The sequence below is a fragment of the Rhamphochromis sp. 'chilingali' genome (genome assembly GCF_963969265.1).
Source record: "Rhamphochromis sp. 'chilingali' genome assembly, chromosome: 5".
Taxonomy (NCBI): domain Eukaryota; kingdom Metazoa; phylum Chordata; class Actinopteri; order Cichliformes; family Cichlidae; genus Rhamphochromis; species Rhamphochromis sp. 'chilingali'.
This window is the reverse complement of record NC_137932.1, coordinates 42,365,712-42,506,488: the sequence shown is the minus strand read 5'-3', so window position 1 is coordinate 42,506,488 and position 140,777 is coordinate 42,365,712. Positions and strand designations below refer to the sequence as shown.

Genomic DNA, 140,777 nt, shown 5'->3' with positions numbered 1-140,777 from the left:
TTGTGGCATAGATTCAACAAGGTGCTGGAAGGTCCTCACTTCCTTAGAGATTTTGGTCCAGAGAGACATTATTAGACATTATAGCATCACAAAGTTGCTCCAGATTTGTCAGCTCTACATCCATGATTGAAATCTCATGTACCACCACATCCCGATGGTGCTCCACTGGACTGAGATCTGGTGACTGTGGAGGTCAGTCAGGCTGTGACATGTCAGGCATGTCAATGATCCTCAGTTGGTACTAAAGCACCAAAAGTCTGACAAGAATCTGCTCACTATGACACCTCCACATCCGGTATAAGCTGTTTGTAGGCAGGTTAGAACCATGCTTTCAAGCTGTTAACACCAAACTCTAATTCTACCTTCCAAATGTTGCACCGGAAATGAAGACTCATCAGACCAGGCAACATGTTTTCCAATTTTCTTTAGTGCCGTTTAGGTGAGCCTGTGTGGTTTTCAGTGTCCACTTTGCATTCTTACCTGCTGCTGTAGCTCATCTGCTTTAAGGCTTGATTCACATACTTTGGTTGTAATTAGTGGTTATTATATCTTATCATCTTCTGACCTCTGGCAGCAACGAGGCATTTTCAAACAGACAACTGCTTCTCACTGAATATTTTCTCTGTGTATCAGACAGAGTGAATGTAAGATAAATGCTTGGATTGAAAATTTGGAAACTGAAATCTCCGTGGAGGATTGGAAACCAGGTTGTGCTGTAATTCTGTGAAAACACATTTCAGACTTGCATGCTAACATTATTTAATGGAAATATATGGAACTCCTGTCAGATTCAATTATCTAAAAACGTCATATCTTTTTAAACATGGACCCAGAGTTTCTGTGTGGACAAATGGCATGTTGTAATTATCCGTTATGTGCACTGAGTTTATGAAGTTTTCAGTGATTCAGCACGATGTGCGTCATGTTCAGCGTGTGACCCTCTGTGGGTCTATGACCAATCTGTGGCTCTCCATAAAATCTGTCCAAAGGTTTGTTCCAACTAAAAGTTTAAGGCCATGAAACAAAACTTTAAGCTTTGTTAATCGATTTCTTTTACATTAATCTCTTGGTTAAAACGTTCAGAGAAATTCATGTGATTCAACTTATCAAATGTAAATGAATAAAATCTGTTTAAACTGTTACAAAGAGCTGGATTTAAGACCTTAAATGAACATTTTAAGTCTAACAGATTACAAATGAAAACCTTTGTTATTTATTTTTTTAAAGTGATTGTTTTTGTCTCTACAGGCCAAGATCTACTTTTCTTTTCCTGGTGAGCTGCTGATGAGGATGCTGAAGATGCTCATCCTTCCTCTCATCACGTCCAGGTGGGTCAAAGTACCGACACACAGTATGACAAGGAAAATCACTGTAATCAGAACCATGAGGCTTTGCAACAGTCTGCATTCTGTAGGGTGCAGTTAGATTTCCTTAAAGTGGACTGTTTTGTATTCTTGTACTAGAGTAGCTTTGTATGATTCAAATAATCCATCCAGTCATGCACATGGGCTGTGAGAAATAGTCCCAATCAAATAATTATTTTTTATGCTGGGCCTTAGTGCAGACCCTAAGTTCACCCTCTGTCTGAAACATTGGAAATAAGCTATTTTAGCTCCTCCCCCTTGAATATAACTTTCTTCTGATAAGATGCTCCTCTCAAACGTCTTCAACCCAAAGGTTGAAGAAGCTGGTTAGTGGAGCTTCTCTGTTCACAACCATAGATGCACATTTAAGGATGCGACCTTTAGAACAGTCTGAAGCCTGAGTTTGTGGCTTGCAGGGATTACTTGTACAGAGGCTGATCTCATTATTTGAAACTCTGGCCATATGAACCCGTGAGAAGAGAAAAGCCCCCTATAGAACTCTTAGATTTAGAAGGCTGTGATGTTAAAGCTCTTGTTTTAACAAAAGCACCTTAAAGGATCATCCCACTTCATTTGAGCTTGCTGTATTTCCTGTGTGTTGTTTTTCTGCAGGTCAGCTTTGCGCTCCTCAGAGAGTGTATCTATGACGTTAAACATGAACTGTGCCAGTTGTGTTAAACTATTATTTTTGTTGTTATTATTATTACAGTTATTTCAGTTAAACATGCAGTACTTTACCTGTTTGTTAGGAACAGTCCAGTTGGCCTTCTAATTGAGACTAAATCTACCAGCAGGTGTTTACAGTGGGACCACATTTTTGTCTGTGTGTTACCACATATGTTTCCTCACCCACATTACTAAAGAAAATCCATAAATTATGCGTATAAAAATATCAAACAAAGGCATATTAACAGCATATTTATTTGGAAAGTTTTGCCTCGAGATACTGATTCTCACACTTATGACACTTATAACATAAATCAAAGTCCAGTCCAATGACAGGACTCGTGGACTTTATTCATATGAGTGATTTAAAGATTCTCCTCCATAAATTTTCAACTAGAAGGGTAAATCCTCTAAAAGAAAAACATGGATAGCTCCACATATTTGACTTGACACAGACTTTCATGGCCGTCCTCAAACAACCTCAGTGTGATTTGTGTCTCCTCCCAGCATCAAATCTACGCAATAAGACCACCCACAAAAATAACTGTGTCCATGGCTTTCTATCAGTAACATTTCAGTCTTTTCTTAAGTAGTAAGTACAGAGTAGTTTTCTAACAGCAGAACAGGATTCTGCTGTTAGATATGTCCCCAAACTGGTTTTAAAACAAATAGTCTGAAGAAGCAGAGATCTGTTATAGATTTTCTTATTCAGTACCTCTCAGTCAGCACTATGGCGCAGTTGTGTATCCTCTCTGTTGATGGATCCAGACTATTTTCTAAATCCCCCTCTGTCCTTGCCTTGCTGTGCAGTTTAATGTCGGGTCTATCATCGATGGAGTCGAAGGCATGTTGCCGAATGGGTGTCCTCACCGTCACATACTACCTCTGGACCACCTTCATCGCTGTAGTGGTCGGCATCTTTCTCGTGATCATCATCAAACCAGGTGTGGGCACAGAGATGGAGAGCAACCGGCTGGGTGGCGGGCCTGTCATGACCTCGGCTGATGCCCTCCTCGACCTCATCAGGTGTGACAGGTCAAAAGTCAGCTGGAGACTCTGGAAGGGTCCCTGCCAGTTATTTGTGTGGTGATAATTGTTCTCTGTGTTTGAAAGAGCAAACGGTAAAAGAAAAAGTGAAAGTAAATGCTAAAAAAAAGGAAGGAAGGAAGAGGACCCCAATGCAGGACTTGTGACACAGGCTGAACCTAAAACACAGCTTTTATTAGCTGGCAACTGACTGGTTAATAAAACACAATGACAGAGCAGGGCAGGAGCAAACTGACTGAGAAACTAGGTCTAGTGGAGAAACATACAGACAGATGAGCACACAGCATAAGGGATAAGAGAGGAAACAGCAAAGAACAGAAGCAGACTGAGGGTTCAAATACACATGAGGAGACTAGGACAGAGTGGACACGGCTGGGGAACACAGCACAACAAAATCAAAATAACAAGCCAGAGGAAGCAAAAACTGAACGTAACACATGAACGTACAAACTTAGTAAAAAAGGGAAATCAGACTACGGTGGAGATAGGACACAGAGAGACGGGACGGACACAGGGACAAAACTGGGGAGACAGAAAAAGGATCAATAAATCAGGAATCAGGAAACTGACAGCACAAAAACCAAGGTCATCGTAAGTCCAGGAATGTGAAAATAACACTATAACCAGAAGACTATAATGCACAGAATACAGAACAAAAATACTGTTATGGCAAATGCAGATGGACGCAGGGAGCAGAGTTGTGGTGAAGACAGTTTATTTACTGTGATGAGGAGGTTTTACAAGTATGTACAATAGCGTATGAATGGGGACGCGGAGCCAGGACGTGCAGGTGACGGAAACACACACAGGTAGTGCCCTCGATTTGGTACTGTTTATAAGCCTCCAGACGGAAACAAACCAGACGAGGCGAAATCCTGGGGAGGAAACAAAACTCCTGACAGTCACCAGAAATAATCCAACGGCTCCAGCAGGCAGGGGCAGAATTACAGACTCCAAAAACGTCAATACTCCGACACTAGTCTTCTGTCGGGAACACTTCTGAAGAATGCAGCTGACGAGTAACAGGTGTGCCAGGTTCAGTGACTCAAACACCACATAACCAGAACCCAACTCCTAACAAATACAAGATTATCAAAAATACAAACGCTGTATTCAGTGTGCTGAATCTCATTCTGTTTTGCTGTGTAGTTCGTAAAAAGTTTCACACTTAACTTGGAGAATGTGCAGAAACTAAATGTGCCAGGCTTTTCCTCTAAACAACAACAACATTTCCATGAACCTCGGTTGTGCTGGTTTGGAGGAAAACACATCAAAAGGATAATTCTGGTTTATTTCACTTTGGTACATGTCCTGTAATTGTGCTTGTTGCATCTCTGTGGCCTCTGTGAGATTCAGGGAAATGAGGATTGGTGCACAGCAGCATAGAAACGTGCACACAGCTTTACAGTTTGTTTTGGGTATTAGAGATCACCGTCCGGATGCACATCCACTCTGACATGTTCAGCTGAACTGAGGTCAACAAAACGTAGAAAACCAACACACACTCTCTCTTCTTCTCTCACACACACAAATCCAATTAGAGTGCAGGGCTGATCAGTATATTTTTAGTAATCCTGCAGGGATAAGTGATAGATTAACCAAGTCAGTGGCGGTGCATGATCTCTGCTGTGGCACGTTGGCAGACCAAGCTCTCGTGCCATGTTTGAAAGTCACTCCCATGTTGGAAGGATTCGTTGGATTGTTTACCTCCTGAGGTGATGAACCCCTCCCAGCAAAGGGTGCAGACAGTCATCCTGTAGAAGAGCCACCCAAGCTAAATAAAATTTATTCCAAAATAAAAAATTAATAAGAACAAAAGAACAACATGGAGGAAACTTAGGCTCCTCCTATGCAGAAGAGGCAGCGGGTGGGAGGAGTTTGTTTGTTTGTTTGTTTAAAGCTAACGATGTAATTTGTTTATCACAGAAACATGGTTCCTTCCAATCTAATTGAGGCCACATTTCAACAGGTAAGACAACAGAATCGTGTTGTTTCTTTAATGCTACAAGCTTGAATCCTGTAACTAAATATGATTTTCTTTCTTCAGTACAAAACAGACCTGATTCCCATCCTCAAAGTCCCAACCAAAACAATTCAGCCCAACTTTGTCTATGTGATCCCTGATGACAATGACCCCAAAGGGCGCATGGTGTACCTCGAGCTGACTCCTCCTCCAGATGTCATATACAAGACAAGTCCAGGCAGCAGCCAGCAGATGAATGTCCTTGGCATCGTTATCTTCTCTGCAACTATGGGTGAGTGGGATCGGGCTTGGTAACATCGTAAATTTTGAAACCTCATCATTAGCGTTTTAACTGCCAACATGTTGGTTTTTGTAACCAGAAATGACCTGATCAGAAATGACCTGTTCATTTCTTTTTGGACTCCACTAGAATATTGTTTGAATGATTGACAGTTAAAAATAATCTTTATTCATACTTCTATAGTGTAGCCCCTAAGTTCATCCACCTTGTGAAACAAGCTTTTCCTGCTGTGAGGCCCTTTAACTCTTTTCTGCTTGAAAGCCTACTAAGAGTAACCCTTGAATCTTTTTTTCTAAACTGAGCAGTTTCTGTCATATCTCAAGCACAGAAGCCTGAGATATGACAGAAACTGCTATTTTGTTATATAACAAACTAATGTTATAAGATATTCTCTTTATATGACATTATATGGGTCCCAGAACTGAAAAAAACTGTCTGAAACTGAATAATCAGAGCACGGTGAAGTCTATTCTTTTGGCTTGGAGAGATTACTTCTTTTATAATATGTGCATGAGCACGAGCAAGTGTGACAGACAATAAGGAAAACACAATAGTTCCACTTTCAGGTTGTGTGATGAACCAGTCAAGACCAATTTTTCTTAATTTTGATTAGATCAAATCAAATAAAATCACTTTTATCGTCACATCACACGTGCAGGTACATTGGTACAGCACATGTGAGTGAAATTCTTGTGTGCGAGCTTCACAAGCAGCAGAGTTGTGCAAAATACAATAATGTAAAACAAGCAAAATACAAGAATGGCTACATCTGAAACTAATAAATATATGTACAATATATAATAGTACTGGATGTGTATACAAAATATGTTTTTCTACGTGTGTGTGTGTGTGTGTGTGTGTGTGTGTGTGTGTGTGTGTGTGTGTGTGTGTATACATATTTTACAAATTAAATAGAGTAAACAATAAAATAAAATATATAAAAAATATGCAGAGTTGGTGGCACGGTGGCACGGTGGTTAGCATTGTTGCCGCACAGCAAGAAGGTCCTGAGTTCAATTCCACCATCAGGCCGGGGTCTTTCTGTGTGGAGTTTGCATGTTCTCCCCGTGTTTGCGTGGGTTCCCTCTGGGTACTCCGGCTTCCTCCCACCGTCCAAAGACATGCAGCTTGTGGGGATAGGTTAATTGGATAATCCAAATTGCCACTAGGTGTGAATGGTTGTTTGTCCCTGTGTGTTGGCCCTGCGACAGACTGGCGACCTGTCCAGGGTGTACCCCGCCTCTCGCCCTATGACAGCTGGGATAGGCTCCAGCGCCCCCCGCGACCCTGAAAAGGATAAGCGGAAGTGAATGGATGGATATACAGAGTTGGTTGAGACGTGCAAAACAGTGGCATTTATATACAGTATGGAGTGCATAATGTTGAAGTTCCAGTAGTGAAGCTGAGGTGTCTATGACGTGTTCAGCAGTCTGATGGCCTGATGGAAAAAGCTGTCTCTCAGTCTGCTGGTACGGGACCGGATGCTGCAGAACCTCCTTCCTGATGGAAGTAGTCTGAACAGTTTATGGCTGGGGTGACTGGAGTCCTTGATGATCCTCCCCGCTTTCCTCAGGCACCGCTTCCTGTAGATGTCTTGGAGGGAGGGAAGCTCACCTCCAATTATCCGTTCAGAGCACCGCACTACTCGCTGGAGAGCTTTGCAGTTGTAGGCGGTGCTGTTGCCATACCAGGTGGAGATGCATCCAGTGAGGATGCTCTCAATGGCACAGCGATAGAAGGTCCTGAGGATGCGGGGGCTCATGCCAAATCTTTTCAGTCTCCTGAGAAAGAAGAGGCGCTGCTGCGCCTTCTTCACTGTTTTGTTTGTGTGTACTGACCACGTAAGATCCTCAGCCAGATGTACTCCAAGGAAGCGGAAGCTGCTCACTCTCTCCACAGCAGCGCCGTTGATGGTGATGGGGGTGTAGATAGATTAGATAAAACTATATTAATCCCTCAAGTGGGTTCCTCCGGGAAATTCGGTTTCCAATAGCACAGCACCAACAGAAGTTACAGAGTGTGAGCAGAAATATACCATATATACACATATATAAATACAGAGACATATATATGCATATACAGAGTATACAAAAGGGATAAATAGAATAAATAGGAATAAGAATACAAGGGAATTGCACATTTCAAGTATTGAAGTCTATTGCATTGTTGGATATTAATAATAATGGATTGGATTTATAGAGCGCTTTTCAAGGCACCCAAAGCGCTTTACAATGCCACTATTCATTCACTCTCGCATTCCCTCACTGGTGGAGGCAGCTACGGTTGTAGCCACAGAAGCGAGGCTGCCATATCGCGCCATCAGCCCTTCTGGCCAACACCAGTAGGCGGTAGGTGAAGTGTCTTGCCCAAGGACACAACGACCAGGACAGAGAGTACGGGGATCGAACCGGCGACCTTCTGGTTACAGATGCGCTTCCCAACCCCCTGAGCCACGGTCACCCCATTAACAAAAAGTATTTCACAGTGAAAGGCACTACAGCTTAGTTGTCCCCCCCTCCTTTGTCCTCCTGTTTCCCCTCCCTCTCCCCTCCAGAGAGGAGTTAAACAGTCTGATGGCGTGTGGGACAAAGGAGTTTTTAAGTCTGTTAGTTCTTGTCTTGGGGAGAAGCAACCTGTCACTGAACAGACTCTTCTGGTTGTTAATGGCCGTGTGCAGAGGATGCCCAGCATTGTCCATAATGTCCAGCAGCTTCTTTAGTGTCCTTTTCTCTGCCACTGTCACCAGAGTGTCCAGCTTCATGCCGACCACAGAGCCAGCCTTCCTGATCAGTTTCTCCAGCCTGCATGAGTCCTTCTTTGCTGTGCTGCTCCCCCAGCACACCACAGCATAGAAAAGGACTCCAGCAACCACCGACTGGTAAAACATCCTCAGGAGCTTCCTGCAGATGTTAAAAGACCTCAGCCTCCTGAGGAAGTACAGTCGGCTTTGGGCTTTTTTATACAGGTGCAAAAAACAGCCCGAGGTACTTGTACTTGTTGACCACCTCCACCTCCTCCCCCTCTGAACTGGCAGTGGCCCTGCTCTGGACCTCCCGAAGTCCACACCTAAGTCTTTGAGGTGTTGAGTTGCAGGTGGTCTGTGTGACTCCATGTGACGAAGTTCCTCACCACACTGCTGTACTCCTCTTTCCGATCATCCCAGATACACCCCATGATGGCCGTGTCATCTGCAAACTTCTGAATGTGGCATAATTCAGAGTTGGTGTGTCATAGTGCCAGGAAGGGGGGGAAGCGAGGGAGGTAGGAGAGTGGGGAGAGGGCTCTGTAGGTAAAGGTGAGGGTGGGGGGGTTGTGTGCTGGTCAAACCTGTTGAAGAAGTTGTTGAGTTCATTTGCCTTCTCCACAGTCTGTGATGGTTTTCCCACCATTCCAGACCTCCCTCATTTATGGGCAAAGTCTGTGATAACATTTACAGAGCTGAAGCTTGCATAGAAACGCAAGCATAATCAGTGTTTATGTGTGCTGCAGGTTTGTTGCTGGGCAGGATGGGAGAGCGAGGAGTCCCACTGATCAATGTCTGTCAGTGCATCAACGAGTGTGTCATGAAGATCATCAACGCTGCTGTTTGGTGAGATGAAAACTCAGAGTACAGTCATACAGCTAGGGGTCTGTTTACCCCCACAATAACTTCAAATTGACAAACTGATGTGCAGACTCTCAGTTTGAATTTGAGGGGTTGAACAATGCCATGCAGAGCCTATGTTACAATTGCAGCTTTCTACACCTGTGTTTGAATCAAAAGTGCATGGTTGGCTTTGTAAATGAGCCATGAAAGCTTGTAGTGACTGATTCATTTGACTGTACTGGTATTCACATTACTGAAAACCTTAACGCTCAACACAAACAGATGCAGCTCTACAGGTTTTATTCTGTATGCATGTATACACCTAAGTCTGAATCAACCCTCAAAGAATGCTACTGTTGGTGAGAGCACCCGTAACCAGAACCATTCTCACCAACAGTACAGGACTTCTAAGGAATGATCAAAAAATGGGAGAAGAACAGTCACGAGGTTCCTGAGAAGATGATCTTAAATGGGAGAGGCTGTTTTTTTTCTACATTTTTTAAATTGAAAAATATTTTGCGAGTTATTTTAATATAGTAACTCTTTCTTGCAAAACCCGATCAAATTTTCTAAAATAATGCTCAGTGGACTTCAAGAAATCTATGTTCATAATTCTAAACAAACTAATGATATCTGAACTCCACTCAAGAACAAGGTATATATGAAAAATATGTGAAATGAACATGAAAGGAATGAATGTAAAACATTTAAGTTTTGCCTTAAGCTTCAGAGACAAACTTCACGTTTAGCTCTTATAGGATTCATAATGATGTTCTGTTCTTCCAGGTATTTTCCATTTGGGATTATCTTTTTGGTGGCGGGGAAGATCCTGGACATGCAGGATCCGAGCACACTGGGGAAGAAGTTGGGCTGGTACGGTGTTACTGTGCTCACCGGGCTCTTTGTTCATGGACTTGTCCTCCTTCCTCTCTTCTACTTCCTTCTCACCAGGAAGAACCCCTTCAGCTATATCCGTGGCCTCCTGCAGGCCTTGGTCATCGCCCTGGCAACCTCCTCCAGGTCAGCCCTACTTTAACCTGCTTCCTACGCTTCAGTTAGTTAGTCCTGGAAAGGTTCATAGCAAATATGCTAAACGCTAACTGAGGAGTGAAGATACGAAACAGAATATGGGCCTATTAATCTTTTGTTTGAATGCCACCTGTCCACAGCTCTGCCACACTGCCTATCACCATGAAGTGTTTGCTGGAAAACTGTCATGTGGACCGGCAGATCGCTCGTTTTGTTCTCCCAGTGGGTGCCACTATCAACATGGATGGGACAGCTCTCTATGAGGCAGTGGCAGCCATCTTTATTGCTCAGGTTAATGACTACGAGCTGGACTTTGGCCAATTGGTCACCATCAGGTAAAATGAGACAAACAGTTACTTTCACTTTATCTGTACAGAACCAGTCTGTGTGCATGGGAGACACAGATTATACTCTCCTGTAGCCAGTGGAGCCTTTTAAAACTTTATGAAAATACATAATAAACATTGAAGAAGCCTGCTGTCTGCTCATGTTCTTTCAGTTTTGATCTCTAACTCTCCTCATGTCTCCCCGTCTTCCAGTATCACAGCTACAGCCGCCAGTATTGGAGCAGCTGGGATTCCTCAGGCTGGTCTGGTTACCATGGTAATCGTACTCACATCAGTAGGCCTGCCACCAGATGACATCACACTAATCGTAGCCATTGATTGGATCCTGTAAGTACTGATTATGGAAAATCACAGGTTTCAAAGGATGGAATCAGTCCTTGGTGAGGTGGTCTTGTGGCATTTTGTCTTTCCTTCTCTCTGCAGTGACAGGTTTCGTACCATGATCAACGTTCTTGGTGACGCCCTTGCAGCAGGAATCATTGCGCACCTCTGTCGGAAAGACTTTCCCCTGAGCACAGCAGGAAAGGTAAAACCATGATCGATTACAGCTGGTAGTTTCTATTTGCCAGCATGAAAGGATTTGCTTGACAGCACTCTTTGAATTGACCGATGCTATGAACAATGGCAAAGTATCACTCCTCTTGGAAGAATTGGTCAGTCCAGTGAGTGCTGTCCAGCAAAAACTACAAATCATGTTTATCATGTGAGAAGTTTGTAGACCTTGGCCTTGTCAAGTCAAAAGACACTGTCGAACATTCAGCACCTCTTATTAAAGTATTTAAGTGATCATATGTACATATATCAGGCTGGGCCTGTTTCTTCTTGTACTGGCCTAATGTTAGAGATAATCCAAGGCTGAAAGATGGATGCTGTACAAGCATCCCATTCTGGAAAAAGAACAGTTCAAAAAATTAACAGAAAGCCCAAAATGACCATGAAATTTGTTCCTGTGATTAGCGGATGTAAACCTTTGACCACAACTGTATATTAGTATGATCCTGTTTCTAAAAAAGATTAATTTAAAAAGAAATGCTGTGTAATAGGGTAATATAACAGAACGTAGTGATGTGCAAACTGTTTAGAGTTTGTTTTGAATAGAAAATACTTAAAAACTCCCAACAACAAATTCACTCAAATCAGCAAATTCAAAAACATTTGTGTCTCATCGTTGTATTTATGGGACTTTTACCTTTATTAGAGGGTTTGGGACATGTTCCATTTATATGACTGTCTTTATATGACCAACTTTACTGACCACATATCTCTGTATGTACCTGATGACTATAAACCTGAGCCTGTGACCTGTTTCTTCATTCATGTCTATGGACATAATACGATTACAGCAGTAGGTGTGTTCAGATTGGACCAACAACTACAAAGGATTAAAGCTCCTACTGTCATCCTGAGCCTCAGACTAGCTCCTCCCATATCTACTGAACTCAGTGCTCCATGTTGCCAGGAAGAACAGTCTGTTAATAGCACACCAGAAGCTGTTTCTGTCAACTTACCAGCACTGATCAACATTTCTTGAGTTGTTTTGTTGCTTCAAACACCTCTTTGTGAGAAGGCAGATGTTCTTTTCTGTGTTCTGAATGAAGTTGAAGTTAGTTAATCTAGATTAGCAATGAAACTCAAAGCAGGGGCTAACTGGTCGTAGCTAGTTTGCTGATTAAGCATGCTGATCTTGCTGCAGTAAGAGGCTAACATGTTTTTGCACTTCATCTGCAGCCTGCGCCGTCCTATGGGACGCAGACTCCGCACAAAATCTCCAACACGGTCGATGTGCCAATGACGGAGATGCACACACACAAAGACTGCACGTTCGATTTGACGGGTGACTCGGTGAGCCAGATGAATGCACACACAGTCTACTACAACATCTGCCAGGTGTGAATGGAGAGAGTGGAGCAACTCACCTTGCAAAGGTCCAACTGGGTCTGTGAGACCTCATAGTGCCATCTGAACAGGATTGTTAAGAAGAGATTAATTCTATACAGGAACCTCCTTCTTGGTGTCAGCTTGATTAAGCTAACTTGAGGTGGAGGTGGCCAAAACTGGACTGCTTATTTCGGAGCTTCTCTTGCTCATTAAGGACAAGAAATGTGTGAGGTAACACATTTCAGCAGCCTCTATTGTTCTCATTTTCAGCACTCCAGCAACCCCTCAACTCATCTGTTGTCTCAAAAAAGCTCCTGTCTCTTTCAGGCCTGGGCATAAGCCCACATTCATCTGATTAGGCACTTTCTGGAAGCCTGCAGAGGGGCAGCACCCAGTGCTCATGAACAGCACAGAGCAGTCTGAAGCTGGCACTTTTTGTTCACTGGGATTACTTTTACATTTAATAACATCAGAGACTGCAGCAGTGAATGCAGGACAGAAAACAAGAAAAAGCAGATAGGGTCCCTTTAAAAGAAGCCCTCCAGCTACAGGAATTGCAGGCTTTATTGCATCGGCTTATTTTGGTCCACTGTGGCTGAAATAAATGGGTTTGTGTTGCTGTGCTGATCATAGCCACCATGTGGTTAGAATGACTGGGTGTCACATGTCACGAATTAAAGCCACCTAAATGTCAAACTATTGTTTTTATTATTATTGTTTGTAACTGCAGGTAAAATGAGTTTTCCTTTCAGGAGAAGTTCATTTTATTCCGGTTTCATATAAGAAATCCAGTTCCTGATGTTGCCAGTGGAAACATGGAGCTGTTTCCACTGGCAAGACACTGGACTGCGATCTGATTGGCTGATGCTCGGTGCACACACTGGGTGAAGGGTTAAAGTGTAATGAACAAATTCAAGTGCTCTTCCTCTTGTAGAGTCAACCTTCTTCTGATTCCTTTGTATACAGTAGCATGCTGGCATGCGTTCTCACTGACTTCATGCAAAGTCGAGGTGCATTATTTTCTTCTTTTTGTTTTTTGTTTTTTCACTTGAATATTGCAAAGGTAAACAAAGTGCTGTGTGGATTTGTGGAATTTTGTCGATGACAGTTGCAGCTAATGTGAACAGATTTTAATTTAATTCTGGGTCTACTAAACATTCAGAATTGGTTACTTTCAGTGATTTATCAGAAGCCTCTGGAGCCACAAAACCAACTTTCTGTTAAGGCCAGGAGATCTGAAAAGCACACCACAAATAAGTGCTCTCAATTTACTAATTCACTTGTAAGGATTAATGAAAGGAGCTCTGCATAATCTATAGCAAAATCAGCATTATGGGGCTCAAGTTTGTGCATAGCTGATGCTCACACTCCATCCTCAGTGACAAAACATAGTTGACAAGGCTTTTCTGAACCACTAAGATGTACTGTATGTGCTATATGTCTTCTATGTAATACAACAACTCATGTCATCTGAGTTGGCGTGATGAAGATACCAATACTGGCTACGTGCTGAGTGACGTCATGCTTATGTAGCTCAAGATGCAACCAACAGTTGCAAGGGAAAAATTTGGATGTCAGCTACAAATTGAAAGGTTGGTAGTTGGATCTCCATCTGCTCCAGTCAATATGTCAAATATCCTTGGGCAAGTTGCTCTCTGATGCATCCATCGGAGTATGAATGTGTGACAGATAGAAAGCATTTACATAGAAAAAGTGCTTGTGTGAATCGGTGTGAATGGATAAAATGGGTCACGAAGAGGGTGCTGTACCAAAAGCCTCCTTGTGATGGCTTTGGTTGCTAGCAGATTACCCATAGTTTGTTACCCATAGTTTGTTACCCATAGTTTGCATGTAAGACATGAGATTATATGCAAACACTCAAAAGCTACTCACCAGATGGTAGTCAAACTGTAAAAACTGCAACACAAGGCAGATATGGAGAATAACTGCCTTTAACGTAAAAGTTACGTCTCAGCACAACAATCAACACGTTTCAAAACACCCAACTCTATAAAATACATATGTCTATATTAAATTAAAAGCACAACAATAAGTAACTGGTATGTAGAAATTGGTATTCTGAGAGCACAACGTTGTCAGTTGCATGTTGTGTTTGTTGTTGTGTTTGTCTTCACGATAATATTTCCAGGTCCGAATGTCAGAAATTCATCAATCTAAACAATATGGATCCCTGGAAATTCTGACACAATAATAGTGTTATTAATGTTTTCTAATTATGTACTTTTCTAACCTTTCCAGTACTTCTTAGCTGTGTATATTACCTTGAGTTTGGGAGTCTGTACTGAAAATAAAAATAGAATGAAATATTGACTATTTATCTTCAGGGCTAAAAGTGAGATGGAGAAATTAAAGGAAAGATTAAAGATTTGTATGCTGCATGAGTTGATGTTCAGTGGTTGAGATACAGCTCTTTAAACTGCTTGAAGTGCCCCTGAATGTCTCTGTTTTAAAGTAGCTTTTTGTTTGTTTGTTTGTTTGTTTGTTTGTTTGTTTGAGTTAAATGTGAAAATGTGGACCTGCCTTAATCTACAGTTGTGGTAAGAAGTTACATACAATACATCATAGGGATAAATCCAGCACCAGTAACTTAAGGAACTAAGTTAGTACATGTATATACAGTATTGATTCTATATATAAACATCGAGGCCAGGGGTGGGCATTCTCAGTCCACGAGGGCCGGTGTCCTGCAGGTTTTAGATCTCACCCTGGGTCCCTACACCTGAATCAAATCATTAGTTCATTACCAGGCCTCTGGAGAACTTCAGGACATGTTGAGGAGCTAATTTAGCCATTTAAATCAGCTGTGTTGGTTCGAGGACACATCTAAAACCTGCAGGACACCGGCCCTCGTGGACTGAGATTGCCCACCCCTGATCTAGACCCAATTATGATTTTTTTTAAGTCATTAAAGGTATAATGTTCAATTATTCCACTCTGGGAAAAGAACAGCACTAAAAACCATTAAAAGCTCAGTGTTACCATGGCAATAATGCCCATGGTGAGTGAATGTAAACTTCAGACCACAACTGTAAATACTGTTAACCTCATTGTTCTTCTGCCAACACACACCATCAGCCCAACAAACGCTAGCATTTTCAACTTTTACTGAAGTTTTACTGAAATTTTGTCTTCATCAAAATGCATCTTGTTGTATGACACTTGTGTTTTTTTACATGGTGTGTTATTTGTCATTTATGTTTGTTTGTTTTTAAAATAAATACATGTTAATATATACATAAATTCTTTTTCATGAGGATATTTCTGTACATATGTCAAAGTGAGTCAAAAATATCCTGCAATGAATGGAAAGCCAGAACTTCCAAACTTGCAGAACTTGACCTCCATCCATCTTTTTTGACTTATTCAGGATCAGGTTACAGGGACAGCGTCCTAGCAGAGCGAGTGCAGCCTCAGAGTGCATGGGGCCGTTATAGCTATGGCGCTGAAAGTCCAGTGATGTCATTTGTATGTAACACAAACAACACAGCAAATGAAAACATTGAGAAGGTGCTATACCTGCTGCTAAACGTGGTAAACGTGTGCACTGACATGTTGCTTTGTGTGAAGCCATTTCTCTCCTGTGCTTTCAAAAAGGGCAGTTTTGATTTTTGTGAAGGAGCTGCTCCTTCGTGCCACTGACTGACCTATCGGCAGTATGCAGTCTGTTGACGTCACATTTTCAGTGGCGTGCTTCACTTGGAACCCAGAGCAGTAGGTACTAAAAAGGTACCTGGTACCAGGTGCTACCAAATAATGGAAAGCCCTAAAAAAAAGAATTGAGTCACGCCGGGCCCAGTAGGTACTAGTGGAAAAGGGCTATAGAAAGGCCAGCCACCCTTTGAAGAAAACTCATCTCCACCTTTTAGTATCTACAATGTCCTTCTTCCAGTCACTACCCACAACTTGTGACCGTAGGTGAGCGTAGGGACACAATTACCTTTTATTTTGTTCATAAAAATTATAAACTTGGTGACGAAGGGCAGCCGTGGCAGAGTCCTATCCTAACCCTAACCCAATACTTATTGTCCAACTTATTGTTGACAATGCGGCCCAAGCTCTTGCAATGGTTGTACTCCGACTAAATGGCTTGTGGGAACAAGTCAGACAACCCACACAGCCAAAGCACCTCACAAAGGAGGGATGCAACTGATCACCTTCTCTTCACCAAGTTCACAAAACCCATGAGAACCCAGATGCACCTTCAAATATCTTTGAAAGGAGAGAGACCTGATCCAGCATTCTGTAACCAGGATAAAAACCACAATGTTTCTCCTGAATCTGAGGTTAGACTAATGATGAAGTCAGCAGGACCCCACTCCTCCGAATGCAGCTGACAAATGCGTCCTCCTTTTCCCCGAATTTGAAGGATGGGTCGGGTGTGTCCTTCGTGGCCCATCATATCCCAGAATTCATAGCGCGGCCCAGCCAAACTCCAGTTTCCAGCAATGGAGGCCGCTACTAAGTTTTAAAATTACTCTTATTCATCTTTCTGGGTCACAAAATAAACTTTTAACATATTTTCAGGTGAGAAAGTAGCTGTGTAAACATCAAATATCTGCTCGGTTTATCAAGACACCACATATTTCCAAAAGTGCTTCGACGTTTTCGGAGACGTCTGTTACCCACCAGCTCGATAGCGATAGCCGCCGAGAATGGCACAACTCCCGGCACATCATTTTCAGATCGCTGCGGACTTTGGCTACTCGGTTTAAACGTAATATATAATTCACTTCGACAACCTAAAAATGTTATTGTTGGGCTTTTTTCAGTGTTTTATTTGTTCGTGAGTAAATCAGTTTGGCTGAGATTAAAGTGATTAGATTAGATTAGATAAAATAAAACTTTATTAATCCCCCGGGTGGTTTTCGCACAACTGAATAAAGTCAAACAGAAAACTGATTAAACAGAAGTGTGAGACGGTCGAGCGTTTACTCCAGTGTCCTGTTATATTTTAGATAGCAAGCAGAAGACAGCCGAGTTTATTAAACTCCACCGAGACAGCGGTGACGCTAATCTGAAGGCTAGACCGTCCAATTTCACGGCCGTTTACTTCCGGCCTACCCGACCTTCTGAGGCCCACGTAGACCACAAAGGCCGGGTCCTCAGGAGGATGCAGCCCATGAATTTGGACACGACTATACTGTGTGAGTAGAGGACTGCTTTCTCTTACTAAGTTGCCCGACAGTGTGCCAGAATCACTTTGTGGCAGATTGAAAAATGCAGCAATGGAAAACTTGCCAAATATTTATCTGCTAATGTCAAACAGCTTACTCAAACACAACAGCTCATTTACAGTAAATGCTGATTGAAGAATGGGATGCCATCTTTATGACCATGCTGGTGAGCAGCATGAGGAGGTGCCAGGCTGCTGTGCCTGTGTGTTCTTCCACACGCTACTGAGGCCACAGTTTATCAAATAAATGAATTGTTAAATTGCTTGTTTCTGCAGATTTCAATCATCTAATTCAATAAACCACAAAAGTCACAATCAACTCCACAGCAGAATAATCTGTTTGGCAATGGAAGTTTTTCATGGGTGCAGCCCACTCAACTCTGCTGCTCAACCCACCAGTGGATTTTTCTTACAAATGTAGCATATTTTAAGGGGAAAGAAACAGGATCCAACGATCTAAGCATTGTTACAACAAATAAACAATTCACCAAATGCAATTTTTCCTTTGTTTTTGTGCTGAACTTAAGATGAATACACTGTGGTCATAAAGACATGCCATGAGTGACAACAAAACCAAGGTAGGCTGTGGCATTTAAACAATACTGCATTGCTTTGCTGCCATATGATTGCAGTATATATAACAGTATACCTAATAAAGTGGCCAGCCGGTGTACAATGAATTATGGCTTTTAGTAGAACACTGATAGTAATTGCAGTTTTTTAGTGTGCAGGTTGGACAGTAAAGGGACGTCATTGCTGCAGCTCGATACTGCAGTTATTTTTACCTGCACAAAGCACTGCAGCCATTAATCCAGTAAAGCAAGTGTGAGAGCCACGGGACTGAATCCGTCCAACGACATGCAACTGCAGGTGCCTTAGCTAATAATCCACCACAGATTAAAGGTACTATGAAGACTTAATTAGTTTGGGAAGAACAACAGGGATTAGGCAGGTTTACCAGGGGGGTCTCTTAGCTTTGTAAGTTTTACTTAGCATGCAAATCTTTCAGAGCAGATGGGCACGTTGTAAAATGACCTGATGTTCAGAGGTTTTAGCTTAGCAATAATTAAATGAAATTAAAAGATGCCAAGCCTTGTTGCAACTCTGTAACTCAGGATGAGACTTCTAGCAAGATAACGAGATTGGTCACTGGTGTGATTGCTGTCCAAGTTTTGAATTTACAATGCAGCCTGCAGGGGGCACTAGAGGAACAGAGACTGAAATGCACGAAGGACTGAATCCAGTCCAATCAGATCATTGTTTGGTTGGAAACACCAGTGTGGAATAGAGTCAGTGCAGGTTTTACAAAGTATGAAACAGGAATGAACATTTATAAAAGAGTATGTTCTAATAACAGAATCAGCTTCTTACAAAATCGTAATCATTTTTTAAAGACTTTAAAAGCACCTCAGATGGTCATTATACCCCAGCAGTTGTATAACATGTTTAATCTGTACAACTGTGGAGGGCCAGGAGTGACAAAATGAATTAATTAAATACGCAATTTAATAATTAATTAAATGTTTCATTCATTCATTAAAATTAGAATTGATTAATTGAATAAATATTTCAATAATTAATTACATGCCCATTCATTTGATTTAAAACATTTAAAAAACACTTTTTAAAATTTATTTCAAATTGTATTTAACTATTGACACATTTAATTAATTATTTATTTATTACATTTTTAATTAATCATTGACACAGTTAATTAATTATTAAATTATGTATTTTTTTTTTCAATTCATTTTGCCACTTCTGACCCTCCATACTTTTCAAGGCACCCAAAGCGCTTTACAATACCACTATTCATTCACTCTCACATTCACACACTGGTGGAGGCAGCTACAGTGCTTAATACTTAAAGGCAAGGATGCTTCAATCTTAGAGATAAACTGCAACAATCACACTCTCCCATCTGAGGGAAAAATGCAGAACCATCTGGAAACACCAATATACTGATACACAGCAGCGTTTGAGTACTAACCACAGCAGTATTGGAATTTCTACTCATAAATGTAATATATTGCACATAATTCATTCCGGTTTGGTAAAGTACTTCAGTAGCTTACTCTCTCTGCAACATGGCCTGATATGTATTGTTGTATAATTTCACAATATACACCTCTGGCCCTGCTGAGAGACCCAACCCTTATCCTAATGTAGACACAAACAAGAGCTCTCTGTTAATATTTAAGTTGAAACTCAAAGCAAACAGCAAAGTTCAGTTTACACTGTAAGTACTTTCCATCTAACCAATTAATAAACGACTTGCTTTACCTCCTGAGCTGCAGCCACCCCAATAGCATGTAAGCACGCCATCTCTGCAGGTATTTAGAAATAGTTGATGTCATTCAGCAGCAGCCTTTTCATACAATAATAATTTATGGTAATATGGTAAAACTTAGGTAAGGCAGTGGGATGGCAAGCTGCACAGGCCTGGTGTTTAAATCCAGTGGTTAGCTGGGGCCTTTCTGTTTGGAGTTTGTCTGCATGAGTTCCAGATACATGCATGGGGTTAGGTTAACTGGTTGTCCTAAACTGGCCATAGATGTGAATGTTTGTCTCTCTGGGTTAGTCCAGCAATAGATTGGCAACCTGACGGGAGAGGTTGGTCTGTTTGAACAGCTAATAGCAGACGTGCAGACAAACACAGCTTTTAGAGTTTTTGTTAATTTAGCTCTTTTTTTTTTAAATCTATTTCTATCACAATATGTATTTTATTTATCACATTATAGGATATAAAGGGTTCAGAACAGTTTCATAATAAAACAGTACAAACACAATCACAGACACATGCTCTGCAGTCTCTTTACACCAAAGCTTCCCCAGGCCGGATCTATTGGCAAATTAAACCAAATAAACACAGATCAAAATAAAGACTTTAGTTAGTTTTGTAAGCACATAATATTCTTTCAATGTTCATTCATTTCTTGTTTATAGATCCCAAACAGCCAACACATTCTTTTCCCATGTCAAATGCAGGTCATTCTCATTGCTGGGCTGTAGCATGATGAATATTTATTAAAGCAGCAGGTGTGCTTCAGTTATGCACAAGGTGTCCTTTGGCGTTTGTCATTCCTCAGTGTAAAGGGTCACATTGCATCCAGAGTCACAAGCCCAAACCGAGTAGCTTTTAGTGCAGGCGGCTGAAAACAAAACAGCAAGTGGGATGAAAGGCTGCAGAAGGTCCCACAAACAGGACGCAAACTTCAGTCTCCTGGCTGATAAACATGCAACGCAGGCATCAGGAGGTCGGGGAGATTAGTCAGCCAGGAGAGTGGGGCTGAGCGACAAATGTACTTGGATAGCTTTAGAAATACATTAGGCTTTCACAGCATTAACTATGCTTACTTTAAGCTTTACAAGCCTTCACACTGGACAGAACGAGGCTGACTGACTTATTTCACTGACCAAAGAACAGCTTGCACATGATATGATAATGAAACATTTTCACATTATAAAAAACATATCTGTTCATGTCATGTTTTGACTAACTCAGATCTTTTTGGTGAATTATAAATTCTGTTTAGTAGAAAGGCAGCAAGAGAAACACTGAGCGCTACATAAAAATGACAAAACTGAGTTTCAGGGCTTTACACGAGGTAGTATTTCAACTGCCTCCTGGAGCCCAGCATCGATGCGTTCACCCACTGTACAAACCTCAAATCCACAGCTCAAACCTATAAATTCACAGTGTAAACACAGCATCCCCCACTTTCTCAACAAAGGGTTTTATTAATCATCAAACTCTGCAAAAGGAGGAAACCAGAGGCTCTCCTTCCTCTGCGATTTGCTTTGAGCTGCTTTTCTTTCCTGTCGCTGTAGGACGTTTTTTATCCAGCAGATCTGAACAGCAGCCAAAGCTATCATGCAGACCTGCTCAAGGAAACACACCAAAGATCAGAAACTGCTGTCAGTGACTTCAGAGGGTTTTTTGCAGCCAAACGTTCACTAGTGTTACCTCGAGCAGCAGCAGGCCGGCGGTCAGACCAGCCACCAGAAGCAGATTGTGTTTGGCCCACCAGACAATTTTATCCAGGCAGCCGATGGTGAATATGTCTTGACGGGCCAGTTTCTCCTCCAGCTGCTGCATCCCATAACCACACATGGTGTTCAGTACAGTCTGCAAAAGAAAGAAGCTGCTTAAGGTAACACAAAAAGGGCTTTGATGCACTGAACACCAGCATGGACAAGAAGTTAATTTGTGCATGGATTCAACGTTCACCTGTATCAATAGTTTCAGCTCATCTTGTTTCATCCTGCCCATCAAACAGGGTGTGAGCTGAACTGGAAACAGCCATCGCTGCCTCCCAGTCTCCGAGTAGACACACCTACGGTATCAATTTTACAATTTTGTCCTCGAGTAATCGTATTCACAAGATTTTCAGAAAACTTGACCTCTGACCGTCAAATTTTCTGAAAAGCTCATTTAAATTTGATACCATAGGTGTGTCTCGTGTGATCTTCTTTGACTTTTTTAAGAATGCCTCCAGTGCTAGCTCTCCACAAGGACGCTACCTAAAAGGTGTACCTTAAAGGATCTGCAGCTACTGAAAAGAGTAAGCATAAAGGGAGGAACGACTTTAGGTGGCAAATAATTTCAAATCCCACAAACACAGTGGCTGTCGTTCTCATGGCCAGTGTTGAGTCACGTCGAGTGTAGCAGAGATTCATTTGCATTTAAGCTGATGATGCTTAGATTAATTCACTGAATTCCACCGTTATACCAACTGTATATGATTTAGTGCAGCGGTCCCCAACCCCCGGGCCACGGACCGGGCCCGGGGGTCGAGGCTCGGGTGTGAAATTTATGGTTTTCAGGGTTTTTATCGTTAACTCGGTTTCCCTGGGTCTTTCTCGTGTTGCAGTTGTGTCTTATTTTGAAAGAAATATTTACGCGTTACCATAGCGACCAGAGTGCATTAAGGGGCAGAGAGGAGGATGTTACTCTCAGTGTTGTTGGTGCATTTCAGGAGGACGCTGCTAATAAAGTTACACAGTGAATTAATATTTATTATTATATTTACAAAACACCACAGTTTTTGTCTCGGTCGCATCATTTTATTTTGTTGTATTTATCCGCGACACCTTAAAGGCCGGTCCGTGAAAATATTTTCTGACATTAAACCGTTTACGCTGATTTAGTGTAAAGACAAAATACAGCATACTGTTAGTGAAGGAAAGGGAAATCAGCTCATGAAACATCTGCTTACATCCTGTTAAATTCAATTATAAATCCACAAAGACCAGCAGGTCAGCTGATCACAGCCTGAACACAAAGAAAATCTGAGTTCACATTAGAAATGATTGTTAGCTGTGACTCTTTTCCCCACGTGGAGCCACTACAGCCGCTCCCAGCTGTTTAGATGAAGAGGAAAACTTACCATTTACAACGACGCCATTATTGAGGCAACTGAAGAAGTCACTCTTGTGTCCTACATAACCGAATTTAGATTTGAACATTTGTATTATCATGTATAATATTATTTTATTATTATTATATTAATACAGCGCAGGGTTCAGTTGCTTTTGCATAAACATCCATGCTAGAACTGTCCTTAGGAGCTACTTTTTACTTTCTTGCTTTGAGAACATTTCAGAGCTTTTTCACCTTTACTTGAGTAAAGAAGGAGATTCAGTACTTCAGCTTTTACTAGAGTGTTTTTTAAACACAAGTATCTGTATTTCTACTTAAGTAAAGAATGGAACAGCCTTGGTACACCTGAGGCATCCCAAACACATCCAGGACTGGCTCACTGACTGGTTCTGACCTGGTTCTGCAAGCGAATGCAGCAGGAGAAGGGAACTCCACAGGCCTCCAGACTCGGGTTGGTGTCCGAACACTCAAAGTAGGCGTTACGGGACCAGTTTTTATAGCTTTCAACTCCACAGCACTGGAACTGCAATCACAGTGAAGCAGAAGCACAGTCATAACAACATTAAAAAAGAAAGAACAAAAAAGATTACTGACTCTTAAAACTCGTCTCCACCTTCTTCTGGATGAAGTCAATGGCGTTCTCCAGGTCTTGGTCCTCCCTGTATCGTTCAATTGCCTTCATCATCAGCCTCTCAGTTCTCTCCATCACCTGAAAAACAAGAGAACTGTCACGTTGGTTTGTTTACTGCTTCGGTTTAGTACGATTTCTCGACGTCTTGTTACCGTATCAGTGAAAAAGTATCCCACGAATGCAGCTGCGATCTGCAAGAGTAAAATGGCCACCAGGAGTCCCACAAACTGCAGGAAAATAGGAGCTGATTAGAACAGACGGCCAGAGTCAGAACAAGATAAAAACCAGCACACTGACATACCATCTTCAGCAAGCAGATGGTGTTACGCAGCGCCCCGAAACATCCGAGGAACGTGATGAGGAACATCACAGAGCCGACGACGATCAACAGTAGAGCGGGATCAACCGTCAGGGTGTCAACCACATCTATACACACACATACACACATACACACACAGTATATGTTTGCACTTCTATGTTTGTGGATATGATGGATTTCCAGGACCCTTATCCTGACTTAAAGATGATCATAACACGGACCCGAAACCCAAGTCCTTGAAAAATCTCTTTTAAGGTCTTTCCAAAAGTGAAGACATGGCTAAATGTCCTCGCTTACCTATTGTTAGCAGAACTTACCCCGACTTAAACCTGATTCCAAAATGGACCCTGGAACCCAAAAGGTCATTTTGGGAATCCTGGAAAAGTCCTTCACAAAGTCTGCCTCAGTGCTTTGACCGGGTCTAAATCCCAGTTGTTTTCCAGAGGTTCGTGAACGAGCCAACATTCACCTCAACATCAGTGATAACACAAGAGCGAGTAAACGTTGAAACATGTCTGAATAACTTTGTGGCTCATCCTCAGGAATGTGATCAACAAGCCTTGTTTTGATTACCCGACATACATACAGTCGTTATTCCAGGACCACCGACTTGGAGACTTTCACAATCCATAAAACAAATCTTTGCTTAATTAGTTTGAATCTTCACAAAGTGACTGTGTGGACAGATTTTATAACCCTGGCATCAGTAATTAATATTTTACATATCAAGAGACTGGTAGGGTCTGTACTCGTTACACTCTCACACTGTTTCCATGACAACTTGATCAACTTCCTCCCACAGTCCAAAACATGGAAGGTGATTCAAAATTGGCCACATGTATGAATCTGAGTGTGAATGGTTGTCAGACTCTGTGTTGTACCTGCAGTAGACTGGCAACCTGTCCAGGTCGTAGCCTGGTTCCACCCACCCTATGACTCATCTAGAGATAGCTACCAGATATCTATATGTGAGAATTAGACAAAACAAAGCCGAGACAAACCTTCATACAATCTTGACTGTGCACAATAAAGATAACATTCAGACAAAATGCAGAGAAATGAGGCTTAAATTCCTTTCATTTTTTAATAATGCCAGGAAAAAATCAATAATTCAAAGTGGACTAAACTAACCCACCTTTCTCTCTGGCGATCTTAGCATAGATCCCCACTGCTGTAAGTATGGCACTCACAACCTGCAAAGTGGCAGAGAAACGCAGATTTCATTAAAACAGAGGAACAGCTGTAACTAGCTCTACTGTCACTGGAATTAACATCATTTTCATTTCTGTGACTGTGGCTTAGCCTGGATGAGACGAAGCCCACTTGGAAATGACGACATGAACACCTAGATTTGCATCCTGATTGGGTCTTATCAGTCCCACAGATTAGACCAGAGCAGTTCAACTGACATATTGTTTTCACATTGTTGTGGCTTCTGCTGGCGATGGATGTCACACTCGCAGTGCCTCCCGAGTATGCCACCATGTTTACTTTGAAACAGGCCCCAGTCCAAAGTTTCCCCTGCTTTACGTTCCATCTCACTATCGGTCCAAGAAGACACATTTCTGCTCTTACTTTCTGCTATTGTTCTTCCTCTGCAGTATTTTCTATTGCTTCCTGTTTACCAGCACATACATGCCGTTTTGTGTATGGTGAGAATGTAAGTATAAATGGAGATTATCTCTGAAACTGTTCTAAAAATACTTGACAGAACAGAGATGGTTTTATTGGAAAACATCGTCTTAAATATAAAGTGTATCAGTGTGGTTGTTATCCTGGCCCTTCACACAGCCCCTCACTTCATCCTCTCTGTGAAACAACCCGTTTTGGCCTCCTCTTTCTTTAAATGCCTCCCTAAGAGCCCACTTTCATTTTGATTGGCCAGCTTCTGGAAGCCTGCCCGGGAGCAAGCTACAGCTTCTAGGGCTGAAAAACGAAGCCATTGTGGAAGCATCAAAACCTGCAGTTCCTCTAAAGGCCACTTGGATAACTGTGAAAAAAAAAAATTTAATCTTATAATAAAGTTTGCACTGTTAAGATGTGGCTTCTTTAGCTGACAGCTAAATACTAACAGTGTTCAGTTGTGATAACAGACCAGGAAGTGTGTGCTCCGGTTTTGTTGAGTGAAGTTCTACTATTTGTATGTCATTTAGCACTGAGTAGCAGATATCTGCTAGCATGCTGGCAATGTCCATCTCTACGCCTGACATATGAAAAATAACTGGTTATTTTTACAGAGTACCTCCTTTGTTACTTTCTGTACACGCCATCTTTCTGGCCTTCATGGGAAAGAAGCCCTCCCCTGCTAGAGATTATTGATGATTGAAATCCGCATCATTTAAAGGCACAGCATAGATTTGTATTGCTATGCAGATGATACCCAGTTTCTATTCATGAAGCCAGATGACAAACACCAGCTAGTTAAACTACAGTAATTTCCCTGCTGGGTGAACCTCCAACTCTGAGGTCATGGTCCTCACCCAGAAAAGGGTGAAGAAATCACGGATACAAGCAGCGGAAATGAGCGTCCTCTAAAGGGTGGCTGGCCTTTCCATTACAGGAAGGATGAGGAGCTTAGCCATCTGGGAGCTGCCACTCTGGCCCTAAAACTCTTAGAATCCAGATACTTACTTTAGGTGGCATTGATTTGGCTTCCAGTAATGTTGGATTTGTTAAATATTTGCACATTAAACAGTGTAGGACTGCTTTCTTGCATTTCCAAAATATCTTTAAAGATGGAAACATCCTGTCTCAGAGTGGCGCTGAAAAAGTAGCTGATGGATTTATTACTTCTAGGTTGGACAATTGTTGTAGTTTATTATTATCAAGCTGCCCTAAAAACTCGCTGATCCAAACTGCTGCAGTAAGGGTACTAACAGAGAGAGAGAGCATGTTTCTCTGATACTGGCTTTTCTTCACTGTTAAATCCAACATATCTAAATAAAATCAGAAGGATAAATGAGTTAATATTAAATATTAAAATGCTGTTTGTAGCTCATCTTCTTCCTCTGTTATGGTGCAACTGAGGCATTTAGTCACTATTATGCAACAGGCTTGCTACTATCACGCACTAATGAAAGTATGATGCTACATTTTTTTAAACAATAAATTGCTTAAAATGGGAGAGACTCACCCAAAAGAAGTAGCAGAAGATGAATAAGGTGTACTTAACGCCTCGGTATCCTCTCATGTCCTCTCAGCAGTGCTGTTGTTCTGTCAGACTGTCGGAGGCTTGTTATCCACTGAGACTAAAGCAGGACATGTGTCGGCCTGCTGAGGCATTCCTGCTGCTGAGGGAGGAGACATCTGTCACTTTCTAATCTCATCCACTGTGTCTCACCTTTTTGGAGACAGCCCCTTCTGTTTATGATTTGATGTCTCCAAATAATCTTTAACTTTTGTGAATTCAGTGAACTTCTAGAATCACAGCTTTGCGATTTCAAAGAAAGAAACATAGCAGGAGAGCTAGCTCATATCATCCGTCTGTGTCACGCTGGTTTCCCTGTGGAAACAAATTAGTTAAAATAACTTTTCTCCACTCACTTCATTCATTGTGTGTTCTGTTACAACTGGCTCATGAGATGCAAAATAAAATCAAGAGTTCACGTTTTTTATTTTATTTTGTGTTTTGGAAACATGGGGTTTATTTGTTCACGGTTTTTATGGGCAGCTGAGGGTATGAGCAGGATGCTGACTCAAAGTAGAGCTGGGACTAATCTATATCAAAAGAAGCAGCTAGAAGGCCCCCTGCACGCCTGCTAGGTGAGGTGTTTTGGGCACACAGCTGCAGACTCAGGACACAGGCTGAAGAGATTATGTAATAGTAAATGGACTTTTTCTGTGCTTTTTTGGGGGGGTTAGGATACTTTGACCAGAGCAGCCAGGGTTTGAACCACCTACCTTCCAATTACACCTCCCTGCTCTACAGTCATGGATTAAAAAAAAAAATACAGGCTCATCAAAGTTCAAATGAACAGGTATTGTGCATATATGGATGCTGGCAAGAACATCTGGACACTTAGCAGTTAAACCCATGCATCACCCAAAGCCACAGTATTGCTAGCAAGGGTTCATAAAATTATGATTACTCATGAAGCTCATTGTGAGCTTTGCAAACAAAACTGTGTGCAGAACAACAGGGCTCCCAGATTTCATTTAAAATATATTTGTCCAGATTTGTGTTTTTAATCATGTATTTCTCTGTCTTTTTTTTAAGAACTCCCACAGCAACACGCCTGTAAGGAAGAGAAAGTTCCCACTTCTCACCTGTATGACCCGAAAGGAACTCCAGTCTGGAACAGGAGGTCCCAGAGAGTCCACACAAACAGGAAGCCATAGTTCTGCAATTTTTTTGAGAAAGAAATTTGGTGAAAGCAATAAACTAACATGCTGCATGAAAATCCACAAAGATCTCATCAGATGTTCACGCAAAACATCAGAAAAGATTCTGCTGTAACTCTGAACTACAAGCCGAGATGAGAACCCACATCAGTGAGAAGGCCACGGGACACGTGGGAAAAGATTTACCCTCAGTAGTAACTTGTCCTCATGATAACTCCCACATACAGTCATATTGAATTCAATTCAATTTTATTTATATAGCGCCAAATCACAACAATATTGCAGACACATATGTAAGAAAACATTATCTGAAGTTAATTTTAAAAAGATGTATTAATACATTTTACAAGATCTGGGTCTCATCTGTGTCACACTACACATGCGTGTCATGTGTGTCACAAATGATCATTCTTAGGAATACCATGGATTTTTATTTTAAAAGGTACCTATTGTAAATTAATGTATTTAAAATAGTTTCAAACCAAATTCACTAAAGCGATGAACAAATTTCAAACAAATCACTGCTACAGTTTCATGTTCAAAACATGAAGTTGTGGGGCTGAAATGCGCTTTGTGTAATGCCCGTTTAGACCACAAGGTGGTGCAGTGACTCAGTAACCTTGAACCAGGCAAGTCAACAAAACAAACACTTAAATGAGACCTTTTATGTTGCTATTACCTGGCATCATAAAAAGCACAGACCGCTTAGGAAAACCATGTGCTGAGGTGTGAGTGCTCTAATATTTAACATTTATGGTTCAGTACCCGCTGAGAGGTTTGTGCCATTTTTCTTGTTTGAGTTATTAATATAATTTGATTTTTACTACAGTTATGCAGCAGCTGGAACCTGGCAGGGCCTGGTGACTGCAATAAAATAAAAACGGCACAGAAAAAACTACTTTGTGAACGCGCTGTTTCCTACAAACACCGGGGTGAACGGTGCCGTCAAGCTGTGGCCCAATAATGCAAATTTCGTGCTGTACGCGGGTTTTAATGCAAATTTGGTGGATCCTGTGAAGCCTGTTAGCGCCATTATTGATTTATTTATTCATTCATTTAATAATTATTATTTATTTCCCGGTCTCGAGTACAGTTTTGGTATTTGGGACGTCACAGCCTTCGAAAGAAACAAAATACAACATTTTCCCGTTTCACAGTAAAGTCTTTATAGAGATGTCCAGCAATGAATCTACTGAAGTCTTTCCAAAATGTTCCAGTGTATGAACAGATCCAGAGGTGCTGCACAGTCTCAGGATGGCTTCCACAAAATCCACAGCTCACATTTATGTCCCTTTTGAACTTCGTCATGTAATGATTAGCAGGATAAAATTCATGCAGTATTTTAAATGAGACTTCCTTCACTTTATTCGTTACCAGATACTTGTTAGGAATTGTCCATACTCTTTTCCAGTTAATGTCACTGACAAAGGAATTCCAATAAGAGACCAAATGTGGGAAAGTTAGAGATTCTGTCTGGAATATTCTTATTACTTTTACTGTGGTTTGTTAGACAGATTCTTCCTATGTGTGAATCTGGGTTGGGGAGAGAAACAGATGATATGCAAGGTTGAACACTCCAATGGACCAATCAGCATGCATTAGAAGAAGATTGACGTTTTAATGGCCCAAATCTGCTTCCGTGTAGGAAAACTAAAGAATACGAGTCTTGTGTTATTTACCTTTTCGTCGACTACTGTTATTGTATGTGTGTAAGGTGTCTTAAAGCAAGAAAACAATTATAATTTTCGCTGTTTAGCGCCATTGAGTTTACCTCCCGAGCGCCCTCTGCTGTGCCAACGGCTGAACTGCCGTAAGTAATAGTGGGGCGGCTCTTGGTCCACCATTAAAAAAAAACTACAGTGATTTAGAAACAGTGACCGACAAATATAAAAATGACGTGTCGCTCAAAACTTCCTGTTTGGGGAAGTCGTGGTGACTTCAAAGAAACCCGCTGCTACGAAAGTTTTCGGAGACTTTTCCAAATGTCCCTAAATGATCCACATATGACTGAGCTGTCAGTGGAAACCAGGAAATTAAAGCTTTTCCTGAGTCCCTCCTCCTCTGTCTCATGTAGTAGCTTGTTTGCTTAAAGATCAGCGCACAGGGGATTAAAACCGCATCGATCACTCGAAACAGATCTACCGGATCAATAACTCGGTGAGTGACTGAGCGACATGGATGCGAGCTGCCGGGACTGGATGTCAGCCTTGCCTGAAGAGCTGTGGGACGTTCCTCTCACACACCTGGCCATTCCAGGTACATTCGCACATTTAGGATTCCTCGTGAATTTATAGACGCACAGCGCAGCCAACAGTCGTGTAATTGTCGTATTTCTGTGTTTAAATATGTTGACAGTCACCTGAAGTTTTAAGGCGCTTTAAACACAAAAATATCAAAAGCATCAGTGTTACAATTTTCTACCAATGGAAAATCACTAAATACGTTTACTTAATATTGAAGTAATACCTGGTAATACTTTATGTCAGTACTATTTATTCTACTTTACATGTGTACTTCAACACTAGACTTTTCCTTCCACTAACGTATTTCACAACTACTTTATATTTTTATTATTTATATGCAGTGTAAGAAATGTGTTATCTCTGTGGTTTAAAACTCTGCATATTCACAGACAGATTTGTTTTTGGCTGTGTGCAAACCAGACCACATTTCCCCTGTTTTGGCTACTTCACACTGGCTGCAGCGCGTCATAGATTTCATTGTTTGTTTTTAAGTCACTGGATGGGTTAGCCCTGCCTCACCTTTCTGGTTTTTAAACTATGCACACTCCCAAAAGATCATTGCTGTCAGCTGGCTGGATGCTTCTGGCCTTTACTGAGAAACAGATTAAGGTGTAGAGGACATCGGGCCTTTGTTGTAGCGACACTGAACAGTTGACCTCACCAACCACCACCACCGACATCTTCAAACCCTGTTTGAAAAATCATTTTCATGTGAAGCTGAGCCGTTTTGCTTGTGTTGTTTGTTATTCTTTTAGTTTTACAAAACTGAAAGAATGGACTCGATGTGTGAAGTTAGACCTGGTCACCCTGACCTTTGGGGCTCCCCTCTCACTGGGAACATTGTTTTTTGTTTTAATTTAATTACATTTCTCTGATATTATTTTGATATTTTCACTCACAAATACAACATTTACATACATATTTTACACTCTGGTATTGTTACTTTCACTGAAGTAAATGATCTTCTTTTACCACTGGACAACAATTCAGACTGGGATTGTTACAGTTACACAAAACAGTCATGATCACACACACACACAGTAAACAACAAAGTCAACATTTATCAGATAAACAAGCAAGTAAGAATTTTTTTGAAGCAACTTGCGCCACAAACCAGTTTCTTTACTTTTAAAATGTGTTCCTGTAGGAAGCCACGATGCCATGAGTTACTGCCTGGACATAAACTCCCCGTTGGTCAGGGCTGAGTCGGACTTTTTCCGGCTCCTGGATGGAGTTTTTAGCTGCTTCACAAGGCCGGCCATTTTTAGATGGGCCACCACACAGGTAGGCACTGAAAATACAACCACTGCGCTGTCACTATGTCGGCAAAGGTGTGAGGACAACTGAGAAGTCAGTGCCATGGGTGCTGAGACGAGACGGTCCCAAGTTTAAACAGGTTGTTTGGTCTTCTTAATATACTTATTTAAAAAAAGTTGTTGGCTGCAGACAGAAAGACTGTAAGTTGATGATAGAAAGCAAAAATGGGAAGAAATACATTTAAACACTCCACATGTGAGTAGTCATGTGATCCAGTGTTGCTGTACAAATATTGATTGTAGTACAAAATGCTGTTTATATGCCAAAAAAGTTCTTAACTAGTCAGTGTGCTTTGCAAATGTATTTACAGACCAGGGCCCTGTGCTTCGTACGTCGCTTACTACATCCAAGATCAAATGAAACATCCAAGACCAAACCATCGCGCTAACCGTGAGCGCGCTAATCCGGTTCCCCGAACACACCTGCTGTTGACGATTAGTACAGCTGGGTGAAGTAATGTGCGATCACTGGGTGCCGTAAAAGGGGCCACGCATCGATAGCAGAAACAGTGATCGGCAACCCTCTGATTGGTCGGCGAAAATGTCGAAGGAGTGCGCTCGGCTCGGTATTTTTCGGCAGCAGAGCAAGAACTCCTGAGTGAGGGATTTCAGGAGTTTCAGAGTTAAATCAGAACGCAAGGGAACACTGCAAAGGCTGCAAAAGCAAGGAGCGAGGGCTGGCAGGAAGTTGCTGACAAATTAAACTCGTAAGTAATTTAATAATAACAATAATAATGGAGTGGATTTATATAGCGCTTTTCAAGGCACCCAAAGCGCTTTACAATGCCACTATTCAGTCACTCTCACATTCACACACTGGTGGAGGCAGCTACGGTTGTAGCCACAGCTGCCCTGGGGCAGACTGACAGAAGCCAGGCTGCCATATCGCGCCATCGGCCCCTCTGGCCAACACCAGTAGGCGGTAGGGTAGATTTATATTACACTATATTATCCAATATTATATTACATTATATTATATTGTTATATTATATCCTCTTTCACATTAGAGCCACAACAGGACCCACTAGAACATGGGAACAAGTAAAAGTGAAATATAAGAATATCCTACAGAATGGTAATATTTATCACTTATATTGCTTTTAGTCTCTTGGAAAGAGACCCTGAAATAATCTGTTTGTTTGTTCATAACAGCAACCAAGAAAAGGGCAGAGCAAAAAAAGACAGGTGGTGGTCCTGCACCCCCTCGTCAACAAGTTGGTTAAGTGAATAATACCCTCACGGGAAAATCGATATCTCTCTATGAGCACACTGTCGCGCTGAGCTAAAGGATCCTGTCTGTCCCGCAATATACGCTGAATTCTGAGGACTCTCCTTATCAATCTTGCACCTTCCGCAATGGGTTGCTCGCGTAAACGGACAGGATATGACTGCGACAGACTTCCCAAATCCACCTTCGCTTTTATAGCCGTGGTCTCTCATCTTGATTACACGAAGTAATTTACAATTACTACTCTGAAATATGAATTACATCTGAAATAATCACATACATGTAATAGAATGTTAATAGTACATTTCCCTTTTTTAGGAAATGACCTGTGTGACATCAATAAAAGGATCAAGTGCTGCATTATCTTTAGTTACATTGATGTTATTTATTTATGGTGAAACAGTGGTGGTATATCACTGGTGTCAAGCCAGCCTCCAATTCGAGACTTGCAGTCAAGCCAGCCTCCAGTTTGTTTTACGTTCCCTGTGTATTCAAAGTATTACGGGAATGGATGTGGAAACCGGATTTCAAAATAAAAGCCAACTTCGAGTGAATTAACAGATATGTTAAGAACATAATAACATATAATTTAGGCTTCTTTTTTTTTTTTTTACAAACTCTAATGTTAGATCTATATGACACAGCCTTGTACCCTAATTGTGCCCTGTCACTATCAAGGCCATCTTATTTTGGATTTCAAAGTAAAAGCCCTGTGAATCTTCATTTTTGAACTACTCTTTCAATGACTTAATAATGCTCTTAAAAGCAAAAGTCGTATTTCCAAATACTATTTGAACTTTATATCAACACTTTCCAACCACAGTCTTTTTACAGTGATACCATATCAATATCAAGTCAGTCTGATTTTGCCTTTCATAGTAATGGCCCTTTGAAATTGTCCATAATTGACTTAATCTTCTAACGATTCAAAATGCTCTAAAATGAAAAATTCTTGTTTCCACAGGGTAATTCCACCTTAGATCAACAGTATACAGCCCCACAGTGATACCATATCAATATCAAGTCATTCTGATTATGCCTTCCAAAATAAAAGCCTTTTTAAATTGTCCATAATTGACCTAACTTTCAGTGATTTCAAAATGTTTTAAAATGGAAATTTCCTGTTTCCACAGGATAATTTCACTTTAGGTCAACAGTATACAACCTGACGATGTTACCATATCAATTTCAAGTAATTCTGATTATGCCTTCCAAAATAATGGCCTGTTGAAAATGCCCATAATTTACCTAACTTTCAGTGATTTCAGAATGCTCTAAAAAGGAAGATTTCAGTTTCCACAGGGTAATTCCACTTTAGATCAACAGTATACAACCCCACAGTGATACCATATCAATATCAAATCAGTCTGATTTTGCCTTCCAAAATAAAAGTATTTTCAAATTGCCCGTAGACGACCTACTCGTTTAACGATTTCAAAATGCTCTTAAATTGCTCTTTATATTTTAAGTCTGTGGAAAGATGTCATTCTAAATAAAGAAATTACAAAACAGCTTGCAAACCAACCATGACATCTTTCCACAGACTTAAAATATAAACGTACTATCAATTACAACCTAGTGGCAATTTCAGCTTCCTTTTACATCATCTTTATGATTCAATTCTGTCATAATCAATTGAGTCTGATTTTGCTTTTCAAAATGAAAACCCAATATGTGTTGAAACAGCAATTTTCATTTTTAAAACATTCTGAAATAATTGAAAGAGTATATCACATATGGACAAATTCGACGGGCCATTAATTTGAAAGGCGAAATCAGACCAACATGAAATTTACATGGTTTTACTGTCGGGTTGGATACTGTTGATCTAAAGTGGAATTATCCTGTGGAAACAGCATCTTTCAATTTAAGAGCATTTTGAAATCGTTAAACGAGTAGGTCGTCTACGGGCAATTTGAAAATACTTTTATTTTGGAAGGCAAAATCAGAGTGACTTGATCTTAACATCGTATCTCTGTGGGGTTGTATACTGTTGATTTAAAGTGAAATTATTCTGTGGAAACAGAAAATTTCCTTTTTAGAGCATTCCGAAATCACTGAAAGTTAGGTAAGTTATTGGCATTTTCAACAGGCCATTATTTTGGAAGGCAAAATCAGAATGACTTGAAATTGAAGTAGTACCATGGTGTGGATGTACACTTTTGATCTAACATGGATTCATCCTGTGGAAAGAGCAAGTTTCATTTTTAGAGCGTTCTGAATTCTTTAAAAGAGTAGGTCGTATATCGGCAATTTGAAAAGGCTTTTATTTTGGAAGGCAACATCAGACTGATTTGATATTGATATGGTATCACTGTGGGGCTGTATACTGTTGATCTAAGGTGGAATTACCCTGTGGAAACAGGAATTTTCCATTTTAGAGCATTTTGAAATTGTTCCAGGATCAAGTCAGATATGGGCAGTTTGAAAATGCTTTTATTTTTGAAAGCAAAATCAGAATGACTTGATATTGATATGGTAACATCGTGAGGTTGTATACTGTTGAACTAAAGTGAAATTATCCTGTGGAAACAGCAAAATTCTGTTTAAGAACATTTTGAAATCGTCAAAAAAGTAGGCCGTATATGCTCAATTTGAAAGGGCATTTATTTTGGAAGGCATAATCAGAATGACTTGATATTGATATGGTATCACTGTGGGGCTGTATACTGTTGATCTAAGGTGGAATTACCCTGTGGAAACAGGAAATTTCCATTTTAGAGCATTTTGAAATTGTTCCAGGATCAAGTCAGATATGGGCAGTTTGAAAATGCTTTTATTTTTGAAAGCAAAATCAGAATGACTTGATATTGATATGGTAACATCGTGAGGTTGTATACTGTTGAACTAAAGTGAAATTATCCTGTGGAAACAGCAAAATTCTGTTTAAGAACATTTTGAAATCGTCAAAAAAGTAGGCCGTATATGCTCAATTTGAAAGGGCATTTATTTTGGAAGGCATAATCAGAATGACTTGATATTGATATGGTATCACTGTGGGGCTGTATACTGTTGATCTAAGGTGGAATTACCCTGTGGAAACAGGAAATTTCCATTTTAGAGCATTTTGAAATCACTGAAAGTTAGGTCAATTATGGACAATTTAAAAAGGCTTTTATTTTGGAAGGCATAATCAGAATGACTTGATATTGATATGGTATCACTGTGGGGCTGTATACTGTTGATCTAAGGTGGAATTACCCTGTGGAAACAGGAATTTTCCTTTTTAGAGCATTTTGAAATCACTGAAAGTTAGGTCAATTATGGACAATTTGAAAAGGCTTTTATTTTTGAGAGCAAAATCAGAATGACTTGATATTGATATGGTATCACTGTGGGGCTGTATACTGTTGATCTAAAGTGGAATTACCCTGTGGAAACAGGAATGTGCCATTTTAGAGCATTTTGAAATTGTTCCAGGAGCAACTCAGATATGGGCAGTTTGAAAATGCTTTTATTTTTTAAAGCAATATCAGAATGTCTTGATATTGATATGGTAACATCGTGAGGTTGTATACTGTTGATCTGGAGTGGAATTACCCTGTGGAAACAGGAAATTTCCATTTTAAAACATTTTGAAATCACTGAAAGTTAGGTCAATTATGGACAATTTAAAAAGGCTTTTATTTTGGAAGGCATAATCAGAATGACTTGATATTGATATGGTATCACTGTGGGGCTGTATACTGTTGATCTAAGGTGGAATTACCCTGTGGAAACAAGAATTTTTCATTTTAGAGCATTTTGAATCGTTAGAAGATTAAGTCAATTATGGACAATTTCAAAGGGCCATTACTATGAAAGGCAAAATCAGACTGACTTGATATTGATATGGTATCACTGTAAAAAGACTGTGGTTGGAAAGTGTTGATATAAAGTTCAAATAGTATTTGGAAATACGACTTTTGCTTTTAAGAGCATTATTAAGTCATTGAAAGAGTAGTTCAAAAATGAAGATTCACAGGGCTTTTACTTTGAAATCCAAAATAAGATGGCCTTGATAGTGACAGGGCACAATTAGGGTACAAGGCTGTGTCATATAGATCTAACATTAGAGTTTGTAAAAAAAAAAAAAAAGAAGCCTAAATTATATGTTATTATGTTCTTAACATATCTGTTAATTCACTCGAAGTTGGCTTTTATTTTGAAATCCGGTTTCCACATCCATTCCCGTAATACTTTGAATACACAGGGAACGTAAAACAAACTGGAGGCTGGCTTGACTGCAAGTCTCGAATTGGAGGCTGGCTTGACACCAGTGGAATATCGCTGTTGCTTTCGTATAAATGAAGCAGACATACCTGCGTGGCCGCGATCTAATCCTGTTTACATAAAGTGAACCTGCTCCCGAGCAGGTTTACGCTTACGGCTCTGTTGCTATGACAGCAAGTCCCGGATGGGCTTCGGGGAACCGAACGATCCAGGATCACGCGAAATCGTCAACAATCTAATCCAGCTAACTTACTTAGCGAGGTACGAAGAACAGGCCCCAGGGCTCAGGAGCCAAGGTCTAAAAAAACGAATCAAGAAAACAGAAAAAGTGCAGCGATACTGTTTTTCACAGTTACTGCTGCTGTAGGAAATAAAAGGTCACGTGCCTGCCAGGTGCGAGCTAATCAAATGAACTTTATTAACTGAGCATCAGCATGCGTGAGTATCTCTGTAAAAGCAGAAGTTGTGACAGTTTCCTGGCCTGGAACATGCAGGTGTGTGTTGACAAGTGTTGACAGATTATTCCCACGTTAAAAACATGCAAAACAGCTGCCAACAGCTGGACATCCCTTCAAATTTCCGTCAGTGTCAAACCCTGCAATGTTCAGAGAAACGACAGAAAGCCCAAGAGCTGCATCTCACACTCAACAGGCCTCAGTTAGCATGTTAATCGTTAAAGTTCAGGATAACAAATTAGAAAAAGGCTGAAGGCTGTTTGGGAGGAGAAACCTTCTCTCTTATAAGAACATGGCAAAGCTGCATCTGAACAATCCACAAGATTTCTGGATCAGCGTCCTTAGGAGACCAAAGCGGAGATATTTGGTCATCATGCCAACTGTCAGGCACGGTGCTGGACATCTAGAGAAAAAGAACTATTGATTAAAAATATATCATTTGTATCTAAACGCAAATGATAAATCGTTTAAACTGGTTATGATGTAGAAAATGAGTGTTAAATAAAGTACTTTGCATGTGGTTGAAACAGGTAAGCTGGATGGAACCATGTAGAGTAAACCGAAGTTAGTCAGTCGAAAAAATGTTTGAAATGAATGCACGCAAAAATGGGAGGTGGTGTTGATGACGAGGTCATTGAATCCAGGACTGGTTTCAGTGACGCCTCCATCAGGAAATCATGTTGACCTCTTTCCTGTCAGGATAAAACCATTGAAGAACAGCTTTCAATGGGGATTCGGTACTTTGACCTTCGTGTTGCACACAAACCAAACGACTCGTCCAGCGACTTGTACTTCACACACGTCATATACACTCATGTGACCGTACTGGTGAGTTTAGCACTTTCACCTGACAGTTAGTGTTATTAGAAAAAACAAATCACTACTGCACAATTTTTTTCAAAGTTCAAGGTTCTGCTGCACCTGAATAGATCTCATTTCTATTGGATTGTATTATTTTGAGATGCAACAGAAAGTCTTTTAAACAATATTAGCATTTACCAGCTGGTACAGATTTTATCAGTTTTTGCTGGAGTTCTTTGTATGTCAGTTTATTTAGAGGTGGAGATTTCTACAAAGAGCTTAAAGGGTTCGGTTTATTTTTAAACGCGTAAGTCTGGCTCCTCTGGTAGTTACAGTGAGTATCCTATTTAACAGGAAACACTTGAGTCTGTTGCTGCTTGGCTCGAGGCTCACCCGAAGGAGATCGTTATCCTCGCTTGCAGCCATTTTGAAGGAATGGATGACAAATGCCACGAATCGTTCATTTGGTCCCTGAAGAAACTGTTTGGCTCTAAGCTGTGTCCCCAGAAGGTGAGCTTGTCTCTCTGCACAGGTGATTTATGGTACAAAAAATGTCTGGTGCACCGGGACTTAAGAGTGGCCCGCTGGTCCTCCACAGGAATCGGCGCTGACCTTGCGGAGTCTGTGGGCGTCGGGTTACCAGGTCATCCTCTCCTATGAATGCCAGCTTGCAGTGAGACATCAGGAGCTGTGGCCTCCCGTCCCTTACTGGTGGGCCAACCAGCGCAGAGCACATGGAGTCATGACTTACTTGGACTGGCACAAAGACCTGGGACGTCCAGGTGAGTTTGGACTGTAGAGATTAGATATGTATGCGCGTCAGTGGCTAAAAACTCCGTTTTCTCTCCTCAGAGGGCTTCTTTGTGTCCGGCCTGAACCTGACAGCTGACAGATATTACATCACCAAGAACCAGAAGGAATCCCTGCGGACGCTCACCTACAGCAACTGGGAGTATTTGAGGACATGGCTTGAGGAACAGAGTCCCGGATCAGACGCCGGGAGCCTCAACATCATCGCGGGAGACTTTGTGGGTTCACTGCCGCTCTGCTCTGCCGTGATTGCACTGAACCAAAAACTTTGCCGGAAGAACTCCAGACGGATGAAAAAGCATTATTAGCCACACCAAACCTCATTTCCTGTGTTCCTCGGTGTCTCACAGTTTACGTGAATTTTTGTCTCCACTAAGACTTGAAAGAACTGTAACTTCTGTCTGCCTCAACATCAACTCATGAGGGCATTTTATGCTTAGTACAACCTTTTTATTCCTATACTCGACTAGAGTGGCTTCGTGAAACCCTCAGTTTACCATAAAAACAAGCTGTTTTAGCCCCTCCCCCTTTAGCCAACTTTCTTCGGACTTGCTGCCAGTCGCAAGCAGAAGGTTTTCACAGCAGGTGTGTGTAGAAAGAGATGAAACTCTGAAACTGAGCATTTAGAGCCATCTGAAGTTTGCCTTTTATCTCTCGTGGGTCATTTGTGCATCTGAATCTTTGTGCAATCTGAGTTTTTACAAGAAAACATTGTAACAGATTTGTATCATTATATATTTTAACATACTGTACAGTAAAAGCAGTCTTTTCTTTAACTGAGGTACAGTCCATTTTTACTTCTGCTATCTCGCCCTTCCTCCCCTCTCATCTGCTTCCAAACAGCTTCTTGTAGCGCCCATGAGCAGCGGTGCTGATGATGACCTTGACAACGGCCGAACCTTCGTCTGCATCCACCTGCACGTCCTGAACGGTGGCCTCTTTGTACAGCCAGCTGTGGAAAAGCATACACATGTTACCACACGTGCTCCATTGATCCAAATGATACGCTGACACAGACAATCCCACCTTAGCTGAGGAGAGCTCAGGTTAACTTTGAGATCTAAAATTTGTTTCCCCGTAGCCTTTAAGATCTCCTCCTCCACTGCTTCCTTCAGCTGTTCCAAGCCCCTCCCCTCCAGGGCTGATATAGGCAGAGCAGCGAGCTCTGCAGACTCGTAACTGAGAGACAACCATAACAAAACAGGTCAGAAATATGTCAGCCATAATACCAATAATAACGTAGTACATTATAAGCAGGTCCTGATGGAAGTTACTGTATATATGTGCTGATGACAGTGGTAGGTGAGCTGGTTTTTGCCCTTACTTGGTGAGGAGATCAGTTTTATTGTGGACCTCTATCATGGAGTTCATCAGCCTGTCGGGCATTTGCAGGTTCTTCAGGACATTCAGCACGTTCACCTTCTGACTCGCTGTCTCTGGATGGCTGATGTCTCTAACATGAATCAGAAGATCCTGAAATGATGAGAAACACAACCACAGTCTCCCGTTTTAAAATGTGCAACTTTACAGCAGTTAGAAGTCTGTCAGGAGTTTTCCTGTAATGCAACTCAGGTCAGAATAAATGACACTCAGACAGGTTTGCAGGTTTAACGTGCACACGGGTGAGAGCTCAAACGGAGACTCACACTCCGCAGCAGTTGCCACCCTTTATTTATACTCAAGCATGTTTGCGTCACAGTCACATGCAAGAAGAGATAACATATAACGATCACAGACCCATGAGTGGAAGAGATAACATACAAAGGTAGAGACTTTATGCTGAGCTTTGCACAGTGTAACTTCTCTAGTACAAAGAGCAAACACATCTAGAGAACCTCAAATGAAATGTACTTCTATACATAAACATAATAAAATCTTTCAACAAAGACGTTAAAAGTCAGCTTGGCCCCTACAGTTTTTATTCAGGGGTGAATTTAAATTTAATTAAAGCTTACGATGGTGTGGCTGCTTCGACTGCCACGAACAGTTAACCAAAGTCACACAAGCGCACCAAACCTGGACAACAGACAAGTGGAAACACATGGCTTGATGTCGGCCGCGACATTCAGAGGTTAGGGACAGAATTTGGTACGAACAAAATGAAAGCAGCATCCTTTCCTGTATCAACAGCCCGAACTGTTTCATTTTTTATTGTTTACGCCAAGTTTAGATTTTTATGTTGGATCGCTAAAATGTTTTTCACACCTCGTTTTAGTTCTTAGTTTTACTCCTGCAGCGAGTGTGTGATAAACCTCGGTTTGCTACGTACCGAATGCTTAATATCTTCCAGGGTGGCAGCGAATGAATCGATGAGCTGGTGGGGCAGCTGGGACAGGAAGCCGATGGTGTCCACATACAGAACGGTCATGTGACTCGGCAGCTGGCCAGCATGGACGGTAACGTCCAGTGTGGCAAAAAGCTGGTTTCTGGGCTGGAGGCCGGTGTCCCCCGTCAGAGCTTTGATCAAAGTCGTTTTTCCTGGACAGATGAAATCAGAAGAAACGTGTCACTGTTGTGGATGCTGTAACATTTAACACTTTATATGAAAACAATCTGCTTTTTTACTGGTCTTCTACGTTTCCAGCCTCTCACCACAGTTGGTATATCCCAACACTGAGACGACGGGGAACTCCCTGTGTCTGCGCTGAGATCGCAGGAGGTGCCTCTTTTTCCGAAGTCTTTCCAGCGCCAAGCGGATCTTTATCTCCCGCTCTTTCAACAGCCTCTGCTGGATCTCGTACAGCGTCTCTCCTGAAAGGACCAGAGACTTTATATCATCATTTCCCAGCAGTACGGCTTTCTGCTCATCACTGATACAAATATCTGGCCGGGAAACACAGCCACCATAGGAGCGCCTAATGCTCACTTCCTATTTTGCAAATAGACTGTATATAAAAGATGGACTTAGCCACCATGATGTTACAAAGTGGTCGATAAGATTGATTGTAAAGCCAATTGTGTTTGAAGCTGAAGCTCAAACCAGACCTGACGCCCCCTGCTGGCTGTTAGAAAGACTGCAAATTATGGGAATAAGATGCATGCCTCAATAATGGCACGAACATATAACTGTATCAGATCCAAATTGAAGAAAACTGATCATATATTATTAAAATTGTCCTGGCATGGTTTGTGAAGCAGAAGGTAGCTCCATGGTGTAGTGGTTACCACCTTACATGTGACAGCTCCTCGGTCTGGGAGCAGATGCACAGCCAGCCTCAGGGGTATAAAATTTAGATTTAGATTAAAAAGCTATTAGAGTTTATTATACTATTAGAGATTAGAGTTATTTTAATTAACTGGAAACAATATAAAATAAGTTATTTCAATGTGGGTAATTGGTGTAAGGGCTTTATGGATTCAGAACCAGATATTATGTCCATGATTTATATACAGTATTGGTAACAACCAATCAAAAAGAGACATCTATACACACAGGTAGACTCGTTTCCACTGTGGATGCTGCATCACCTGATCCGCCAATGTATCTCGATCCTCCGCCCTGTTGATCCAAGTTTGCCATTTCATTTTTCAGCCGTGATCTGCCATTAACGTACCAAATGTGACTTAACACTGATAGGAAGGCATCATCATAACAGACTGAAACATTTTACAAGCCACCCACAGGTAGCAGTGTAAGGTACCTTAACAGAGGGATCTCTGCCAGTGAGATCTGAAGCTTGGCTTCTTTGGTTCTGGCGTTGCAGCGGAAAATGTGGAGGACTACTGAGTATCTGTCAAACACTTTGACCCCCCAGACTTCCTCAAAGTCCCTCTAAACAGAAATGAGTAAGAAAAATAAAGAAGAAGAAAAAGAATCATCAACAAAAGAAACCTTTCATCCAACACAGCCAGAGTTTTCAGACATGCTCACCTCAGACAAAGGAGTCAGACGCTCAACATTGACGAACACAGCAGTGATTCCTGCTGTTTGCCTGATCCTCTCTGCAGGGAAACAGCAGGTAATTCACATGTAAGCAGCACTTGGTCTAGACCTTCTGATTCACCGGAGTGGATCATACCTGTGAGAGTCTGGAAGTTCCCTTTCCCAAATATCCTCTTCTTCTCTGGAGTCTTGGTGGAGAGGATCATCTTGTCCACCACAGTCCAGTTCTCCAAGGTGTTCACAAGCCCCTCAGCCTCGGCCATCATCAGCTCAGCTGCAAATGTAACGGTGCAAACTTGTGATAATCTCCACTGGTGTATCTTTGTTCTTGGAGAGCAATCATAGCTCAGGATAATTGCCTTAAAACTGCTCTCACTGCAGCCTGCCAGACTTTCTTCTTCTTGGCTGCCTCTCACAAACAGAAGCTTTAAACAGCACATGGGTGGAGCTCTAGCAGTGTTTAATATGACACCTACATTAGTCAGAAAATAAGGAAAAACATACATTTAAATCTACTTTTTCCATCTGGCTCATCTGAGCATGTGTGTGCTGTTACCTGTAGTCAGATGCTGTTTCCTGCTTCCCCACTTCACATCTGGGTGGACGATGAACACCCTGTGCTGTTCCTCTCCGATGCCTGCAGGAATCTGCTGCTGGAACAGCTCCTCCACCTCGCTGTCCTCCAAGAAATCTTCATCCTCGCCCTCCTCATGAAACCCGTTGCTGCTGCCGAGGTCATCTGTGCTCTTCGGCCTGAACGCGGAGAGCCCAAATGCCCTGGTCTGCAGGCTAGTTGCCCCTCTCTGCCGCTGACAGGTGTTGACTGCATGTGCGTGATCAGGTGTATGCAGCAGTCTGCAGGTGGCTCGTGCCCCTACCTGACAGCTCCTCGTGCAGGATCGCTGCAGGACGGGCATCCACGAGCTAATCCTCCTCAGGGCTGTCAGGAAGCTCATCAAACCCTGAAGTTCACACAACGTGGATCACCGCAGGTCACACACGCGCGCTGCTGACGTCGTTCTTCTACAGGCTCACCTGTAGAGATCACACTTCCTGTTTGGTTTAGAAAACATAATTTATTTCAATAAATATACAAAAAGTTGGACTATGACTGATTATGAGCGAAAGGACACCAGGATCAGCCCGTGAGTAGCTGTGTTTTGAGTTTCGTGGGGCTTTTGGGTTTTTTGGTCCCCGCGTTTTGCCTTCCAGTTAGCATTTCCTCCATGAGTTCGCACTAAACGACAAATTTACCGTCAGTAAAGGATTTTAAGCTAAACAGAGTCACCTGAATGGGATAAAACCTCATTTACATTTAAGATTATTCGCTTGAAAAATAGCGCAATAAGATTTTTTTTGATCCAGTCTGGAAGAAAACGTTTCCTGGAAGACTAAACCCGGGGATGTGAGTATGACTTACCAGTATTTCCTGTTTGCGTCATTTCCTCTGTAGTTATGTTTCCACAATTTTCTAAAACACAGCTGATTGTCAAAATAAGAGTTTAAGGTTATTTAAAAACACAGTTTTAATATTTATATTCAGTGTTTTTAGGTATGCTGATTTCACTCACAATATTGTGATTTATTCCGCCCCCTAAAACGTTACTGCGCAACATCGATTTAACTTTCACTTAGTTTGAGTTCATATATATATATGTGGGGCCTGGGAGCTTGAGGGTCCTGAGCAGTATGTTAGCTGTTCCTAGGACTGCGCTCTTCTGGACAGAGATCTCCGATGTTGTTCCCAGGATCTGCTGGAGCGAATGGAGTTCCCATTCGCCTGCGGGATCCCCAGGTACTTGTAACCCAGATAGCAAGGAGACATTGAACAGATGTTGATTTTCCATCTGAACCATCAGAATCGTCAGGATTGAAATGTCAACACAAAACCAATGTTGAAACAACATTGAAATACTGATGAAACCTTACACTGACATTGAAATAACATTGATTCACTGTTGTTCTGTCATCGTTGATTGTTGATCTATTTATAGTTGACAAGGTGACAACAATCACGTTGAAAAACCATCGATTTATGGTTGAGCGGGAAATTAAAGCTGCTACCACTTGGACTATTCCGCAGCACCCCTATCACATTGGTACATCCCTCCAGGTAACCATTGTCTTGTACAGTAGAGCGGGACATTAGATTTACTCTTAGCGGAATTGACCGGAGAAGGTATAAGTTCATGCACTGCACTGGCCTGCACCACGATTAGTATAAGGTAAGAATGAATGACTTTTGTTCTATTCGTTATTTCCACGGTTGCATTTGAATAACAGTAAAAAAAACAAAACAAACTTGTTAATGTAAAGTTTCGGATAAAATGTGGGAGCCCGAAATTGTGTCTACTTTCTTCTTACAATCCGGCAACAAATAAATTGCACTGCAAACAAAGTCTATCAAGAAAGAAAACATTTTCGTTTCATACTTTTCCGTTATATTCCCTTACAAAGCTAGCTTTAACGCTTCGAGGGTTCCTTTGTTCTTGCCGTCGCCTCGGCGCTTGACCCAGACTTTCGCTCTGTAGTTGCTTTTTAGCATAGTACTACAAAAAATTGTAAATCTGTGATATATGATTGATAAACGTAAAGGTAACTGTATAAATGTGTTCAATGACTTTGTTACTTTTAATGATTGGAGAGCACCCGCTTCGATTCGCACTCAATTCAAACTTTACGCTGCATGCTCACCTAACTTGCGTTTGCACCTTTTGTCCACACGTAAACTGCGTTTAGCATTTACGTGTGGACGAGGAAGACGGAGAAAACGCAGCGTCAAAGGTGTGCGCCTATTTTGACGCCACACTGTGCGCCATGTTTTTGTCTCGGTGCCATGAATTCCTACAATGGCAGACTTAGACAAAATACTGTTAATGTTATTATCTTCAGTGTTTAAATGCTTACATATACGGGTTTGCTTGTAATTGTTGCCTATATACATTTTAAGCTATTATTTATTATTTAGTTCAATCAATAGATCAAGTTTTGTAGTGACTATGAAATATATTGTAATTATCTGTTTCCTGTTTATCCTAGACAGGGCAAAAAAGGACTCCAAATTAAAAAAAAGATAAAAATGAAAGACTGGTGCATTGTGCAGTTTAGCACTGGTGGTACAGAAATAGTCCCTAGATCATGGATAAATGGGGAGAAATTGTCATGGCCTCCATATCCTCCGTGAGACACATTCAGGATCCACGATGCAGTAAAGAGGAGAGTTCATCCTGGTTCAACATGGCTCACCTATGCACCAGTCCGACTTCTAATAAGCCATGGTGGGTATCATCTGGATTGGTGTTGTATAAATGTAACAATAACAAGTTTTTCGTGTCCTAATTTATGTCTGGCCATACATTGTGTTTGTACTTCCAGACACATTTCACAAAGCAGAACGCAGTCTTCAGAAATATCTAAGTGAACACTGTGATATGTCTGACCTTCAGTCCGAAGCTGAAACTCAGACCAGTCATAAAAGAAAGCACAAGTAAAACTTTTTTTATTTCACAAACATATCTTTGATTGCTAAGAATTTATGATCTTGTCTTTTATACATATCTGTGGTGCTTGCATACCTGCAATATCACCACATAATATAGTCCAAAAAGTGGAAGCTTGTAAACTTTTTATAAATGCAAAGCCGTGTACACTTGTGCACTTCAAAAATTCCTTGTATACTGTACCTTCTTGCACATCTCCGTTTCCTGTGTGTGTTGTTATAAATCAAACTGTAACTTTAGGAAAAAATATTCCAAAAGCACATTTGTAATTACTTATGACCGTTTTCAACTTTTTTTCTTTAGACCAAATCCCCTGTACACATATAGTGACTCAGAGGATGAGCAGCCCACAAAGAAATGGTTTCCCCAGGCCCCTCGAGTGAAAATACCAGGTAATAAAATACTGTCTAGTGTCTTTGTACATATCTGTGTGTGACACAAGGAAACGTTTGACAAGTTGTCTGTATTCTTAAATACTTAAAAAAAAATTTATCTTTTTCTGTCAGACCTGACGAGAGCTGTTAACGAACTCCGTGAGGAGGTCAGAGCCATCCGCAATACCGGCTGCAATGAATCGGTAGATGCTGGGGTACTGCCTCTGGATTTGCCCTTGCACAACATTGAGGAGCTAAACAATGCAGAGCCAGCTCTTCAATCACAAGAGGCAAATAAGGCAATGGTAAGTATATAAAGGTTATATACACTTTGTAACTATAAATTGTAATAGCTGTCAGATGTGATTTAAATACATAACAACGGCTTGTTGATTAAACACACAAGCACTTGCATACACATTTAAGACATGAGACACGCTAATTCCATCTCTTAAAATGTGTCTATAGGTGAGACGCTTTGCCTTGATTGGAGCCTGACGCAGCAGTTAGGGGCAAACTCTATGTCCGAGTTTGTCTTTGCACAAGCAGTGCAGAAATGGCTCCGATACGCCCCAGATCGTTTGGGTGGTGCAGGACGCACATCATGCAAAAAATTACAAACTTCTGTGAATCATATAAACGTAAATAGGAAACTGTCTTTTAATAAAGTATTTAGCAAACAAAACATGCCTATTGACCTTTTTTTGTTTATGTTTTTTCTCTGTTACATCACATGCAATGCTTTCTTATTTTAGGATATTAATATTGACATGATACATTGTGAGACATTTGGGTTTTTTTTATAAAGGGTGTCCAATTTAAGGAATAAGTACAATTATGTGTTTAGGTGGTTGAAGTATTGATGGAAACATGCAGTAGTTTAGTATTGGTTAAAATACCTATAAAGAAAGGTAGATTTCCAGTCATGATTTAACTGTTGTTTTAATAAAAAGCAACTGTGCGAAAGAGGTGGAAAATCAACACCATAGCTCAACAGTGTTTCAATATCAGAATCTGACATTGTTTCAATGTCAGCAGTATTAGAAAATACAACGTTGAATCAACGTCAGGTTTCAACGTTAAAAAAGGGTGCAAGAGTGACGTTAGGTCAACGTCACACTTCAACGTTGATTCAATGACACAGCCTGATATTGACTCAACATTGTTTCAATGTTTCCTTGCTATCTGGGAACTGTCCTCTATGTCTGCAATGTTGCCTTCTGGTAGTTCAATCCCCTCAGTTCTGACTACCTTCCCTCTCTTTGTTACCATCCGACTACACTTCTCCAGTCTGAACGACATTCCAATGTCATTGCTGTATAGCCTGGTAGTGTGGATCAGTGAATCGATGTCTCGTTCACTCTTGGCATACAGCTTGATGTCATCCATGTACAGGAGGTGGCTGACAACTGCTCCGTTCCGTAGTCGGTATCCGTAGCCAGTCTTGTTAATGATCTCACTGAGGGGGTTCAGGCCTATGCAGAACAGCAGTGGGGACAGAGCATCTCCTTGGTAGATCCCGCACTTGATGGTGACTTGTGCTATGGGCTTGGAGTTGGCCTCCAGTGTTGTACGCCACATCCCCATTGAGTTCCTGATGAAGGCTCTTAGGGTCCTGTTGATCTTATATAGTTCTAGGCATTCCAGTATCCAGCTGTGGGGCATTGAGTCATAGGCCTTCTTGTAATCAATCCAGGCAGTGCACAGGTTGGTCAGTCTGGTCCTGCAGTCTCGGCTGATTGTTCTGTCTACCAGTAGCTGGTGTTTTGCGCCTCGGGTATTTTTGCCCATCCCTTTCTGTGCCCCGCTCATGTATTGACCCATGTGCCTGTTCATCTTAGCCGATATGATGCCTGACAGGAGCTTCCATGTAGTACTGAGGCAGGTTATTGGTCGGTAGTTGGAGGGGACCGGTCCCTTCTTGGGGTCCTTGGGGATCAGGACCGTCCGGCCTTCAGTTAGCCATTCCGGGTGTCTCTCGTTAACTAGCAGCTGGTTCATTTATGCTGCCAGACGCTCGTGGAGTGCAGTCAGCTTCTTCAGCCAGTAGGCGTGAACCATGTCGGGCCCTGGTGCTGTCCAACTCTTCATACTGGAGACCCTTTCTTGGATGTCTGCCACTGTGATGGTTACTGGACCCTGTTTGGGGAGGTCATTATGGTCTGCCCTCAGATCCACTAGCCACTGAGCATTGCCGTTATGGGTTGCGTCCTTCTCCCATATGCTCTTCCAGTATTGTTCTGCCTCCAGCCTTGGTGGTGCTGTTCTCATATTGTTCCCTTGTCACTGAGAGTACACCTTGGAACAGCTGGTTTATTCTCCTGCCTTCTATCTCTCTGGTGTACCTCCTCAAGCGGCTGGCCAAGGCTGTGAGTCATTGCTTGGCAGTTTCCAAGGCCTCAGGTATGGACAGCTTCCTGTACTTCTTAGGCACCTTCCTCATCGCGCCTTTCTGCAACTCCGACAGTTGGCTAACCTCCCTCCGTGCTACATTGATCTCAGCCTTGGAGGGTACTGCTCCTTGTGGCTGTTCAACTTGTAGCCAAGCATCTCACTGATCCCTGCTGCCGTATTGTAGTTACCTTCATGATATATATATATATATATATATATCATGAAGGTAGCTTCATTTTCATTTTATTTCAGATTTCATCCTATACTGCTGTGTATGTATATGTTTATAGTATGCACAGTATAAATGATTCTTGCACAATAACAACTGAAGAAAACTGTATTAATAAAATAATAAACTGAAAGATCAAATTGGGTATATGAAAGTGAGATAATAACAATAATGCTTCACTCAGAATGTACATTTCATTTGTTGATGTTTTTAAAGTTTTGTTTCTCTAATTGCATTTAATTTGAAATACTTTCACTGCACTATGAGATTTTTAAAATAAAATATGAAATCATGTATTTTCCCAATAAAATCACAAAGCTTCTAAAAACACAGCAGCAGTTATATACTGTCGTTTACAGATTAAAGTGACAGACAGTATGTTAGAACAAACAGCAGGCTTTACACTTTCATTTAGGCAAAATGGTGTTACCAGGATTTTTTGTTTTGCAATGGAGTTGAAGTGAAGTGTAAAAATAAAGTGTAGAAAATTGGTTCAGAAAAATTGCCGGGCTCATTTAAAACCATTTGCCTTAATTATGGATATTTTACATGAAAAATTATGTTGCACAAATATTTTATACTGATTATCTGTTTTAAGTGATAAAACAAGTATTTAGACTCTTTACTGAAGTAAAAGTCGTAAATAATGGCACAAGTAAAGTAAAAGTCATTATGTAAACTCATAAAAATGACTAATTTTTGTATTTATCACGTTTTTTGGGTTTTTTTTTTAACTGCTTGGATACTGCTGATACTTTCTTTGATAATTAAACAAAAAAAACTTTTATTTTGAAATTTCCTAAACAATAAACAAAGATTTTAAATAAAAGGTACGAAGTACAAAGTGCAATATTTCCATCCAAAGTAGTAGAAGTACAGAGGAGAACAGAAATAAAACAAAGATAGATCTGTTTAAATAAATTAAAAGTAAATTAAAACTTCATAAGTAAACTTAGTATATTAAGTAAGTACTTTCATCCAGTGGGGTTGAATAACACTCAAAGTAATCTACTGGCACAAGTATTAAAATGAGACAAGTTTCAGAATAATGTTTTTGATTAGCTAATAACTGTGTGTAGATTAACGTGTCCATCACGTTCAGTTAGCAGAAAATGAAAGTAAACTACAAGTACCTTAGAACCGAGTACAGTACTTAAGTAATGACTACTTTTACTTTTATGATACTCTCCGTTTCACAGTCGCGATCAGGTGAAAGAATGAAACACAAACTCGTTGTGTTTCCTCTGGATGAAACGAACGTAACCGCAATAACAGGAAGTTTGATTGTAGCTTCTTCTCCAGATGCTGTGAATGAGTCAGAGTCAGATGTCATCACGTTTCGTGTCGTATGTTTGGGTGTGTTACCTGACATGAAACTGCTGACAGAAACTAACCGTCCTCGAGATTTATGCTTGATTTTTTATTTTTCTACTTTATGTTTTATTTTTAAATCCTTCAGCGGTATTTTTGCACGTTTTTAACTCAGAAAAGACGCGAGAAAGAGAGAGAGAGACAGAGAGGCAGCGAGAGCAGGTATGGCACAACAGGCCGCCGCATGACTGACATTAATGAGGTCGGAGGTGTACGCGGGGTTGGAACGAGCAGAGGACGAGGAAGTGAAGTTTGACTTTTGAATTACGCAGAAATGAGCGAGTTTTGTTTTTCCAAGCTGAAGAGAAAAACGTCTGTTGATAGATTTTCTAGTTTTTGTGCGCAGATGCGCCCAAATCCGGAGACGCCGGTGGCACTTTTACGCGCAGGACTTCTGTTGAGTTTATTTAGTTTGCGCGCCTGTTTGGGTAAGATGCCTGACTGTCTGCAGATCACACGGTGACATAATGACAGTAAATAGCGTGTCTCCTTTTTGTGTGCAGATGACAGTTGTGTTCTGGGGATCGTGGGACGGCCAATGTCTCTGCCTTGCGTTCTCCCTGAGTTAGTCAACTCCGAGAATGTCACCATTGAGTGGATGAGAGACAGTGAGTTGGTACTCAGGTCGGTATGGAAGCCCGATGGAAGTGTGGAGACATGGAGCAATAACAGAGTCGCAGTCCCAGCTGACGCTCCTCTGACTGGAAACGTGTCTTTAAACCTGCCAGCGGTTCGTCCCGTTGAAGACCAAATGTCTTACAGCCTTTTCATGGTGTTAGGGAAGAATCAGAGCGCCAGGCTGTGCACCACATGCCTCAGGACAGCAGGTAAGTCCCGCGGGATTCAGGGGGAAGCAGAAGAAGGATATTTAGAAGTCCAGTCTCTGGTGGTTGGTGGCAGCCATGGCTGTAAATTTTGTCGGAATGAGGACACATTAAAAGCCGTAAATTTTAAGCACGAGACACTTATTTTTTGTATTTTAGGGATTTTTTAATTAACAAAATTGAACGTTTTCTAGATGTGTTTGTGACCAAAGTCTCTGTATTCATGCACAGACACAACATTCAGGTTCCAGTTCAATATACGTTGCAATATAATGCAGTGAGTGTTTTCTTTTAACTTTGCACCAACACAGTTACAGACATTATTTATTCTTCTTCCCTCTTTGCCTGAGTCCAGATGGGAGTCAGAGTTTAAAGAGTTCTGAATATAATATAAGGTCACGTTTGTTGCTTGTTTGCACCTGTTTACATCACTGGTAGATGATCTTATCATATAAACACCTGAATTGTAACAGTTCAGATGTGTTTCAGCAAAACTCCTGCACATTTATAACATGCCACACGTGTCTGTAATGATTTGTAGGTACCATATGTAGTTAGAAGACTATAAAAAACAATAAACTGCTGCATGAAAACATTCACAATCATATTGTGGGAGTGTTGGAGGCATTGTTTCCATGATGAGTAATGTCTTAATGCTTTCTCTAATCCCTCAGCTTCTTTCATGTAATTACTGGAGGAAAAGAGATTCTAAATATTACTAAATATAGAATCAACACATGTTTGCAGCCAGTTTCAGCACCCCAAAGCTGGAGAAGGAAGAGGCAGTGCAGGGCGATGAGAAGGTCTTCCTGTGTCACTCCACTGGAGGTTATCCCACACCTGCAGTGTACTGGCTCATCAACGACAGCGAGGAGCCCCCCGCAGGGTCGGTGAGGACTCAGATGACATCACTCCCAGACAATCTCTACAACATCACCAGCCACTTGACCCTCAACATTTCCCACGACTCCATTGTGTCGTGCATCATTGATAACCAATCTATGAACCAAACCGTGATGTCAACCTGTAAGTGCAGTCATTAGTGTTCAGACACAGCAGCACGATTCTCCTTATCTGTGAAACTCATAGTTAAGCAAATTCTGCTATCAGCTGGTTCCCTGTACTGGGTAATGTCACGTGTCTGACTGGTTTGATATTAATTAACATTAGCAAACCAGTCCAGTTTTTATCATCTTTGAATTTTTGAAAGCTCTAGTTTAACATGTAAAGACAGACAGTTTTGTTTTTTAAATCTTATCACTTTTGGATCAATCAGTTAATCAATCAGTCAAAAATTTTAAAAGTCACCTTGACGATGTACATCTTTTAAATACAGTTTATGGATTTGGACTCTTTGGATTTTAAATCTTCTTCTTTAGTGTTTTTTTATTGCAGGTTTTTTTTGGAGTCAGGTGTTATTTATTTATTTACACTTTATTTATTGGCCTTGGCTCTATGGCACACTGAAAACATTTTTACTATTGTTTTTTCCTGATGATTGCTCAGATGGAGTGGAGGCCAGGCCTGTGACGAATCGAGCATCGTCGGCCATGTGGATGTTCAGCACAGGTCTGTGTGTGGTGGTTGGGATCATGGTGATAGCTGGAGTGGCGTATCAGATCCACCTGGACAAAATAAACAAGAGGAAGAAGGAAGAGCACAAACAACAATGGAGAGGTAAGCAGATCAATGTGTTTGTTTATCAGTGAATTTAATAGAAAATAGTGCAAATAGTTAAATCAAATATTTGCAGCCTTTGCCGTTAGACTGGAACCTGTGGAGGTTTTTTTTTTGGTGGACTTTATGGAGAAATTATGGAAATTATGTTTTTGCTACTGGGAAAAATGCCCTGATAAGAGGCTCTTAGCTTCTATTTTTATATGAGTCTGGATGAATGTTTGAGCATGCTGTCATGCTGCAAAGCAAATCTGTGCCTCCTTTAATAGAGCTGTAAGACGTGTGCCTGAGATCACAGCATTAGGAACGTCTTCTGTAAGACGTCACACAGAGCTGGATGTAGAAAATCACACCTGACATCAAGTGTTTAGAGCAGTTTATTTATTTATACATAAACTCAATGTGCTTAATGATAAACACATAAAAACCTGTGAAGGTTTAAAATACCTTAAGGCAGTGAAAACTTCAAAATAAAACTTTACAGAAAAACTACAGTGTTGAGCGCGGCACAGTGATGCGGTGATTAGCACCTCATAGCAAGGTCGTGGGTTAAAATCCCACCTGGGGCCTTTCTTTGTGGAGTTCATGTGTGGGTTCTCTCAGAGTACTCTGGCTTCCCCCCACAGTCCAAAGACATGCAGTTAATGGGATCAGGTTAACTGGTGATTCTAAACTGACCGTGACGTCTGTGTGTTCCCTGCCTTTCACCCTATGTCAGCTGGGATTGGCTCCAGCCCTCCGTGACCCTGAATTGGATAACAGAAAGAAAATGGATGAGTGATGAGCTGCTGAATGGCAGCCTGTGTGAACACAAAAGCTTTTGAGTTTTGATCTAAGGGCATCTTGCTGTACTGGGGCCCAAACCATTGAGTTTTATGAACTATTAAAAGGAATTTTAAAGGGAAGTTTATACTGTGGTGGGAGCCAATGAAGTGTCTGTACTGTACTGGAGTAAAATGCAATTTGAAAGAGCTCATTGTTAAGCTGATGATTTGGAGACCCTGGAGCAGTCTGAAGTCTGAGCTTTTCCCTCAGCAATCACTTGTACGCAAGCTGACCTCACTGTATAAAACCTGTTTAATATGAGCATCCACCACTTTTAAAAGTATTTATATGGCACATAACAAGAGAAAGTATAACAGAGCTGTCAGGTTGTTTGTTGTGCTTTTGTAACTTGTTTATTTGTCACCATCAGGATACAAAAGACGGTATCAATTCAGGTTGGAAGACGAGTTGATGAACCAGGAACAAAGGGAGACGGATGTTTGAGCCTGACGGTCACTTAAAAAACTGAAGCCACAGAGCACTGATGTGTAAATATGTTTGTTGTAATTACCATTTAAATATAGTTTTTAAAATACTGTACAAGAACAATTCTTGGTGGTTGTTTTGTTTAGTTTTTTTTTTTTGAACCTATTTGAAGATTTAATAAAGACTTCCAAAATGACACCAAGCCCTCTTTTACTTCATAGATCTATAAGGCGTACGAGAGGTGAATTCATATTTCTTTCACAGTAGAAGAAAGCTGCATTGGATTTCAGGTTTGTTTTTTATTCTTGAGCACTGATTCAGAAACAAAGAAAGCTCTGAAAACAAACAAGCGGCCAGTCTTCCCATTCATCTGTAACCAGAAATGATAAATGAGTCACTGCTCATCAAAAAGCTTTTAACTAGATCTGCACTGGATACAAAAGTCACAGCTTTTAATGCAAAGTTTCTTCATTCAAGTTATCTTAAAACAGCCAATCAGCGACTGTCCAGCTGATTCTCATGTTTCCCTCTGCTGGACAGTGAGACAGCGAGCTGCTGCAGGCCTGCTTCTCTCTTCAATCCACTTTAACAAGAATCACATGGATGAGACTTTACAGGATCCTTTTTGCTCGATTTGAAGAGCTGGACCCGAGGTTCAGAGTTCAGCTCGAGCCTTCCTGCACTGATGTCACCGCGTAGAGGTCGTCCCGACGCTGAGATGTGATCGGGATCTGCTGCCGGATGTCGGCCAAATACTGCAGGTCTGAAAACACGCGACACATTTAGAGAGAAGACACAATCACAGCAACGGCAGAGTAAACACGAGCACTGTGCAGTAACTGCTGCTGTGCCAGACTGAAATGCTTTCTCTGTTTTACATTGTCAGGTCTTCATTTTTTAGTATTATTCTGTAGAGGAAATCATTAAAGCAGTGAACTAAAACTTCTTCTCAGAGCAGAAATTCATTTTTCCACTTTCCTCACCAGCTGATCAAAGATTACATAACTGTAAATGACTTTCACATTCCACAGAGACAAGCAGACTTCTGCTTTTCCTCACCGATGTCGGCATAAATAACAGCTTCCTCTGGTCCAGCCTTGGAAATGACTTCCCCCCTGTAACAACAGAATTATTCACAAATCAGCACAAGAAACGCTCCTTTAAACTTCCTCACAGTTGATATTTTCTTATTTCATTTTTACAAAAAAGTATTGAATAATTTATTCTATGTTATAAGAGCTAGTTGTTGTTTTTTATTTTACATTCATATAGATTCCCTGCAGGAAACACATTAAAACTTTAAATGCTAACGCACAGTTAAGCTTTAAGTTTCATCTGTTTTGTACGGTCATGACGTAAGCCGTCGATTCTTCACAGGCAGGCAGGGACGTGTCGCTGGACACTTTTCAGCTGACGACACTTTCAGAGTTGATGAGTAACTCTTCAGACCTCTTGGTGACACTCACTCGACGTCAGCAGCTGATGCCCGTAGAACAGGTTAAGATAACAAACTGCTCCCAGCACACAACCTCCGCTTAAAGAAACACGTCTGTTCCTCAGACAGACAAACAAAACCCACACATGACAGCAGCGGAGCTGCAGGAAGGTTCAGGTAACACGATGGGGTGGAGTCATCAGAAAGAAACTAAACACCTGGAAAAGCCAAAATTCCCAGATGAACTTTAAAGCTCTTTGGTCGCGCCTGCCAACGTGAAATATTCCCTCAAGCCGTTTGTGTAGCAGCCAAGATCCAAATCAAAAAACCACCGTGGGCTATTTAACCTGCCTCCTGTTACCCGAGTTACACTTTACATGGTGTGCATGGCATCCGAACAATAAACGGCTCAGCGTAGGAAGGCTTCACTGGATTTAAACCTTGTGACAAAGTTTTTAAAGCTCATGAAATACAAAGTTACAATGAATTTGCGTCTGAAAAAAGCTGCTTTTCAAGTTTGTCTACTGTTCCTACTGGAGTTCCTCAGCTTACCCAGAGACGGCAGTGAGATAAACTCTGACAACAGCTTGCTGATTCTACATCTGTACTCCACCCCAACTGCTCTACATTGTTAAAACCCTGAATTCTTCTACTTTTACGGCCTCAAGTTGTCCCTCTGAAAACTTTAACCGCCTTATCACGCCCTGCATTTTTGATCTTATTTTCTTACCACGGGTTCACGACGGTGCTGTGACCCCAGGCCACGTAGGAGGCAGCTTCATCTCTGGCAGGTGATGCTGTGGCCACATACACCTGATTATCAAGCGCCCTGCATAAAGAGACATTAAAATGATTCGTTGCAGATTTAAACAGCAGCAGATCTCAGTTTGTAGTCACTGAGCTCTCGTCATGCTGCGTTTATTATTCAGCTTGTGTTCATTCAGGCGTTCTTGTGCCTTATAAGTAACATGTCTGGTTAACGAAAGCTCAACCCTCAGATCAGATATGTGGCTGAAAGATGACTCTAACATGTCTGCAGTAAATTATTCTTTTGGGAGTGGGTGACTATGACCCTCAGTCTGACCTCCCCCTCTGCAGGAGCTCCCAGTGGGCGGGGCCTGTGGTCATGTTGAAGGCTCCGGGGTAAACCAGCAGCTGACAGCCTGAGGACAAAAGCGCAGTCCAATCAGCTCTGGTACATCACAGGAAAACAAAATCTAAACACTCCTTTCAGACGCTTACCCTTCCTGCTGTAGAGCTGGGCGAGCTCCGCGAACCTCATGTCATAGCAGATCCCAACACCCACTTTGCAGAACGCTGCAGGAGGAACACATCAGATCAATGTATGCTCATCCAGACTGCGAGGCAGAAAGCCAGAGTCTGCGGCTGTCGCTCACGTGTGTCAAACAGCGATAAACTGCTCCCCGGGCTCAGCGTCTCAGATTCCTGGAAGCGGATTCTTCCGGGAACGTCGATGTCAAACAAGTGAATCTTAGAGGAGGAAAGAAAAAAGATGAAGAGGATTCATCTCTGCAACTGACCACACACTGTATATGACCCACACATACCTTCCTGTGTTTAAGAATCATCTCTCCATCAGGGCCAAACACTGTACAGGTGTTGTACAACTTCCCACCATCCTCCTCGGGAATGGATCCTGTGGATGATGACGAGTCGTAAGAGCTTAAAAACTCCAGAGGTTTCAAATGAAAAGGCTCTTGGACGAGAGAGACGGATGTCATCACAAACATAAAGAAGGTTCAGTTAAGACCCCAATGACCTGGACAACTGGAAACCTACATCGACATAATGAAAAGTAGTTTGAACTGAACTTGGATTTAAAGTTATCCCAATCTTCTTAAACGATGACCACGCTTGGGTGGCAAGTGGCCCTGTTACGATCATTACCATCTCCATGTGTTTATCCTCTGACAGAGACACATGAAAGAGACACGACAACCAAAGAAATAAATCTTTGGGAGAATTCTGTAAAACCTCGTCACCTGCTGTACTTTGCACCCAGCATGACGACGGAGAAAACTTTCAACTCAATGCTTAAAAAAAAACAGGACTTCAACAGGTCAGATCGCCATGTCTATTTTTATACTGTCCGTGGTGAAGCCCATCAGTCCATCCTCTGCCTGAGACCAGCGCCTCCCCTCTCCTTTCTTCTGATTGGCCACCTCTTGGAAACAGAAGGTTTGAACAGCAGAGATCAGTCTTTGTGACATCGTACTCATCCAAGAGTTAAAAAAAAGTCTTAAACCTGAGGTTTTATCTCATAGGATTACTTGCACATACACCGACCTCGTGAAACGAAACCTTGAGCTTGTTAGTGCGATGGATCTGTTAAAAAGGTTTCTGATGGAACACTTAGAGGATAAAACACGGTAGAGTGCAAGCAGCAGAGCAGCTGTTTTCCAGGAGTTAAACATGCAAAGTTCTCACTATTTTTCCTACAGTTTACCCAGAAACAGATTACATTTTCCACATCGTCTTGACAACCCACAGCAGGAAACACAGTGGAGTTATATATCAACTCTACTACTGGTGAGCTTTTAACTCTGAGGATCTAACACCACAGCGTGATACACACAACTCTTACTGTAGCTGAACTACATGAAGCATCATCAGCTCCTTTACAGTAACATTAGAAGGGAACTTTAATGTACTCTATGTAATAGCTTTAAATCCACGGGTGCTTTCACACCTCCCACCAGATACACCTCGTTCTCCTTTGCTGCCTCCGACAGCACCTGGGTGGATTCTCCTGGGATGTTCTCGGCATATCTGGAGAAGAAGCTGGTCCCATATGGAGAATTGAAGCATTCCTGTGTTAACGACAGGGAGATCATAAGCTCATAGGGTAAATCTGAGCAGTCCAAAAAGGCAGGTCATCTGAGGGTCCTGTGCTGGGAACTTTTTAGAAATATTTCATTCCTGCACTAACGGATGTCCAGAAAAGGGAACAAACAGTTCATAAAAACACAAAGACGACACCGCGTTAATGGTAAAGCGCCGTCCTCTCAGGGGACACGTCTTTTAAATAAAATCTACAGCTGTATTTGTCCCCGGACACTGGCTTGTTTAGTTGGTTGTATTTTAAAATAAGCACTTCAGACTGCTGACAAGCAGCCGTGAGGCGCCCTTCCTCCTCCTCCTCCTCCTCACCGGTAGCAGCACCACTTTGCTGCCCTGTCCTGCAGCCTCCCTCACCAGCCTCCGGGCTCTGCTCAGGTTGTCTGCTTTGACGCTGCTCACCTGCAGCTGAACCACCGCCAGACGGAACTCTGAGGAAACAAACACGGAACTTCAGCGAGTGACGGAGAGCCGCAGGCTTCAAAACCGCGCTCAGCGATTTAACATTAAACTGCGAAACACGGAGACCTCTGTACTTACTGGACATGACTTTGGCTAAAGTAGACATGTACACACAGGACTATCTGCTCACTACACCGCGCCACAGTCCGGTCATGTGATTCCGGGTGGCGGATTGGTTTTCAAAATAAGAGACCTTCTTGATTTAACATAAAAAAATAAATAAAGAGTACTAAAAAATATTGACTGTTTTGAAATCGAAAGTGTTATTTTTAGGTGAGTTGACAATATAAATTTAAGCTTATGAAAAACTGAGGTCGTTAAACGTGAAGATTTAAGGCGGTGTAACGTCACAGGGGGTGGGTCGATTCAGCACAAGATCGTCATTATTATTCACTTTTCTGGTTAATAAACAATAAAAATGATGTAAGGATCTCAGTGGCTCTGCTCAGTAATAACGTTCCTAAATATAACATGTATTTCCAAGTAAAAAAAATAAAAAAATAAGATGAACTAGCATTAATGAACCTCAGCGATTAAAAAATAGGGGGATTACTCAGGGTACACAAATAGTGTCAAACCTTCCACTGCAGAGAGAATAGCTAAGCTATATATAGGAAAGGAAAAACAAAAATATTCAAAAGGAGGACTGTGACCCTGTTTGAAGTATATAAAGGATTAAGATTTTTAAATGTTTTTTCTCTGGACATAAAACAAATAAGTTGCTTTTTGCTTGCTTCTTGTTTTTTGCTTATTTGACTAATATGATAAACTAAGAAAAATATATTTTGCAGAATAATACTAAAGTAAATGAAGAAAAAATTAGTGTGGGCCATGATTAAAACCACAATTAATTTTGTTCAGGTTTTGAATAATTTTTAGTCAAAGATTTAAACAGCAAAAAAAATTAGGATGAGAAATTTTCCTCCAGGCTGTTAGAACAGGGGCGTGTCCAGAGGGGTGGCATGGGGTCATACCACCCACCCCTGCTGTCTTACTGACTTACCAACGTCTTACAAAGTCAGCACAGGCAGGACTCACGGAGAAAGGTAATTTAGTATACATGCTTACAAACTTTTAAGGTTTCATTGTACTTGTACTTTAAGTAATTTCACATTACATTACCTTCTACTTCTATTGGACAATATTTTCAATGCAAATAACGTACTTTCTACTTGATACTGTTCATCTTAAGGCTGTAGTTTAACATTTTATTTTGCAATACTTTTGTTAAAGCCTTGAATTAAGGCTGAGAGTTTCACTTCAATCACATCTTGTTTACAATCCACTTTGCTGTACAGAAAAAATTAAAGTTAATGTCCAAAAACCTTTGGTCACAACTGCATGTCAAATGCTGTTTCACAATGAGTGTGTCCAAACGTGCAGTCAAATAATCTCCATTTATTAAAAACAGAAATGCTTAGAAAATAACAGCAGTACAGTAAGGTGCAAATTACATTTGAGACATGTTGCATTCTGGACTAGTGGTTGACAGCCTGATCCAGTGACGTTACAGAGAATGTAAAGACTCCCAGTCGAGGATGTTCCAGTCAATGGGAAAATATCAGAAAAGCACAACAACGCATGGATTACACAGGAATGCTTCAGACTGGAGGGAGGGTCGGGAACAGATTTTGTCTTGAATTCTACTTTGCTCATAGTTTAAATGTGCTTTTCAGTCTGAGAAAGGGGCCAATGCCCTCTGGGCTGAAGTTTAAACTGCAACTGTCACACTGGAGGTCTCTGTGGGAGGCTGAACACACAACTAGACTTCAAAGCAAATAAATAAGCAGGAAGAAAGCAAGAATGAGTCCAAGCAGATTTCATGACTAAAGAATAAGATACGGCGATCGAGGGGGGCGTGGCAATTCTGAAACAGACCAATCGCACATTAGTGTGACACCCATGTGGAGCTGTTAAAGCATGCAAAATAAAACCGTTCAGCCGAACCTTAAACACCACCGCTCTACGAACAGAACCGCGATTTTAGAGGATCTTCACGCCACTGCTGGTGCCCATATCGCACGTCACAGGCATGAGGCCGAAGGCAACAGTGGCAAGCAAACTGAAACTGCTCAGTATGGACTGCAGACTGCTTAACACAGTATATGGTTTTAGCTAATACATGAGACAGACAGAGATATATATTTATATATAAATATGGATGCACCGATTATGAAATTGGATACTGATGTTACAAAAAAATTTGGCTGATAGATGACGTTTTTCTTTTTCCTCTTATGTTGCCTTTTTCCCAGGGAAACAAATCTTCACCCTGTAAAAATAATTTTTATTTTTTTAAAGCTTTTCATCACTTTGGAAATTAAGTCAGCACGAAAAATCCTGTGACAGCACAGATGAACACTGGGGCCTGTAAGTGGGAAACATCCATCAGAAGTCAACAGCGGCCCATTTATCAGTGTAGTCGTGATAACTTCACATCAGCGGTTCTCAAACTTTTTGTAGCACGCCTGCCACTCAAAAACATGAGACGATCAATAGCAATAAAAAAAAAATCTAATCTGAATTTTAGTGAAATAAATGTCACCACAACCACACCAAACTCTTGTCTACTTTTGTACTTTCAAAAAAAATCATACTCATCCACGGTGGATTAACCCCATGTTTCCCCCCTGGTCATAATCACCTGTGGATCTGTGCACCACAGTTTGAGAACCACCTGTGCTGCTCTTCTATTCTGTGTGGACAGAAAAGTTGTTCATGTGGGTCAGAAATGAGATCAGCTTTTTGTGCACCGTGAAAACCGTCTTTAAAGTGGACTTCATATGCTTTTACTTATTTCCTGTCATACACGAATACTAAACATATGAAACATGGCCACACTTTCAAATAATCACATCAGCTATGTCCGCGTAATCCCCATAAGCCCAAGCTCAGACTTCCGACTGCTCTCAGGGCTCGGGGTTACACACTTTGACTTGTATGATGTCAAAGAGACCACATCAGTGCTGTTCGGGGGCCAATCAGAATACAAGTTGCCTTAAAAGAGGAGGAACTTTAGACAACAGATGAACTGAAGCTGGAGGACAACATAAATAAGGATTATTCTGCACTGCCAGTCATGCAAAGCTACTCTAGTTGAATCCAAAAATAAAAATAGAGCTGCAAATGAGCATATCAGGTCCATTCCTTTCAAACCTCTGCAGCTCGTTAGTGTGATGTTTTCATTCTCCCTAATGTTTCAGCCTTCTGGATATAATTTACTCATCGGGGGAGCGGGGGATGTCATTCACATGGTGAATCTGACTGGGACGAGAAAATACTGAGGTGCTCATAATGTAGTCCAGAAAGGCTTTCTGGGAGCTACATCAGACTGCTATGAGATGAGGTTAATCAATTTTCATAAAACCAGAAAATCAGAAAGAAGGGGAACTTCAAACCTGGCAAAGTTTACAAGTTTCACTGCATATTCTCTCAGGATATGCTTTCAAAATGACATTGCAAAGGTCTGTATACAGAGCAGTTTACACAATATATATATACACATTACATATTTATAAACTAACCGCCAAATAGTTTATATTTAAGGCTGCCTGCTGGAAAAGTAAAGTTATCAAAAACAGTTACTGCAGTAGGAAATCTGCTTCATGTGCCAGTACTGCTTTTCTGGGGTGGGGGTGTGCATCGTTATGTCCGAGCTGGCTGACTCATGCTGACCAGATGATAGTTAAATCTACGCAACATGTTACGAGAAACTCAATACTGCTCACATCAAAAGAATGGGTCATCATCAAAATGCTCAGGTGGAAAAGAAAAGGTCAGTCACGTGTGGATGAAAGAAGTTCGCCACTGGTCGGTCAGTACGCTACGTTAAGGCCAGCGGGAACTCATCAGAGTGGAGCTCCTCTGTAATGAGATCCCCTTTTATACTAACAGTAGAGAAGAACATACACTACAACCAATATTTCTTTTTAAATAAGTATAATATAATGGTTGGATGACAGCGGAGCACCTAAATATTTCAACACTCGCAGCCTGGCTCACAGGTCTGCAGTCAGCAGTGTGCCCACATGTCCCAAAGACAGACACACGGGGCTTCACAGTCAACACTGCACTGGGATCTGTCCAGGAGGGAGAGTAGATTTCACCGGCGGAGCCTCTTCCTACAGTTTGTATTAATCTCCCAAAACGAGCTCACCACCACCATTTATGAGCTCTCCAGGGCATCCAGGACTTTCATGATCTGCTGCTTGATGACCTTCGTGGCATCGCCCGCATTGGGAATCAAATATCTGAGACAGAGAAAAAGACATTAGCTGAAAGGGAAAATGTTAATAAATCGTAAAGCCACTACTTTAAAATTCATGTCTGATTAGTTTTTCATCTGCGTGCAGACAAGCACCTCTCAACCACTGAAATCTCCACTCCAGCTGAATTGTTGGTTCCAAACTTGAACGTGATCAGCTCTGGGTGCTTCTTTTTGGATGTGATCTTCACCACTGAGTTCAGCGCTTGTCTGGACTGGATGTAAGCAAAGCCCTTCCTTGTGGCGATCTCCCTCAGGCAGTACATGTGAGTGGCTGTGATCAACAAATGACTGGAAACACAAAAGAAGAATCAGTGTTAGGAGTTAATGTTTAATAAGTGGCCGCAGCGCTTGCTTGTTTATTCGTTTCTCATTGCACATCGAAGCCAAACTCGTCCACCCTTGGACCAAGGCCAGGAAGATGGTGAAGGACCTCAGCCATCCCAACAACAGACTGTTCTCTCTGCTGAGGTCAGGAAAGCGATTCCGCTCCCTGAAGACCAACACAGAGAGACTGAGGAGGAGCTTCTTCCCGCAGGCGATACGGTCTCTCAATCACACCACCACACAGTACTGACCCACACATACAGTTCTTACACACACACTGGACTTTCTGGACATTGTTTTCACTTCATCACTTAAATCACTTTAAGCATATTTGCACTGCACAAGACATAATGTGGATTGCACAACATGGACATTATTTCTTCATGTCCATTTAATACTTGCACAGCTGCTGTTATTGTGTTATTTATTTATTTATATATTTATATATATATATATATATATATATATATATTTATATATTTATATATATATATATATATATATATATATATATATATATATATATATATATATATATAATTTTTTTCATTCATATTCATATTTGCCAGTACCCGCTAGAAAAGCTGTGATCAGGTACCCTGCTGGGGTAATAGGCTGGCCAAAGGAGGAGATAGAAGCCACTGACATAAAGACAAGAAAGCTCCTTACCATGCATGGAGGGTTTCACCCCAAGTCCAGCACCCTGAGGCTGTACGCTAAGCGGAAGGAAGGGGGCCGGGGACTGGTGAGTGTCAGCACCACAGTCCAGGATGAGACAACGAACATCCAAGAATACATTGGGAAGATGGCCCCAACTGACCGAGTGCTCAGTGAATACCTCAGGCAGCAGAAACCCAAGAAAGAGGAGGGAGACGAGGAACCATCATGGAAGGACAGGCCCCTGCACGGTATGTACCACCGGCAGATAGAGGAGGTGGCTGATATCCAGAAATCCTACCAGTGGCTGGACAAAGCTGGACTGAAAGACAGCACAGAGGCACTAATCATGGCAGCACAAGAACAAGCTCTGAGCACAAGATCCATAGAGGCTGGGGTCTATCACACCAGGCAAGACCCCAGGTGCAGGCTGTGTAAAGATGCCCCAGAGACAATCCAGCACATAACAGCAGGGTGCAAGATGCTAGCAGGCAAGGCATACATGGAACGCCATAACCAAGTGGCCGGCATAGTGTACAGGAACGTCTGTGCCGAGTATAACCTGGAAGTCCCGAGGTCAAAATGGGAGATGCCCCCAAGGGTGGTGGAGAATGACCGAGCTAAGATCCTGTGGGACTTCCAGATACAGACGGACAAAATGGTGGTGGCTAACCAACCGGACATAGTGGTGGTAGACAAACAGAAGCAGACGGCCGTAGTGATCGATGTAGCGGTTCCGAATGACAGCAATATCAGGAAGAAGGAACACGAGAAGCTGGAGAAATACCAAGGGCTCAGAGAAGAGCTCGAGAGGATGTGGAGGGTGAAGGTAACGGTGGTCCCCGTGGTAATCGGAGCACTAGGTGCGGTGACTCCCAAGCTAGGCGAGTGGCTCCAGCAGATCCCGGGAACAACATCGGAGATCTCTGTCCAGAAGAGCGCAGTCCTGGGAACAGCTAAGATACTGCGCAGGACCCTCAAGCTCCCAGGCCTCTGGTAGAGGACCCGAGCTTGAAGGATAAACCGCCCGCAGGGGCGTGCTGGGTGTTTTTTTTATTTTTTTATATTTCTTCATACATTCTTATATATTTCTATACTGTGTATTTTGTTGTACAGTTATTTTATTTTCAACTTTAATTTATATATTTTATCTTATTTTATTCCTTCCTAGTTAAATTTACCCTTTTTAATTTTCATATTTATTTCCTATCTTATTCATAGCCTTTTCATTTTTCTTTAGGTCACGAGCAGTTGTGTAAGCATTTCACTGCATATCGTACTGTGTATGACTGTGTACGTGACAAATAAAATTTGAATTTTGACACCCAGGGAAGGATGTCAAAAACTGTGCTCAAGAAGCCAAAAACATACTTTCACCTCAATGGGAAGCATCACGATTTCAGTGAAGAAAATTAAATTATCAAGAAATGTTAGTCATTCACATTTTCTCCTCTTCTTGCAAAGACATACACTTTACTTTGAAAATCCTGAGAGTTCCCAGGACACTTGCAATGAGTTTCTTAATATTCAGTCGATTAATAGGGCTGTGCAATATGACCAAAACCTCATATCCCGATATCAGACATCTATCGTCCGATAACGATATAAATCACAAAAATGTAACATTTTCTGTAAAGTCTGTGAATCTCGGGCAGCTCGACTTGTGTGAAGTGTTTCCAGCTGTGCGTCATGTAGCTGGAGTCGAGTGTTTTAACCGATGCATGAAACGATACATTTTTAGACATAAGTTTTAACGGCCGCCATTTTCTTTGTGAGTATTTATTACACGGCGTGCTGCGGGGAAAAGCCTGTTCTAACGTTTGAGTCTAAGGTTTATTTTTTAGCACCTGGCGGCTCTTTTTTACTTCTCATCCGTAAATAATCTGCTCTTTCACGTGATTCAGTTTATTTTGAAAAGTCTCAACGGGATCTTGAGCTTTATTGTGAAAGGTTTACGTGGAACATAAACAAGCGGACACGCGAAGGTGTTACCGTCGTTGTTGCTAAGGACAACACATAAAAACAGGCGCTTGTCCGTCAGCAGTGTGGTTATATAAAATATAAGAGAAAGAGAGAACTTTAAGAAATGAATATAGCCACTACAGTGACCATCAAAACCATGACAAATATTGCTGTAAACAGTTTATTTTGCCACACCACGAAACAAACGATAGCGTAAAATGAAACGATAGACGTTTTTATATCGTCGTCCGATATATATCGTTATATCGAACAGCCCTATCGATTAATGCTGTCAAATTTAGTCAAATGCAGCAAGACATGTGGGATGGTATTTTATAGCGCAGATGGATAATGATCCAAAGCTTCCTGCAAAGCCAACCCAAGAGTTTCTGAAGGAAAAGAAATGGCCAAGTCAGTCACGTGATCTCTTTTCAGTTACTGAAGATAAAACTGAAAGCAGAAAGTCCCATAAACAAGCAGCAAGTGAAGGCAGACGCGGTAGGCGTGGCAGAGGAAACACAGGATTTATTGATGTTCATGGGTTCCAGACTTTATCCAACTATTAAAAACAATCCTTGTATTTAAACGTATGTTAGCTTGTTCAATTAATTTGGAGCCTCTGAAAATCAGGAACTATGTTCAGGAAGCAGTGAAGCACCTTACCTTAGTATTTAAAGACTTCAACCTGCCCTTATTATGGCTGCCATGCAATATGCTTCAAGGTCACTGTACTCATTTAAAACGTTTCCTAAACAAAACTGACAGCTTACCTGGGGAACATGTGACCCGTTTCTTTCACCTCGTTACATGGAATATGATGTTTTACATCAGGTTTGTTTATCCAGGTCTGAATGTTGACAATCTCCTTCCGGTCATCATCAGATATGGAGGAACTGTCTATCTCATCTGGCAGGAAGATCAGATGGAAGTAATCATTTTGTTCTTCAAAATAAAAGCCCTCACAATGCTTAAATATTTCACAAAATAATACCCTCTTCTAATTGTAATCTGTGTTAGCTGTAATTTTACCTGTATCGTACTCTTCTTCATCAGCAATACTGAACACAGGCTTCACTCCCCGGTAAGGTTTGCCGACGCGGTCGCTGCTGCTCACATGCCTGATTACAGAGGGCAACAAGGCAGGTCAGAGCATTATAGTCACACTAGATAATTATACATTAAGTGCATTAAACAGTTTGCACACAAACATCAATGGCATGAAGACCTCCAGCCTGCAGTAAAAAAAAATATTAGCCCACTACTGCCACAGGTTGTGCTGTTAAATACAAAAAGGAAGAGGTTAAACGAGACATTTCTAGCTCGACATCTGGGTTACAGATTAGTGGTTGTATGATATTCAGGGCTATTTAAAGCAAATTATAGTTTATTTTATGGTTTTGCATAGCCCTGACTATCATCTGAAAGAACTATAATGAAATGGAAAGACAGACTTTTCAGTGCATCTCCAAGCAAACAAAGGTGAAGTCAAAGGCCTCGGTGAGTTAGACTAGAAAACGACGACCTTGTGGATGTAAAGATGACTCAATGCTTCCTAAAAGGCTGGAGCAGCTCCGACAGTGCAGACAAAACAGCAGTTTTATGTTGTTAGTGAAAGCATGAAGAGAAATTCTAAGAAACGGTATCTCATAGACAGCCTGCTGCCCGTACTGTATGGGAACGTGTGGTGTTGTTACATGAGTGTAGGCAGGTGTAGGCGGAGATGCTGATACTAAGCATGCGTTAAAAGTCTCCAAAATCCTGGGAGTGGTGCGGGTCTACAGCCAGTGGGCATGCCAGTGATAAACATCTGGATGTTTGGGAGCTCTTACCGATCTGGAATCACCTTCTCTGGCCAGGGTAGATTGAAAGATATTCTATTATGGGATAAGGCACAAGGAACTTAATTTCATGACAGGAAATATGGAAAAGCAAATATGGTGTTTTCAGTCAGGTGTAAATATGCACTAAACCCAAACTAGCAGGATGTCAAAAAACGGTCAATTTGAACTGTTCTGGTAGAATTTCATCTGAAGAGGGATCAGTTGGCTCTCAGAAGGCGCTCTGGTACTTTGGTTTTTAGTATTTGATATGTGAGAAGAATCACAAACTTGATTTTTTTTCAGTGTTATAATATTAATTTGCATTCTGTTATTGTAGCGAACTGTATGATTTACACAGAAAATTGAGAGTGTGTGTTGCAGTGTGAGCTTCAGTGGTGAATGTTTTGAGGAACTAGTTTCTCACCTGTCGACGGGGGCAGAGGTATTCTCAATGAAGCTGATCATCTTCTCCTTAACATTGACCGACTTGGACTTGAGAGCAAATGTCATTTTGTTGACCAGGGACTTCACACCTTTGCTGTCTCCAGGGCCGCTCAGAGACTCTCCCTGTATTCATGGAAAAATGTAACAATCCGTGCCATCAGACAGAAGATCTCTCTTAACACCTCCAGTGTGGAGCATATTGTGATGTTTATGTCCTTTATGATAAAGGGGGTTGGCTGGCTCCCCTAACTTCTTACATCAGCTGAGCTGAGGCTGCTGTGAGATCCAGATGTGCTGACGATCCAGTGGACGTACGAGGAGTCAAGCCCCTCGACGTTCATGTCTACCAGGTGCTGCTGAAGAGCTGGAAGTACACGTGTCTCTGTGAATTTTAGCTTTCACAATTTTCTGTACTGCAGTTGTGACCAAAAGACAGATATATAAAAATGTGGATGTGTACAAGTTTCTCAGAAACATATCTCTCTCTATCTATCTACCCTATATACATACATATATGTACAAGAAATGAATATAGTATTTTAACTTTATTTCATGCTAAAAAATGATGATGGATTTGTCCAAACAAGATCCTGACAAATCACTGACAGCCACTGCTGCATCACCTCACCGATGTAACCATTACAAAAACTATAACTTACACATACACGCAAAAATAGGCCTCTCCATGTTCATATTACTTCTCTGTGTGTATGCAGACTAATGTGCTTGTCAGTATTGTCATTTTCCTACTCACCCATAAAACCTCCTTTTGCGATGCTGACATACTCTTTGTTTTTCTGTAACAGAAAGCTTGAAATTAGCCGATCTGCTAGAATATCATCCATAATATTGCAACACAAAGATCACAAAATCATTTGTTTTGCCAAACAAGGTCACACAATTCTCATTTTTCCAGTTAAAACTTCCAGTGATTACTACTTTTTTTAAAGCATGAATTATAATGACTTTCCTGCTTCTGCTTCGTTTATTTTATTTTATAAGCAAACAGAGATTTTGACAGTTTGAAAAAATCTAAAGGAAACGTTTGTAATCGTTATATATGGATCCCACTTTCACAGCTCACCTGCAGGAAATGTGCCAACACCATGTTCATGTACATGTCTTCCTCTTCTCTCCCGCTGCCCATGAAGCACAGGTGCTCTCCGCTGGCGATGGACCCCGACTCTAAAGACTGCTTCTGTGTCTCCAGGAGGGACTTCACAGAGAGTGCAAACTCAGATGGGTTCTGGAGCATCTGTAAGAAGACATAAAGCTTGTTTTATATTCGTTTACTGCAAATATATTTTTCAACAAATCCCTAAAGCCCCTGTCCCTCACCAGGTCTGAGTCCAGGTGGAAGGCTGTGGACAGATGGCCAGCATTGTACTGCTCTGCAGGCCGGCAATCCACCACGAAGAAACGTACCCCATCCTAAAAAAAAAAAAAAAGAAAAAGTCCAGTTTCCTCACATCCTCTTTCTTCCTTAAACTCACAGGGCAAACTTGAGAACAGTTAATAATTTCCCACTCAAAGTGTCACTGACCTGCTGCAGCTGGTTTGCCTGCAGGATTTCAGGGACAGACACAGGGAGGCACAATGCCTGACTGAGGTCAGTGTCCTCCTCTTTGAGAGCCACCAAACTGCTACCAAACAGATTCTGATTCATCTACAGAAACAGACAAAGGGAAACAAACAATGAGGTTTTTTTAGATGCTGCCGTTGTCTCTTTGTTTATATTCAAGCACTGCTCAGTTTTTATTTGCTTCACCTTTCTGAGCGACAGAGGGGTTTTGCTCTGGTAATACTGGGCCAGTGAAAACAAGTCTTCAATGTCCTCAGACTCCAGGAGAGAAGGAGACGCTTCCAGCATTTCTGGGATGACATTTTTTTCCCCACATTTAATTACATTAAAAAGACGTTCAAAAACTGTACAAATGAGAAGAGAGGAACAAACTCACTGATAATGTCCTCTTTGCTTTCTCCCTCTTGTGTAAGTATGGTCTCTCTGAGGATACAAACAAAAACAAACTTTCAGAGCTGGCACAAACAGCCACGAGCTGGATTATCTTTCTGGCTGCATACTTGGCATTGACGAGGATGATAAGCATGAGAAAGAAGATGAGAAAAGGGTCCGCCTGCTGGAGGTACGAGTCCCACAATGTCTGGGTAACTTCAGGAAGGCAGTGGCTTGAAAACAGACTACCCAGCTGTGGAACAGAGACAAACACAGACGCATCGTTTGCCATGGCCACATGAAGAGCAGTGTTACTTGAGCTCTAGAGCTGCACAGGTGGAGAGTAGCTGATGAAAAAATATGGAGTAAATGCATGTGAACGAATATCACTTCTGCAGGGGTAAAAATGCTGGTACCAACTTTTATTTCACCAAAATTGAAGCTGTATGCCGTTAATTGTTTTTGACTGAATCTTTTTCTGAAATGGGGCAAAAATGTTGTAAAACTTATTTAACATGAGGCAACATACCCAGTTGATGGCATAGGAGTCTGGTGTGATCTTTTTGGTGTCCAAGAACGAGCACAGCTCTGGCTCGTGATACTGCAGCAGTAGTCTGTACAGGTGGAAGGGTCGGCCTTTGGGCACACAGTCCCTGAAACGGGAAAGCTTTTACAGTCAAAGCCTGCGGGTCTGTGTGAGTGGGGTGAAGGGGACAAGGAGGCTGAGATGACTCACCGAGGGATGTATTTGTTCATGATAGCATAGAAGCAGTTGTAGAGGTCGCTCCGGGGTAGATGAAGCCCCAGCAGCGGTTTGAGCAGGTGCGGCCAGCTGAGCTCAGGGGTGAAAGTGATGTTACGCGACTTGCAGTAGAAAGTGATGACTGACTCAACGTCGGACACCATTTCACTCCTCTCTTCCTCTGACACTGCCAGCTGGTCTAAACATGGGACACACGGAGGGGGGTCGGCAGTTTTAGTTATCTTTTCCAAATAGGTCAAGTTTTTTTTTTCCTATTGATGCATTAAATGATGTCATTATTATCAGATTTCTATTCAATTGAATCTCTCCCCATAGTTTCACGTCAGCATATAATCTAAACTTGTGACAGCCGTTCATGCTCACAGCTCCGTACTCCTTTAAATAAATGACGGGACTTTTGGTTTGAATTTCAAATTAGAGGAGGGTGTGACAAAGACTGGAGGGGAGGGGAGCTATTCTACTGAACAAGAAGGGAAAAAAGTACAAAGTTAGAGCAGGCTAGATGATTCACGAGGCTACCCCGATGGTATAACTCCCCGTTTTTTTCTATCTAATGTAGGAAGTGGTAAATAAACTCCTCTGCATCTCTTCAGCAGCAAGAGTGCTGCTCCACTGAGGCGTTTTTGCATTATGGAGGGCGGACAATGCTACCACAACAAGGAAGCGTTAGTATCCTCCCACACCAGCATCGGAAACTCACAGGAACATGATAGGAAACTGAGATTAGGGAGAAGATTTAAACCTTTAAAGAAAGTATTTTTAAACCAAACATAACATTTCTGGAGGATCATCAGGGCTTCAGAAGTCTTAGCAGTAGATCACCAACATCACACAGGCACAAACTCTCATATTCAGCCCATTAGCAGCGCATCATATCAGACAAGAGTTGCAATAAGATAAACTGCAAACAGCAGATCGATGTTAATACTAAATACTTTGTGTTTTGTAGACGGTCGTCTCAGAGCCAGCTGCACACAGAGACCAGTGCTATTAGTCCAGAGCAACTCTATTTAATGAAAATGAGCTTTTAGTTTCTTTTCTGACTTAAAGATAAGACCTAACATGCTTTATGAGTTAATAATCCAAAGAGTTCAAATATGTGAATTTTATCCCTAATTTTAAAAATAAATCTCATCTAAGCCGAGCTTGTTTTTCCCCCCACAAATATCCAACTTTAAACTCAAACAGCCTATAATTTTTTTTTCTTGAATTTTAGCCCCTTAACCTCACCAGCCAAACCCAGTGGATCTTAAATGTTGAGATATGGAGCCAAAAAACAAAATAGAGCAAAATTCCTGACACAAATAATGCACTGACTTTTACTGAACTAAAAATTTATTCTCAAGTTGGATGTGCCAGAAAACACTTGAGAAACTCACTGCAAATCCAAAAGTCAGGACTGTGTCAACGTATTCAGAGGCACCGACATTTACTCACCGATCAGCTGCTGACTCCGGTTATGAATGAGCTTCTGTTCTGGTAAATCGAGGACACCGTCCCAGGAAGCCAGGCTGTCGCCTTTTCCGGAGACATTGAGAGCAATCTGCAAAAACAAAACAAGGATTCAGTGCTGAGCACGGGGAGAAAAGGAGACCTGACATTCAGGAAATAAAGACTGATCTGCTATAAGTGGCCAAAATCTCACTGCACTGATGGACAACAAATTCATACACATGAAGAAAATACTGTAGAAGCTGCTGATATTATTTTTGGAACATTTTGAGAGAAAAAAAACGAAATTAATTTAAAAAAAAATCTCTGCACCCTCTAGTTCAGCGGTCCCCAACCCCCGGGCCTCGGACCGGTACCGGTCCGTGAGTCGTTTGGTACCGGGCCGCGAGAGTTGAGGCTCAGGTGTGAAATGTCTGGTTTTCAGGGTTTTTATCGGTTTTCAGTGTTATTTTGTTATCGTTTTTATCGTTTACTCTGTTTTCCTGGGCCTTTTCGCGTGTGTTATGAATAAATCTTCTTTTTTTCGGTACCAGTACTGGTTTTATTTTGTTGTATTTATCCGCGACACCTTAAAGGCCGGTCTGTGAAAATATTGTCGGGCATAAACCGGTCCGTGGCACAAAAAAGGTTGGAGACCGCTGCTCCAGTTTACCCCAGTACAGCTGCAGAGCGATGAACAGGTAAAACAGGCTTTGAAAAGTAACAAAGTGGTAAAGATACGTTTCTTCATGTCTCCCTTAGGGAGGCCATATTTACTCACCGACAACTTTGAAAGTTCATTTGATATCTTTAGATTTTTTATGAGCAGTCATTTTCATACCTCCAGGCTGTAACATGGAAACCACACGATTACAGACTTTTCATTCTTTTCTTTTTTTTCAAACACACAACCACAGAGTTATCAAGTTGAAGCTGCAGGAATGAGAAGACCATAGTGAACGCTCCAGATTGCAGCATCTGCTTTGATGCGAAGGTTGTACCAGTGTGTTGTGTTAAAGAGAAACCTGACCATGAAGGGAATGCAGTTGATTAACTGGTCAATCTGCGTTCCCACTCTCACTTATGATCAGAATGAGACTGCAGATACAAATGGTAGAAATGAGCTTTCTTCTTTTTTCCTGCTCTAGGGGAGCTTTTTGAGGTAATCTGGGCATCTGACCAGGATACCTCCTGGACATGTCATATGTTTTAGGCATGTCCAACTAGGACATGACCCTCAGGCAGACCCAGGACTCCCGGAGGAGCTAAAGAAAGTGACTGGTGAGGAGGAGGTCTAGGAATTATGGCTTAGACATGCTATCACAAAACAGACGCCCACTCCACAGAGTTGTTATATTCAGGCTTGTGAAACAGGTTGTTTAAAATCAGAATCCATTACTTTGTTTTGGTAAATGGAGTGCTTAGCTTTAAAAATAAATAACTATTATATAACATATCAATCAAATGTAAATGTCTGGCCCGTGATATTTTTTGTCATTTCACGTGTGGCCCAAGTGAATTTCAGTTTATAGTCTATGACTTATACGATGATTAATGGAGCAAAGTGCAAATTTTTACTTTTAGGTCCGAATGTTTTCAGAATTTGACACAAACAAAACTACACCTACTTTATTCTCATTTTTAAGGTTTTCCTAAAGTGAAAAAAGAAATCTTGCATCTGCTCTCCTGCACTGATAAACACTTTGTGTTTGATTTGACTTTAAGCATTATTTGAACTTTTTTATAATAAACCAAATTATTCAATTTTATGAGGTGTAAAATTAAAGGCTCTCTGAACTTTACACAGTGACTAAAAGGTCTCCTAATGATATTATCAAACAGCCTATTATCAGACACAATAAACATCCCATTCAAAGCTGCTTTACAACTGGGTGCAGCCGATGACGTGTCTTTTCACAGGCTGGTATTTTGCATGCGAAGCCAAGACGAGTCAGTCACCTATAAGTAGCATCATTATTGTCATCCACATGCTTGACATACAATACTGACTCTTGTTATGTGATGTAAGACATAACTGAAGTCTTTTCTTTGGGTGTGCCAATAAGGGATGATCCAGTCTACTCACACCTTAACGTAAGAATGCTTGCCTTCTGTCCACAGACGTACAAAGTATGTTGTACATGTCCAATAACTGTTTGAAACCACAATCTAACTGCTGCAACGTTCTCACCTTCCACATCTTGGCCCTGTGTTCAGCTGACTGCTCCTGGACCTGGATGGTGCCCCTCTCCATCTCCATGTCTGAGCCACCAGAGTCAAGAGCGTCAATGAGATCCTGGTCCCTGAAGAGTAACGAACGGCACAGTTACAATCCCACAAAATATAAAGATAAAAGTTCATAGGCTGAAAACAAAACATAAGATTTGAAGAGTTCATTTTAAGGTAAATTATTACACCAAGGTTCAGAGTAAACCCATGCAAAGGCTCACTGATGCAGAAACAATATTATTACTAATAATACCACTATAAACGACAAAACTGCCAATCTTCAAAATTGTGCTGTACTGTCCAGCACTACGTTTTATTAAGTTCATACATCCATCTTCCCGAGGGGGCTGCAGTGTATGTTACAGAGCAAGAGACAGGTTGCTAGTTTGTCGCAAGGCTAACAAAGACATACAGACAATGTTTACACCTATGGGCAATTTAGAAACAGCAGTTAACTGGTGAAGCGAGAGTAGTAATCACACAGAGAACATGCAAACTCAAAGAAAGACAGGGTCAGATGGTGGATTCAAATCCATGACTTTCTCGCTGTGAGGCAACAGGGTTAACAACATGCATTATTATTAACTTCATATTTAACTCAATCATTATTCACATCTGTGTAATTATGTAAATTATGTCAGCTTTTACTAAATGCCCTGTGTTGTTTATTGCTCTTAATTTACATCTTAATCTTTTTTTTAAAATACATGTTAATTTAACTCCGCATACAGACAGGTGACAAACTCAAGAGGAAAACAATACAGCAACATCATAAAAGGGGGCATTCACAGCTTCCCTGTGAATCTGTGTGTTGGTTCTCCAAATCTCCAAAGAGATGAACACCATTTTTAGATATTTCCTCATCTGACGTTTTGATGAAGCCGGAGAAGAACAATGTCTAACGCATTTGTTCAAAATCTCCGATGATTGTATGTACACATTTATACATATGTATAAAATCCAGGTCACTTTTATACTCATGGAACTCCTCAGTGACCCGTGCACTGTGACAAATGGCAGTGTCACAGAAGAGGTCTTTCTTAACAAAGTAGAAACATTTCACGATAGATCTGAATGGACACGCACCATTCACACCAACACAGCTACCAGAGCCCTCTCTGCTGGTCTATCGTTCAGGTTTTTCCTTTAATCTGACACATGAAGACCTCTTTCACGATGCCAACCATCTTAATGGCAGCTGCTTTAAAAGTTTTTAGATATAACCAGCACTTTTCTATAAACTCTTTTCTATATTTCAGAGTAAAATAAAACTGGAACAACAGAGTGAGGCTGGGGTAGATTAAAGGGAAGCGGCTGTCCGCCTAAATATTAGCTGTCCGGCTAACATTGCTACTAAACTTCCCACTGAGGCAGAGAAACCGATAAAAATGTAGACTTCGTCACCGAACAGACTTAAGAGCTGTTATTTTATCCGTCTGAGATTGATCGACCGTTAATTTATCAGAACCGGGTTAGCTAATTGTCATGTAGCTGGCTAGCTGGTAAGCAGTAACGTCACCAAACTCCAACACTATTTTAAACACAAAAACTCATCTTTAGTTACTTTACACGGAAATCTGCGACAGAAATCCGACGCGACTGTCTGACAATCGAGACAAAGGCTCCGAAAATATTGACTGAACAACAAATTGTCTCACCAGCTGCCCCGAAGAGCTTCCTCCACGGCATCCGCCATTGTTGTGTTGACGGAGACACGTCAGATGTCGTCAACACGCGCGTTATGCGCGGTGACGTCACCGAACAACGAGGGGTCGAGATTGACAAGTGAAATCAAAGTGCGATAAGAAACTGATGAGAAAACTACTTGTTTGCTTTGATTTTGGGCGCTAAAAGTTAATAATTGATCAACAAACAGAGAAAAACAGAAAACATCATCAACATGTGCTGACCTCAGAGTTTAATCCCAACAACCTTCCTGTGTGATGAAGAAACAATTTACACACAGTGACACGATCCTAAACGTGGGTCAAAGTTTGTGTTTGTGTGAGAAAGTGTGGGACACATCACTAAAGTCAGGAGTCAGAAATTCTTTATATCTCACTTAAAACATAAACATATGCAATCGATGCAAATAGGTTATACATTTGGCTCTGATCGTGTGAATGACAGTTATTTTTATTTGAATGTAAATTTTCCTAACTTCAGATAATCATAAATGGAAACTTAAGTTTGTTTTTTAGATTTTGTGTGGTAGTCTTTGCATATACATTATAGTTGTAAGTATTGTTATAAATGTAAACATGTTTTTTAAATAGTTTTCCTTGTGTGCACCACAACAGCTGATTTTAAATTGAACAATCAAGACTTGTTTGAAATGTTTGTAAATTAAAGCCATTGCCAGAGGATTAGCAGTAATTGTACAGTCGACTTAGGTTCTGTTTCATGGAAAAGTGAGGCCTGTTCTCTTGTTATTCTATAACAAATAACAAAGCAAATAAAACCTATTTTCAAGACAAAATTACAAAAATTGTGTCATGCCCAAATACATATAGACCAGACGACATGAATATTTCTTTTTTCTAATGAACTAATAGTTAAATATTATTTATTCTGCTGCCCATCTTTTCATTTTAGTAGCAATGCATTCACAGATATATATTTTTTCTTGCCAGCATCTGCAACACCTGGAGCCAGATCCTTGGCAAACTGTCAAAGTTGCTGTCACAGCTTTACACAATAAAGAAATATAGAAAATTTAATACAGAGTTTGTAACATAAGTCAGTATTAAACTACTTCACTGTTATATCCTTACCTCCCAAACAGCTGTTCCTAAAATATTTCTGCACATAATTACTGGTATACTTAAATACATATTAGAGAGCAAACACCATCACACATTTTGACTCGAATAATAACAGAAAGTTGCTCTTAATGAAATGTTAAATTGTATTTCTTGTCTGGGGAAATATCACAGTGATGTTTTTTATCAATCCAATGTAATATCAGTAGGATGTCCTGATATCCAGGAGCTGCTGTCAGTGGTCAGACATCCAAATATTTTAGGGGTTTCAACTTCGTCATGGAGCAGCAGTCCCAAGAGTCCACATTCATATTTATGGTGCCAGAGCTTTACCCTAAAGCATCTGAAAGGTCACGCTTAAGTGTTTTAATAGATTAGCAATTTTAAAATGGCCCCTCAGAAAAAGATCTAAAAACAGCCCTGTCTTCATAAAATCCCTCACAGGAAAGTTTGCACAATTCCTATTAAACAGATCTGGGAAGGTCAGCTGTGAGGCCTTTTAGGAAATACTATGAAATGACTCTATAGTCTGTTCAATAGACATATCTTTAATACTTACGTGTGCTACTTAGCAAGAAAATCAGAAAAACTGTAAAATTCTATCAAAGTTTCAGATAATCAGAACGAAATTTAGTTTCTAACTACAGGGGTTTAAAAACAATGTGCTGCACAATCTGGGTGAACAGAAATGATCAGATGTAAAACTCATTCCAAGAATTATAACTTTATTAGGACTCATTCTTTCACTTTGGTCACCACACGTATGGTAGATGCAGAATGTCAGTGATATCAAACAGCCAAAATCTAGTTCACATCCATGTTCTGAAGGTTAAGTAAATATGGTTTTAGTTGGAGTCCGTCTCACCAGCTGCAGCTCAAAATGCATGATTTGGTTCCTTGGCATCACCACACATGCAGTGATAGTGTACTGGGGGTGAGACTAATGAATGTCACAGAGAACGGGAGCTTTTTGTTGCATTTTTTTTAAAATGCTCCAGACGTACAATCATCAGTGGTGCACAGATGCTACTTGAGAACCAAACCACACACCGTACCAAGAGATTCTCAGAGCTGCATAGGCTGGAGACAATAAGGCTCGGGTTGTTTGAAAAGGAGAGATGAAAAAAGCAAATTAGAATTAAACCACCGTGTTAAGTATTCAGTCAAAAGTAAAAGGAAATGTAGCATGAAGAAGAAAAAAAAAATCACAGAAACTATAAAAAGAATCAGGTTTCCCAATTTACATGAGCTGGGGAAAAACCACTAAATACCCTTCTGACACAAGAGGCAACTTCTTTTAAAAAAAGAAGAAAAAAAACTAAAAACAAAGTTGGCTAAGTTTGTCTAATCAGTGTTCTGCAAAAAAACAAAAGCCTCAAAAAGGGTTTTCCTAGTGTTCAAGACAGCACGAGCATTGCATTTACATTAATTTATAAAGTGAACATGCTGCACGAAGTATATAAAAAAGCAAACAGGCAATCCCACCATTTAAAACGAAAGAAAAAAAACTTTGCCTAAACTCTGTAGGCTTGTATCCTGGGATCAACTCCAGCATTTCAATACAGACATTGTACATTTGACTATAATTTTAATCTTGCATTCAGAACTGATACTGTATGTTACAATATGGGAGTAGGTGGACACAAACACTTTAGATCAGCATCAAGTAACAAGTGAACAGTCCATTGGAACTATAAAGCTCTCACAGTATTGTCTGTCGATTTAAAAGTGTCTCCAAACCCTTGTGGGTTCAACAGACTGAACATTTCAATTCTCTCTACATCTTCTGACACGTATACGTCTCACTCATCTACACTTTCCCTCCATAAATGACAACCTTTATTTTCATTCTGAGCCATAAAAAAAAAAAAAAAAAAAAAAGACAATGACGCCATTGTGGAATTAAGTGTCAGCATAAAGGGCGGTGTTGGTTAAAATCCACCCCCCACCCCAGCCACCCCACATCCTGATAAACCACTGAGTCTACCAGAGACCAGGATCATAGCCTCGGTTTGACTTTGAGTACAAATCTGGTTTCCATGAAAATAATCCCCTTCAGTGTGACGTAAACAGTATATATTCAGGGTTTGTCCTTTTTTTCAAATTCCCCCCCATATCATCCAGTATTTATTTTTTAACAAATCAAAGTGAAGTCAGACAGTTGCACTTTTAACACAGTTAGATTCAACAATGAAGACTGAGATTGGCGATCCATTGGCAAAACGGTTACAGAGTCGGAGGTTTCAGCCCGTACTTCCTCGCCACTTCTGTCTGGGCGTAGGCGGCGTCACATAACGAGTACAAGTGGGCCATCTCCATCTCTGACTTCGCTAGGTTAATTGCTTTGTTGAACATCTCGATCGCCTTGTCAAGATTGCCCCTATAAAAAGAAAACACTCCAGTTATACCAAGCACTTGAAAAATGTGTAGATTTGATCATTTTTACCACCACAGGAATTTTTTCCCAGGGACTGTGTTTCCATAGCAGTCATCAGAGTTTTAAGTTCTTGGAGGCATCATCTTACTCCCAAAAGAGTCCCATAATGTAAGATAACTAAGCCGAGTGTGGAGCTGCAGCTACACATTTGGCTGTGAACTGCTGCAGTGCGAGGTGGAGGCCACCACCTGCTAAAGCCAACAGAACCACATCATCTAAGAAAAGCAGAGATGAGATTCTGAGACCGCCCAAGCAGAAGCCTTCCTTCACTTGGCTACACCTAGAAATTCTGTCCATAAGATCATGAACAGAATCAGTGACAAAGTGCAGTCGTGGTAGAGTAACACCCACCAAGAATGAGTTCGACTTATTGTCGGCTAAGCATACCAAGCTCTTGCAACGGCTGTATACAGATCGAATGGCTCCTAGCAACGGGCCAGACAGCCTACGACAGGCGCCAAACACCTTGTGACCACAGCTCAGTACAGCAGCTTCAGCATTGAGGCGCTCCCGATACGCTGAACTGTTGTTTAGGCGAGTGCAGAGGACAGTCAGCACCCGTTCCCTGACCCAAAGGTGCAGGGGAAAAAAAACAAAAAAAAACCTCTTGTCAATCGTGAAAAGCCCCAATTTACAGGGAGCAAGTTGAGGGAATACTAAGATGCCCACCCCAGCCCACAGCCTCCCACCACGGGCAAGTCTAGATTGAGACAGACTGGTTACACGATTACAATATTTCCTATTCCTCCTTTTCCTAACATTAACAAGGGCTCATCCAGACCCAGGAACCTGTCACACCTGAAGTAAGAATCAGATCCTTAAACCGCAAACATGATGTTTGTAACACTTCAACCAGTCTGTTCAAAATGGTACAAATATATTCCTTTAGGGGCAACACAAAAGCACAAAGCGCAGCAGCTGACTGCTTTCTCTCATTTAGTGTTTTATAAAGAAGAAAAATGCACACTATGGGACTCCTAAAAACATCCTGACAGAAATACCAGCATGCTACCATTTTTATCTTTGTACAAGTGAAAACATTACAAAGCAGCAGAGAAATCATCCCTGGGAACAAACACTCACATACTGTGTGACTCACCTTTGAACTTCAATGGTTCCCATGGTTTCATAGGCAAAATCACATTTGTTGTCGATCTCAATTGCCTTACTGATGAGGTCGAGACCCAAGTCGAGATCCTGTTTCCACTGAAGCTGCAACAAACTGCAGACAGAGCAAACAACATGTCACATTTACACAAACAAATCAGAGACATTATATGGATCAATATAGCCACATAACAGGGGAGAAACCCTTACCCCTTGTGGACATATGTTGTAGCATTGTCTGGTTCCAGTTCAATACACTTGTCGTACATTTCATCGGCTTTTCCAAATTGCTGCTGATCAGTCAAAGCCTGAGAAGTACACAGGAGGACTGGTAAAAACGTGCCCACCAGGCATGAAAGCGACACTTTCCCATCCCAACAGGATTATAATGCTTTCACAAAATTACTAAAAATAAATCAGTGCACATATTAACCACATTTCCAAGCAAATGTGGGAAATGTTAAGGATTTATGGCTATTTTGAATACATATCATGAGGAGTTGGCCAAATCAAGATAAGCAGTTTTGTTACAATAAGCTATCACAGAGAAATAGAAGACTGCAAACAAGTATTAAAACAGAACAGAAACACACGGTATTTCTATTTCATGTGTTAATGTAACACTACAGCCTGTCACATTTTGTTTATATCCATCTCCAGCCGAGCATACCTGAGCGTAGAGAGCGTAGCCCTCTGCACATTTTGGAAACCTCCGGATAACATCTTCAAAGCCATCCATGGCTGTCTGTATTTGTGAAATATTACTTCCAGTATATGCTTGTCTGTACTGAAGGACAGAAGAGTCAAATGAAAATGATAAATGGCACAGACAAAAATCACCATATGATCATATAATGAATAGAAATAATTAAACATTTAAGGCAAAATCAGGCAGTTACAGACAGCAGGAACTGGGACGCTCAGACCATTAAGAGGAAACTGAAAGTGATCAGTGAAAAGTGGGATATGCTTGAGGACCAGAGAGCAGGTTTTTCAGGCTTTATCTCAAACATGACTTGCATCCAAACTTTCAAAGACTTCTGGCATATCTTCCAGGTCTCCTCATACCGTTAGCCATTCCTGCTATTTTGGAAAAGTTACCCTAAAATTCTCTCTTCTATTGTGACTTTATATCAGCGCTCCCCAACCTTTTGTGCCATGGACGGTTTAATGCCAGACCTTTAAGCTGTTGCGGATAAATACAACAAAATAAGACGATACGATAATAATACTACAATAATAATAAACGTGACTTCACTGTGTAATTGTGTAACTTTATTAGCAGCGTCCTCCTAAAACGCACCAACAACACTGAGAGTAACATCCTCCTCTCTGCCCCTTAATGTACTCTGGTCGCTATGGTAATATGTAAATATTTCTTTCAAAATAAGACGCACAACTACAACACGAGATTAGACCCAGGGAAACCGGGTTAACGATAAAAGCCCTGAAAACCATAACTTTCACACCCGAGCCTCAACTCTCACGGTCCGGTACCAAACGACCAGGCCACGGACCGGTGGTTGGGGGCCGCTGCTTTATAATATTATATATGTAGATTACTCAGACACACCGTCTAAAGGCTTAAGGAACCCTGCACTGTCTTGTTGTCCCTTTTATTTTGTCACCATCACTTTGGGACTGCAGGGTGACCTGTGGAGTTCTGCCTACACCCTGCTGGTGTGTGGCGGTTCTGAATCAGTGCTGATGTGGACTGATCTCTCCAACAATCTTACCTTCTGTGATTTTTGAATAGTTTCAGATAGTGGTTGAACCTGTGCATTGTTACATATGAAGAGCCGCACTGCTTTTAACTTTGCCTTTATCTGGTTACTTACAAGAGCAAAGCACTTCTGTGCCTGCGCCAGAGCAGAGTCAGGCCTGAGCAGGATGCACTGATCAAAGTCTACCACTGCCTCATCCACCTGGTCGAGCAGGATCTTCAGCTGAGAGAGAATACATGCATAACTGGATGTTAACAGTTATTACACCAAATCAACAGCAGGTTACTAGTTTACCCTCACTCGTACCTGCCCCCTGTGATGATACACATCAGGGTTCCGCGTGTCGATCTCTGCGGCCGTGTTGAAATCCTGTGTAGAGAGCATTGGCTGCTGCTGCTGCATGTACATGCTTCCACGCTTGATCAGCGCATTGGCCCTCAGCTGTAAAGTTCAGATAAGAGTACAGAAGGCTTTTTAAGACTCCTGTAAAGAAATGGTTTTTGGAGCTTACAAATTATGTGATCTAAAAAACAAGCATGCTCCCAAAGTCACAACTTGGTAAGCCTATTCATCTTCTGGCTAAAACCTAGCTTGTCAGGCAAAATTCTGCAAGAAGTACAATAAAATTACCCGAGACCGTTATTTGACTTTTTAGTCTTTCCACACAAACAACCAAAATACCCCAATAATAAATCGTCTGTACCTTCACGTTGGCGTCCTGCATGTTGATGACCCGATCCAAGTCGGGCTGAGCAGCAGTAGAGTTTCCAATCAGAAGGTAGAAGGTGGCGCGCAGCAGCAGCGCCTCAGCGGTGTATCTTCCTCCTGACTCGATCTCCTTGGTGCATTCGCTGATGATTTTGTCATAATTTTCCTCCTCCATGTACTGTTTTGCCTTCAGGTACCCAGAGCTAAGCATATAGGGAAAACTATTACCTACAGAAATGTCTCCTAATGAGCACACACCACCAGTTTTTAAATTAGCATACCATGACAACTTTAGTCTAATTAAGCCTGCCTGCTTTCGTTAGTCTAAATACGTGCGACAACATGCAGGTTAGATTTGAATTATTCTTCTCAAGAATGGTGCCATAAATAAACACAGTGCTACAGATTCTTTACATTGTTCTGTAACAACAGAAACCGTAGGTTATGAAAAAAGTTTGGATTAAGAAGATATGCCAACCTCTCTGAGACCTCTGCTGCCTCGCCCTCCTTATCCTTGTCTTCGTCTTTCTTCTCCCCCTTCTGCAGAGGCTGGGAGATTATGTCATCAGTGAAGGAGCTAAAGTACGACTTGATGAACTGAGGCGAAGGCATCATTGGCTCACGGTTCTGCAACAAAATGTTTTTGGGAAAAAGAAAAAAAAGTTCAATGTGAAGATAAAGGCAAAGAAAACTGAAAGTGTCTGAAAGTGAACAAACACCTTGTACTTCTCTTTGGCCTTCTCTTTCCCAAGCTGCTTTAGCACCTTGTCTGCTAGCAGCATGCTCTGTTGGTTCTGGAAGGCCTCGAGAATACACACCGCTGTGACATCTGGAGATCACAGGAGAAAAACGCAGCAGACTGTCAATGAGAGTTGCACCTCAAAAGTTAAACTTGGAACAAACATTTTTATAAAAACATCTCACCCTCTAGACACTCCTTCCTGTTTTCTAGTCTCTCCAGAGCTTTAGCCCTCCTGAACAGAGCCTTCACATAGCGTGGATTCAGCTCAACAGCCTTACTGCAATCCTGTACCACCTCTGTCCACTTCATCTGAAATCAAAGGTTCAGTTAAGTTTTAATTTGAAACATCCCTGCTGTGTCTCAATGAGAGATCACTTTAACCTCTCGCTGAGACAAAATGAGATACTTTGTGCGGTAAATCCTCAAATATAAAAGAGGAAAGTTAAGACTCAAACACAATCTTGTCCAAAGAACACGAACCGTTTACTTCTGCAGGAGCCGACAGAAACCACAGTTTGTTTCATTTAGCATGCCATCAGGGTGTGAGAACAGCAGGACTTTTTAACTAAAGCCATTTTAGGTCCAACCCAACCAGCTTAACCTAGTGAACATCTCTGGGGACAATATCTAACTGAGAACAGTAATAACACTTAAACTGGGGTAGCTGGAGCTCAGTGTACACATTATGCTTCTGAAAATGTGCCTTTAATTATTTTTAAACTCTACAACAACTTCTGCATAGTTTACAGGATGTTGTGCCAACCTGCTGTTCGTAGGCTGCAGCTCTGTTCTGGTAAAACGTTGACAAATCCGACTTCTGCTCTGTGGGGCACAGAGCAATGGCCTCTGTGTAGCACTGTATGGCGTTTTCATACTTTCCAGCTTTGAAGTACTTGTTGCCTTTGTTCTTAGATGCTTGGGCCCGATCCAAAGGACTCTAAATGAAAAAACAAAGAGAGAGGACAATTATTGATTTGTCCAATAAACTGGAAACGTGACCAAGGAAACAAAAAAAATTTATGACAACTACGCAACAACTGGCCGACAGTCTGAGGTTTGCCGAACAAATTGGTGAGCTGCTGCAGTAATTATTGACACCAAGGGCACACTGAATGCCTGATTATGCACTGCATGCACAAATGCTTTTCCCCACTCTACATAACACCAGCATACAACCAAAAACTTTAAGTACACGCAATTAATTTCACCCAAAACCTCAGTAGCATGCAGAGTCTTGGTAATTTCACCCTGGATGCTTCCTTTCGCTAGAATAAATACAGAACTCTTATCTACACTTTTACACTGTGTCGAGAGCAATTAGTGTGATCATTTTAGAGGCCTTTGGAAAGGCACAGTAGGTCCTGTGCCATGTCTTGAGCCACTCATAATTTCTTAATATTATACTGGGAAATATGTGGCAGCAAAGTATGTAAGGCAAAAACAGAGTTTGTACGAAAGTTAATATTTAGTATGACCACAAAAAAGACATCAGGGTTGATTATACACATAACCAGGAATGGCTTACAGGCATACTTAACAGAAATATGTGCATTTTTTGGTTATTTACGTCTATTTCATAAACAAAAATGAATTTCTCGCTCAAGTAAATAAATCCTACTTTACAAAAACAAAAGAGTTTAACATGTGTTTTATTAAGGTCCTGATGATTTTCCTGAACTAAGAACAGAAACTTCTGTATCTACCTAATAAAACGTTGGTCTTTCATCCATTTCAGTTAGAATTGTCCTACCCATGTGTGTCACCGTTTTAAGATCATGTAAAAACTTTAGTAAGATGTACATGTAACAGAAAGTAAACCGAAAATGTTTAACATCTATTTAAAACGCACTGGCTTCATTACACTGTTTAGCAAATACAGCCCATCACTGAGGACATTATGCATGACAGTGGAGAGTAAATGAGGTGACAGTCACCTTTGGCTGCTACACTGTCTCTACCTAAAACAGACTCGAACCATCCCCGCCCAACGTCACTTTCTGGGAAAGCAGCCTTAGCCAGCTAAACATTAGTTACAAAACTCAAACCTCATTTCGGGTAATTATTATTATCATGTGGTTGATATCTATTTTACCGCTCAGCATCGGGAATTTTGGCGTCAGATACGGACGTTTTTCAAGTCTTTTGACGCAAACATTTGCAGCCAGGCATGCTGACCTAGCTACTGTTAGCTTGAGTGCTAGCTCTCTAGCGATTAGCATAAGCTAATCTGGCTCCAGTGGACCGGCTGCTGCCGGCCTTGCACTGCGGAGGTAGAGCAGCTGCTTGGAGGCGGTAACGTCCGATGTCCTTGACTGTATTTTTATGGCAATGACACGGTTAGTCAGAAGAGTGTACCCACTGCACGGACACCCATCATGCTAATGTGGTAAGAGTGAAATGAGGGCGGCAGAAGCGTCACCATGCTCTCCTGCTCTCGGCCGGATCGAGATTCGCCGTCCTGGCCCTGCACGGGGCTGGCGCTGCCTTCAGGTGTTTTCCGCTCCCCGGTCCCCTTCTTTTCCTTCGTCCTGCTGCGGTTCCATAGGTAGACCGCCCCGACTCCGAGTACTATGGGAGCCCCCACTAACAGGGCCAGCTGCCACCGGGGTAGTCCAGTCCCAGACTGCGGCTCGACTGGCTTCGAAGCAGCCATGATGTACAAGTGAGCAATAGTTAACCAGCCAGCAGCACCACCTCCTGCATACAGCGTGACCGAGCTCGGCTTCTTCTTCCCGTGCTCCGCGAGGTCACAGACACCAAGGAATCATGGGATACTAAGAGAAGGGAACCCACGGGGCTGAGTGTAGTTGCAGTCTTATAGTGACGATTTGTAGTCCAAACATCTCCAGACCACCAACTACCGCCTTTCCAGTGCAGTTTGTAGGCTAGAACAGAGAGGTTTGTTATGAACCACTGACCACGTGGACCAAGCACTTTGTTGACTGATATTACAGCGACGCCTGCTATATTATTAAGACTGCATAAACAATCAACAGTGATGGCTACGCTACACTTTAGCTATCAGCGAGGGAGCTAATGTAAATAGCAGCAGTGTTACTTGCCAGTGATTACAGTCTGGGAGCATTTAAAAAAAAAAAAAAGCGTGTCACGTCTGGAAGAGAAAACACGCACGTCTCTCAGTTCCGGTGCCTGTCTGATACCCTGTCTGGGCCTTTTGGACCCCTCACTGATGAGGTATTTTTCCTCATTGAGAAGACATGTAGAGTTGTGGGCTGTGGATTAATGTGTTGTCTAGAGATCCGGTCTCCCGTTGTTATTATCTCATTGCTGAGATGTCCAAGCAGTCAGCTTGGATGTTTTGTGAGAGGAAGCCAGTGTTAGAGGATGTATCACAGCAGGCAGCAGTACCCTGCTGACTGTTTTAAATGTTTTGAAATCTGATTGATATTTAATAGGGGTTTTGTGCCCTTCTGTTGTGTACTGTGGGTGAAGTGTGCACAGCAGATCAGCAGTTCAACAACAGCAGTAGGAGCGACCCAGTTAACTCTTATTGTTCTGTGTATGGACTTACGCTACAAGTAACACACACACACACACACACACACACACACACACACACACACACAGAGTTTGACATGTGTGTCAGAGTACTGTGCATCTCTGAAGTTCCTTCAATCCCTTTAAATTTGTTCCCAGTATACAATTCCTGAAATCCAGACGGGTGTTTGGAACATGTTTCCCCTGCACCAGTCTAGTTTGATTTCTTTTTTAAATAAGCACATCAGTACACGCATTTGTACTGATAGGGATTGTTATTACAGATTCAAAGCTTTTTCAAGGAAGTCATTCTGTTATTGTTTAAATCTGAAAACTTTTTTTTAAGATTTTAATTTTCTTGTACTTGCTGTTGAATATATGGAGGTGCATTATAATGCACTGCCCCACTGGGGCTTTCAATTGCCTTTGCAGCATGACTGATTTATACATCAGCACCACTGTAGTGGAGCAAAAAACCTGCATTTATTACCTTTTAGCATCATCAAAGATTCATTTTGAGAGAAACTTTATTATTTAAAATTTGAATTAGCATTTGTTTCTGTGCATTTAGTTGTAAAGAACATGGACTATTCAAACAAAGTCATTATCTATGTGAGAGTATCATTTAAAACTTTTTGGTCCTCTATTATCAAGAGTTTCTTGAGTTTTGTAGAGAAGCCTTCTTTAAGCCCTTTTATGATACTTGAGACTCTGTTTTTTGCCACGTCAGTGTAAATGGCTGAGCTCTTTTAAGCTTTACCGTGTATTTGTCGACAGTCTCTTTAATCCCGCTCACAGGTCACAGAGATCAGAATTAAGGAGCTCATGACGAGTGGATCAGACAACTTTTACCATGAATGGCAGAGACTAATCCGGTATAATATTGCTGTAAGTTTGCAAAATGTCACGGTCTGACTGGGGCAGACCGTATGTGTTGCAGAGGAGGACTCAAACGCAGACCAAAATGTGGTGTGGATTAACAAAACAAGCCGTTTATTGAGGTTGGCAACGAGGGTACAAAATAATAGGGCATCGGTGAAAACTAAACAATAACCTAAACTGGGTGAACTAATAACAAAACATGAAAAATCTTAACCATAGTGAACTGACATGGGTACCTGGAGATGAGACATGGATGAGCAGACGACCTGACAATGGCATGAAGAAAACAAAAGGCTTAAATACAGACATGAGGTGATCAGGGGAAGTGGCGACACATGGGGGAAAACAGCTGACAGACATAAACCTAATGACAGGACCAGGAGAGGAAAGCTAAATACAATAAACAAAGAACACATGACATTGTCAGAATAAAACAGGAAATACTAAAACATGACAACACAACTTAACAGACCTAATATGTGATGAATAAATACAAAACCCCAAAACATAGAAAACCCAGGAACAATAACTGCCTAAACTAAAGGCAGATAGGAAATAACACAAACTAAATCACATAACAAAATGAGACAAATACAAACATGAACTCAGAGCGCTGGGTCAGAGACCCAGCCTGTGACACAAAATATATTTTTGGAAGCTTAAATAAGGTGGTACGGTGTGGATGAGCACGGCCACCCTTCCATTGTTTAAGTAAATCTGCCAGAAAGTAACTGCTCAGCCATCTGTGTTGTGTGTGTGTGTTTACATGTACACTTCAATGGCTAGTGTGATATAATGCCATGATGCATTTTTTGTAATCAGTGTTTTAATGTCTCATTTTGTTTTTAAAATCAAGCCCTCAGTTCTTGTTTTTATCTTTTCTGAGCTGCAGGCAAAGCTAATTGTGTCCAAAACAATCTTGTTTACGTACAAACTAACAAATCCGACCTCCTCAGAAAGAAACACTATTTGTAAGCAGAGCGTTTGAGCTCTAGAGGGCACCACTGTAGAGCCGGTGTTTGGGCTTGGTAATGGCAGATGGAAGATAATCAGCTGTTAAACTACGACTGTGTTATATCTCCAAGTAGTCTTCAGGAACAGTTCTTGAAGGACATCCAAAGCTCTTCTTTGGATGTTGCTGCCTTTTATTCTGCTCTCTGCCAAGATCCCACACTGCTTCAGTAACGTTGAGGTCCAGACTCTGTAGAGATGAATCCATGACTGATAGTGTTGCTTTGTGTGTTTGAAATAATTGTCACGCTAAAAAAAGAAGACGCCACTGTGTTTTCCAGTTACTGTTGTACCGCTCTCCTGATCTCTTCCTTACATATTAACGATCATTCAAACCGAGTAGTTAACATCTTTTGTTGATTTTTAGTCAAGTTTATGTGCAGTTTGACATACCGTGGCCTTTTCTCCGTTTCCCTTCCACTCAGATCATTTCTGATGAGACTACAGCAAACAGTGGCTCAACTGCAAGATGCATCTCTCAGGTCCTGTCTGGATCTGGACCTCAGATCTGGCTTGTTTTCTATTGCTTAAAGACATGACTTTCAGATACTGTTCATCTGCTATAAATGCATTTTTATATACTGCCACTTCTCTTGATAGTTCCTTCACATCTGCCCTCATATCGGTAATTTTCATCGATTCAACTAAAGAAATGGGGTCAAATTATGTTTTGTTTTATTGTTTTGTGACAGGCTGCTAAGAAGAAAAGTGCCTAAAGATACTATGTATAGTTCTTTTTAGCAAGTTGTCTTATGTGTAGACATAACACCAGTTCATCCCTTGAGTTAGGTGCCTTATGTTTGAATGGTTCTTAGTTTTGTGTGAAGGGGCTTAACAATTAAAAGACATGGTCAGAGACAAGGACCGCACTGAAAATGAGTTAAAAACGTATTTCCAAAGACCTGCAGAAAGCCTGAGGCAAAATATCACAATAAGGAGGTGGGGGTCGTGGGGGTCTGGCAGACATAATATGGTCATTGCAGTGGTGCATTGGTACAACTTTTAAACCTGATCAATTTTAAACTCGTGACACATCTTTTCACTTATACAGGCTGTTTTAATCAATTTAATCACTTTGATGTTTTACTTTAAGTCAACAAAAATGAATTATTAGTCTGACAATCAAGCCTTTGATACTTCCCCAGCACTTACTAAAAATAATTACACGCATGTATGGAATGCAGTTCTTTTGCATACAACCTTGTATGCAGTGTACAGTGTGGTGTTCATACTTTTACATTACAAAACAAAAATCTAAGTAGTTTTGAAAGCATGCGCAAAATGCAGTTGCTAAAAGTGAACGTTTCATTTTCACTCTGAGAAGTAAAACATGCAGTAAATGTAAACATACATGTCAGTTACTTTGCCTGTTTCAACCAGTCTTATGAAGCCATGCATGTATAAAGTATCAGCCCTGTTCAGCACACACCAACCAGCCAATTCTAACATTTAGTGACTTACTTTTAATTCATTGCTAATCCTTTTGTACTGTTCATAAAGTAAATTGGAATGTAGGATTCTTACATGTAACTTTTAGATAAAAGTCCCCTGTCACAGAGGTCCCACATGGTGCAATTTGATCAGACAAGAAATACAAGGGGTTGCTTTGGGCTGCTGAGGTTAAAGTAAGAGGTACACAGCAGGAAAATGTGAAAAAATAGGGTTTAAAATAACCATCGTTCTCAGATTAATAATTAATTCTATGATAATAAAAGACCCCACAAAAAACAATTGATTGTGGCACAGTCTCCGACTCACACTATGTGGGAGGAAGTAGTTTCTACAATCCAGACTGAATGTTGAACGTGAGACTGGATGGCACCGCTTTGTCTTCTCAGCTCAACTTTCACCTCTGACTTGCAGTGACACATTTCTTTCTTTGTTGGCAGTGTTGTGATAACTAAGGTTGAAAAGCTGTGCAGTCTACATAAAACTGGATAAAAACAGAGGGATGCTCAGGGGAGGAATCACAGTTAAGGAATGGCAGTTAGGCTGCGTTCACACTGCAGGCGAAAGTGCATCAAATCCGATTTTTTTGACCCTCTGCGACCCATATCCGATCATGGTGTGACAGTGTGAACGGCACAAATCCGATCTGGGTCACTTTCGTATGTGGTACTGAATCCGATACATATCTGATGTTTCAGAAAGCGACTGCTGTTTGATGGTCAAGTCGCATTAAATCCATCTTTTACGTCACCGACACAAGACAGACGCCAACTATCAGCGCCAGTGAAGTGCCCGAGAAGACATCGCGAACGCTTCCTGACCATCCGGTGAAACTGCTGGGAAGACAACGTTGGAGAAACGTGAACATTTTATTTGTACTGTATAATCTGCAGATTCTGACAGAAATCTGCAGCTATCCTTTGAAGCACTGCTCCTCTCTAAAACAGCAATAAGGATCATTATTAGGTTAGTTACATTATTATGTAATTAACAAAATAACTTAAAGCAAAAATTGGGAAACGTAAAGTCCGAAGTCTTTATATTAAGGGCCATCAGTCAAACAATACAGGGAGTGCAGAATTATTAGGCAAGTTGTATTTTTGAGGAATAATGTTATTATTGAACAACAACCATGTTCTCAATGAACCCAAAAAACTCATTAATATCAAAGCTGAATGTTTGTGGAAGTAGTTTTTAGTTTGTTTGTAGTTTTAGCTATTTTAGGGGGATATCTGTGTGTGCAGGTGACTATTACTGTGCATAATTATTAGGCAACTTAACAAAAAACAAATATATACCCATTTCAATTATTTATTTTTACCAGTGACACCAATATAACATCTCCACATTCACAAATATACATTTCTGACATTCAAAAACAAAACAAAAACAAATCAGCGACCAATATAGCCACCTTTCTTTGCAAGGACACTCAAAAGCCTGCCATCCATGGATTCTGTCAGTGTTTTGATCTGTTCACCATCAACATTGCGTGCAGCAGCAACCACAGCCTCCCAGACACTGTTCAGAGAGGTGTACTGTTTTCCCTCCTTGTAAATCTCACATTTGATGATGGACCACAGGTTCTCAATGGGGTTCAGATCAGGTGAACAAGGAGGCCATGTCATTAGTTTTTCTTCTTTTATACCCTTTCTTGCAGCCACGCTGTGGAGTACTTGGACGCGTGTGATGGAGCATTGTCCTGCATGAAAATCATGTTTTCTTGAAGGATGCAGACTTCTTCCTGTACCACTGCTTGAAGAAGGTGTCTTCCAGAAACTGGCAGTAGGACTGGGAGTTGAGCTTGACTCCATCCTCAACCCGAAAAGGCCCCACAAGCTCATCTTTGATGATACCAGCCCAAACCAGTACTCCACCTCCACCTTGCTGGCGTCTGAGTCGGACTGGAGCTCTCTGCCCTTTACCAATCCAGCCACGGGCCCATCCATCTGGCCCATCAAGACTCACTCTCATTTCATCAGTCCATAAAACCTTAGAAAAACCAGTCTTGAGATATTTCTTGGCCCAGTCTTGACGTTTCAGCTTGTGTGTCTTGTTCAGTGGTGGTCGTCTTTCAGCCTTTCTTACCTTGGCCATGTCTCTGAGTATTGCACACCTTGTGCTTTTGGGCACTCCAGTGATGTTGCAGCTCTGAAATATGGCCAAACTGGTGGCAAGTGGCATCTTGGCAGCTGGACGCTTGACTTTTCTCAGTTCATGGGCAGTTATTTTGCGCCTTGGTTTTTCCACACGCTTCTTGCGACCCTGTTGACTATTTTGAATGAAACGCTTGATTGTTCAATGATCACGCTTCAGGAGCTTTGCAATTATGAGACTGCTGCATCCCTCTGCAAGATATCTCACTGTTTTTGACTTTTCTGAGCCTGTCAAGTCCTTCTTTTGACCCGTTTTGCCAAAGGAAAGGACGTTGCCTAATAATTATGCACACCTGATATAGGGTGTTGATGTCATTAGACCACACCCCTTCTCATTACAGAGATGCACATCACCTAATATGCTTAATTGGTAGTAGGCTTTCGAGCCTATACAGCTTGGAGTAAGACAACATGCATGAAGAGGATGATGTGGACAAAATACTCATTTGCCTAATAATTCTGCACTCCCTGTATTGTTTGCTCTGGGTCTAAACAGAGTGCGTTGTGTGTGACGTCTTCTTTTGCGCATGCGGCCGCTTTGGTTCACACTAGAGCGCGTTTGCTGTCTCATTTTATTTGTAGTGTGAACGAGCAGACAAAAAAATAGGATTTGATCAAAAAATCGGAATTGAGCATCAAGACCTGCAGAGTGAACGTAGCCTTAGAGAGGAAAAAGAGAAGAAGAAAATGCAAAGGAGTGGAGGGGCTAAAAGAACCACTCAGATTTAACAAACCACCCAATCAAGCTGCGTCCTTGGAATTGGCCCCCTCCCTTATTTTTCACCACGTGAGAGTGAAGAAACACAGCTGTGCCTCAGAGGGCTGAAATAGACAGAAACGCTCCGAGAGCATGTGAGAGTTGAAGCGTGGCACGCAAAGAGAAGGAAAGGTCTTACAGAAAACTGAAATCTGCTTTCAAATAAAATAAGAAACTAAAAAAAAACTTAAACAACTGTGAGGAAGAGCTTTGAGAGGAAGACCTGAACTCTCAGGAGATCTGTGTAACAACAAAGCGATGAGCTCAGTGTCTCGGGATGAACACAACATAAAGAGAATAAACCCTGAAAGGAAACTGGATACCAAGATGTGGGGAAAAAGGTGATGAAGAAAATGAAAATGTCCTTTTTAAATATTTTTCCTTCCTCTTTTCAAGTTTTACCTGTCTGGAACAAGGATTCTTTTCTTTTGAGGCTTCTGTGGAACAATGTAAGGTTGTCTTTCCTTTTCTGAGGAGGGCCACATTTTGACAATATCCTACGAGGTGTCGGTGAGCTCCTGTGGAGACTGGCTAATGAGCAAATAGTGAGACATGTCTCTAGAAGATGTCAAAAGCACCACCAGCCTTGGGGCTGAAAGCAGTGCTTCAGATCGTTCCAGTGGCCACTGTCTGAACCAAAATCAGGACCAGGGGGTGAACCAGAGTGAAGGCCAGGATGGGATCGTTCTGGACCGTATCGGCTGTCTGTTAGTGGATAAGTTGGATCCCAGTGACTTCACTGGGAGGTTTTCAAAGATCCAGTTGAGGTCCAAAAATATGAGAAGGATCATTAATAGAGGTATGTGGAGGCTGGCTCTAAAAACTTTGTTTGTTTTGTTTTCTTCTTCTGAGGAGCACAAATGCGAATGAACACAAGATGGGTCAACACAGAGAGGAGGCAATGAGATACATGTTTTGTAATATTCCCAGGACGTTTGAATGTGATTGCTTATCTGTCATGACCTGAGGAGTTACGTTTAAGGGTGGAAATGGCAGAAAGGCAGGTCGAACATCCAGCTGAAAAAAACGATCCTCCGCTTGTCAGCTGGAATGTGGGTGTGTGCGGTTTTTAGCCGCTTTGAGATTTGAAATGGCTCTTTGTTGTCACTTGGAAACTCGACAGGTGTGTTTGTTGTGGGTTTTGAAGACCCTGTGAAAACCGATACCCACCTTGAACATGAATCCAGAAAAAGACATGCTTTTGCATTTCTGGCCTCAGTATTGTTGTTTTCCCCAAACCCCTTGTTCTCTCTCAGCTTACCTTAACCTCCGTGAATTTTATGTCTAAACACTTCCAACATTTTAGGGAATCTTTACAGGCGTACTTGGTATTAGAGTGTTGTTTAAATTTGTGGAATCAAGTAATACTGAATGGCATTTGACGGAAGATTAAAGACGCTTTAGGATAAGAGAAGCAGAATGCTTATTTTGTGAAAAGGGGGAATATTGGTGTGAGTTAGTGTCTGTGCAACAAAGCAGCACCTGCACAAACATGCTGTTATTGAGACTTCTCAATAAATAAGCTTGTAGAATGCAAATGCCATGAAATGTAAGATTATAGAAGCCTCTGCTGATGAGATAATGTACATGTGTTAGTCTGTGATGGTACACAAACGCGTTCTCACTAGAGTTATCTGACCCAGCTGTGTCAAGGACACACTACTGTGTGAGCCCCGTTTTGGTTTTGGTGATTGAGTCAGTTTGATTTATGAAGCTGAAATGATTAATACAATCACAGATGAGTAGACATTTATGCTACAAGTTCATTTCTTGATCGAAACGTAGCATTAAACATGCACAGCTCCAACGTCTCCATCAGGTCTTGAATGATAACAAGTCAAACAATGTCTGTAAAGTATGCATATTATACACAAAGACAGACTTAAATGAAGACATTGATCCGACACATGTAAAATGTAGCCAATTGTGTTTATTGTTATCATTTTATTATCATCTCTCTACCCTGTGTTCTCAAAAGTGAACACAGGGTAGAGAGATGATGGAGGAAATGAAAATGGGGGGGAGGGGTTGTAAAGAAGAGATTAAGAGGACAGATGGGTGGGGGGGGGGGGGGGGGGGGGGGGGGGTAGATAGAAAGAAGGATAGAGACAGGGGAGGGAAAGCCCCAACAATCATATGACCCCCTATGAGCAAGCACTTTGGCGACAGTGGGAAGGAAAAACTCCCTTTTAACAGGAAGAAACCTCCGGCAGAACCAGGCTCAGGGAGGGGCGGCCATCTGCTGCGACCGGTTGGGGAGGGGCAAGGAAAACAGGATAAAGACATGCTGTGGAAGAGAGCCAGAGGTTAATAACAAGTACAATTCAGTACAGAGAGGTCTGTTAAACATAGTGGGTGAGGAAGAAACACCCAGTGCATCATGGGAATCCCGCGGCAGCATTAGGCTGGGCATGCACTGTGCTCTTTTTGGCCCATTTTGAGCCGATTTTTCAGTCGTGCGACTGTTTTGGGAGTCGTCCCGAGTTTGGCCTTAATCGTGTGTCGTGCATCGTCTACATAACGAGGGTAACGGGGTAATGAGAAGCAATTAAAACCTCACGACCAGCTCCCGATCATCAATCGTTTGCTCGCAAGAAAACCAAACCTGTTTGAAATCCTGTGGGTCGTCCTGAGGGTGTCACCGCAGCGTCTCACACTGCCCACGCGCAAACGCAGAAATGAGAGCGAAAAGATGGAGTCGAACGGCGGTGCGGTGTGTGATCTGGACACAAGCGATGGAGGCACAAACTTCTCACCCCTGCGAGTCAATCGTACAGTTTGAGCAGGAGCTGAATAACGCGACTGAAAGAAATCGCACAGTGTATGCCCAGCTTATTGCAGCATGGAGGATTCAGGGTCACCTGAGTAGGCCATCAGCCTACTAAAAGGATACTGAAGAAACCCGTCGAAATAGTGTTAGTCTTCATCACTGCTGCTGCTGGACTCATTTGAACACCTCCGAAGTTTGCAAACAGGCAAGTATTCCTCTTCTTCCTCAAAGTCCTCTCGGGAACGCTTCCTCGAGCCTCCAGCTTCATGGTTGTCAAGCTCTTCGTGCGCATCTTCAAAAAGTTCATCACTGCTGCTCTCAGAGTGGTCGTACACAGCTGAGCTGGTCCCCGAATCAGAGTTTGCAAGCCTGGATTTTTTGCTATTATGCTCTTCTTCGTCTACATCTTCCTCTCTGGACCTTTTCGTGGATCCACCAGGCTGCGGTTCTTCTTCTGTTACCTGCTGAGGACAGCCCTCGCTATCAGTGTCACAAGCAGAGAAGAAGTCAGAGTCGTCATCAGAAAACTCCTCGCTCCATCTGATTCTTTTGTTTGGTTCCACATCTGCTTCATCCATCTCTCTAGACCTCCTCCTGGATACACCCGGCTGAGGATCCTCTTCTGGGATGTACTGGTGAACATCCTCACAGTCTTCAAATGCCTCATCAGAATCCTCATTTTCAATGCCACCAACAACAACAGCATTATGATCCTCGTGCTGTTCATTGTTGTCAGCATTGGCATTATTGTCCCTCACATTCATATTTTGAATGTTGACATTATTGTCATTGGCATTGTGACGGTAATTAACATATTGTTCCACTAATACATCTATTAGCTCATTCAGCATCCAAAACATATCATTGAGAAGAAAATAAAGATCGATCTGGAAGCCCCGGAGTCCATGAATAGGCTCGAAAGCTGGTCCATTAACTGGTCCATTAACTGGTTCATTAGCTGGTTCCTGATCTCCACTTTCAAACCTTTGTGGGTTAACCTGTCGGCCTGCAAGATCATTTAATCTTTTAATTAGCATTCATAACTATCTGCTGAAAATCTGTTTTTCATCCATTTTAAGACTGAGCACATGTGCTTACCATGACGGTTATTGTGTGATCCATCTCCTCTTCCACTCATTTTGACTACAAGGAACACAAAACAACAATGATCAGTAAACCTCAACTCAGCATGTTCAGAGAATTTGCTTTTTTTGTGATGACTTCAGGCTGCGTCCGAACGTACGCGGCTGTGTTTGAAAACGCACGTTTTCCTTTTTCGTTTAAAAAAAATCCAGTCCACATGTGCAGTTTTGAAAAAATATCTCCTTCCACATGTAAACGCTAAAAACAAACTGAAACGCTGTCAAGAACACGCCAAATCTTAACCGTGTGGAAATGTTGGCCAATCAGAAGTCTAGAAGCCTGGGTGGGAAAACCTCACAAAACCTTACGTACTTCTGAGAAGTTTTTGTCTTTTTCTGGAAAAGCAGCTAATTTTGTGTTACTTTCACGTGCCTTCATCGTTTAAAATGTTAATAACTAAAGACAGCTTTTTGGCTGGAACAGACTCACAACTTTGGAATGGACAAAATGCATACAGCATACATAAATGTCATTTTTTAAAATGACATTTATTCCAAACTGACGTCAGGATTTGGGTTGGGAGAGCGTCTGTGTTGAATGTAGAAGCCACGTCTGATGCCTCTGTGTTTCTAAATGGAGGCACAGTAACTGTGTGTGTATATGTAAGCGTGTAAAAACTGCAGATACTAAGAGTAACAGACACAGTATGTTGTCTACATCGGCCATTGTAGAAATGGATCTCATGTAAACACTAACGTGGCCACAGCGGCGCACACTTTTGACATTGCCTGAGTAAATGTCCGTTTTCCTCGTCCACACCTAAACACAAAAACGTCGTTTTCAAAAATCTCCACCCTGGCAAGAGTTTTTAAAAATCTCACCTTTCAGTGACTCAATCTGCTGTTTAGGTGTGGATGAAAGGCCCAAATGCAGAGACAAAGCTGCGCTTTCAGAAACAGCCGTGTACATGTGGACGCAGCCTCAGTTTCTCAGAAATTCTAATAGTTTGTTGGAGAACAAAATGGTCGGGCATTGCACAGCTACAAGCATTTCACCCCCATGTCATACTGTGTATGGTTGTGTGTGTGTGACAAATAAAATTTGAATTTGAAAACTTAAGTCTTCTCTATTTTCCTAAATTAAGAAAATAATCGTGTTAAAAAGAGCTTCTGTCACTCAGATATGATTAAGAACATTTTCTCATTTATGTATAATTTGTCAAATATTACATCAGCTGACAAATAGTTAAGTCTTCATTTGTTTTCCTGAATAATAGATCCACATCATCCTCTCTATGATGGAAAATATAGTCTAGTCTTGCACAATGTAAAGTACATAAATACTGTCCTGGCAGGCAGGAAAATCAGGCTTTATATTGAAGTAAATGATCTTAAGTTTGTAAAGTGAAATTTGAGCTTACTTTAGTTCTTGGTAAATTACAGAGCAGTTAATCCTCAGGGAAACGTCGAAATGTCACTAAATAGTGGTCTGCTTTCATACGGTTGCAGTGTCTCTTCAGTTTTGTGTTCATATGCTGATGTTTTCGTTCAAAACATGCTTAAATCCCTAACTTTTCCCTGGAGGCATCGCTATGGCAACAAAACAACATGTTCCAAACAAAAACAACCAAGCTGTTTCCAGAGCTTAATATTTAACATGTCTTTGTTATAAACTTTATTTGTACAAATCTGTGATGTTGATGTGCACAACGTGGGATTTAGACCTCGGAGGGTTAATCAACAACTCACGAAAAATTAGGTTTAAATTTGTGTTCATGACGGTGCAGATTTCTGACATTTTGTGTACTTTAAGCATTTAACAATTTGACTGTTTTCTAATAAAAACGGTGTGAAACTCAAGTTAGACCTGTGTTTGTAAATGAACCGCCCCATGTTGTGTAGCTTTCTGGATTTTATACTTATTGGGCTACATATTAATTTATTATACATGCTATACAGCAGATAAAATCTAAACTCACATGTTTTATGTAACTAAAGTGTTTAATCATGTGGGCTACAGACAATAATCAACTAATGGACTATATTGATATGAGAAACGTGCACACTTACTGCAGTTGAATCATTTTAACCATATGTAACCACCTGCGTATGTCTTTGAAAAAAAAAAGGCTTTGATTTTTCCCCTCCATTTGATTTCTTTGCCACCCTCATGCCGCCATAAGAAGATTTTTCTAGATCCGCCCCTGTCGAGACTTTCAACCCCAGGTAGGCCAAGTATGGAGAAACGCAAGAAAAAAAATATCTGAAGAAAACAGAACATTTAATGATGTCTGAGCAGATTTATTTGCGTTTCTGATGAGAGCGGTCTATCAGTATGCCTAATTTGTTGATTGTCGATCTTCCACATATGTATTTGAGTAGCTATCCCACACCTTGAACTATGATAAAAACAAACACCGCTCACACCTCACAGATGACAGCTTACAGTCCTGCGTAAAGAGGAAAGTGACTTCGTACAGCTCCGGTCTGCAGAAGTTCAGGAGCAAAAGTCCCATGTTAAACATATCACGGCAGACCCGACGATGTTTGCATGAACATGCTTGTGAAATGCACTATACACAGGTACACACACACACACACACACACACACACACACACACACACACACACACACACACACAGGTCTTTATCACCAGGTTCCACATTTATTTACAATTTTCCCAGGTTATGACTGAACACAGTCTGACAGCTGTCGGTCCCAGCTGATTTCCCTCTCTCTCCGCTCCTCTCTGTCTCACTATAAAAAGGGAGGGAAACCATTATCAGTCCAAATCGCCATCAGCTGTTCTCACCGGCATCTCCAGCACCGCCCCGTTGAGCCCACTGCACCACTCCTCCCCTGCAGCCGCACCCAGGACCACACCTCCGCCACAATGCTTTACGGCTTCTCTTTATTGACCACTTTTCACACACGGTTTCTGTACACGTGCATCTGGCTAGCTTTCCAGCACAGAGCCCTGTACTAGTGATGTGCGGATCAATACTGAAATATTGATTCCTCCGATACAGTCATTTATGTTCTAGAATCGATTCTCACATTAAAATGTTGATATTTTAGTAATTTAGGGTAAATCTGTAGTCTATCATTAACAGGAACACAGTGGAAAGAAACATAACATTCAAATTCTAATAGTTTTGCCATCCATTCTGCCAGAGTTGCTTCTCTGACAGATTTGTCTAAGGATAGTGGAAAAGGTCTCCCATGAACAACCTCAAATGGTGTAAGTTTTTGAGAGCCTTGTGTTAATCTCATCCACATTTTTACTAGGCCTGTGCATTCAGGCCATGGTCTTCCTGTCTCTTCCATGCATTTTCTGAGTCTCTGTTTTAAGCTGTTAAGGGTTCAATATTGAGGAAGGGTACAAGAGGGGATCGAAGAATAACCACACTGATCCGGCCGGGTGAAGTCAAACGCGTGGGAAGATCACCACAGACAGCAATTGATCTTCGACTTAATCAAAGCATAAACAGATATTTTACATCACCTGGGCTTAAATTTAATGACGCCCCTTCAACGTCACAGATACATTTTATACATAGATCAGGTCAAAACCACAATGACTTTTAACACAATTTAAAAAGAACGCCGCCGTCGTCATCATAACAGGTACATCCTGTTACTGCCGGATGCTCTCTTGTCATCCAGACACATCAGCTGCAGTTCTGCGACAAACTGCTCCTTTTGCAACCCCAAGCAAAACATGCTTAAACTTTCACCTATAAATGATTCTCTCTAACTGAGTGTGTGTGTGTGTGTGTGTGTGTGTGTGTGTGTGTGTGTGTGTGTGTGTGTGTGTGTGTGTGCTAACCACAATTGCACCCTACTTCACCTCGCCGACTAGCTCCTGACCTCTCACCAGACAGAGAGACAGAAGCCACTCTCATGTATGTACTAACCTGAACTGAAACTATGTATATATCATCTACTAAATAAATGTTTTAATCAAGCACCTCTACTAAAAGCTTAATACAAAAATATGAACTTATCAATGATAATAAAAATAACCTGATATAAGTGTTTTGTAAGCATGTATTGCAATTTCTTCTATGTTCTAGTTTCCCTCAGCATGGATCACCTGGACAGTCACGCCAGTGAAGCTTAAGACCCTTAATGAACCAAACATCAACTCAAAATAAGCGCAGATATGCAATGTGTATAACATAATTATAACTGCATCTGAAATACAAAGTTAATATGATAACAGTATGCATAAACATCTTAAGGCCATCTTAAAGCTATCTGTTACATTGTTAAAGCAATGATCATACTGCAGATTATATTATGCTGGTAAAATACTTTTGTTCATCCCCACAAAGCCTAAGCCTGGACTCTGTGGGTGAGAAGCACAATGGTTTCTTATGCTGAATCCTAGTGCTTCAGAGACTTTACTGATCGCATCATTGACAAAATATGTGTCCCATTATCTGATCTTATCAGAGTAGGGATGCCATATGTTGGAATGAAATGGTTACATAGGCATTTTGCAACTGAGATTGCATCTGCTTTTTTTCACTGGCCATTTTGAGAATACGTCTATAATCACTAGAGCATATGTTGAGCCTTGACTTTCACTTAATTCAATGAAGTCCATATGAATGGTGTGAAATGGATGAGGTGGTGTGGGGAAATGTCCTCTTTTTGTCCTCAGACTGCCTCGTGAATTGTGTTTTTGACAGATCATGCATGTTCTCACAAATTCTTTTGCTGAAGTTTCGACATTTAGAGTGTAAAAGTGTGTAATAATGATCTGGATCCTCCCTCCTGATGACACATGGGTTACCCCATGGGTCACTAATGCTGCTGTTCTGTGTAGGGACTTAGGAAGTATTGGTTTTCCTTCACAGATCATCTTTTAGTTGTGCTCCACACTTTAACCATTTCTTTTGTTCTGTGGTTGGTGCTGCGCTTTGTTCGTCTTTAAGGACGTCAAATGGTATTTGCATAGCGGATGCAGACATTAATGTGTCTACAGTTTGTTGTGCGGCTAACTTAGCTGCTTTAGCTGCAAAGTTATTGCCTTTAGTTATTTCTGATTTATCTTTTTGATGTGCAGCACATTTACACAACCCTAACTGTTTTGGCAATATTATTACTTCTAATAGTGTTTGTACTGGGTGTCCAGTGTAATCATTCCTCTGTTCTGCCAAATTTTTGCAAAGTGATGTACTGCTGAAAAAACATACTGACTGTCTGTGTGTATGTTTATGTCTTACCCTTCGTGTAATTCACATGCACGTATTACTGCTGTGAGTTCTGCACTTTGAGCTGAGTATGAGGATGTGAGCGGTTTCGCTTCTATGACTCGCTACATGCAGGTAGAAGGGCTTATCATAGTCAGGCAATGCTAAAACTGTATTTGTCTGTAATGCTAGTTTTAAGTTACTGTATGCTTCTTCTTCTTTTTTTTTGTAGATGCGACACTACATTTTTATTTCAAATTCAAATTCAAATTTTATTTGTCACACACACACAACCATACACAGTATGACGTGGGGGTGAAAGGCTTGCAGCTGTACAATACCCGACCATTAAATGACAGAAGAAAAGTTTTACAATATTTACAATTTACAGGTTACTACAAAATTTACAAATTAACTTAGGAATTTACAGTAAAGAATGTGTAAATAGCAGAAGAGATTATAAAGATTATAAAGATTATAAATTATAGGAATTATAGGATTATAGGAAATGTGTGGTGGTGCGTGTGAGAGTCCAGTCCTACACCTGGTTCAGGGCCCGAATAGCCTGGGGGAAGAAGCTCCTCCTCATTCTTTCTGTTTTGGCCTTAAGGGAGCGGAAGCGCTTCCCAGACCTCAACAGTGAGAAGAGTCCATTGTTGGGATGGGAGAGGTCCATCATAGTCTTCCTAGCTTTGGACTTGCACCGCTTGGTGTAGATGGACAGCAGGTCAGGGAGCTCTGATTGAATGATGCGTTCGGCTGAGCACACCTCTCTTTGCAGATCTCGTCTGTCCTGCTTGGTGCAGATGTTTGCCGTCAGGACGCTCTCGATGGTGCAGGAGTAGAAGTTCTTGAGCACCTTCAGTGGCAGATGGAAGTCTCTAAGTCTTCTGAGGAAGAAGAGATGCTGACGGGCTTTCTTAACCAGGGTGTTGATGTGACAGGACCATGACAGGTCCTGAGTGATGTGGACACCCAGGTATCGGAAACTGTCCACTCTCTCCACTGGTGTGCCACTGATGATGATATTTAAGGCATTTTAGATCATTTCTATTTTTTTCAAAGAATTCACACATCTTACATATTTCAAACTTTTAAGTTAGGATTTAAAAAACTTCTTTATTTGAACTTTTCCCACAAGGTTCCATTCTTTCTATAGCAGCTTCATATAAAGTCTGCACCAGGCTTTTAATCTCAATGTGGATGCATTGCTCACAGCTCTAAAACTAGACATTAGTAAATCATATGCCTAATCATTATGTGTCACTGTGATCCACAAGTATGATCACAAATTTATTTATTTTTCAAACCAACAACACAAACAAACAAACAAAAACAAGTTGCTGATGGCATGAACGCTTTACACACATGAGTCAGGACACAAAAAGAAAAAAGCTGCTGCCAAAAACAAATCAGAAGTGTGAGGAAAAAACTGAGCTCACAGACAGCTGCATGTGTGAGCTTTAATATCATGCAGCTCCTGCTCTAAAAAAAAAAAAATGTGTAACTTGCTCATTAGCTTAGCAGTGTCCACATATTTAATTCAGCTTCTTAATCTTGTAGCTTTAGCTGTTGCATACAGGGTTTAGCTTATTAGTTGTTAGTATAGGTGTGCTCTATATCTCAGCAAAGTCTCATCTAGGATGACAGGTTTTCAAAGAGGTCAAATGCCTCTGTGTCACGGGTTGCTTAGAGGATCCACTCGCAGGACTCCTGGGTAGCGTTCAAACAGAGATAGTTTATTACAGATCTTCACCAAGTGTATGTACAGACAGTGCGAGGTTAGTGCTATATACAAGACGTGAGGGGCAGGGGTCCAGGGCTCCAGGGAAAATGGGGAAATCACACACGCGCTCAGAACAGCCTCTCTCCACTCCGCTAGCGACCTGCCACTCCTTCCACACTCCACACGGGGAAACACGGGGACGGGTCCGGGGAATCTAGGAACAAAAGAACACGTTAAGTCTCTGAGACAGAGGCACGGGAAACTTGAGCTAGGTGTGTACTGACAAGAGCCTTCACAACAATCCAGCGTTGAACAGCTGATCTCCTCCTTCTAATATACCAGCTGGTCTGATGAGGCCCAGGTGTGCACGATCCGGGAAGGCGTGGACCGAGGGCGTGAACCCGCCATGAGTTCCGCCCCGGCAAAACAGGGGAGAGGGAGAGAGAGGAAAAAGGGGGGCTAGGAGTGGAGAGATGCTGATCCGCGCCTTGCCGATCCCACAGGTCGTGACACTATGCACTTAATTAGTTTAGATATTTTCTTCATCTCATATGTCGTTGTACTGAATTTGAGCAACCTTAAGCTTGATGCAGACTACTTCTAACAATTATCCACCTCACATCATAACTGACTAAGGTGCCTCTTCATATTAATATTATGTCATTATTAATGTTATTATCTTTTTTTTTTTTACATATAACAGCAATGGTAAATGTTAAGCTGAATTGTTAAATGTTTGTCATTTTTATGTTTACCATTTGTACATAGTTTTAAGGAATTATTTCTGTCCTCCCCTCCCCAGATCCTTAAGATTCTGGGAGGGGGGCGGTAGTGTTTATTATCACAGGAACACCCTTGTGAAGGTCTGTTTGATGTGGGGAAAATTCCTCCCCTTTGTATGGCTTCACTGTGCTATCTAGGGTGAACCATCTAGGGTGTGGGGGAGACTACCCTCTTTATGACCAAGGATGTTCCTCCTGTGCTTTTATGTTATATGACCCTTTGATCAGCAGGATCACACACACACACACACACACACACACACACACACACACACACACACACACACACACACACACACACACACACACTGTCATGGTCCTGGGTCGGTGACCCAGCGCTTTTAGTTTGTTATCATTTTCATGATGATGATTGTTTTAGTTCTGTGTTATATTCGGTCTGCCTCTGAGTCTGCGTCTGGATCTGTCTGTCTATGGTGTCTCCCCATCTGTTTGTGAAGCTGTCTGTTTAGATCTGTGTCTTGTTTGGTTCCCCGTGTCTGAGTTTCCTGTTTTATTGTGAAGGTCTCTGTCTGATGTGAGTGTGTTCAGTTTACATTTCCCCTGTCCCGTCAGTTCTGATTTCTCCCAGCTGTGTTGCCCTCCTGTCCCTCATCCCCTGATTACTGGTGTGTATTTAAGCCCTGTGTGTTCTCCTGCCTGTTGTCGGCTCGTCTGCATTCATCCGTCTACCTCTGCGTTCATCCATGTATCACTGCGTTAATCTACATTCATCTGCGTTCTATGGTGTTCCTGTCTCTGCGTCTCTCTGCCCCGCACCCCTTTTGTATGGTCTCAGGTTTGTCACTTAGTTTCTCCCAGTTTAGGTTTCCGTTTGTAAAGTACTCATACCTCGTTGCCTGTTTTTGTCACCACCACCTTTGTAAATAAAACATCACTCGTATCATCAGTTTGCTGCATCTTGGGTCCTCCTTTTCCTCCACACCACACGGCTCCCTCCGCCAGCCGTGACAGTACGAGCCGACCAACATGGACCCAGCAGCATCCGCACCTTCCCAGGAGTTTCGGGAGGAATTAATTGACACTGTTTCAAGGTTGGTCAACTTGTGGCTCGAGCACGAGGGGGAAGGGTTTCACCGCGCAGTAGAAGCCAGGATACAGCAGCTAATCTCTGCCCACTCCTGGCTGCTGGACTCGCTTCACCCGCTAGCACAAGACTTCCTCCTTCATGAGCTGCACCTTCGCCCTCCAGCCGCTACCGCTTCCCAACCCAGCCCGGCGGTGAAGGTTTTGCCCGGCCCGCCGGAGGTTTTGCCCGGCCCGCCGGAGGTTTTGCCCGGCCCGCCGGAGGTTTTGCCCGGGAGGAAGCGACGATCGCGCCGTCGGCGCGTCACCCCACAGCCGGAGATTAGGACTTCGGAACTGCCGGCTGTGGTGAGTGAGAAGGACCCTTTTTCTGTTTTGGACTGTGTGACTGTTTGTTCCGGGGCTGTGTTTTTTGAGTCAGCTGCCCCGCCGGTAGCTCAGTTAGCTGCCCAGCAGCCACTAGCTCAGTTAGCCGCTCAGTCGCCACCTCCATCACATTCAGCCTCACTACCCATAGCCCAGTTACAGTCACAGTCAGATTCATTAGACACTATGTTACAGTCCATAGCCCAGTCAATAGCTCAGTTGGTAGAGTCCATCCAACCCAAAAAGCACTGTTTTTCACCTGTTCATGTCCAGCAGAGAGACACGCCACAACGCAGTAATCAGTCCCCAACAGCTGGCCAGTACAGAGACTGTGACGCACTCCAGGGCCTCCCCAGAGGCTGGGTTCCAGCCCCCAGCCGACTCTGGACCCCTGGAGGTCAAGAAGCCAGCTGAGGACTGCATCCGGCTGTCGCTGCCTGAGCTGAGTCACTGCTCTGTGCAGCCGCAGTCCGCTTTGTGTTCGCCAGAGGCCCGTGCGCCTGCTGGTTCTGCTCTGTCTCTGCCAGAGGTCCCCGTGCCTGCTGGTTCTGTCTTGTTCCTGCCAGAGGCCCGTGCACCTGCTGGTTCTGTCTTGTTCCTGCCAGAGGCCCGTGCGCCTGCTGGTTCTGACCTGTTCCTGCCAGAGGCCCGTGTGCCTGCTGGTTCTGTTGCGTTCCTGCCAGAGGCCCGTGTGCCTGCTGGTTCTGTTGCGTTCCTGCCAGAGGCCCGTGCACCTGCTGGTTTTGTCCCGTGTGTTCCAGGGGCCCCTGTGCCCACTGGTCCTGAGACTGTTCTCGCTGGAGGGCCCGAGGAGCCCGTCCAGCCTCCCGCCTCGTCAGCTGGAGGGCCCGAAGAGCCCGTCCAGCCTCCCGCCTCGTCAGCTGGAGGGCCCGAGGAGCCCGTCCAGCCTCCTTCCGCTTCCTCGTCAGCTGGAGGGCCCGAGGAGCCCGTCCAGCCTCCTTCCGCTTCCTCGTCAGCTGGGGGGCCCGAGGAGCCCGTCCAGCCTCAAGTTTCGTCTGCTGGGGGTTCTGGAGAACCCAGCCAGCCTCAAGTGTCTTCTGCTGGGGGTTTAGGAGAACCCAGCCAGCCTCAAGTGCCGTCTGCTGGAGGGCCCGAGGAGCCCACCCAGCACCACGCCTCGTTAGCTGACGGTCCTGGACGACCCAGCCAGCACATCCTCACACCTGCTGACGGTCCTGGAGGACCCAGCCAGCACATCTCCACATCACCTCCTGCAGCATCGCTGCCGTCAGGTTTTGCAGCCGTCCCGCTGCCGTCATCCACGCCTGGTCCGGCCTCTGTGTCTTCATCCTCGCCTGGTCCAGCCTCCACCTCAGTCTCGTCTGGTCCGGCCTCCGCTTCAACCTCAGTCTCGTCTGGTCCGGCCTCCGCTTCAACCTCAGTCTCGTCTGGTTCAGCATCGCCTGGTCCAGCATCAGCATCGCCTGGTCCAGCATCAGCATCGCCTGGTCCAGCATCAGCATCCTCATCAGCATCGCCTGGTCCAGCATCAGCATCCTCATCAGCATCGCCTGGTCCAGCTACTGCTTCACCTACGCCGTCGCCTGGACCAGCCTCCGCATCGGCTTCAGCCTCGCCTGGTCCAACCTCCGCTTTGCCTGGGGCTGCAGGGGCCACGCAGCCTTCGGGTCCCCTACTACCACCTTCACATCGTCGGTCGTCTGCCAGGCCGCTTGTTGGGCATCATCACCACCGTGGCCGCCCTCCGGACTTCTGTTGCCACCCCCGCCTGCTGCGTGGACGACCTCCTACACGCCGCCGTTGCCGTCTGCACGGTCAGCCCCCGGACCTGCATTTGCGCCGCCGTTGCCGTCCGCACAGTCGGCCCCCTGAACTGTTTCCCCGTCGCCGCCGTTGCTGTCCGCACGGTCGGCCGCCTGAACTGTTTCCCCGTCGCCGCCGTTGCTGTCCACACGGTCGGCCGCCTGAACGGTTTCCCCGTCGCCGCCACTGCCTTCCGCATGGTCGGCCCCCGGAGATGAACTATTCTAGGCTCCTGAGTTGTCAGCCTCCGGGCCGGCCTCCTGAACTATATTTTGGGACCCTGTTCGGGGACTCCAGTGTGTGTTGTGTTTTGGTCAATTCTTTTGGGTCACTGGAGTTTTTTGTTTTTTTGTTTTTTTGTTTATTCCACTTTATTCCTCTTGTATTTATATGTATTCAGTTGGCTCTGTATCCAGCCCTTTTTAAACTTGTACTTTGATCTCTAATTTTTCACTTGATGAGGGATTATTATGTTCTGTTTTTCTGACTGTTTATCTTTTTTTCTCTTGTTTTTTCTCTTTGTTTTCGTCTCACCTATCTGCTTCTTTTTTTCTTTGGTTTTTTTTTTTCAGGCCAGGAAGTATTGTGATTCTTGAGTATGTTTTCCTTTCTTTTTTAAGTCTTTCGTCTCTCCTACTTCTTTTAAAGAGCCTCCTTCAGATGTGTTAGCGCTGAAGGACTACATTTCCCTTCCCAAGTGGGACTTTTATTTTCTTAGGATTTCTCCATCTACAAGCACTGATTTGTCTGGCGCCTGGACATTTCTTTTCTAGCACTGCTCGTCAGCAGTGAGTTTGGTGGGCTGATTCCCCATTTACACAGAACTGCAAAGCCTTCTCTGGCACACTTGACTCGGGAGTGGTGGCTTACACGCCCTTCTACTCCGTGCTATTCATGGAGCGGTGTCAGTTTTATGAGGCGGAACTCAACCTTTCCCCTTTGTCACCAGTACGTGGGCTTTTGCAGGATACACAAACATGGAAGTAGTTCAGCAGTTTATTTGTGCTGTGAAATCAACTTACTTCCAAAACACATATAGACATAGACATTCACGCATTTTTAATAATTTGTCACGAAGTAATTGCAGCTACTTCTGAAACCAGTCTAAATATAATTTATCACGTGTTTATTTCTTTAAACCCTTGCGGCGGGCTAGACCTATTGCGCAAAAACCTTACGGCAGTTCAGACCAAAACAGTGTTTTCTCACCCTCAGTCGTCTTTTTGCTGGTTGTTCAGGTTGTCTGGCTGGATCCCAGCGACCAGAACTAATTCACCGGCCTGGACCCGAATTCACATCCCAGGACTTTCTCCTCTACCTGGAGAAGGCTGTCAACAGACTTCGGTGCTGGCTTCCCACGACGTCAGGATGCAGCAGTCAGACCTTGGATTGGAGTCACAGAAACGCGTCTGTTGTTTCCACTCCGGCTCGAAGGACCAATTTAAATGACAGGGGATTTCTAAGAATCTCCCAAACAGTTCTTCAGTTGAGACAACTAAGTTAGAAAACACAAACACTGCAGTTGATTTACTTGCAAGGGCAGCCACAGAGCGCTCGTACTCGCAGAGAGACACTCACGGACTCGTGCTCTGTGACTGTCTGCGTTCTTTATTTATACAAGCTGGTTACATGTGCGTACAAAGATAACAAAGTTATTCCAAGAACTCAGAGCTGAGGTTCCCCTTTTCTACATCTGTATGTTCTCGGAAAAGAGGAAGCTGTTAGTTGCTAAAATAAGTTTATCACTCAAAAGTTGTTATATGGCAAGTCACGTAGACATGTGGTTTGCTTAGTGATCCTAAAAAGGGCACATTTCATGTAGCTGATCACACTATGTACAATTTTCTTTTAACAGGGACATGGGCCCATCCTCCCGCAGGCCCACCACCCGCAGGAGGCGCCATAGGGGTCGGGTGCACTGTGTGCTGGGCGGCAGCCAGGAGCGGAGGCCCTGGCGGACTGATCCCCGGCTGCCAAGACTGGCAATTGGGACATGGAATGTCACCTCTCTGGTGGGGAAGGAGCCTGAGTTAGTGCGTGAGGTTGAGAGGTACCGGCTAGATATAGTCGGGCTCACCTCTACGCATGGCTTGGGCTCTGGAACCAGTCTCCTGGAGAGGGGCTGGACTCTATCTCAGTCTGGAGTTGCCCCTGGTGAGAGGCGGCGGGCTGGGGTGGGTATTCTAATATCCCCTCGGCTTGCTGCTGGTACGTTGGGGTTCTTGGATGAGAGGGTTTGTTCCCTGCGCCTTAGGGTCGGGGAACGGGTCCTGACTGTCAACTGCGCTTATGCGCTGAGTGGCAGTTCAGAGTACCCAGCCTTCTTAGAGTCCCTGGGTGGGGTGCTGGAAGGTGCTCCACCTGGAGACTCTGTTGTTCTGCTGGGAGACTTCAATGCTCACGTGGGTAATGACAGCGAGACCTGGAGGGGCGTGATTGGGAGGAACGGCCTCCCTGATCTGAACCTGAGCGGTGCTTTGTTATTGGACTTCTGTGCATATCACAGTTTGGCCATAGCAAACACCTTGTTTGAACATAAGAGTGTCCATAAGTGCACGTGGCACCAGGACGCTCTAGGCCGCAGGTCGATGATCGATTTTGTAATCGTATCACCAGACCTGCGACCATATGTTCTGGACACTCGGGTAAAGAGAGGGGCTGAGCTGTCAACTGATCACCACCTGGTGGTGAGTTGGATCAGGTGGCGGGGGAGGACGCTGGACAGACCTGGTGCACCTAAACGCGTAGTGAGGGTGTGCTGGGAACGTCTAGCAGAGGCCCCAGTCCGCGAGATCTTCAACACACACCTTCGGCAGAGCTTCAACAGCATTCTGAGGGAGACTGGGGACATTGAGTCCGAATGGACCATGTTCAGCATCTCCATTGCCGAAGCTGCTGCATTGAGCTGCAGCTGCAAGGAGGTTGGTGCCTGCTGTGGTGATAATCCCCGAACCAAATGGTGGACACCAGAGGTGAAGGGAGCCACCAGGCTGAAGAAGGAGTCCTATCGGGCTTGGTTAGCCTGTGGGACTCCGGAGGCAGCCGACAGGTATCGACAAGCCAAGCGGAATGCGGCTCGGGCAGTGGCTGAAGCAAAAACTCGGGTGTGGGAGGAGTTCGGAGAGGCGATGGAAAAAGACTTTCGGACTGCCTCGAAGAGATTCTTGCAAACCGTCAGGAGTCTCAGGAGGGGAAAGCGGTGCTCTACCTGCACTGTGTATAGTGCTGGCGGAGCGCTGCTGACTTGGACTGAGAAAATTTGTCAGGCGGTGGAAGGAATACTTCGAGGACCTCCTTAATCCCACTGACACGTCTTCTGAGGAGGAAGCAGAGTCTGGGGATGAGAGGAATGACCCGCCAATTTCCGGGGGCGAGGTCACTGAGGCAGTTAAACAACTCCTTGGTGGCTGAGCCCCTGGTGTTGATGAGGTCCGCCCCGAGTTCCTGAAGGCTCTGGATGTTGTTGGGCTGTCCTGGTTGACACGCCTCTACAATGTTGCGTGGAGATCAGGGACAGTAGTCCTGGACTGGAAAACCAGGGTGGGTCCTCAGCCTCCCTGGGAAAGTCTATGCCAGGGTGCTGGAAAGGAGAGTTTGTCTGCTGGTCCAGTGTTCTGCCTGGTCGCGGAACACTGGACCAGCTCTTTATCCTCTCAAGGATACTAGAGGGTGAATGGGAGTTTGCCCAACCAGTCTACATGTGTTTTGTGGACTTGGAGAAGGCATTCGACCGTGTCCCTCGGGGTGTCCTGTGGGAGGTGCTGCGGGAGTATGGGGTGTCTGGCCCATACCCTTACTCTGAAGGCAAACCATCACTTTTTCAAGTTGTGCAACTTCTCGGCTATTAGTTAGCAAGTATTTACAGACAGATGTGAAAACTTACAGCCACTGTGGCAACCGGCTGAAAACCAAAGTTGTCACAAGGAGGTCTGTGGTACAGCGCCTTCTTTGCACCGATTTCACCCAGCGACCAGTTGGTGAATAACCATTCTTCCCTACAAACCAATGTTTAAATCACATCCGATATGGCTGAAACCTCATTGCTTTGCTTTCTATTAAGCTGACACATACATTTGCCACTTTTCTACCTTTTTCTAACTGCTATACGTTTTTCCATGCAAAGTCTTCCTAAACTGTGTTCCTTTGTATGAGTTTGGACTTTCTATATGTATGTACAGTTTTATAACCTGGACATGCTTCTCTGTTTAGGCAATCTTATTTACCATCACAACCTTCATCACAGAGCCACTGAAGTACTTCGGTCAGGGATTCAGTGAATTTCTTCGAGTGCTCCTCAAAGATCTTCCGGTTACCCTGCAGATCCCAGTCCTGCTCACTACCATGCCTGCTACTGTGGTAAAACCTGTTACCTTATTCACATTATAGAGCTTTCTATAGATGGATAAGATTAATAGAACAGGTCTCTGTCCAGAAGAGCGCAGAAAAGATGCTGCACAGGACCTTCAAGCTCTAAGGCCTTTTTTTATGTATATCTTCTTCAGGTGATTGTGTATGCAAGTGTGCAAGCAGCCTTCCAGAATGGCATCATGGCACTTTTACGCCGCCCACAAAGGGACCCACCACCACCAGAGCTGAACAGACCACCAGAGATGCTGCACTACTCAGACCTGAGCTCCCGAAGAAGTCGATGATGATGATGACTTCTTGGTTGTTCCTGTGGAAAGTACCAGTGAGTATGAAAATCAGATCGTCAACATGCATGAACAAAACATACACAAACCCCAGACACTTCTCATCATGATCTTAATGTTGTACATATATATTTCCTTATTTCTGCATATTTTGCATCCAGGACAGTTGACAGAGCTCATCTTATGGCCTAAGTTTGGAGCCCTCCAAAGGAACTATACATTTGCCAGTCTGTACATAATTATCCAATATAAATAGTTTGCCTGTCAGTTTTTTAGGTGCTAAAACTCTTCTTAAATGCATCTTTGGGCTCAGGGTTGACTCTTTAGTCTGCCATCTTTAGAAAGAATTTCAGTCTGTGATGTTGGAAATTTGAGGCTGTTTTTGATGGATCTGTCAAGCACAAACCCCTCGCTGGAACAATCAGAGACAATTCTACTACAATGGCCAAAAGCTTTGGACACAAGGCAGAGTTCTTTGTGTGATCTCGTGCGAGGGAGAGAACTGTGACGAGCGCTGCTCCTGACACTCGAACCCCAGTCACTCTCAGTTAGCTCACCCGTAGCACTGGTCTTTATTGTGGTACATGAATATGCATAGTCTCATTAACATATGACGTCATACACAGGCATACATGTGAACAAAGAGTACCGTCTGTGTGTATCAGAATCAGAATCAGAATCAGAATGGGGTTTATTGCCAAATGTTGAGCAGGTTTACAACATTAGGAAATTGCTGCGGTGCTTCAGTGCAAACATGCTGTCATAAATAGCACTTAAATAGACATGGAAAAAAATAAAAGTAGGGATAAGAATTAAAAGTGCTACATGGAAAGATATGTGCATGAGATATACATGAGATATATACATGAGAATAAGAATTAAGAGTGCTACGTTGAAAGATATATACATAGAAATTATCCACACCCTCACTTTCCTTAACTGCACTACTGTATAGCTCTGTGTAAACAATCATTCTGTACATACGATAATTTTTAATCCTACAACTGTTTACAACTTGCATAGTTCCCATTTCTGTATAGCTGTATATCTCAGATTCTGTAAAGTTATTTATTTCATATTCTGTATAGTTTTTCATATTTATATCCTGTTCATATCCTGTACATAGCTTGTACTCACTACAGCCTGTACATACTTATAGTTATAGAATATTCACAACATACTTCATACCGTGTACATTATAACATACCATAATAGACCCATTTCTGTAATATACTCACATATCTATATTATTGCTAATATATATTGTAATATATCTATATCACTAAGCACTTCTGGATGGATGCAAACTGCATTTCCTTGCCCTGTACCGGTGCATGTGCAATGACAATAAAGTTGAATTCTATTCTATTCTATTCTATTCTATTCTATTCTATTCTATTCTATTCTATGAGTGCAGGTGGTGATCAGTGCCAAACATAGAATGATGCAGTGACACAGCGTAGGGTCATGTGTTAGTGGCGGGTACAGTCATATGGTTATTGTTCATGTGTCCAACAGCAGAGGGGAAGAAACTGTTCTTATGGCGAGAGGTTCTGGTGCGAATGGACCGGAGCCTCCTGCCTGAGGGGAGCAGGTCAAACAGACTGTGTCCAGGGTGAGAAGGGTCAGCTGAGATCCGAGCTGCACGCCGCAGTGTCCTGGAGGTGTACAGGTCCTGCAAAGATGGGAGTCTGCAGCCAATCACCTTCTCAGCAGAGCGCACAACACGCTGCAGTCTCTGTTTGTCCCTGATAGTGGCTCCAGCGTACCACACGGTGATGGAGGAGGTGAGGATGGAATCGATGATTGCAGTGTAGAATTGCATCATCGTCCGTGTTGGCAGGTTGAATTTCTTCAGCTGCCTCAGGAAGTACATCCTCTGCTGGGCTTTCTTGATGACGGAGGTGATGGTGGGCTCCCACTTCAGGTCCTGGGTGATGGTGGTACCCAGGAAGCGGAATGAGTCCACAGAGGTGATGGGGGTGTCAGTCAGGATGATGGGGGGGAGTGGGGCTGTGTGCTTCCTGAAGTCCACAATAATCTCCACTGTCTTCTGGGCATTCAGCACCAGGTTGTTGTGGCTGCACCAGGACACCAGACGTTCAACCTCCCTCCTGTAGGCAGACTCGTCCCTACACGCATATGTGTAGGTATGCGTGTGTGTGTCAAGATGTGACCCTGTGAACGACTCCCCAAAGCTGGTGCCAGGAGTCCAGCGGTCCACCTAAACAAAGGGCTCTTATACTTAAACAGATACAGAGTAGGTGTCCTCCAGTACCATAAATCAGTAAGAGAAAGTACGACCTCTCTCATGACCTTAGGATGCGTGGGTATGCCAGAGTGCTCTGGAGGGCACACAGAGTCTTTGCAGACTGCTTAGGATGAGACATCCTATCAATATGCAATTGATTATATAACTCTAAGCATATATGAGTAAATGTTTCTAAGCATAAATGACAATCCAACAATATAAACCTAACAGTTTTTATGCTCACTGTGCGCCCCCTGTTGCATGGCAGTGTACATTGATAAAGATGCTCCATCCACTGGCACCCATCCATTTTGCGTTGCACCTCTCAGCTCTTTTTGTAACCTCATGAGTTGCGCTGCTGCTGCCACAGCTGGGTTGAAGACGCATTTAAATAACCTTCCAACGAAAGTGATCTTAAGTTATTGCATCTCGGCATTATTTTAATGTGTCTACAGCCTACATCCTGTGCCTCTGACACTTTATCCCACCCCATTTAGAGCTTTCTTGGATTTCTTTGAATATTCCTTGAAGAAAAACAGAAAAACAAAACAGCTCTTATAACCTTTTTGAGATGTCAGTCATCAAAACTAAATTAAGCACGAGCCTACAAACTTAAATTGCACTCACTTGGTAAAAATGGTAAATGACCTGTACTTGTATAGCGCTTTACATGGTCCCTAAGGACCCCAAAGCGCTTTACACATTCAGTAATCTACCCATTCACACACACATTCACACATTCACACACTGCATCACGTGGTTGTACAGTAAAGCGATTCCTTTTATGGTCACGTCTGTTAGGCTGTTTTGTTTTGTTCCCGCCTCACCCTGTTATACTACCTTTAAGGCCATGTGTGAGTCAGTGAGGCCGAAGCTGCTTTGTAGTTGAGCCTTAAACTTAGCTAACAGTGCTAGCTATAGGTGTCCACCTATGCTTGTTTTCACTGTAAAGGAATTAACACTGGATAAGAGTCTGTCTTCTCCCAGCCAGGATGCTCCTCATTGCTTTGTTGTGCAACCTGTTGCTCACTGCCGTGGGCCAGGAGGAGGAAAGCAAGTGGGTCAACCCTTACGACATGACCATGTATGATGCTACGACCAAAAGGATGAGAAAGCCTACTGAGGTTGGGAGATTTTTACTCTGAGTATTGTGAAGATGTTGTGTTGTCCAGCTCAGACACTTAGTTTGTATGTGTGTTTGCAACGCAGCCAGCAAGCTGTGACAATCTGGGCACTGAAAGACAAGAGTACAATCAGGACTCCAGCCAGACTGAGCCATCGCCCTGCAACAAACAAGTGGAGGAGTTAGAGGGACAGGTTGGTGTTTAGAGGTTTTAAATAGGAAAAACTATCTTCAAATTGTCTAATTATACGCCTCCAGGCTTATCGCTTTGTTCTAACTGGTACACAAAACATGAACGTCAACCGTGTCTAAAAAGGCCATTTAAATAAGGTGAACTCAATGTCATGTACAACAAACCGGTTTTACATGTTTTGAGCTGTAGTCTGTTAGAACAGTGTTTCCCAACCCTTTAGTGCCACGTCACATAGAAAAATCACAACACCAAATAAAAATGTCACAAAAGTTCATTTCTTACAAGATATATTTAAAATCTACTCTTAAGTTACATAGTGTGAAACCTGTGCCTGTTTAGTTGAACACAAAGCTGATATTCTTGCAGGAGTTGAAGGAAGACACACGAAGATCTTCCTCGACAGTCCTGAGTCTGTGTTTTGGTTTTTTCTTGTCTTGATAGCAATCATGTTTATAAAACCCATAGATGGGTTGTGGAGGAAGGAAGCAGAGCTGAAATAACTTTGTTTGCCAGAAAGGGAAAATAGTCTGTGATCTTGTTTTGAAGTCTTGGGTGTTTTGTCTAGAAATGGCATTTACGTTTACTTGGAACCTTGGCACTGTTTGACAGTTTTTCAGCAGCAGGCATAGTGGAATTGGCTTGGTTGGTTCCCCGGTGAATCCAATGGCAAGATGAGTTTCATTGTATTATCTTGAGCTCTCCTTTTGTTTTTTTCTGACCACTGCTCATGCCTTCAGGGCCTTCATCTGAGTCTTCTCCAGGACTCAGGTCAGATTCACTACTTTTTTTATTTTCAGATATTTATCCATCGCTATTACCTGCGGCCCTTCTTCTGTTTTACTGGCGGTTGGCAACCCTCTTAATTTGTGCAAGATGTTGTACTGCCCTCTAGTGGAAGAGAATGGAAATTTTCTGCCTATTACTACATGCTCCTCCCTTACCCATCTGGTGAAATTGGATAATCTTCCATGGCACACCTGATGATTTCTCATGGCATACTTCTGTGGGGCTGCACAGTGGTTTGGAAATGCTGTGCTATAACATCATCTGTGGGCAGACAGTGGTTAGCAACAAGACTAGGCTGAGATGTTTAAATGATGGTGAAGTGTTATTACCGGGCTCAAAGTGTATCGAGAAGATATCATTCAGATCCTTACACCACCAACCAGCCTTAGAAGAGAACCTGGGGTCTTTCCCATAATCCCAGAAGCTTTGACTGGGAAATAGGAACTTATTCAGGACAGGCACTTCAGATATTCTGCCTTGCCTTCATTCAGATTGAAGATCATAAGAAGACGATCGAGCGCATCTCACAGCAGCCAACATGCAGCCCAGTGTTCAAGAGATTTCTTAGCAGACTGTTGAAGGCAATACAAAGAGCTGGTGTGGTAGGTGGTCATCTCATGTTTTATGTTGAATTATGAGATTTCAGTCGAGCATATTGTGCTATCATATTTACTCTCTCGTTTAATAATTTTACAAGTGTGGTGGAAAAAAATGTGCAATTTAAGACACTTCTCCCATTTCTCTCCAGCCCAGTGACTCCACAGATGTCTTTTATGATGCCAAACTCAAAATGTCCAAACAAGCCATGGAGGAGATCCAGGCACATCTGGAGAGTGAAGACAGCTGTAGACCAGGCGCCCTGGACAAAGCCATCAGTCAGATACTTGTGGACGTTAAACCGCATGATTATGGGGCCTGGAAGTGGCCATTTGAAGACACCTTTGGGGTGGAGCTGCATACATTATTGAAAGTAATCTCAGTCTTTATTACTGTGACTCCACTTTCTCTGGTTTGAGGCCAACTCCCCCCAAATCTCTTGTCTAGTGTTGTCTCCATGAACAAGAAGGAGAGCTGTCTGTTGATTTCATGTACACTCAGTATGGTTTCGTGAGAAGTTGTCAGTGCAGATATAAAAACATGTCTTTTTTTTTTTTTTTAAACCAAATGTAGCTTTTACCTTTGACCCCCTTCTGTTTTGACTTTTCTTAATGTGTCTGCTGTGTTTTAATGGTTTCTATTTTCTGTAACCACTTAAACTGTTCTCTGCTCCGTTCTCCAGATCGTGTTATTTATCCTGGTTATACTAGTCATTATCATGCTCCAACTGCGGACAAAGATCTCCTGGTTTGTGCTGTTCCAACAACTGTTTGCTGTCTGCTTATTCGTCAGTGTTATCTGGAACTGGTTTTACCTGTACAAGGTAAATAGGAGCCCCTGCAGTTTTCAGGGGTTTCAGTTCAACTGCAATTCAGTGTTTTGACTGTAAAATAAGATGTTTTTAATAAATATGTATATTTTGTTCAGCTTGCCTTTGCTGAGCATCAAAGTAATATATTGAAGATGGAGAATTTCAATGCAAAATGCACTGGAGTGGAGAAAATGGATTGGATTGACAGTTTGAAAGGTATGCCACTGCCAGTGTTGAACAGACATAGCATTGGTATTCTGTGAAAACCTCCTATATCTAAAATATTAACCGGCTGAGAAAAAAACTTCTTTTTATTTTTATTTTTAGAGCGTATTAAATATCATTTTGAAATACATTTCACTGCACAGCCATGAGATGGAGAGGAATTTAACGACAAGTCCCTCTGCAGTCATTGTGCAAAATCTGAAGTCTCAGCTGTTTTAATAGTTTTAGACTCCAGCACTGCTGTTTTGGATATATTAATTATATTTAGCGCATAACGTCTGCCTAAGCTTAGGCCTGTATTTGATTTCCTGCAGAGTGGTTTAGAAGCACCTGGACTCTTCAAGATGACCCCTGTAAGAGATACTATGAAGTTCTTATAGTTGACCCTCTTTTGTTGGTATCACCAATCAAGGTAAGTCACTCTGTTCAAGTTATTGAGGTCTTGCAGACACATCACTACTAAACACATGATTTAAATTTGTCTACCATTCTGGACATGTGACAAACATGCTGATAGTGTAGGAGTTTGTGAATCAGTTGCCACACAGACCTGGAGACTTGCTCACGACCATGCAACAACCACTACTTGTGAGATAAAAAGTAAAAGTTGTGCCTTTTGAAACATCTTAACTGCAGCACTGAAGCACAACTTTTACTCTGAAGGCAAACCATCACTTTTTCAAGTTGTGCAACTTCTCGGCTATTAGTTAGCAAGTATTTACAGACAGATGTGAAAACTTACAGCCACTGTGGCAACCGGCTGAAAACCAAAGTTGTCACAAGGAGGTCTGTGGTACAGCGCCTTCTTTGCACCGATTTCACCCAGCGACCAGTTGGTGAATAACCATTCTTCCCTACAAACCAATGTTTAAATCACATCCGATATGGCTGAAACCTCATTGCTTTGCTTTCTATTAAGCTGACACATACATTTGCCACTTTTCTACCTTTTTCTAACTGCTATACGTTTTTCCATGCAAAGTCTTCCTAAACTGTGTTCCTTTGTATGAGTTTGGACTTTCTATATGTATGTACAGTTTTATAACCTAGACATGCTTCTCTGTTTAGGCAATCTTATTTACCATCACAACCTTCATCACAGAGCCACTGAAGTACTTCGGTCAGGGATTCAGTGAATTTCTTCGAGTGCTCCTCAAAGATCTTCCGGTTACCCTGCAGATCCCAGTCCTGCTCACTACCATGCCTGCTACTGTGGTAAAACCTGTCACCTTATTCACATTATAGAGCTTTCTATAGATGGATAAGATTAATAGAACAGGTCTCTGTCCAGAAGAGCGCAGAAAAGATGCTGCACAGGACCTTCAAGCTCTAAGGCCTTTTTTTATGTATATCTTCTTCAGGTGATTGTGTATGCAAGTGTGCAAGCAGCCTTCCAGAATGGCATCATGGCACTTTTACGCCGCCCACAAAGGGACCCACCACCACCAGAGCTGAACAGACCACCAGAGCTGAACAGATCACCAGAGATGCTGCGCTACTCAGACCTGAGCTCCCGAAGAAGTCGATGATGATGATGACTTCTTGGTTGTTCCTGTGGAAAGTACCAGTGAGTATGAAAATCAGATCGTCAACATGCATGAACAAAACATACACAAACCCCAGACACTTCTCATCATGATCTTAATGTTGTACATATATATTTCCTTATTTCTGCATATTTTGCATCCAGGACAGTTGACAGAGCTCATCTTATGGCCTAAGTTTGGAGCCCTCCAAAGGAACTATACATTTGCCAGTCTGTACATAATTATCCAATATAAATAGTTTGCCTGTCAGTTTTTAAGTGCTAAAACTTTTACGCCGCCCACAAAGGGACCCACCACCACCAGAGCTGAACAGATCACCAGAGCTGAACAGATCACCAGAGATGCTGCGCTACCCAGACCTGAGCTCCCAGAAGCGCAGAGTGTCGATCAGGTGACCCCCCCCCCCCCCCCCCCCCACACACACACACACACACACACTTTTTAAAATAATTTTTGTTTAGATTCATCCAATCAGCTTAAATATCAAATTAGACACAAAATAGTGGGTTTTGGTGGAGACTAATGTCCTTATTATTTAATGCTTCTGCTGAGATGAAGTTAAATATTCATGTGCAACATAAATTGGTATCTTAATGTTTAATGAAAACTTTTTATTGATATTTTTGTCTTTTGGGGTTTTTTTCTTTGTTTTTGTTTGTTTTGATACCTGCTGATCTCGTCTTAGTTTTTTTAATGCATTATTGGCTCTACATTATCATTACTGTTTGTTTCTTAGCTTGCACCTACCCACTCGAACTCTGTGCTCCTCCAGTCAGATGCCTTTATTAGTTTCACGCTCCCAGTTCAAATCTACAGGTGACAGGGCTTTTTCCATTGCCGAGACTCTGGAACAGTCTTCCCTCTTTTATAAAATCCTCTTCATCCTTGGAAGTCTTCAAATCGAATCTGAAGACCTCCCTATGTTCCAAGGCTTTCAGATCTCCCACCTTTATTCTGTTTCAGCTTGTCTGATCTTTTATCTCGTTGGATGATGTTTGCATGTGTAGACACGTATACATGTATTTTATGTTCACATATGTGTACTTGTGTGTGAATGTGTACATATTATTATTATTATTATCATTTTATTTTATTTTATTTTTATTTTTTTTACAAAAATGTATGGATGTCACAATGTTTCTGTTTTCATCTTATCTGTTTTAATTCTTTTTATCATATTCCTCTGTTCAGCACTTTGGCCGACACTTGATGTCTTTTAAATGTGCTATATGAATAAAGATGACTTGACTTGACTTTCTGCTTTATATATGCTGGATTTCTGTTGCTACCACAACATAGACATCTGTGCAAGAACAGTGGATTTTAACCATAGTGAGCTTGATGGAGCTCGCTCAGTATAAAAAGCAATGAAGTGGCTGAAATCCAGTGCATGTCATCGACTGTATCTCCACGTCATCATTTCATTTTTGTCATTTGAGGACGATGATTTACAGTTTTCCCTCCTGTCTGCTGGATGCAAGCAGCTTCAGGAGCTCACAGGCGTTCCAGCTCTGATCTGTGGAAGTCATATTTGATATCAGGAAGTTGACTTTGTTGCTCTGTGTTCATCAGTGGACAAATAAAGTTTTGTCACATCCGTCATGTTTCTTTGTCCAACGTGAGGTTTTGGAACAGAAATTAAACACGGTCCCTGCGTTTCACATTTAACACACTGTAGCTGTCATCTTAGGTGGATGCCAAGCAGCAGTAGATCGTATCAGGAATGTGCTGGTTTCTGTTTAACATAGGACCCGTCTTCCTCCGACCTCTTAGGATATGCTGCATGTATCTGTGAGACTTGGATGTCAAACATAAGGCCTGGCAAAGACACTGTTCCGGCCACTAGATGGCTTTGGGAAAATGTGAAGGATGGCATAAAAATTTGGAGTTTAAAATATTTGTTAATTTAGGTTTTATAGCTTCTCCTTCTGATAAAGACTTCCCCCGTGGCTATTAATACTATATCAGTTAATTCAATTAAATTACAAAGTACCCTGTTTTTTCACTATTGATCATAGAAACAAAAATGGCATCTTGTCTGAATTAACCAACTTTTTCATGTTTAATTACAGGAACATCTGGGCACTGAGCTATCAGGGTTTTTTCAGTAATTTCACACATTTCTTCTATTTTGAGCCCAAAGAATCACGCTGAAATATTTATTTCATGTACTACAGCACCGTTTCTGTATCATGAGGAAAACCTGAGATGTACCATTGAAACGTCTCAGTGGGTGTAGTTAAACTTCATTTCATTGACTGAAAGGGCAGTTTGATTGGTGAATTGTATGTTGCGTCCAATGTAAAATGAGTTTGACATCCCTGCTTTATAGTATCATGTGTGATGACGTGACCTACAGACTCTTGCCTGTGAAATATAGAAGTACCTTATGTCTTCTGTGGAGTTTGTTCCTATATCAGTAACTGCTCCAGGTTTTAATCAGTTCAAAGGTTTTACACTGACGCACTGATTTTCACACACACAGCAACGTTTCATTATTATTTTGTTTTTTCTATTTAAATCTAGTTTCTTAACCACATTATGTTTCGGGCCTTTCCGTGAGCACTCGTTCACTCGTAGATTGCGCACCTGTGCCGCCTCAAACCCATTTCCTGATTGGCTGACTGAAAGCGTCGTGGTCTCGCGGGGCACACGCGCAGCAGAGCAGAGTTGTCTCTGACTCTCTGCCGGAGCTGTCCGGCTTACGTTTAATAATCTCCCTTCAGTCATTTGGCTTTTTCCCCACCTTGCTTTGCAAAAATGGAGTTATTTTCTCGCTATCTGGATAGAAGCAATTCGGTCAGGTAAGCTTTTTATGTTTAAATAAGTTGCGTTCAAATATAGTTTTGTTACCTCATCATTCTGAAATGCCGCATGTTAAAATGTAACAACGTTAAAAACAACCGCGAAAGTCATCAGGAAGTTTTATGACGTGATCAGGGTTGGATTTAACGTTGCACTTTGTAACTTGGAGACTTGGATTTGTGTTGTTTATAGTTGACAAACAATTGGGGGAAATGGTGAAAGTACATTTACTGAGCTAACCTTGAACTTCGTACACGGATCTCTCCGTGTGATTGATTACCAGTCTGGTACACCGCAACAACAAGAGCTGATAAAATAACTGTCTTTCTTTTTAACGTTCACTTCTGCATTTTCAGCCTTCTGGCTGCTTTCTTCTTCCTTAGTAGAGAAACTCCTCTCACCATCTGTTCATTTCCACGAGTTTTAACCGTGTAGCCCACAGCACTGCGATCTGTTTCTGTCATCTGCATGATGGTTGTTGTCTTACAGCTCTGTCATAACTCACGACATTATGAAAGAGGAGAACCTCAGAGATGACCTGAGGTATTATTTCATGAGCCCCTGTGAGAAGTACAGAGCCCGAAGACACATTCCCTGGAAAATGGGAGTCCAGATCCTGAAAATCATCATGGTCACCACACAAGTATGTGCACTGGGGTTTATTGTATGTTGGGAAAGACCAGGAAAGAGGCAGCACTCAGAAGGGGCTTCCTGGAACTGCAATATGTAATCGAAGGCATGCAGCCAAGAGCAGTGTGTATATACATGCTTACACTGAGGGTCCTGCTTAAAATGGGAGAATAAAGGAATATTTGTGTTTGTCTTTATTTTGCTGCTAAATTTGTATTGTTTCGGAAGCACATGGCCCTAAAACAACACAAACGTCTTCAAAGCACCTCATCAGTATTTCACGTAACACTTTAAAACTACTTGTAAATGTGTAGCTGTGGGAGATTGCACAATACTCCATGTCCATAACAACTACAGTTTTGGGTAATCTCCTTTTTAAAAGGCCCAACTGACTGAGAGGTATGTCAGAGATGTAAAGCTACCATAACATGTGTTTTCCACCTCAAAAGGAATAAGACGCGTATATGTTCAACTCTCCTTTCTTGTTTTCCCCACAGCTCGTCCTGTTCGGCCTCAACAACCAGCTGGTGGTTTCCTATAAGGAAGAGAACACCATGGCGCTCAAACACCTTTTCTTAAAAGGCTACAGCGGGGTCGATGAGGACGACTACAGCGTTGCCGTCTACACAAAGCACGACGTCTATGAAAGTCTGTTTTATGTCATGGATCAGGCAAGTAACAGTGACTTTTTTACTGTAGCATTATGAAGTGTATGTAGTGTTGAGTTTTATTATAGAATATGCACATCAGGAACTCCAATCTAATGCTCATATAAACATATCTGGTGTAATTTAAGCATCGCATGAGTTGGAACTGCTTTATTTTTTGAATTTCTTGTTTTATCGTGTTTCACTGCGATATTCCAGTTTTCAGCTTCTTTATTGTCTCGTCACCCTGGAGTGTTTTCTGTTTTTTTTTTTTTGTTTGTTTTTTTTTATTTTCCTAAAATTTCCTGTTGTGTACAGTACAGTCAGCTGGGCCAGCTCTCCGTGGGCCCGATCAGTTACGCAGAGGATGAAAATGGCAAGTTGCTGCCCCTCACCATATGTAAAGAGTACTATAGGAGGGGCAGCGTGGAGCCTTCAGATGAGATCTATGACATCGATGCTCAGCTGGAGACGGGTGAGAGGGAAAATTTGCATGTCAGTTTGCTGTTATACGCGGCGAAGTTGGTGTCAGATTTGCCATTTAGATAATTAAGCTCAGTGTTGTTAAAATTTCCCCTTTGGGCTCCTGTAGTTTTAATATTTAATGACAAACCTGAATACCTGTAATGTAAATGTGTGATGAGAGTTTTCATTAGAAACGGGACAAAAGATTCATGTTTAAAAATACCATTTCTTATATATTTCAGACATTTTAGAACCATTATGGGATTTACTGGTAATTTAAACAGGTCATGAAATTCCATATTGGAGTATAAGAACAAATTTTGAGGGGGAAACAAAAGCTGTGTCTGTGTTTTTTACACACCTCATATATGTGATGGGTTTTTTCAGTTTGTATGTCACACGATCCAAATACTGCAAACCTGTGGAGAGCAGAGAATTCATCCTTTTTTAATCTGGATTTTTACAGGTATGCTGTTTAAATTATTTACATTACATGCTGACATCCCCTTTTTAAATCAAACATTTCGCCGCTTTTTCAGACTTGTCGACATCAAAATAACCTTCCAGTTGAAGGGAATCAACCTCCAGACGGTGCGTTCGCGAGAGTTACCCGACTGCTACTCCTTCTTTGTTACGGTATAAGTTTCTTGGCTTTATTAACGCCATGTAAAAGCAGCAAACACAGCTGGATTGAAGCACATATAAACACCTGGATCCCTTTGATTTGATAGATAACGTTCGATAACCAGTGTCACAGTGGAAAGGTGAAACTATTCCTGGACATAGACGCTGAAAGCAGCGCGTGCCGAGACTGGAAGATATCGGGGACGGGTAAGGTGAACTTCTCTAACCGAAAAATTAATTAATGGTAACAAATGAGGGAGGAATGAGACAGGTTATGGCGTTGAAAACTGTTTTTCACATTTGAGTAAAACAACAGGTCAGCCTGCAAATGCATGTTTGGAATATTTGTAAAAATATCAAAATGTTGTCAAGTTTTAAAGAATCAGACTAAATAAAAATAAACTCTTGTGGACCAATGTGTCTGTCCAGTTTATTTTGTGTTGCAGCAGCTTGTTCACCACGTTGTTAAAGTGTGTGGAAGGATTTGTCTCCAAACTTGTACCAGGACTGGGCAGTTTCCTGTAACTGAGGCGTTTGCATTCAGACTTGTGTTATCAGTGTCAGAACTGTGAGTGTGAGGGAGTTGAGTGATAAACCCTCTCACACCCACACTTGTGCTTTTTGTGTGTGTGTATTTCAGCTCAGAAGAACACACACTATCTGCTGGTATTTGATGCCTTCATCATTCTGATGTGCCTCACATCAGCCGTGCTGTGCACTCGCTCCATCATACTGGCCGTCAGGTTACTGCAGGTCAGCAACACCATGCAAGCAGCTACCTTTTTGCTTTTTTTTTTTTTGCTTTTTGAAATTAACTTAAACATCGTGGATAAAGGTGTGTGTGTGTGTGTGTGTGTTAAATTGACTGAATTTCCATTGTTTTATTTTGAAGAGGTTCTCCAGATTCTTCCATGAAAACTTTAATCGGAAAGTGTGCGAGGACGACCAGAGGGAGTTTCTGAACGGCTGGTACTTGCTGGTCATCGTCAGCGACCTCTTCGCCATAATTGGATCGATTCTGAAGATGGAGATACAAGCAAAGGTAAAATGAATAATCCCTTTCTTTCTTGCAATGGCGTTTAACCATAACCCCCCCCCCCCCCCCTATTCAGTTGTCATTTAAAAGGTGTCAAATAATTGCAGAAGATTTGAAAATGTATATCTTTATGTAGAAAAGGTTTTGTATAATAAGCTGTTGTCAGAATGTATTTAATATTACTTTCTACACCAGGATCTTTTTCTACGTAGCTGACGCTGGTAACTGTGCAGGGGCAGATCTAGCAAAGTTTAGCCAGGGGGGCCGATAGGGCATGAACAGGGAAAAGGGGGCACAAAGACATACTTTTCTTTCTTATTCTCATTTAAAATGTTGAGCTTTTAATAAATAATTATCTGAATCTTACACCCAAAGTTTTTACCTGATATAAAATGTATAGAAGTCCATTACTGTATATAGTAACTGTTAAGTCTAATATACCCTAGTAAGCTGTAGTACTTTTTCCTTTGGGAACCATCTGTGCAGTCTGCAGTTCTGTTGAAGAAAGATGTTGAATCTATTTAATTATTGTAGAAAAATCATTGATTTCTGTGCATTTTATTTTACCGGTGCATTTGATTAAGGTTGATTACGTCAATTAAGCATCACGAGGTGGAAAGTGGTTCCCTTTGTTGTTGCTGGGAGTTGGCAACCCTATTAGTTAGGTTGTTTAATATTTCTACTAAGTACTCTTTAAAATACCAGAATAGGGAGGCTAGAGGATTTAAGTTTATTAGATTGATCAGTTTTGCTGAACTATGAAGTATTTTTTTTTTTTTGTGTTTGTATTTGTTTGTTTTTTTTTTGTTTTTTAAACGTGAGTATGAACTTATACAAAATGCAGCAAGACATTTAAAAAACTGTTTTATTGATTAAAAAAACACTATATCAGATTCATATCGGACATAAAAAAGTGGTATCGTGCCATCTCTAGTGTGTAGGCAAATTTTTTATCATATTTCATTATTTTAATGTTTTATTTATATCCACCGATGTGTTTAAGTTTTAAAGAGTTAGACTCATTTATGCCCAACTTTACTTCTTTTGTATAATTTATCACTGTAGGTGAAGCTCTACTATTATTTGCTACAATAACTTTTCAGCGGAGGTTAAGTTGTCTGATTGCAGCATTAATTCACCAGTTCGGTTTTAATATCTTATAATTACATTGTTAGACGTATAAAGGACAGTTTGGACCTTTAATCAAACTTTAAATTCCAAACCAAATTTCAACGTGACTGACGACACTTTGCATTGTGATTCGGACGTTGATAATAACTTTGAGCAGTTGGACACAAATAGAAATTGCAAAATCAGTGAAGCTGTCCTTTAAGAAACCTGCAGTTTACATTTATAGTTTTCTTCTCAGTGCACATGCATTAAAGCATAAAAGCACGTTAAGGTTTATCGTTCCTTGGCTTCACTTTGTACTTTGAACCCTAATAAAATAATCACCCAGACTATGTCATTTACTGCAATCATACAGCAAAACCAGCTTTACTGTAATATAACTTATGTATACTGTGTGTAATTATGTAACAGAGTTTTCTAGAACTATGATTTCATCCCTAATCGTGGACTTTCTCTGCTCTCTTTTGTAGAACCTTACAAATTATGACGTGTGCAGTATCTTCCTGGGGACGTCTACATTACTGGTGTGGGTTGGAGTGATCAGGTACCTGGGATACTTCCAGAAATACAATGTGAGTCCATGCTCGGCACGACTGATGTAAGGCATTAATGTTCTACATTTATGATCTCAGAGTTTGAAGTCTGTTTCATGTGAGAGCTTCCAATGAGCAAAATATTAAGCAGGAGCTCATCACATTAAGCTTAATGCAACAGTGATGGAGAAACTTGTATTAATATGCTGTGAGAATGATATATTTATTTTAATTCTCATCATGCACATGTGTAGACCTGTATCAGTCCGCTCCACTCTCACATAAATCTTTATTTGTTGTCTCATAAGGTTTAAAATTCACTTAAAAACAGTATATTTCTTCCAAGTTTAGGTGCTGATCCTAACCATGAAGGCAGCCTTTCCAAAGGTCCTGCGTTTCTGCTGCTGTGCTGGCATGATCTACCTCGGCTATACTTTTTGTGGCTGGATTGTACTGGGGCCGTACCACGAGAAGGTAACTTTCTAACTGGTTTTGAGGAAATCACTGTGATGGGTGTGACAGAGATGCAGGGGAAACAGTCCAGGCTTCTTTTTTCTTTCTCACGAAATGTTGCTGACGCAACAGATATTGAATTGAGGAACTCCCAAAAGTGCACATCTTTTAAAAAACGGACTTACAGTAGTGTTTTAGGTGATTGTTTTTGATCGTGTCCCAGATTCAGACTCTTGATAACCTGTAGATGAGATATTCAAAGTTTGATTTTTATGAGTTTTATGAGATTTGCAAATCAGTGATTTGTTTATTTGACAGTTTATTTTTTATTTACTTTTTTGGAACTGTGGTTGTACGATACTTTCCTTTTTATGATGACTGTCAGATTGGACTTGGAGAAGTTAAATCTTAACTTCTCCATCAGGTTTTCCAAGCTCTTTCTTTCAAATTGCTATTTCAGCATGTTGCTCTTCAAACTGAACAAAGTGTACACATGGCCTTTGGCTTCCCTGTACAGGAGCAACTAGAGTTCACAGTGCATTTATAAGACTCTCTAAATAAAACGGCCACTAGGTGTCAGTGCATGATAATGCTTGTTTTGCTTCACTGGCTGCTGTTTGCTGCTTCATTGGTGACCAGGTTTTCAACATTGTACAGTGATTGCTGCCACATTCATAACACATTCATTTGTACACTGATGTGTGTGCATATGCGTGGATGAATCAACCATTTGAGGAATGAATCAAATGGTTGATGATTAGCAACAGAATTGTGCCACATTCAGTTTTGGGCCAACTGCCCCGAAACAGAGCAAATATCTCAAACTGAAAGAGGCTACAAGAAGCAGTTTCCTCCAAATACATACAAGTGAGAAACAAAGTTGAGCGTCTCATGTTTTAAGAATTTGTGGAGATTACAGCTGGACTTGAGCAACATTTGGAGCACTTCTTAAAATCCTGAGAAACTCTAACCTTAACTGGGAGCTCCCCAGACAGTGATCTGTATGTTTAGCTGTTCTGGCTTGTTAAGATAAATTATTTACGGAAGTCTGAGCAGAAGTAGGCGTCTAAACACGGCAGAGCTCCTAATCTGCAGAGGCAGATGTGGGGAAGCCTGAGAACAGCTGCCTCACATCTTGCCTCTCACTGGCTAAATTGTTGATAATCTTGTGCTGAAGAGGAGTAACTACTGTAAATATATTGTGAGCTGATTTTTGTGTTTGCCTTTATGTCACTTCACTACCTCCCATGTTTAGGAATGCCCGTCTGTGGAACTAACAAAGCATCCATACGGTTGGTGCACTGAAGGCATTCAAGCAGGTCATTTTAGCTGTTAAGTACACTTTTCTCTGTTTAACAGTGAAATAGACTCTTATCAGGCCCACATGAAAAGCAAACTGTTACCCGACTACCATTTGTGCAACCAGCTCTGCTATGCCAGCGTTTCACGTCAGCCGTGTTACAGTTCTTTACGTTTGCGCAGCGATGCAGTCAACGGAGACTTTTATATTTATACTGCGATGTTTCGGGGAGTCCCCCGTAGTGACCTGTAAGTGTTTCCAGGATCCTCAGGTTATTTACAGAAGGAAATCAGCAGGGGATGACCTGCGGCTTGCCGTTCCACACGTCTTCAAGTGCTGTCAGCTGAATCCATAGTGTCTGAGAGTGATGTTGTTTTTAGATCTTATCTCATTCTTGTGGAACATGACTTCTTTCTGTTTTGTGTCGGGCTTTCTGATTGGTTCTTTCAACCAACGGTCTCCCTTTTTTCCTTTATTGCGTCATTCCTATCAGTCTTTAGACAAACTCGTTGTCTTATTATTAAGCCTGCGAGGTCCAGCGTTTCTTTTAGTACAACCAAGTACTTTTGGAAACTCCAAGTTTTCTTTAATCTCTGATCAAAACACAGTGAAGCTGACCTATACCTGAGCATTCAGGCTGTTTACTTAAACACTTCTGTTGCCTGTTTAATATGTTGATGGTAATAATCTGTGACTCGTCTTTCTTTGATAAACTGGGTTTCGACCTAAGACTTACTCATTGTCATTTGTTACATCAGCTACTTAAAAGATCAAAACAGTGTTTCAGTGTGAAGAATTTTTACTTGCAATTTATAAGAAAAATAATAAAATAATGTCATGTTGTTCTTTTGAAGTTGGTGATTAACACTAAATTGTATTTTATGGCATTTTTACAGACCAAATGTATAATTTTTTTTTTTTTTAAAGGAAGAAAAGCTGCAGTAATGTAACAAATTTCTTTCAATCTCCTCATTTGTTTTGTTTTCCAGGAAATCTCAGATTTCTGTGGATTTGTTAACTGCTCACTGCACTGTTATTTCCCTCTTTCTCTGTAGTTTGAGGGCCTGAGTCTTGTGGCAGAGTGCCTGTTCTCTCTGCTGAATGGAGACGACATGTTCACCACCTTCGCCCAGCTTAAGGACAAAAACACCTTGGTGTGGCTCTTCAGTCGGGCTTACCTGTACTCCTTCATCTCCCTGTTCATCTACATGGTGCTGTCGCTCTTTATCGCTCTTATAACCGACGCCTATGAGACCATCAAGGTACTTACGTTACCGAGTGCGAGTCATTTGAAAACTGTGGCATTTTGTCAATTAAACTCTTGGATCTTGTTAGACCTGACAGGAGGCTGGAAAATGTGGACTAAAACTGAACAACAATCCTTACTGCACTTTGAGCTTTCTGCCAGCAAGACAAAAGGAATGTTCACATCTCTTCTGACAGAACCACAAAAAAGGGACGTCCCTGTGTGAGATTGCCACTCTTCAACCAAATGCCACATCAGTGTTGCAGGTTAAGTCTAGCTGCGTGACAAAGAGAAAGGATGGTGCAAATCGAGTGCATTCATATGAGTGAAGTAGTGTGTCTTCACTCTGGGTTGGGAAGCAACTCCTTCAAGTTGAAGGAGTTAAGGTGGCTTCGGGGTCCTGTTCATGAGTCGGGGAATGAGCGGGAGATTGACAGATGGATTGGTGCAGCGTCTGCAGTAATGAGGATGCTGTAGCTGTTTGCTATGGGAGGAGATGGCATCAATTTACTGGGTGCTTTATGCCTCCCACCCACGCATGGCCACAAGCTGTTGATAGCAGCCAGAAGGAGCTTCCTCAGTAGGGTGTCTGGGTTATTTCTTAAAAAGGGTGAAGACCTTAGTTATTTAAAAGGGGCTCAGTAGAATGGTACTTGGGCATTTGGGTGCCTCCTGCATGAATCCTAGGTTAGGTGTTTGCGCGCATCACAGATAGTTCAGGGCTGAAGAAACTGCAGAGGAGCTGGATGAGGTTGACAGATGAGTGGGGAGTCTGGGCATCTATGAACCAAATAAGCAGCAGGATGGACGGAGAGAAGTGTCGAGGACAAAAAGAGGGGGGGGTTAAGTGCATCTTGTGCTCTTCTTACATCTTACTTCCTGTCTTGCTTGTCCCTTAGGCAATAATGTAATTGCATCTTGCTGAGAGGAGACAACAATCAGTGAATATCACATCTATAAAAAGCCTTTATTTCAAATTTTATATTTAAATTATGAAGAAAAATGTGAAGAAACCAGTCACAATGTTTCTCAATCCATGTTTCAGTCATTGCGGTACCTGTTTGTGGGCTTGAGTCTACAATATGTGTTAAATTGGTGTGCATTTCTCAAATCTAGCATGGAAAAAGTTTTGTCTTCTGACTTTAAATGTGATGCATTTTGGACTTTTTCTATTTGCTAACAGAGTTACCAGAAAAATGGGTTCCCGCAGACCGACCTGCAGAAGTTTCTCCACGAGCCGACAGAGCTGCCTAACATAGAGGAGAGCGATCAGACAGACGTCAGCGTCAGACACTCTGTACTCTGCTACTGCCAGTGGTACGACTGTTCACAGCAGTGTTGCTTGTTTAATATTTAATCTCTCTTCACACACTCAGCCACACCTGGAACCTGTTCTCTACAAACATCAATGTAACATAAGAGGTATTGTGTTTTAAATAGCTGCTTAGAGTTGTTAGCCAGTGAGATTTAAGATTTTATTATAGTTTGACGGTTGCTTGTTGACTATTAGGGCTATTACTTGGCTTAGCTTATTACTTAGGTCTTAGCTTGAGAAGAAGATGTAGTCTTAACCTCTTAAATCTTGGCCATCAATCAATATCTAAATCAACTGATGGTCAAAACAACTGTCACTTTTAGTTACTGTTAACATGAATGCTGACGGTCATGCTGGCAAGAGTGAAACACATCTCTTGTTCTTGGGAAAGATTCATGAAGTCTTTGGAAAAGAGCTGGCACCAGCGTCAAAAGTGAAGTTGATCAGAGAAATGTCGACGAAACGCCGTTACATTCTCACTCTCCCTTTCAGTCCGTGTACAAATAAACAGGATTCACGGTAACATTCAGAAATGAAAACAGAGTTTGTGTCGCTTACACCTTGTCGCCATGATATACAGTGGGGCAAAAAAGTATTTAGTCAGCCACCGATTGTGCAAGTTCCCCCACTTAAAATGATGACAGAGGTCAGTAATTTGCACCAGAGGTACACTTCAACTGTGAGAGACAGAATGTGAAAAAAAAATCCATGAATCCACATGGTAGGATTTGTAAAGAATTTATTGGTAAATCAGGGTGGAAAATAAGTATTTGGTCACCTCAAACAAGGAAAATCTCTGGCTCTCACAGACCTGTAACGTCTTCTGTAAGAAGCTTTTCTGTCCCCCACTCGTTACCTGTATGAATGGCACCTGTTTGAACTCATCATCTGTATAAAAGACACCTGTCCACAGCCTCAAACAGTCAGACTCCAAACTCCGCCATGGCCAAGACCAAAGAGCTTTCGAAGGACACCAGGAAAAGTATTGTAGACCTGCACCAGACTGGGAAGAGTGAATCTACAATAGGCAAGCAGCTTGGTGTGAAAAAATCAACTGTGGGAGCAATCATCAGAAAATGGAAGACATACAAGACCACTGATAATCTCCCTCGATCTGGGGCTCCACGCAAGATCTCATCCCGTGGGGTCAAAATGATCATGAGAACGGTGAGCAAAGATCCCAGAACCACACGGGGGGACCTGGTGAATGACCAGCAGAGAGCTGGGACCAAAGTAACAAAGGTCACCATCAGTAACACACTACAACGGCAGGGAATCAAATCCCGCAGTGCCAGACGTGTTCCGCTGCTGAAGCCAGTGCATGTCCAGGCCCGTCTGAAGTTTGCCAGAGAGCACATGGATGATACAGCAGAGGATTGGGAGAATGTCATGTGGTCAGATGAAACCAAAGTAGAACTTTTTGGTATAAACTCAACTCGTCGTGTTTGGAGGAAGAAGAATACTGAGTTGCATCCCAAGAACACCATACCTACTGTGAAGCATGGGGGTGGAAACATCATGCTATGGGGCTGTTTTTCTGCCAAGGGGACAGGACGACTGATCCGTGTTAAGGACAGAATGAATGGGGCCATGTATCGTGAGATTTTGAGCCAGAACCTCCTTCCATCAGTGAGAACTTTGAAGATGAAACGAGGCTGGGGCTTCCAACATGACAATGATCCAAAACACACCGCCCGGGCAACAAAGGAGTGGCTCCGTAAGAAGCATTTGAAAGTCCTGGAGTGGCCTAGCCAGTCTCCAGACCTCAACCCCATAGAAAATCTGTGGCGGGAGTTGAAAGTCCGTGTTGCTCGGCGACAGCCCCAAAACATCACTGCTCTCGAGAAGATCTGCATGGAGGAATGGGCCAAAATACCAGCTACTGTGTGTGCAAACCTGGTAAAGACCTATAGTAAACGTTTGACCTCTGTTATTGCCAACAAAGGTTATGTTACAAAGTATTGAGTTGTATTTTTGTTATTGACCAAATACTTATTTTCCACCCTGATTTACCAATAAATTCTTTACAAATCCTACCATGTGGATTCATGGATTTTTTTTTTTTCACATTCTGTCTCTCACAGTTGAAGTGTACCTCTGGTTCAAATTACTGACCTCTGTCATCATTTTAGGTGGGGGAACTTGCACAATCGGTGGCTGACTAAATACTTTTTTGCCCCACTGTACGGACACCGTACTCCTCTGTATGTCGGTGTTTTCTTCTCATTCCATTTCCATGAGCCAATCTCCATCATCGGCAGGCAGCCGACTGCAGCGGAGTTTCCTCCACGCTGCGGTTTGGCTCCGTCTTACGTGGTTTGAGAGCAATGAAATTAGTGGTGGGAGCTATGCTGACACACCCAGTGATGGGCTGATTACAGAGAAACTGAGGGCCTCCACACTGAGGAACACCCCTGCCCCCACCGTCCCCTTAAACTCCCAGCACCTCTGTACTGTGTTATGTCCTTGAATGCACAGGTCACAGTAAACATTGTGACTCAAAATGAGCTGAAAAGGCTCAGTGGTGAGTCGAAAGCAGTTTTGAATGCATTGGAGAGACTGGTTTAGCGGCTCTGTTGTGCGTGGTTTTATTAGAACGACCTCACACTGTGTTCTCTCTTTATCATTTACTTAACCTCTTTTCGGTTGTCTGATAACATGAAGTGTTTAACATGCCTGAGAAATGTTTCATTTTATTTCCCGTTATCGTTTAAAGCGGCAGCGCAGTGCCCCGTTTGCTCCCAGCAACACTTCCTCCATCACAGTCAGCACATTACTGTGAAGTTGATGTTTCTGTTCAGGAGAATGTTTCGCTGTAAACGGACACCAGGATTGGTTTCTGTAGCCGTCATCACAATCATTCCACTTCAAAAGCAGGAGACTGTTTTGTGACTGAGTGCATGAGATGTTGTTTACCCAGTAAAGCAACTACTGTAGTCATTTGTATAGAGCTGTGTTTCGCGTTTGCCACCAAACTGTTATTTTTTTCCTGCCAGAGCTTTGAATGTTTGTACACACTGTAAAAATGATCTGTAGTCGTGTACTCGTTGGGAAAGTCCTGGCACTGGGAAAAGTTTCCTTTGCTGTATGTGTTATGATGACACATTGGAGCTTAGACAGTCTGTTTCCTCCCTCGGGGCTCTTCAGCCGTTGTTTCAGCAGACGTTAACACGCCAACTTTGAGGGTTTTGTTTTGGGCTTGTTATTTTATTTTTATTTATTTTTTATGGATGTTTGTCAGCCGTTTTCTATCACCCAGCTTTCCTGGGATTCCAGCTCTGGTTGCCTTGAGTGTTTAAGGAAGTCGAGTTTCAGTTACAGTGCCATTATGTACTGATGTGTAATGTACATCCTCTGTTGAAATTGGTGACCATCTTTTAAAGTTGGTTCAGTTTTCTTATTAGCACTCTTGTAGATTTGCACTGACTATATAATTGCATTCATTTGCAGCCTTTGACCTGGCTAGATCTCATTTTTTACAAGCATCCTTATCTTACTGTCCCAGCAAAAATTAGATCAGTGTTCTCAGTTAACGTTTTAATTTCTTACTGGGTGAAATTTCATCTGGATCTGTTACCTTGTTTGGAAAGGAAGCTGGGAAGTGATCCTTGGGTTGGATTTAAAACTTGTTTACCAAAAGCGTCAGGTTTGTTATCTCTTGTATATTATGACTCTTGTGAATTCAATTAAATGTAATAGAACGTATATGTGTGACAAAGGTTGTAAACTTAACAGTATTTGGACTTAAATGTATCAGCTGCAGTCTGTCAAAGATTATGGCCCTATTCCTCAAAATGTTGACTCCCATCATAAACTCTGAGATCAGCAACTCAGACTTTACAGTTTCAGAACAGGCCGATCAGACTTCACCTGGAGTTTCACGTGCATGAGTAGGAAAAAGAAAGCAGCAGTCAGCGGCGCTCCGATACTATGACTCACCGTAGCATTTGGTAAATAAAGAGAAGAGCCTCCACTTTAATCCGGTGTACTGAGGAATCTGAATGTGTCAGTGTGGATCATGATGTTTATCTTACAAACAGGACAGGTGAATGGAGTCATTTTAATCAGCCTGGGGCACTCTGTCATCATCAGACAGAAAACATTCATGTCTTGTCTTTGGCTGCGTTTTGACAGTCACCACCATTGCTAAGCCTCATATCAAAGACATTACATTCATGCAAATTAATTGTATCCTGTGTGGTCAGCAGGAGGGATTTACACTCTTTGTTATGGTCAGTGTTGGGGTTAACAACACTGTCAGTGCGCCCCAGGGCGGCTGTGGCTACATGTAGCTGCCATAGTGTGTGGGTGGGTGGATGACTGGATGTGTAAAGCGCTTTGGGGTCCTTAGGGACTAGTAAAGCGATATATAAATACAGGCCATTTACCATTTAACACGGAACACCTTTAAGAAAAGTATTGCATTACATTACTGATTTACTCCCAGGAGAAAGTAATTCGTAGCACTGAAAAAGGTCCTGAAGGGCACCTTCATGAAACGTCTCATAATTACCAGTTAAGAATGTAAAAACCTGAGTGAGTGACTGCGCATCAGTTTGTTACCTGTTGAAGATCAGGGTCTTTGTGCTGGTCTGGGGTCAGCATTCACTCAGCTTTTACTCTGGGTTCTTGGCTAGCTTAGCATTAGCGTGCTGTCTGTGCTTGCAAAGAGCTGAAATATGTTAGCAGCATAATGTCGTTGTTTCTGTCCTGTATGCAGTCTGCACTTCACCACCGTGCACTCGTCCTTTTGTGCAATAAAAGTTTGTTTTCTCCTTTGACAACAAAATGATTAGATACAACTTCCTTGCTCACTTGGTCTCATCGTCATCATCAATCATTCCAATCCTGGAAAATGTTCTGCTTACAGCAGATCATAAAAATGAAGGAAAATTATCTTTTGTTTAAAAACAAAGTGTTTGAACTTACAGCTTTCTTTGGTGGGTTTACTTTGATACAGTGAAGTGTGCAAATCTTTGCTGTGTGTTGCTATCAAACCTGCGTGAAGTTGAAATTACAGATTGGAGAACGAGGCCTTAATGATGCGTGTGTGGGAATTATCCCAAGAACATTACCGTGATAGTGTTGCAAGATTATGCCCTAAAGTGAGAATTCCTGTCTGCTTGTGTAACAAGTTGGATGTATCATCCCAACATAATATTGATACACTTGGGAATAACAGTGTTGCCTTGGTAGCTACATTTAGAATGGCATGTACCCTGCATTTGAACAACCTGTGTAGCTTTAATAAAGCTGGAGCACATTTGATTAAACATGGGACATGCAAGGTCATTCGTATACAAGCATGTAGGAGTCCCATAAATAGGATACTGCCATTATTTAAGATCGTACACTGCTTGCTTTGATTTTGAATACCAGCAGAAACCACCTATTTTTCTTTCTTGAATTTGGTTCATATCATTTGAGTAAGATGCGTATTGGTGCTTTCTAAAGAGAAGCATTCGCTAACCACGCAATCGAACGTCCGAGTGAAAAGTAGCCTATGCTGTAGTTTGTCATGATGAAAGGTTGGTGGTTTTATGAGTTCTCTCTCTCCTTCCCTCTCTCCTTACAGAGTTCCAGCAAATGATGATGTCATACTTATCAGCTGACGGCTGCCCCGCCTCTGGATGAGACAGTTTAGGGAGGAAAATGCTGGGAACAATACTTCACATGTCTGAGACAAACTTCTCAACGCTGAAACACTGAAAAAATCCTGGAGAATGTAGATTTACACGTGTAACATCCCGTGAGGTGCAATAAGAAAGGCCAAATGAGTTTCCTCCACTGAACGGGAGTCAGGAGCTCAAGATGCGGAGCTGGAACTGGGACTAAGAAGAAGTGGTTGCTTGGATTAATTGTGTATGTTTATAATACTGCTTAGATGTTTATTTGGCCAAGGAGTTTGGTCGAGTGCTGTTGGGGAATGTACAACATTAAAGTTAATTTATTAAGTGTTGAAGTAAAGGTTGCAGCAAGGCTAATCTTCCTATTTGTCCCTTTTTTTTATTTTTTATTTTTTATTTTTATTTAAATGTAATCATGTCACTGGTGGGAGTGGGGGGTGAGTTTCCTCTGAAGTGCACAAACATGTTTCCAGCAGAGTTGTGAGTAAGACTAGTTTTGAATGAACACACCACAACGATGAGTCAGCTCGATCAGTGTAGAAACCAGCAGGTTAAAGTTAAAGACAAGCTGGAGCATGACTTCTGTTGCAGAGCTGTGCTCCTAGTTTGATCAAAGCATCACATTTCTCCCACATTTTCTCAGCTACGTTGGCCACTAGGTTGCCTTTTATTTATTTATTTTTTAAGTATTTTATCATTCAGCTGTTTAAAATCTTCAAAGCTAGTTTACAAATGAGGCAAAGAAGATATCTGCAGACTGTTAAACGTGCCTGGATCATGAAGTTACAGACCCCTGGACAAAAATGTTTGATGAGCCCTCGCTCATTTTTGTGTTTTGTTTTTTATTTCCTCCTTCTCTTCCCCTTTCTTCAGTAATCAGATGCATCATACAGGAATGTGTGCGTATACAGTGGGGCAAAAAAGTATTTAGTCAGCCACCGATGTGCAAGTTCCCCCACTTAAAATGATGACAGAGGTCAGTAATTTGCACCAGAGGTACACTTCAACTGTGAGAGACAGAATGTGAAAAAAAAATCCATGAATCCACATGGTAGGATTTGTAAAGAATTTATTGGTAAATCAGGGTGGAAAATAAGTATTTGGTCACCTCAAACAAGGAAAATCTCTGGCTCTCACAGACCTGTAACGTCTTCTGTAAGAAGCTTTTCTGTCCCCCACTCGTTACCTGTATGAATGGCACCTGTTTGAACTCATCATCTGTATAAAAGACACCTGTCCACAGCCTCAAACAGTCAGACTCCAAACTCCGCCATGGCCAAGACCAAAGAGCTTTCGAAGGACACCAGGAAAAGTATTGTAGACCTGCACCAGACTGGGAAGAGTGAATCTACAATAGGCAAGCAGCTTGGTGTGAAAAAATCAACTGTGGGAGCAATCATCAGAAAATGGAAGACATACAAGACCACTGATAATCTCCCTCGATCTGGGGCTCCACGCAAGATCTCATCCCGTGGGGTCAAAATGATCATGAGAACGGTGAGCAAAGATCCCAGAACCACACGGGGGGACCTGGTGAATGACCTGCAGAGAGCTGGGACCAAAGTA

The 140,777-nt window shown here is 41.9% G+C and overlaps 11 protein-coding genes across 22 annotated transcripts in view; 6 read left to right on the top strand and 5 right to left on the bottom strand.

Annotated features, from left to right (window-relative positions):
* Nucleotides 1–12,689, top strand: part of slc1a8a (solute carrier family 1 member 8a) — a gene marked incomplete at its 5' end in the record, with an annotated part of 19,342 nt that extends 6,653 nt beyond the window's left edge. Inside the window, 10 exons of the mRNA XM_080882727.1 lie at nt 1,249–1,328; nt 2,841–3,056; nt 5,004–5,046; nt 5,125–5,332; nt 8,831–8,930; nt 9,714–9,947; nt 10,097–10,291; nt 10,496–10,630; nt 10,727–10,829; nt 12,032–12,689. Of these exons, the coding sequence (XP_080738853.1) occupies nt 1,249–1,328; nt 2,841–3,056; nt 5,004–5,046; nt 5,125–5,332; nt 8,831–8,930; nt 9,714–9,947; nt 10,097–10,291; nt 10,496–10,630; nt 10,727–10,829; nt 12,032–12,196 (1,479 nt within the window). The 3' untranslated portion in view covers nt 12,197–12,689. The remainder of the gene's footprint in view (nt 1–1,248; nt 1,329–2,840; nt 3,057–5,003; nt 5,047–5,124; nt 5,333–8,830; nt 8,931–9,713; nt 9,948–10,096; nt 10,292–10,495; nt 10,631–10,726; nt 10,830–12,031) is intronic.
* Nucleotides 12,690–19,229: 6,540 nt separating this feature from the next.
* On the bottom strand, nt 19,230–26,946 carry LOC308397703 (tetraspanin-33). The gene is made up of 8 exons (XM_080883773.1): nt 26,842–26,946; nt 24,844–24,901; nt 23,691–23,815; nt 23,542–23,616; nt 23,372–23,467; nt 23,153–23,281; nt 21,343–21,504; nt 19,230–21,257 (listed from the first exon to the last, which is right to left on the bottom strand). The coding sequence occupies exons 1-8, from the start codon at nt 26,896–26,898 to the stop codon at nt 21,117–21,119; spliced, it is 843 nt and encodes a 280-aa protein (XP_080739899.1). The 5' UTR covers nt 26,899–26,946; the 3' UTR covers nt 19,230–21,116.
* Nucleotides 26,947–29,929: 2,983 nt separating this feature from the next.
* plcxd1.2 (phospholipase C, X domain containing 1, tandem duplicate 2) lies at nt 29,930–39,430 on the top strand. 2 transcript variants are annotated; one of them, XM_080882619.1, is made up of 6 exons: nt 29,930–30,305; nt 31,440–31,576; nt 38,203–38,331; nt 38,659–38,814; nt 38,903–39,086; nt 39,157–39,430. In XM_080882619.1, exons 1-6 carry the CDS (start codon nt 30,224–30,226, stop codon nt 39,420–39,422), a joined length of 954 nt encoding a protein of 317 aa, XP_080738745.1. In that variant the 5' UTR covers nt 29,930–30,223; the 3' UTR covers nt 39,423–39,430. The 2 variants fall into 2 exon arrangements, with proteins under 2 accessions (XP_080738745.1, XP_080738746.1); XM_080882620.1 differs by lacking the exon at nt 38,203–38,331.
* Nucleotides 39,431–39,927: 497 nt separating this feature from the next.
* gtpbp6 (GTP binding protein 6 (putative)) lies at nt 39,928–44,165 on the bottom strand. Its single transcript, XM_080882615.1, has 10 exons — nt 43,554–44,165; nt 43,134–43,271; nt 42,986–43,056; nt 42,756–42,886; nt 42,583–42,653; nt 41,707–41,865; nt 41,384–41,592; nt 40,439–40,587; nt 40,141–40,293; nt 39,928–40,066 (listed from the first exon to the last, which is right to left on the bottom strand). The coding sequence occupies exons 1-10, from the start codon at nt 43,951–43,953 to the stop codon at nt 39,940–39,942; spliced, it is 1,608 nt and encodes a 535-aa protein (XP_080738741.1). The 5' UTR covers nt 43,954–44,165; the 3' UTR covers nt 39,928–39,939.
* Nucleotides 44,166–44,580: 415 nt separating this feature from the next.
* Nucleotides 44,581–54,813, top strand: LOC308396957 (T-lymphocyte activation antigen CD80-like). Of its 3 annotated transcripts, none has more exons than XM_080882617.1 (5): nt 44,581–44,792; nt 51,369–51,692; nt 52,437–52,715; nt 53,196–53,366; nt 54,562–54,813. In XM_080882617.1, the coding sequence occupies exons 1-5, from the start codon at nt 44,687–44,689 to the stop codon at nt 54,633–54,635; spliced, it is 954 nt and encodes a 317-aa protein (XP_080738743.1). In that variant the 5' UTR covers nt 44,581–44,686; the 3' UTR covers nt 54,636–54,813. The 3 variants fall into 3 exon arrangements, with proteins under 3 accessions (XP_080738743.1, XP_080738744.1, XP_080738742.1); XM_080882618.1 differs by lacking the exon at nt 44,581–44,792 and adding an exon at nt 49,625–51,027; XM_080882616.1 differs by lacking the exon at nt 44,581–44,792 and adding an exon at nt 49,625–51,293.
* LOC308396961 (uncharacterized protein) lies at nt 45,208–47,507 on the top strand. Its single transcript, XM_080882622.1, has 6 exons — nt 45,208–45,222; nt 46,037–46,275; nt 46,373–46,484; nt 46,801–46,889; nt 47,004–47,176; nt 47,340–47,507. Exons 3-6 carry the CDS (start codon nt 46,429–46,431, stop codon nt 47,367–47,369), a joined length of 348 nt encoding a protein of 115 aa, XP_080738748.1. The 5' UTR covers nt 45,208–45,222; nt 46,037–46,275; nt 46,373–46,428; the 3' UTR covers nt 47,370–47,507.
* Nucleotides 54,751–59,557, bottom strand: nit2 (nitrilase family, member 2). The gene is made up of 10 exons (XM_080882621.1): nt 59,452–59,557; nt 59,224–59,342; nt 58,763–58,883; nt 57,621–57,709; nt 57,450–57,543; nt 57,295–57,369; nt 57,137–57,215; nt 56,783–56,881; nt 55,677–55,732; nt 54,751–55,380 (listed from the first exon to the last, which is right to left on the bottom strand). Exons 1-10 carry the CDS (start codon nt 59,477–59,479, stop codon nt 55,280–55,282), a joined length of 861 nt encoding a protein of 286 aa, XP_080738747.1. The 5' UTR covers nt 59,480–59,557; the 3' UTR covers nt 54,751–55,279.
* A 1,066-nt stretch (nt 59,558–60,623) lies between these two features.
* Nucleotides 60,624–76,961, bottom strand: tbc1d23 (TBC1 domain family, member 23). Of its 2 annotated transcripts, XM_080882613.1 has the most exons (19): nt 76,883–76,961; nt 75,187–75,298; nt 73,002–73,107; nt 71,538–71,742; nt 71,331–71,454; nt 70,930–71,054; nt 70,806–70,852; nt 70,616–70,719; nt 70,391–70,513; nt 70,186–70,278; nt 69,932–70,102; nt 69,602–69,644; nt 69,105–69,211; nt 68,828–68,970; nt 68,413–68,457; nt 67,613–67,701; nt 67,354–67,489; nt 63,734–63,928; nt 60,625–63,623 (listed from the first exon to the last, which is right to left on the bottom strand). In XM_080882613.1, the coding sequence occupies exons 1-19, from the start codon at nt 76,918–76,920 to the stop codon at nt 63,539–63,541; spliced, it is 2,091 nt and encodes a 696-aa protein (XP_080738739.1). In that variant the 5' UTR covers nt 76,921–76,961; the 3' UTR covers nt 60,625–63,538. The 2 variants fall into 2 exon arrangements, with proteins under 2 accessions (XP_080738740.1, XP_080738739.1); XM_080882614.1 differs by lacking the exon at nt 68,413–68,457 and having other exon boundaries at nt 60,624–63,623.
* Nucleotides 76,962–78,694: 1,733 nt separating this feature from the next.
* On the bottom strand, nt 78,695–87,453 carry tomm70a (translocase of outer mitochondrial membrane 70 homolog A). The gene is made up of 12 exons (XM_080882169.1): nt 87,124–87,453; nt 85,468–85,641; nt 84,887–85,013; nt 84,682–84,791; nt 84,441–84,589; nt 83,958–84,165; nt 83,561–83,695; nt 83,369–83,476; nt 82,201–82,317; nt 81,741–81,838; nt 81,523–81,645; nt 78,695–80,366 (listed from the first exon to the last, which is right to left on the bottom strand). Exons 1-12 carry the CDS (start codon nt 87,355–87,357, stop codon nt 80,213–80,215), a joined length of 1,737 nt encoding a protein of 578 aa, XP_080738295.1. The 5' UTR covers nt 87,358–87,453; the 3' UTR covers nt 78,695–80,212.
* Nucleotides 87,454–94,559: 7,106 nt separating this feature from the next.
* On the top strand, nt 94,560–121,381 carry LOC308396461 (chloride channel CLIC-like protein 1; the record flags this gene model as incomplete). 7 transcript variants are annotated; one of them, XM_080881781.1, is made up of 13 exons in its annotated part: nt 94,560–95,256; nt 111,070–111,388; nt 113,424–113,570; nt 113,717–113,904; nt 117,105–117,241; nt 117,327–117,434; nt 118,711–118,821; nt 118,968–119,189; nt 119,499–119,639; nt 119,744–119,843; nt 120,167–120,264; nt 120,921–121,067; nt 121,214–121,381. In XM_080881781.1, exons 5-13 carry the CDS (start codon nt 117,110–117,112, stop codon nt 121,379–121,381), a joined length of 1,227 nt encoding a protein of 408 aa, XP_080737907.1. In that variant the 5' UTR covers nt 94,560–95,256; nt 111,070–111,388; nt 113,424–113,570; nt 113,717–113,904; nt 117,105–117,109. The 7 variants fall into 7 exon arrangements, 6 of the variants coding, with proteins under 6 accessions (XP_080737907.1, XP_080737909.1, XP_080737906.1 ...); XM_080881783.1 differs by lacking the exon at nt 111,070–111,388 and adding an exon at nt 104,293–104,490; XM_080881780.1 differs by lacking the exon at nt 111,070–111,388.
* Nucleotides 121,382–121,681: 300 nt separating this feature from the next.
* mcoln2 (mucolipin TRP cation channel 2) lies at nt 121,682–139,558 on the top strand. 2 transcript variants are annotated; one of them, XM_080881777.1, is made up of 14 exons: nt 121,682–121,790; nt 124,694–124,847; nt 125,332–125,505; nt 125,800–125,956; nt 126,334–126,412; nt 126,486–126,582; nt 126,678–126,777; nt 127,211–127,323; nt 127,463–127,612; nt 129,208–129,309; nt 129,622–129,744; nt 132,079–132,285; nt 133,453–133,586; nt 139,160–139,558. In XM_080881777.1, coding segments are annotated over exons 1-14 (1,641 nt in total). In that variant the 5' UTR covers nt 121,682–121,740; the 3' UTR covers nt 139,161–139,558. The 2 variants fall into 2 exon arrangements, with proteins under 2 accessions (XP_080737903.1, XP_080737904.1); XM_080881778.1 differs by lacking the exon at nt 121,682–121,790 and adding an exon at nt 123,773–124,203.
* Nucleotides 139,559–140,777: the final 1,219 nt, after the last annotated feature.

Coding starts and splice junctions, on each gene's coding strand:
- LOC308397703 (XM_080883773.1), bottom strand. CDS start 26,898: ATGAGAGGATACCGAGGCGTTAAGTACACCTTATTCATCTTCTGCTAC. Junction 23,468..23,541: donor GATACTTTTTCACTGATACG/GTAACAAGACGT, acceptor CTTGTTTTTCAG/GTGATGGAGAGAACTGAGAG. Junction 21,258..21,342: donor CCGGCCTGCTGCTGCTCGAG/GTAACACTAGTG, acceptor TTCCTTGAGCAG/GTCTGCATGATAGCTTTGGC.
- plcxd1.2 (XM_080882619.1), top strand. CDS start 30,224: ATGGATGCGAGCTGCCGGGACTGGATGTCAGCCTTGCCTGAAGAGCTG. Junction 30,306..31,439: donor CACACACCTGGCCATTCCAG/GTACATTCGCAC, acceptor GTGTTCCTGTAG/GAAGCCACGATGCCATGAGT. Junction 39,087..39,156: donor CAAAGACCTGGGACGTCCAG/GTGAGTTTGGAC, acceptor TTCTCTCCTCAG/AGGGCTTCTTTGTGTCCGGC.
- gtpbp6 (XM_080882615.1), bottom strand. CDS start 43,953: ATGAGCTTCCTGACAGCCCTGAGGAGGATTAGCTCGTGGATGCCCGTC. Junction 41,866..42,582: donor GAGATACATTGGCGGATCAG/GTGATGCAGCAT, acceptor TGGTCCTTTCAG/GAGAGACGCTGTACGAGATC. Junction 40,588..41,383: donor TGGAAGATATTAAGCATTCG/GTACGTAGCAAA, acceptor TCATCATTTCAG/GATCTTCTGATTCATGTTAG.
- LOC308396961 (XM_080882622.1), top strand. CDS start 46,429: ATGTCTGACCTTCAGTCCGAAGCTGAAACTCAGACCAGTCATAAAAGA. Junction 46,485..46,800: donor AGTCATAAAAGAAAGCACAA/GTAAAACTTTTT, acceptor TTTTTTCTTTAG/ACCAAATCCCCTGTACACAT. Junction 46,890..47,003: donor CCCTCGAGTGAAAATACCAG/GTAATAAAATAC, acceptor TTTTTCTGTCAG/ACCTGACGAGAGCTGTTAAC.
- LOC308396957 (XM_080882616.1), top strand. CDS start 51,140: ATGAGCGAGTTTTGTTTTTCCAAGCTGAAGAGAAAAACGTCTGTTGAT. Junction 51,693..52,436: donor CACATGCCTCAGGACAGCAG/GTAAGTCCCGCG, acceptor ACATGTTTGCAG/CCAGTTTCAGCACCCCAAAG. Junction 52,716..53,195: donor CCAAACCGTGATGTCAACCT/GTAAGTGCAGTC, acceptor ATGATTGCTCAG/ATGGAGTGGAGGCCAGGCCT.
- nit2 (XM_080882621.1), bottom strand. CDS start 59,479: ATGTCTACTTTAGCCAAAGTCATGTCCA. Junction 58,884..59,223: donor GCAAAGTGGTGCTGCTACCG/GTGAGGAGGAGG, acceptor TCGTTAACACAG/GAATGCTTCAATTCTCCATA. Junction 56,882..57,136: donor GAGCTCCTGCAGAGGGGGAG/GTCAGACTGAGG, acceptor CTCTTTATGCAG/GGCGCTTGATAATCAGGTGT.
- tbc1d23 (XM_080882613.1), bottom strand. CDS start 76,920: ATGGCGGATGCCGTGGAGGAAGCTCTTCGGGGCAGCTG. Junction 70,103..70,185: donor TCCACCTGGACTCAGACCTG/GTGAGGGACAGG, acceptor GTCTTCTTACAG/ATGCTCCAGAACCCATCTGA. Junction 68,458..68,827: donor ACCTCTGCCCCCGTCGACAG/GTGAGAAACTAG, acceptor ATCCCATAATAG/AATATCTTTCAATCTACCCT.
- tomm70a (XM_080882169.1), bottom strand. CDS start 87,357: ATGGCTGCTTCGAAGCCAGTCGAGCCGCAGTCTGGGACTGGACTACCC. Junction 83,477..83,560: donor TGTATCATCACAGGGGGCAG/GTACGAGTGAGG, acceptor ATTCTCTCTCAG/CTGAAGATCCTGCTCGACCA. Junction 81,646..81,740: donor ACAACATATGTCCACAAGGG/GTAAGGGTTTCT, acceptor CTCTGTCTGCAG/TTTGTTGCAGCTTCAGTGGA.
- mcoln2 (XM_080881777.1), top strand. CDS start 121,741: ATGCTGCGCTACCCAGACCTGAGCTCCCAGAAGCGCAGAGTGTCGATC. Junction 125,506..125,799: donor TGTTTTATGTCATGGATCAG/GCAAGTAACAGT, acceptor TGTTGTGTACAG/TACAGTCAGCTGGGCCAGCT. Junction 127,613..129,207: donor AGATGGAGATACAAGCAAAG/GTAAAATGAATA, acceptor TCTCTTTTGTAG/AACCTTACAAATTATGACGT.